Below are 120379 nucleotides of genomic sequence, written 5' to 3' on the forward strand. Positions count from 1 at the left end.
CCCCACCTGAGCACTGACCACTGAGGCTCTGCCCACCAGATGGCCCCCGTCCCCAGGACCCCCAGGGATCCTCCCCAAGACCTGCTGTCAGAGGCCGCGGGAGCCCAGGACTCAGGACCCCCTCCTCTCTCGCCCTTGGTCCTGCCAGCTCTTGCCTCAGTTTCCCCTCTTTATCATCAGCTGTGTGTTTGTCTCTCCATCTCTTCCCCTCCTTGGGGGGCCCTCCTCCCTCAGTCCCAGACCCTCCAAGGGTCTTTAACTCTGCTCAAGGTGGCAGGTAAAGGAGCTCTAAACGAGGGGCCTTTTCTGTCAGTCTGTCTGCCGCCTCACGTGTCTCTCTTCCTCCCGACACTCTCTCTCGCTCTCTCATTCTCGCCCTCACGCTCAGTCTCCCCCTTTCTCCATCTCTCGGTCTCTCCCTCTCCCTTTGCCCCCGCTCCATCTCTGGGGACCTCTGTCTCACTGCCTTCGTGTCCCCGCCTCTCTCTGCCCACGCCCCGTGTCCCTGGATTTCCATGTTCCTGTCTCTGTCCCTCGCTCCCCGATCCCTCTGCCCAGCCTTCTTTCCCATAGATGCTTTGCCTCGAATCTCCAGTTCCTCCCCCAGCCTGGCCCGGCTCCAGGAGGAGGAAACATTTATCTTGGTGGGGCACCCCCGCCCCACGCCCGCCCCTCTACCCGCCTCCTGGGCCCATCCATCACTGGAGCTGGCGACTCAGGCAGCCCATTTGTCACCCGCAGCCTGCCGACCCACCAAGCAATCATACCATTAGCCATGGCTCGGCAGAGGCCACGAGGAGGAGAGGGCCTGACCCGGGCAGGGGAGGGGCGCGGGGCCGGACACCCCCTGCCTGTCTCCCAGTCCTTTTACCCTCTCTGCATTCCTCTGCCAATTTCTCTTTGTGGCTCGGAGTCTCTTTTCTGGGTCTCCACTCCTCGTCCTCCTGTCTCTCCCCCACTTCCTCTGTCTGTTTCCCTTTTACTGTGTCCCTCCCGGTCCTGGGTATGTGTGTCTGTCTGTTCATCTGTCTTGTGAGTCTTTCCCTCCATCTTCATCTATCTCCGTGTCTCTCTTTCTCTGAATAACATCTCCATCTCTCTGTCTCCGTGCGTGTCTCTCTCTCCTTCTCTCTCTCTCTCTTCCTCACACTTGCTCTCTATCTCTCCCTTTCTCTCTCAGTCTCTCTCCTGCCCCCTGCCCTCCACCCCATTTCAGTCTGTCTCTGGGGACTTCTGTCTCTCTCTTTCCCCCTACATCCCTCCGCCTCTCTGCGCCCCAGCCCCGGGTCCCTGTTGCTCTAGGTCTCTCTCTCGTCTCTGCCCTCCCGCCGTCTCCCTCTGTTTCTGTGTGTCTCTCTCGCCGTCTCCCTGTCCCCAGGTGTGGCTTTGTGTGCTGGTTACCGGACTGGAGGATTACTTTAAACCTCTGGCACCATCTCTGCCTGGATTTGTGTCCCTCCCTCACACCTCCCTCGGAGTTGCCTTTTTAAGCCTTTCTCTCTCTCTCTCTGCCCCCCCCCGCCCCATCTCTGTCTCTTGTCTAATTCTGTCTCTATCTCTATTTCTGTTTTGTTCTGTGGCCCTTCCCCCCTCTCTCCCTCCCTCCCCCACCTCTCCTCTGTTCCTCTCCCCCTCCAGTCCTGTGGTCTCTCCTCTACTGACCCCAGCTGCCCCTTTTCAATCCATCATCCTTGACATTTCCTTCCCTCCACCTCCGGGGAGCAAATTGCATGGAGAGGGCCAGGGAACTGGGAGGTGAAGGGGGAGGAGAGAGAGACAGCTAGTGCCTTGAGAGGCACTGAGAACCAGGCTCCATCCCTTCCTCCTCCAGCCTGAGTGCCTGGAAGTCCTCCCTAACGTCTGGCTTCGATCTTCAGGGGGACAGCAGGATGCAGAGGAGGGGCTGGGGGCCAGCCCTTCCCCGTTCCCTGGAGAAACCAGAAGCTGTGTGCTTGGCTGGCTGGGGGCATGGGACTAGAAGAGGGGGTGCCCCTTCACTGGTCCCCGTGCATTTTCTCACTGGAGAGAGAGGTGGTAAGGCCCCGTGGGCTGTGGATGCCTCATACGGATCCCTGAGACCCCACACTGGTGCCTGCAAACCCTCCCCACCCCAACATGGAGTTGTCACAAGCCAAGGGGGTGAGTGCTGGGGGCCAACCCCTGCAAGCGGCCCCCCCCCATCAGCAGCTTGGAGGTAACGAACAGACACCTCAATTCCTCATCCTCAGGTTGGGCACCCCGAGAGGGTTCTGCAGTCCCTAGTGGACCCCACTGCCCGTGGGAGGTGACCGGCTCATCCACGCACCCTTTAATGGCTTCCTTCCCTGTCTCCCCTCCTGTGTCTCCTGGAATCACCTCCCAAGAAAACCATTTGTCCCTCATCCTTGCCTTGGGCTGGCTTCCATGGAGCCCAACATAAGACAAGGAAGGTGGGCAGAGAGAGGGCACCAGGAGAGACACAATCCCCCCGTGATGGTGAAGTGCATGCGTCCGCTTAGCTAGGCCGTGCTGCCCAGATGTTCAGTCAAACATTATTCTAGATGTCGCTGTGAAGGTATTTTTCAGATGAGATTACTGCTTACATGAGTAAAGCAGATTACCCTCCATAATGTGGGTGGGCCTCATCCCATCAGTTGAAGGTCTTAAACAACGAAGACTGAGGAGGTCCCCCGAGAAAGGGAATCCTGCCTTTGAACTTGAGCTGCAACATCAGCACTTCCCTGGGTGTCAGCCTGCTGGCCTGCTCTGCAGAATGAGGACCTTCCAGCCCTGACAACCACAAAAGCAGTTCTTTAAAATCAATCCCTATCACGCTCTCTCTCTCTCTCATCTATCTATACACCTTACAGGTTCTGTTTCTCTGGAGAACCCTCACTAATACCTCCTGAACCTAAAAAGTTATGAGCCTGTGAGATACGGCAAAGAAACAGAATGAACATAAGAGTTTGAGATGGAGCACCCAACCACAGATGAACAGATGAACAGAAATGTGCTCTATTCATAAGTGGAATATTACTCAGCCATGAAAAGGAGAGAAGCCTTCATCCACGCTACCACGTGGAGGGACCTTGAAAACAGTAAGGTAAGTGACAGAAGCCGGACACGAAAAGCCACGTAGTATGGATTCTGTTTAAGTGAAGGGTCCAAAACAGGCAAATCCAGAGAAGCAGGAAGTAGATGAGTGGGTGCCTGGGCTTGGCAGAGCAGCGAATAGGGAGTGAGTGCTAACTGGGATGGGGCTCTGTGGGGGTGATCAGTTGGCGACAGTTCCACGACATCGTGAATGTGCTAAATGCCATGAATCGTGCACTTGAAATGGTGAAAACGGTAAATGTTATGCTACGTGTATTTCACCACAATTTTTTATAAAAAGAGTTTACGATGCAGAGATACAGAGAAACTAATTGATGAGAAGCAGGGGCGAATCAACTCTCAAGATGGCATATTAGCTTCCTGTGGCTGCTGTCACAAATGAGCACAAATTCAGCCGCTTTAAAAGAGGCAAGGCTATTCTCCCACGGCTCTGAAAGGTGGGTGCCCCACTGGGCCGCGGTCAAGGTGTCAGCAGCCTGTGCTCCCGCTCCCTCCGGAGGCTGAGCGGAGCATCTCATCTGTCCCCCGACTCTTTCAGCTTCTGGGGGCTGTGGCATTCCTTGGCTCGTGGCCGTGTCGCTCCAGGCTTTAAGGCCAGCATCTTCGAACCTCTGCTCCGTGTTCACGTGGCCGCCTCCTCTGTGTGTCCTATAACCTCCCTCCGCCACCGTCTGATGAGGATCCACGTGACTGCATTTAGGGGCGACCCAGATCGCCTGGACAATCTCCCTATCTCAAGGTCCTTAACCTAATCACACCTGCAAAGTCCTTTTCTTTTTTTGTCCTAAAAGATAATAGTCATAGGTCCTGGAGATCAGGACATGGACGTCTTAGGGGAGGCTGGCTAGCACTCAGCCCGCCATGAATGACCACCGAAAGGTCCTCCCCCATGCCGTGCGCACGCTCCACCCACCAACACGTGTCGTCTGTTTCCCTGCCCCTGGAATCTCGGGACTCGCTTGACCAGCAGAATGTGGCGGAAGCGACCCGAGGCCTTGCAGCTTCCACCGTGGCTCTCTTGGAAATCAAGGGGCCATGCTGTAAAGGGGCCATGCTGGTCTAGCCAACTAGGGGAGAAAGAGGGGCCACGCGGAGAAAGCCAAGCGGCCTAGACTGCAGACAGCGCCCCCTGCTGGCCAGTGCCCGCCTCTTGCACGTTCTAGCCCCAGCCACCCCTGCGCTGGACTTAAGAGCCACCGTCAGTACACAGAATCTTGAGAATCGGGACACTATTGTTTGAGCCACCGAGTTTCAGGGTGGTTTGTTACCCAGCAACAGATAGACAGACAGACAGACAGACACACACACACACACACTTGGGACTAGAGGGAGTGAAGATACAGATGAGAAAGCAAAGGGGGGGAAGGGAGAGAAAAAGAGAGGGAAGGAGAGAGGCGGAGAGGGAGAGATGTGTGGAATTAAGGAAATGGGGGGGGACAGAGTCAGAAAGAGACAGAGACCTTTGGAGACAGATAGAGGGAGAGACAACCGTGCAGAGACAAAATACAAAGGAAGAGACAAATTGTCAATAAGGACATGGGCTCCTGTCAACAGCCCTGGTCTTCAGCAGACAGCCAGCACCGTCAGCCCAGTGAGCGAGTTGCCTGAGACGTCAGCTAACTGTAGCCTCAGCTCACATCTGACTGTGGCCGTGGGAGAGAGCCCAGTGAGAGATAGTAATTTGTCATTTTAAGCCTCCAAGTTTTAGGGTGGTTTTTGTTATGTGGCCATAGACACCCCGGACAAGAAGCTTGGAGGGTTGGAGAAAGGTGGGTGAGGAGTAGGGAGTAGAAAGTTGGGGGAGGGGGAGGCCTCAGGCTGCAGGAGGAGACGGGATAAGGCCTTGGGGAACTGTCTGGAAAGATGAAGCTGAGGAAATGTGGGTTTCAGAGTTAGGGGACGGTTAGAGGATCAGGACTGGACCCAGCTGGGGACCCCGATCTTGGAACAGGTGATGCAAAGGCCCTGGGGTGGACTGGCATGAATTTCAGTGGTGATTTCATTTGGGGCCCATAATCTGATCGGTGAGAGTTTCTGAGCATCACCTCTGCTCCTGCGAAGCTTTCGCAGAAGAGGCCGTGCATCGTCCTTCCTCATCCGGTCTCCACACTTTCTTAAAAATCCTCTATGATCTTTCAGCACGATGACTCAGAATAAACACTACGTTTTTTTTTTTCCCCCCAGCCCTCTCGGCAGCTAAGTGTGGCCATGGGATTCAGGTCCGGTCACTGAGATATAGAAGGATGTGGGTCCTGCGCCCCTCCTTCTCCTTGGAAGGGTGCACTGGCGGTGAGCCATCTGGGACTAAGCAGACAAGGGCCGTACTGTGGCTTCATCAGAGCAACAAGACAGAAGAAACGTGGTTTTTTAATTGTCCTCGTGAAATAGAATTTGCCATACCACACGTGGACTATTCCGCGAGAGAGAAATAAATCCATCTTATTTAAATCATGATTATTTTGGCTCCTTGTTCATCATCTAGACCTCTATCTAACTACGATTAATAAAAATATTAATGGGAAATTCTTACACGGGCTTACACACAGCCACCCTCTCCGGGTTGCGGAAGTCACTGTTGCTCCTCGGGTTAGGGGTGGTGACACCCCTGGGTGCTGCACCATCCCCGTCTGCGTCCCTTCGCCCTGTACCCCTCCAGTATCCCTTTTCCACACACACCTCCGTCACCCAGCTCTGTGCCACCTGTGTCTCGCCACGGTCCTCGCCCTCACAAGTCCCGATCTGACCACTGACCTGCACCCTTTTCAGAATGCGTGCCCCACTGCACGTGGGCCCTGTGAGAGCTGCGACGTGGGGGTCACCGCGGTGTGCCCAGCGGAGATCCAGGCACAGAGCGGGCGCACAGTGGATAAAGTGACTTAAAGAATCTCAGGGGCTGGAGGGAGAGGAAAGGCTTCCTCCTGGTCACCAGCAGCAGGGACTCAGGTGGTGAAGCACGCTCATGGGGACTCCGCATCTCTGTCCTCCTGAGGCTGTTTGCTCAGGAGGCGATCGTAGGGGTGCGTGCGCGTGTACGTGCATGGGAGGGAGGCAGAGACAGAGAGAGGAACTGAGAGGGAAATATGAAAGTAAGCAAGCAAGAAAGTATAGCTATTTCCATCTAGTGAGCTCTTACTATGTGCCGGGTAGTATTCTAAAATATATATATATATAAATATAATCACATTATATTGAATTTTATACAAAATTATAATAAAATATATATAAATATCTAACGTCTATAATTTAATGCAACAGGCCTGTGAAATAGCTCACATCAGCGCCATTATCGTCTCCCTTTTCAGATGAGGGCACAGCGTTACCGAGAAAGTAAATGAGCTATGCGGTCTCCCACGACAAGTCATTTAAGCCACTTCTGAGCCGACGCCTTTGGGACTCCTCGCGTCCAGGTGATGATTGGGACACTTGGGGTGGGATGAAGGGACGTCTGTGAGGTTCCTCATCTAGCCCACCTCCCAGGTTCTGGGTACGCACGCCTGTCTCTGAAGCCGAGACGCCACCCTCCTTGTTTGCGGCCGGTAAGGCATAAGTGCGTCCTTGTCCCATGCTGCACCCCGGGCCTCATTGTCTCTTGTCTCTGCCCTCCCTCGCATGGGACTTTGGGCAAGTTGCTTCAGCTCTCGGAGCCTCAGTTTCCTCACCTGTGGCGCAGGAGTGACTCGTAGGACTGGCGACGTGGAAGAGGCCGTGGCCAGGAAGGCTGAGCCCAGGGCCTGGCGTGGCGGGGCCTCCGTGGCCGCAGCTGCTGCTGGCGCGGTTCTCATGCACGTAGCGCCAGCTCACACCCCACATCCTCCTCCAGCAACTGCCCTCCCTCCTTCACGACTCTCCCAAGTGTGTTCGACCTGCTCTGACTCGGTTTCCCCACCTGCTGCTCCTTCCTCACTCTCGATCAGCCTGACTTCTGCTCGAGTCCTAAATCCCAGGGTCCCTTCCTCATCCGTGTCCTCCTCTACCTCTCCGTGGCCTTTGACCCCGCCTACCACACCCTCATGCTGGGACTCTCGGCTTTGGGTGCCCCAGTCTCCTGGGGTCCCGCTTACCTGTCAGGCAGGTCCTCCTTCGACAGGCCTCCCATCCATGTGCCCCTTCGATGTTGGGGCCCCTCAAGGCACTGTCACGTCCTTCTTGACACTCCTTGGGCAGCCCCTCCTTCTCCTGAGGCTTGGGGTCAACCCCATGACCAACAAATCCCAACTCTCTCTCAAGTGCGACCCCCTTCCAGAGCTACAGGTGTCCCCCAGATGCCGCCCTGGATGTCCCACAGGTGTCTCACATCAGCATGTACTCACCTGAATCCAGTATATTCTTCAAGCTTATTCTTCCTACTTACCTCCACCTTTGTTCCCCAAGCCTAGACGAGACCTCGCTCTCTAGAAACTCTCCCCATTGCATCCCCTCCCCCCCCAGGCTGACTCCCCACCTTCCTCCCTCCTGCTCTGTGTCCCAAGAAGCTGACCGGTAGGTACCATGCCTGTCATGTCTCCTGGCCTCTGGCTTCTGGTCGAGTTCAGCCAATGGCAGGTGTCAGCGGGAGAGACTGGTGGGCAGGAGGAGAGTGAGGCTGAGGCGTTCCCCCTCTCGGCGTGACTTAGGGTGCCTGTGCCTCTCTCCTATGCTACAGCCACAGCCTCAAAGTTCAGGTTAACTCAGCTCACACCTTCAAGCCCGGGGTGGTAACTGCTCCCTCTACTGGTCGCCCCGGGTACTGCACCTCCCCTCTTTGGTTTTCCTTAACCCTGCCCACCCCTTAATCTCCTTTTCTTTAAACATCACCCCCTAATAATAATAATAATAAGAAGAAGAAGAAGAAGAAGAGGAGGAGGAGGAGGAGGAGGAGGAGGAGGAGGAGGAGGAAGAGGAGGAGGAAGAGGAAGAGGAAGAGGAAGAAGAAGAAACCTCTTCCCGGCTACTCTATTGAAATGCACCGCCTCTTTCTTTCCAGGGCCGCGGTCCATCCTCTCTCTAAACCACCCCCTTCTCACCATCCCCCCCGCCCCTGCCCCCGCCCGAGCCCAGGGCCCCTCCTCCGCCTCCCCAGCTTCCTCCCGGTCTCCCAGCCTCCAGTGTCACAAAGTAGCCAGAGGCAACGTCTGAAAATGTAAATCAGATGATAGCAACTGCCTGCCCCGCCCCCACCCTCTGCTCTGTAAGATAAATTCCGAGCTCCTTGGCGCGGCCGACTAGGTCTCATAATTGGTCCTCCTGAGCGCTCTTCGCTCCCCCACCCCCCATATTTCATTCATGCTAAGCACTTGCACGGAAAAGACGGCAACTCACAAGTTGGCACATCCTTACATAAGCTGTAGCCTTTACCTGAAGTAACACGCATACACCCCTCTCCTCCTACTTCGCCGTTCTGAGAAAGGTACTTGCTTTATTTAGGAAACCCCCATCAACCCCAGCTCTCTAGCTCAGACAAAAACAAAAAACAAAACACCAGGTCCTCCTCTTTCGAGCTCCCAGGATGCTCTGTGAAGAGGTCTCGTTTGCTGGGGATGGATGGGGGCGTGGCTAGGGAAGCTCCCTGGAGTCGAATGGGGGCGTAGCCAGGGCCGCCTCCTGGACCTTCAGTGTGACTGGCGCTTGTCGGTGTGTCCGGGAGAGGACTGGGGGCCTGGAAAACCCAGACCGCCTGGTCTAGTTCACAGCTGCTGAAATCTCAAAGACCCCGTTAGCTCCCTCCTCCTGAATCCCAACTTCCCACGGGAATGCTGTTTTCCAGGCAGAATTTCAAAGTTTTATGGCAACTTTTACAGAAATCACAGAGAAGAAAAGACAGCGACTGGTGCTGATGAACTGGCAGAGAAGGGGAGTGAGCGACAGGTCCGGATGCTGGGCTGATGCATGACTGGACGACAGGACGCTAAAAACCCGTGGGAAGCAGGCTGTTATGGGGGTTGCAGCGTCATCCTCAGGGTCCCCGAAGTGGGCAGCACTCCCCACATCCCAAGTGTGTCCGCTGGGCAGGAAACATAGACGGTAAGAAAAAAGATGGCCTACCAACAGATGGCTGGCTTCCAAAGTTAAAAATGCCCACCCAGATCCCCCGGTCCCAGTCCCACCCTCCCACCCGCCCCTGCTCCCCATCAGGCAGAGATGTGGCAGCATTTGCTGGCTTGTAGCATTGGTCCTCTGGGACCCTCGGTCTCCTCTTCGAGGGTCCTGCCCAGATTGGCTGGCACTGAGGGCAAAATGAGCCTTCTAGATTGTCAGGGAAGATCAGCTGGACTCCCTTTGATTTGTGGCCTCCTCCCCAAACCCGATTCTCACGGCTGGGGGAGTCTGCTGCCCTCTCAAAAGGAAAGTCTGTCACCCCCGTTCCCCAAGACATGCACCCTCCCGCGCCCCCCTCCCCCAAACACACTATGTACACACACAGGCCCCCCTCCAGGGCATGGCTGGGCTCTCAGAGGTAGTGGAGGAGAGTAGGGGCGTTGGAATGTAAGAAGCCGCAGGTCGCAAATGTGTCCCCTCCAGCTTTGAAACCCCAAACTTCTCCCCTCCCTTCTCCAAGCCTCGAGAATGAGCGTCCTCCCAAGGGCCTGAGTGGAGACATCAGGGAAGGTATGCCCCGCCTTTGGGTACTTAGCCACCAGTCGCTCCCCTCCCCCCCACCCCGCCCCCCGGGGAGTGGCTGGAGCTCCCTGAAGGCTGGGGGAGGGGCAGAGATGCTCGTTATCTTGGGATGGATCAGCGCCCTTCCAGGGACCCCAGGGAGGGCGAAGTTCCCAGGCCCTGGGGGCAGGGGTCCGTGGTGGTGGAGGGGTTCCCCTAGGGGAGGGGGGGGTCTTATGGGATGGAACGAGGCTGGGAGGGGGATGGAAGATTCTCTAGAGGGCCACTGAGGGGAGGTTCTGCGGAGAAGGGCCTAGAAATGAAAATTTCCCCAGGGGCATAGATGGAAACAGGGCTGGGCTGGAGGTGCAGGTACGTCACAGGAACATCTGGGGAGGCTCCCCAGGGCAAGGGGGAGGCTGTGGGAGGGGACAGAGGGCAGGGGGAGATCAATTTCCAGGAGGCAGGGAGGCCGAGTTCCAGGCGAGGAGGCCGAATCTCCCGAGGACGGAGGAGCCGCGCGTCCAGAGCAGGTGCAGCGGTCTCCGGGGGTGGGGGATGGGGGACCCGGCCGAGTCTCTGCGGAGGGCGCTAGAAGCCCCGGATGTGGCAGTAGGCCTCGAGGCTGGCGAAGAGGATGTAGAGGAACCAGAGGCCCAGGAAGAGCGCCGTGGTGGCGAGCTTGGGGCCGCGCGGGCCGCCCAGCTCCCCGCCGATGTGCGGCCGGCGCCGGTACAGCAGCACGGCGATGCCCACGAAGGCGAAGACGGTGAAGAGCGTCACGGAGAAGGCCAGCGTGCCGGTGCGCACCTCGAACGGCCGGCCCTGCACCGCCCAGTACACGGCGGCCACTGACCAGGCCACGCCCAGGCCCAAGAACACGTTCACGGCGTTGGAGCCGGTCACGTTGCCGATGGACGCGTCCGCGCACTGGTCCTGCAGCGCCGCCACCTTGCTGGCGAATGTGTCTGCGGGGGCAGCGACGCGCAAGGGTCAGAGGGGCTGCGCGGGCCCCCCCACCCGCTCCCGTCCTGGCACCTCCCTCCTTCCGGGCTGCCTTACCCCCATAAAACCCAAAGCTACCCCCGGTGGGGTACAGACCCCGCCCCTCGCGGCACGCAGGGCCTGAGGCCTTGACCCTGCCCGAGAGGAAAGTCAGTCACCTTCTTTATGCTTGCCCTCTACAGGACCAGCTGCCCGCTTTTTATAGGACTCGCTGCCCTATTTCCATGGGACCCACTGCCCGCGTTCTCTGAAACTTATCTGCATTCATTGGGATCTACTATCTAGTTCTTAGGGGACCGATAGTCCCACGGCCACCAGGCTGGACAAAAAGAAGTGTTAGGCTCCACCCACATGCAGCCCTTTCCTCCCTTTCCTGGCAATTGCCCACTTGGTTTCTGTCAAGGAAATGGCTGGTTTCTGGGGTCCCCGCACCTTCCTGCACACCTTGCTAGTAACTCGAGTCTCTGGAACGGAGGGCAGGCATCGGAGAACGGCCCCCGATGGCCGCTTTCCACGGGACCCGCCACCCGCTGTCTAGCCCAACACTGCCACCACCTGACCGATGAGCGCACTGACGTGGGAAGCAAAGGCTGCAGGTTTCCCACACACCTGCCTAAATACTACCGTGGGAATGTCAGTCTCGCCCACCTGGTTTCTAAAAGACCTTTCCTCAGGTGTACTTGGGAAGAGGGACCTTGGCCATTGTGTTTTGATGGGACGCTCACTACAGTCTCTGAAGCCCCACTATCATCTCCATGGCAACCCCCAACCTCTTGTTTCCACTCTGTCCCCCTCAACTTCCTTTGCTTTGAGATTCATTGGCCTGGTTGCTATCATGTCCATCCACATGGTTCTATGGAATCTTCCCTCTGGTTTCTGGGTGTGGTGGGAGAGGGGGAATTACTATTTGTTTCTGTGGAGTCTATCCTCCGGCTTCTGCCCTTCCCGCCACCTTAGTTCCGTAGGACAGTGCACCTGGTTGTTTTTGGTGAGGATCCAGTTCACATATTGAATCTGGTGGCCTGCCGTCTAGTTTCTCTTAGCCCGAATGCCATATTTCTCTGAGACCCCACCCCACAGGGTTCTCCCCAGGGGTTACCGGGGATGGAGGTGCCCAGGGCCACGAAGACCACAGCGTTGACGGAGTCCTTGAGGCCAACGGTGCAGCCGAAGTGGGAGGCGAGGTCGCCGATGAGGGCTGTGAGCAGGCCGATGACCAGGATGCAGACGCCGAAGCAGGCCCAGCCATGGCAGTACTCAGTGGGCGGGACGCAGGCGAACAGCACCTTCCAGAACACCGTCAGGAAGTGCATGACGTAGTCAAAGCAGGAAGGCAGCCGCTCCTCCCGGGACCCGTCCTCCTCCTCCTCCTCGTCCCCTGTGGGCACACGACCCGGCTGGGGCACACGCCCAGGCCCCCCTCCTCACCTGCGGAGCCCCAGTTTTGTTCGACTTCCAGACAGTGAGTCCCATAAAGCCAACTCCTTTCCCGGAATCTCTTGGGGCTAGGTGTGGCCGTGGTGGCAGCTAAAAACAGTTACTCTCCTAGGCTCTCTTGCAGCTAGGAGAATGGACAGGCCTGAGTGAAAATATTTACCTTCCTGGAGAATTCCTTAAACCTAAAGGAGGCCAGGTGCCCAGCTAAAAATATCCAGCTTCCCAGGATCCTTTGCTGCTAAGGGTGGCCCTATCCCCAACTAAAAATATACCTCTTCCTAGACTCCATTACAACTACCGACAACCATGTCTGCAGGTAGAAATATTCGTTCCCTCTGATTCACTGCAGCTAACACTAGCCATGTGCTCAGCTATAGGTACTCACTTTCCCAGGATCCTTTGCAGCTGGAGCGAGCCATATACCCAGCTAACATTAGTCACTTGCCAAAATCCCTTAAGGCTAGCAAAAGCTATGTCCTCAGATAAAAATATTCATTTTTCCAAAATTCCTTGCAGTTATTCTCCAGCTAAAAACTTGCCTTCCCAGAATCCCTTGCAACAGGGGCCATGTGACCCAGTCTGGCAATGAGACGTAAACAGAATATTTCTGGAAAAGCTCTAGCTTTCTTGATAGGAGCACTGGGTCATGGATGTGTCTTCTCAGCTTTGTAAAAGATGCCTCCTCCTTATAGTTGTTTATGGCACCCGGTGTGACCTAATTTGACCCACTTTTGACCTGCAGTAACTTTGGTAATGAAAAAACACAAATGACATGTTTTGCATACCTCACCTTAAACTGACAAATATCAAGCAATGAATGAGAAGCAATAAACACACTTGAGTGTGTCAAGCATGACTTCTGGAAGGAGGCTAATGGGAGACATCGTAACCCCTGACCACTCACTCAGAGCAAGTCAGGGAATAAAAGCCAAGCCAGCCACCAAATCGTGAAGCCACTTCTCATGATAAAACCCAAGGACTCCTCAGGTTAGGGTTAGGACACTTGCTGGTGGTGGGGGCAGAGAGACCGGAGGACTTGGGGACTCAGGCCACCAATCCCTTTTCCACTTTTCTAGCTCACTTAGCCACTTGGCTTCTTAAAGAAATAAACGCTTAAATTCATGAAGGCTTAGCTAAGTAAGTGGTTTGTGTGATTTCTTGGTTCTGCATGTTACAGCTCAAAGAACGAGGTTTTTGCTGAAATCCTAAGTAAAATGGAATTGGGAACTAAAACTGGGAACTCAAACGCGAAAGGCCTGCTGCCCCTTCCTGCCTCCTCTCTTCCTGCTTGGAATATGGACTTGAAACCTGGAGGTTCAGCAGCCATCTTCCAACCATGAGGGAAAAAGCTGAGACTAGGAAAAAGAAGTAAAGAAGGAGCTTGGGCATGTAATGATGTTATGAAGCTGTTGGTAACTATCGCCTCCTGAAGATTTGTTGTTGTTCCACGAGAAAATAAACCTGAGCGTGCTTAAGCCATTGTGGTCGAGTTTTCTGTGGTTTGCCACGGAATGCATCCCTAACTGACCACAATGAGACATGGCTGAGGTCAGAGTGGGGAGGACACACTCTTATTTCCATTTGAAGACTCAGCTCAGAAGCCTCCCCCTCCAGGAAGCCTCCCTGACCTTCGATCTGGGTCAGGCACCCTATCTGGGCTCCCACAGCTCCCTGGGGTCCCCTGTCCCAGCCCTGCCCACTCTGCATTGTCACTCTCTTGTGATAGGTCGTCTCCCCAACTGGACTGTGAGTGCCATAAGGACAAGGTCTGAGCTGTCACAGTCATCTCTTTGTCCCCAGCAATGTCCTGCATAGGGCCAGGTTCAGAGGAGCCCTCAGAAACAGATGTTGAAAGAATGCAGCTCAGAGGGAGATGCCACTTCACTCCATTAGGCCTCTGGTCCAGTGGCCATGGGCCTGATACCTGTTATTTTTCCATCCCTGAAGCCTGATTTCTCTGGATCCCACCGCAGACAGTTCCCTGTGTGTTCTCAGTTCCCACTAGCCAGGCCTCCTTGAAGGAAACCTGACTTTATGGACCAGACACGAACCCTGAGTTCCACCTTGGCCTTTTCTGGATTCACTGTGGGACTTCGGGCCAGTCCCTCCTTCATCTCTGGGCCTCGGTTTCTCCAATCTGTATCCCAAAGGGCCAGTGCTGGTCTCCAAGGTTGTCTGTGAACCCAGGTGTCATAGTGTCTCTGGCCACAGGAGGGCAGTATTGACCCATCCGAGGGATAAGGAGGTAGGAACTCCACCGAGGTGGGAGAGCTAGGTGCCCTGGTGATTGTCGTCATGGCAACAGAGGAGCCCAGACTGTCTGGGGAGACCACGCCATTTAACCTGTTCCCACTCTCCAACTGCCTGATGCCAAGAGAAAGCCTGGGTGGGGACCCCTCCTCTGTGCAGCCCTCCGCCTCTGCCCCTCTGTCTCTGTCCACCTTTCTGCGTCTCCGAGTCTGTCTGGCCCTTTCCAGCCCTCTGCGATTTATTACTTCATTCTCCATCTCTCCTGATTTCCCGGCATCTCTGTCCTTCTCTGTGATTCTCCGTGCACCCCTCTTTGTGTGTCTGTCTCTCCCATTTGTATCTACTCCCTACCTTTTCCTTCATCTCTCTGTATCTCTGTTTCTTTTTCTTTGTGTCTCTCTCTGTGTGTCTTTCTTGTTCTCTTTCTCTTTCTCTCTCTGTCCTTCGCTCCTCGTCCCTCTTTCCCTCTCTCTGTCTTGGCATTCATTTCTGTCTCTCTCCGCCTCCCCATCCCGCTTCTCTCTCTCTTCCTCTCTCCTCCCTCCCCACTTACCTGCGCTCACCGTAATTGCCTCTAAAAACTGCTCCCTCCACGAATGGGTCCCAATCACCAAAGCCAAATTTGTTTTCTTGATGAGTTTGTCCACTGTGTTCTGGGGATGAAAGAGGGTGGGAAGAGGTCATTGCCCATGATCACCCCAGGGTGCCCCTGAGGCTCCATGAGGGGAACTGGAGTTGGGGACTCACAATCCATGCTCAGGGGTCCCCAAACTTCCATACCCCGCCCCCCACCACCACTGTCAAAGGGAGAACAGGTGTGTGCTGTCCATGGTGCTAACGGAGGGCCTTGGGCCCCTGGTCACCCATCCCTGGGACTCTCAGAGTTGATCCCCTCCCTTACTCTCCCCAAGGAAAAGATTCAGGCAAGACTCCAGGAAGCCAGGGCTCCAGAAAATCACCTTAAAATCATACGACTCCTCGATGATGACCTCCAGCCGGCAGTTTTCCCCAAGAACTGGCTTGCCCATCTCTGCTATCCGCCGAGCCTCCTCCTCCTCTGCCGTCAACTTCCTGTCCCCATCCCCTGCAGCACAAGGAATGGGAATTAGACCCAGGGAGGCCTTCTCGATTGGGCCTGCAATGCTTTCACTACCTGTTTGTCGAATCTGGGATCCTCCTTGGTAGACACCCCTCCGGCCTTCCTCAGCCTCCTATGTGACCACATCTTCCCCAGCCTGAGCCCCAGCTCCCATGGGCTGGTTCACAAAGTCCAGTTGGTGGGCTCTAGGGTTTGTATGGCAGAGGCTGTGTGACCTTGGGCAAGGGCTTAGCCTCTCTGTGCCTCAGTGTTCGTATCTATAAAATGCGCACAATAACTGCCTACCTTGTAGGGCGGTGGTGAAAATTAAACGTGTCAATTCATGTGCAGTGCTTGGAACAGTGCCTGGCACACAATAAATAGTCATAAATGTTATTTTCTTTATGATTATCACTAACATCATCACCACTATCATCACCACTCAATCTCTGAAAACACCGTGTAGTGTGTCTGAAGTGGTGAGGACACGGGGAAGAGGCCCAACTGAGTACAGACCTTGGACCCAGACCCCCTACGCCTGGCCCTGAGCTCAGTTATCTCCCTGAGTATGTCGATCTTTTGCTCCAAGCACAGCGTCAGCTTGACCCTGACTGCCAGAAGCAGGCCCACTAGCCCAGAAAACTTTCAGAAAACTCTGCCCGAGCAGGAAACAACTTTTATCATGTTAAGCCACTAGTGATGGAGATGTATGTGTTACAGTGGCTCAGATCTTTGACCCTGACTGTTATGATCTTTGAGTTCAGCCCTCACCCTAGCCCCAAACCCCAATTGATTTCAACTCCAAAACTACTCTCACTGTCTCCAAGCCACTGACTCTAGCCCCAGCTCACCTCTGTCTCTGATCATGGCCTCAATTCTAACCACAAACCCAGAAATCAACCTCCATCTTAACTCTAACCTTGACCCAATTCTGTCCCTGATCTTGAACCCTAACCCCACCCCGGTCCCAATTAACCACAAATTTCACTCCCTCTGGCCCCGCCACCAATGCTGATTGGATTCTATGACTTACTTTCCCCCGGGACCTTAACTGCAAAGGAAACATGATCTTGGCCTCCAAGCCCCTACCTAGCTGTAACCCCACACTCTACTGGCTCCACCAACTCTAAGGCCACCTCCAACCCTTGCCCAGCTCTGAATCTACCTTCATCTCACCTCCAACCTGCCTCACATCTGACCTGGAAGCATAGCTTGAGTCCATGACCCTCCTTTGATACCCCTCCTCCAGTGTCCCTCTGTCTAGGCAAAGCCAGATAGTAACGCCACTCACCTTGATTAAGCAGCAGAGCTGGGGAGAGACAGACAGACAGAAAGTGAGATCGCTTTTCTGAGAAGCTCAGACCCATTACTTTGAAGAAGCGCCCACAGTTGAGCCCCTAAGGGTCCCCCTGTCCTGGATCCTTCACCTCTCCCACGGACCCCCCATTTCCCCTTACCTGAAATCCCTCGCTTAAGCCACTGCGGCTGGCCCAGCTCGATGAAGAAATTATCCTTTTTCTCATATTCCTCGTCATCGACTATCTTCACTTGCAGAGTTTTCCTGAGTGGGGGGAGGCAGGACACCCAGCGTAAGGCCCCTCCCCTGAATGGCCAGCTAACTCACCCCTCAGCCACCCAGGCTCTGTAATCTCATTTAATCCTCACAACCGCCCTCGGAGGAAGGCTCTCTCGTTATCCCCATTTGACAGAAACGAGCCCAGAAGCAGCTGAAGAAGCTGAGGCTTGTTAAATCGCAACCTGAAGGATTCTGATAAAACCTAAGTTACGCTGAGCCTTTCCTCTGCTTGAAACGTTCCCTAGGACAAAAGCCGAAACCCTTCGAACAGCCCACAAGGCCCTATGCGCTCTGGCCCTTGCTCCCTTTCCAGCCTCCGGCGCTTCTCCCGCTTCTCCCACGGGCTCACTCACCCCAGCTGCACGGGTCGCCTCCCTGTTCCCTGGTGTGCTTTGCACACGCTGCCCCTGCCCCCCAGAACACGCTTCTCCGAGGCTCGCTCCCTTACTTCCACTAGTTTCCATCCAAAGTTCACTTTCTTTTCAAAGAGGCCCGTTCCCACCACCTTCTTCGTACGGAAATCCACCCCTGGCTCCACTACCAACACCTGGCCCCCTTCTCTGCTCTGTGTCTTCTTCGCTCTAACACACTGGCCAATGCGTTTATTTAGTTTATTCTTTGCCATTTGTTTCCTCGCATCAAAATCTAAGTTCCACCGAGATAGTGATCTCTGTTCATTTATATTTTCTGCTCTATCCCCAATCCCTAGAACAGTGCCTGACACACAGTGCGCCCTCCATAAACATTTGTTCATCAGATCCTTCAGCCCAAGAGACCATCATCTTCCTGCCCCTTGTCCCAGCCACATGGGAGAGTTAACTGGGTGCTAATTGATTTTCTCGGCATCCCCGCTGCTATGGTAACCAGGAGGTAGCAGGGAAGGAACAGCCAGGAGTGATCCCTCCCCTTCAGGCGCACAACCCACCCCAGCCCCTTCAATCGCAAAGACCCACAACCCAGGAAAGCCCACAGCTCTGCCACTAGTAGCTCTAAAAGCTGCAGGAACCACAAGGCTCAGCCCCAGAACCCAGAAACACAAACACCCAGCCCACGCACTCACCCAGCAGAGGAAGCACAGCCAATCATGCCGCCCACATCCGCACACCATCGCAACCCCCAGCCATTCCCTACACAGTGGCAACATCGCACAGACCAGATGCCCGTTAGCACGACGCCCCCGCCACAGCCTCGGCGACACGGCCGACCCACAGACACTCAGGGTAGCACCGTGTAGACTCTCCTTCTGTACGTCTCGCTCTCTACCCCTCTTGGAATCTGTTTATTCCCTTTAGTCAGTCTCTCTCTCTCCCTCTCTCTCTCTCTCTCTCTCCCTCCCCTCCCCGTCTAGGTCTCTCTTTCAATCTTCCTCAGTCCCTCTGCCCAGTCTTCCTCAGCCTCTGTGTCTCTATCTCTCCTTCCGTGACTCTCTCTGTCTCTTACCCTGTATCTCAGTCTCTCATCAGCACTCTGCCTTTCTTTACCTGTTCTTCTCCATGCTGGTCTCTCGGCGTCCGTAAAACAGAACAGCAAAGTCAGCACAATTCAAGCAAAAGGGTCTCGACCAGAGTCACTCAACAGACCCATCTCAACACACGAAGGCACAGGACAGTGACACCCATGCAGAGACAGATGCACACGAGATGGCTATGTAGGGACATGCCTATCTCCACCCTCACTTCCTCTCACTCTGAGGATATTTAAACTTTTGTTCGTGGGTGAAAAGGAATGGCCAACCTCCCACCTTGGGCGTGGGCCGGGAGCTGTCCACGGTGCTGAAACACTGTGCGAGAATCAGGGTCTCCTGCTACATACACACAGACAGCTCCCAGCAAGATGGATGACACGTTGACAGGGTGATACACACACACCTCCGACGCTTGCTCACTCGCAGACACGCCGTGATCTACTGACACGCAGTGACTGACACATAGTGACAGGCATGCCCTCAGGAGACCCAGAAGAAGGAGAAACCCGACCAGCTGGGGACAGCAAGAGGGACTCGAGCTACACAAGGGGAGGACTTTCTGAGATCAAAGGAGGTAGCCTTCCTCCCCAGGCTGAATCCTGTCACCTTCATGCCTGTCGTCTGAGCTCCCTGGAAACTCAGCTCTCCGGCTCCTGGAGGCCTCTGATCTCAGACCCAGTCTCTTCATCATTCTGTCCCCTTTGCCTCTCGCTGACCCAAACTCTCTTAGCGTCACAAGGACCTCGCCTTCCCAAAGTCCCACTGAGTGTCTCTCAGTGAGAAGAATGTCTCCCTTTATCTCCCCTGCACCTATCTCCCTTTCTGTCTCCCTCCATCTCAGTTCCTGTCTCTCTCTCTCCTCCCCTTCTCTCTGTGTCACACTTTTCCTTTCCCTTTGTCTCTGTCTCTAAGTTTCTATCTTTCCACGTTTCTGTCTTTCTTATGCTCTCTCTCCTTCTGTCTCTGTTTCTCTCTGGCTTTGTACCTCCCTAGCTCTATCTCTTTCTCTGGGTCTCCTCTGTTTCGGAGTGCCTGTCTCTCTCTCTCTCTCTCTCTCTCTCTCTCTCTCTCTCTCTCTCTCTCTCTCTTTCTCTCCTTGCATTCTCTCCCCACCGCCCCATCTCTGGGCGCCTCTGTCTCTGTGTTGATCCTGCCTGGGGCCGCCCTTCCAGCCTCACTACTTCCAAGCACCTCTAATTAGCGCCTGCTGCCTGCCCGTCAGAGGAAGGATGTGTTTCCCTAAACGCTAATTAGCCTCCTGTTCTCCGTCTCCTGGAGCCACAGCTGGAAGCTTGGACGAGGGGCGGGGGACAGAGGGTGTCCCAGCTTGGGGAAGCCGTGTGGGGGAGGAGAGGCCTGTGGGGTCTCAGCAGCAGCAGCAGCAGGCTACAGGAAGGACCCGACGAGCAAGAAGTCACCTCTCCCCATTCTCCCCGCCTTTTAGGTGTGAGAGATGGGACCTCGAAAAGCACGCTTAGCCCCCCAAACCGAGTGCTCAACCCAAGCCAGAGAGCCAGATGGAAAGGTATGGAGAGTCCGTGACTGAACTATAACCCAGTTAGAGGGCTAGACACTGGGGACAGAGATCTAGAGACTAACAGAGACCCAGGGGGGACCGCCGGGGGCGAGAGACTCGAACGAGAGATGGAGAGACAGCGAGAGCAGTGAGAAGCTGCGCAGAGGCTGAGGCTCAGAGGCTGGGGGAAGGCGGGGGAAAGGGAGCGCGGTGGGGGATCTGCTTGGTGGGAGGAGCGTGGGCGGCCGGAGGACGAGACAGACGGGCCTGCGGGGGCGGCAGGGAACGGGCAAAGGGAGGAGGCGCCCGCTGCCTCCCAGGCAGGCGGGTGGGGGAGGTGAGGCTGCAGGCACACACGGGCGAGACTCGGGCATCTGTGTAAGGGGGTGGCCGGATATCTGGGCATGAAACAGCCCTGACTCTGTGTTTCAGCTCGCGTGTCCATGACTTTGTATGTCTGTGCCAGTGTATGAGTTGGTTGTGTCTGTGTGTCTATGAGTATGGCTGGGTATTCAGCCCACCTCCCCTAGGCCCCAATTCGCATTCCCAAATCCCACCTCTGTTTCCTTAGGACCTGCTGCCACCTCCTCAAGCCCCCATATTCCTACTCGGTCTTTTCCGAAAGCGTCACCCACATCGCCGTTAGACCTATTTCCCCAGGTTCTACCTCCTACCCACAAGCTCCACCCTTCCCCCAGTCCCGCCTCCCCAGGCCCCGCCCCATCTCTTTAGGCCCCTCCTTCCGCTGTCTTCGTCCTTTTCCTTGTGTCCCCACCCAGCCCCACCCACCGCTTTAGGCCCCGCTCCTTACCCATTCCACATACTCACCCTCCATTCTCACCTCTACTGGACCCTCCCCTCATCTCCACTGGGCCCTCCGCTTCAGGCCACACTCCATCCCCCCCCCAGCTACCAGTTGAGCCTTCCACACACCTCTCCCCAGGCTCCCCTCTCTTCACCAGGCCTTTACTCCTGCGGCCCGGCCCTCCTCTTCCCAAAGCATTCAAATTCTCCCAGGCTCTTCCCACGTCCCTTCCTATCACCTTTGCCACGCCCCGTCACTCCTCCTTCCTCCCCCCTGGTCCCGCCCCCTCTCGCCATCCCAGGCCTTTCAATTGCACAGGCGTGGACCCGCCCAGGCCCCACCCATTGGAAACCACGCCCACCCTCAAGGTCCCGCCCCTCGCGCCAGCCCCGCCCCGTCGCCCAAGCCGCTGGCCGACGCGCTCACATGGTCTCGTCGTCGCCAAACTCGAGCTCGCCGCACGCGTCCTCGTAGTGCACGCCGCCGCCGCGCGCCGTGCCGTCCACCGTGCGGTAGGGGAGACGCACAGTGCCGCGCGCGCCCGAGCTGCGCACGACGCGCACGTCCACGGTTCCCATGCACTCGCTCACGTGCAGCAGGCGGTCCTGGAAGGAGAAGATGCCCGCGTGGTCGTCGTCCAGGATGGTGACGGTGGCCAGCAGCGGCGCCACCAGCCGCCCCTTGGGCCGCCCGCCGCCGTCGGGCTCGAACATGCCCTGCGCGTCGCCCACGCGCAGGTTCAGCAGCCGCACGAAGAAGTGCTCGTCCTCCTCGAAAATGTCGTCGTCGATGATGCCGATGCGCAGCTCCTTCTGCGTCTCGCCTGGCTTGAACACCAGCGTGCCCTCGCTGCAGTGGAGGACCGGGAGAGAAAGGGGCGAAGGGCGTGCGGTCAACAGCCGAGGGAGGTGGGCGGCGCCACGCGACGACTCACAAGCGAGAGAGTGGACAGGCATTAAACAAATAATATCGAGGGGGAATCAGGGTGGGCTTCCTGGAGGAGGGGTGCAGGAGAGAGACAGAGACAGATTTGGTCCCTCCTCCCCCACACCCCCGTGGAACCCACAAGTATATAAGGGCCAGTATTATACAGATAATGATGAAGGTAAGATCAGGGCGGGCTTCCTGGGGGATGCTTTAGTAGGCAGCAGTGCTCCAGGCAGAGGCAAAGTCCCAGGGTGGCGAGGGTTCCTTATGAAACCTCAGTGTGCACATGGGTAGTGCTGGGAACACAGCGGTGAACGGCCTCTGTCTTCATGGAGTTCGCATCCCCACGGCAGAGCCATAGCTCAGTGACAATGACACATTTAATGATTTAATTATGGTCGGCTCATTTGACAAATATTTATTAAGCACCTGCTGTGTGCCAGGCACTGTTCTTAGTGTTGGGGAAACAGCAGTAGAACCAGATCAGAGAAAAATTCTTGTCTCGGTGCAGCTTCTGTTCTAGGGCAGAAGGTGAATAATAAACAAACATGTGATGCCGGGTGGTGATAGCGTTATGGAGGAAAACACAGGAGGAGGGTAGAGAGTGAGGAGAGGGCACTGTGTTAGGGCGGTTGGGGAAAGCTGGTCTGAGGAGGTGACATTTGAGCAGAGACCTGAGCAAGGGAGCCATGTGGGGGATATCTGGAGAAGAGTATTCCTGGTCAAGGGAAGAGCCAGTGCAAATGTCCTGAGGTAGGAAAGGGTTTGGAGTGTTTGAAGATCAGCATAGAGGCCAGTGTGGCTGCAGAGGATGGGAAATAACATCACAGAGGGAACAGGAGCAGATGTCACAGGCCTTGGCGGGCTACAGCGAGGACTTCGGCGTTTTCTCCAAGTGAGACAGGAACCATGGGAGGAAGGACGTGAGCTTGGTTAGGTTTAGAAGGGGTTCGGTTGTTAAGTCTCTGAAGCACACACAAGATGCTGTGTAATGGGGTGGGGGAAGGGATGGGGCAATGACATTAGATTAGTCAGGGTGAAACTTTGAGGGGACTGGGAATGAGTGGGCTCCTTCTGGCAGGGCCACAGACATCGAAGTGACTCTTGGATGTTACTACATCTTGCAAGTCTATAATTTCTTCTCCCGACCCCTGCCACTCTTGGCACGGGTTCTGAAATGTGCTATGTGACTCGATAAGTGTTCACTGTTATTACTATTAATACTTTCATAAGAAAGAGGTCCTGGGCTCCCAGGACATCATCAGTAAGGGGACAAGTGGGCGTCATGGGCCTCCTGTGCACTGAGGACAGAGCTTCACTTCCGTGGGTTCCCGCCTAGAGTGCATCGCCTGATCTAATCACAAGGAAATGTTAGACAAACCCAAGCTGAGGGTCACTCTAGCAACCAGCCCATAATCTTTGGAAGTGCCAGGGTCACACAAGTCATGGGAAGGCAGAGGGACTGGTCCAGACTGAGGGAGACTAAACAACATAACAACCAACTGCAGTGTGGTTCCGGATGCGAGAGAGAGGGAGTGAAAACACAGCCGTAAAGGACGTTACAGGGACAAATGGGGAAACGCAAAAGTGGATGGCAGATTGGGTAATAATATTGACTTAGTATTACGTTTCCTGAGTGTGATGATCGCTTGTGATTATGTAGGAGAATGTCATTCTTTTTGGCAGATGCGTGCTCAGTATCTATCGGTGAAGGGCCATGCTGCCTGCAACTCACTCTCATATAATGCCACGATTATTGATATTTATATATTAAAGTGACAGAGCGAATGCAATCAGGACAAACTACGGACAATTCATGAATCTGGGTGAACTTATATGAGGGTTTGCCAAATTCATTTTCTAGCCCTTCTGTAGGTGTGAAGTTTTCCAAAATGAAAAGCTGGAGACAAAAAGAACATGAGGGTTTTAGAAACCTAGTATCAGAATCATAGAGGGCTAGATTGACAGGACTCATGTCCCAAAATGCACAGACTCCGAGATGATGAAAACCTTCGAACCATCAATCAGAGCCTGGTTGAGGTACAGATTAGAATACCAAAATGTGGCAATCCTGGATTCTTAGAACCTCAGACCCTTAGTGCGTTAGGATTACAGTGGCTTACATCTCAGAATCTTGGGAGAACTGTGCTGTTTGAGGGCTTCGGAGATTACATTTAATTAGGAGAAACTGAGGCTCACAGGACCACCCTAGCCCATGTGATACCTGTGGACAAATCAGAAAAAGGCTTCCCTTCTTCAAGACACTTTATTTCCATGAATCAGAAAACTGTCACGATAGACATGTGCTACTATCTACCATGTGACCAGAGAGCTTCCTTAGATGTGTTCTTACGCAGTGCACAACCTTGACAACTGTACGTGACAGCCCCGCCCACCTAGACTGAGGCAGAAACTCGCCCAAGGAACAGGGTCCAGGGCTAAGCTTGGACTGGAGCCCAGGCATCCTCCCTCCCAGTCCTGGACCTGAGCTACCTCGATGAGCGATGCCAGCCCCATGAATGTCAACTGGGATGAGGGAGCGGGGACAGGTAGGAGGGAGTCTACTCTCCATCACCAGGCAGCACTGACTCCTTCACTTCAAGCATCTCTATGCTGAGGTCATTTGCAGGTAAGAAGGCAGCCTCTGATCCCAGCAGGTGACACCTGTACCCATTTCCCTCCCCAGAGGCTTCGTTGGGGGCAGTGCAGACCAGGGGCGAAGAGCCTGAGTGACAGCAGGCTGTAAGATGGCAAGTGCCTTTTCTTCAGTTAAAGGAGGCCAGGAGGTGTGAGGTGATGGGAGGAGACGGAGGGAGGAGAGCACAAGCAGCCAAAAGGATCCCAGGCCATGGGATGACGGAACAGAGACGTGAACAGCTACGCCCTACTCAGGAGAAGTCTGGGCAGGCGCAGGTAGGAGTGGTGGATGGGTTCGGACAGACAAGAACCCAGACTGACCGAGCTACAGAGAAGGACCCACAAATGTCCGAAGCAGCGGAAAGATACAGATTCATGATGGGACAGAGAAGGGAGACCGGGCCACTGCAGGTCGTTGCTGAGGCACAGCAGAACTCAAGATGTGTGAGACAGAGAGCTCAGCCCCACAGAGAGGAGTGAAAAGGAACGATGCCATCTGCATGATGGCAGAACCAGAGATCTGTGAACGGCTCAGGCCCTGGCTTTACTCAAGGGAGAGGAGGAAGGGGGTGTGGCGGACAACTTAGTAGGTGGAACCCGTGGACAGCTCAGCCACCAACACTCTCCCGTCCTCTGCTTTGTTTTTCTTCGCACTATTCCCTGACATTTTTATGTATTCATCGTATACTTCTGAACATCCTTTCCACAAGGACATTGGCTCAGTGTGGGCAGGGACTTTATACATTTTATTCCCTGCTGGTCTCTACTGCCCAGATCTGTTTCCGACACAAAGTAGACATGTGATAAGTGTCGTAGGAAACTGTGGGAGACTTGCACGTCAGTTAACAAACTATACCGTAAAGCTCCGATTCTAGAAAGAGTGTGGTATGGACAGAAGAACGCATAGCTGAAGATTTTTGTGGGCCACGTGAGGATAGAGCAGTTATTTATCTTGTTTACCGTTCTGTGTTGAGGCCTTAAAAAAAAGCATCCGGCACACAGTAGGTGCTCTGTAGGCATTCCTGAATGAGGGAAGATCACAGGTCTCTGCTCAGAGAAGGGCCAGGAGACGGAATGATGCAGTGAGAGACACGGCCCAGTGCAAACAGCGAGTTGCTTTATGGCGGAGCCAAAACCCGGGGACAATTTGGGCATCATCTCTTTCTTCTTACCCTACTTAATTTTCCCACATAGCGCTTACATCATCCGATAGTTTTATATGTTTAATAGTGTTTGGCCCGACTGTCACCAGAGGCTAGGGACGTTAGCTGTCTTCTTCATCATACAGCCAGGGCTCAGTTAACATTTTTACTTTAGTGCTGGTGTGTGTGGGGGGAGGGGTACCTGTTTTACCAGGTAACAATACATTATAATGGAGCTATACTATTAACCGGGTGTGGTGTCAGGCACAAGGACTCATGGACAGATAATGGGAGGGGCAGCTTGTGGACAGTGACAGCCGTGCTGTCTTGCCCAGCAGTGTGCGCCAAATGCTTGGAACAGCGGCTGGTACCAAGTAGGCTCTCAAGAGTGAATGTATGCATGAAGGAACAAATGAATGAATGAATGGTGGAAGGAAGGAATGCAGGTCTCCCCACAGCAGGGTAAAGATGGCTTAGCGGGAGGTAACCAGGAGACCCCTGAGCCCCGAGGCTGCGGGGTGAGGCGGGGCCTGCGACTCGCCCGGAGCCCGGCGCGGGACCCACCTGTACTCGTAGTCGGAGCCGGCCTTGGCCGAGCCGTCCTCCGTGCGGTAGTCCACGTAGAAGGTGCTGTTGCCCTCGCCGCCCTCGCACGTGACAGACAGCAGCACGGAGCCGCAGTTCTCCAGGCAGTGGTACATGCTGGGCTCGAAGAAGATGTGGCTGGCGCCGTCGTCCTCGTCCTCGGCCGGGCCGTCGGCCGGGCCGGCACGGCGCGACGCGTCCGCCGCGTGTCGCCGCAGCACGTTGCCCGCGCCGGTCATCAGCCGCGTGGCCTGGATGCGGTAGAAGGCGCGGCTCTTCTGCTGGTGCAGCAGCGCGTAGTAGTTGGCGATGCCCACCAGCTGCTCCAGGTCCTTGTCGGGGTGCTTCTGCTTGAGGTCCTTGAGGATCTGGATGACCTCGCGGCGGCTGGCGTCCAGCTCGCGGGCCTCGGAGGGGCCCGGGCCCAGGCCGCCCAGCTCCCCCGGGGCCTCGGCGCCCACGAATGTGCCGTCCAGCTCGATGCTCTTGGGGGGGTCGCCCTCGGCGCCGATGATGATGCCGCTGCGCGGGTCGGTGCGGTAGCGCTTGTACACATACTTGTAGAAGAGCAGCCGCTTGTCGGCCATCCAGGCGAACACGACGCACACCGGGAAGAAGACGAGCGTCAGCAGCGCCTCCCACACCTGCGGGCGGGCGGCAGCGGGGTCAGGGCCGTCAGGGGGCGCGCTCGCGGGCGCTCTGTCCCCAGCCCGCGCCCCTCCGTTCGCGGCCCGCAGCCCTCTCCGGCCTCCGGCCCTCTCCTCGTCCCTCCGTCTTTCGCTCTTGTCTCTTGTCTGGGTCGTCTCTGCCCCTCGCTGTTTCTCTCTGTCTCCTTTTACCCCACCCCCATCCCTCTCTCTCTCTTGGGCTCTGTCCATCACTGTCTGTCCCCATCATCCTCCCCTCCCCCCCCCCCCCCCCCCCGTCTAGGTTGTTGTCCCTCTCCCTGCCTCTGTCTCGTCTCATTCTTTGTGTCACTTGGTTTTTATCTTTCCTCCTGTCTCGTCCTTTCTTGTTGCCTCTTGTGGACCCGTCTCCACGTCCTTTTATATACTTTGTAGATACCTATCTCCTTCCCTTGTGAGATTCTTCGAAGATTTTTTCTCTCTCAATCTCTCTCTTCCCCTCCCTCTCTCTCTCTCTTTCGTCTCATCCATCCACATTTTCTCACTCTGAGAACCACGCCCTGCTGCCCAAGTACAGGAACCCAGACATCCTTAGCCACCACCAAGGAGACACCACCCCCTGCAGTCCCAGCTCCCAAAGGGGGAGCACAGCCTGCGTCTTCCTGCCTCTCTCTCCTCCTTCTCTTTGCTCCCTGCTCCATCCACCCCCCACCAACTTGGGGCACCTCCACTTCTCCAGACCCCTCCATCGCCCAGGATCTGAGCTCTGCCCACCTCCTCCACGAACTCCCTTGATTCCCTCCCCTGACACACACACCCAAAAGTAAACACAACCCTGGCCAGACAGTCCTTCCTTAGCATTTGGCCCTTAGGGACAGGGCTCTGATTCTAAAAGAGGCACAAGTCTGGCCGTCCTGCAGCCTCGCAAAAGGAGTTCCCATGTTCACGTGCTGCCTCCCTGGAGAGACAAGGCAATTCTTCCTTCTAGAAGAGGGATACCTAGCCCAGCCTCTTCTCTCTAAAATGGGGACATTGCCAAACAGAATGAGCGATGCACCCCTGACGTGCAGGACCGTTGGCTCCAGACACATGGAAAATACTCAAAATGTGAAATTAATATTAATACTATTATTATTATTATTATTGCTAGTACTATTATTATTATTATTGCTAGTACTATTATATTATTATTATTATTATTATTGCTAGTGCTATTATCTTGGGCTTAATCAAGGTCCCGGACCCAGTCTACCTGTGGGCCGGCACGGGCCTGGGCACATACAGGGAACATCTGCCAACATTTGACGGTTCATCCTGAAAATATTTGTGAAAAGACTCAATGTTAACCTTCCTAGTTCAAGATAAGGAAGACAAGATTAAAGAGTATTTACAATCAGATCCCGAAAATCTGAGTCTGGTAGGGAAAATATCTTTTCAGATCCAGTTGCCACGACCCCTAGTCGCTGTGTTTACTGATGGCTCAGAGAAAAGGCAGGACTTGGAAAGAGTAAAACTACAAAAGCCGCCAGGCAGGCTTGTGCAAAGCAGCGGAATTTCCTGCACGAGCGAGCTGTATAATGAACGCTCGCCTTGCATTCACAGAACTGGCCACTGTGTGTATTGTGGGGGATTTTCTCTTAGTCAGAAGATAATCTCAAACTCCTAAGATTGGCTTTTTCCCCTGCAGGTAAATAAAAGGTGATTCTAGCAGATTTACACGTCCCTTCCAGGGTGCCCACTGCAAATGGCGTGTGGATGTGCCCAACTTGGGGAGGGAGTGAGACACCTTCAAGTTTCAGTGGACAGGGATGTCCCCGAGAGGGAGGTGTCAGAAATCTGATGTTTATGGGTGGCTTGTGAGTTGTTTATGGGTTGCTGCCGTAATTGGGGAGGGGATATGGCCACGGTCTGGTGACATCCAGCAACTCACAGGACAGCCCCACATGATACAGAATTGTCCCATGTCCCTCCTGCCTTCGGAACCTCCCACTGGACATTCACGCCGGTGAAAACCCTGCTTATCGTAATTGGAGCCTAGAATGCAACTCTGCCTTATGTATGTATGAAGTGTTTTCCCGTATGGTTTAATGTATGCCAAATACGCTCATTTTTAACCTCATGGCGACCCGATCCTCTGCTGGACTGGTCTCTGATCTTTTTTGTCCTTTTAAACCCAAACTTGTTCATTATACGTAGGTGCCGTATAATGACTTTTAGGTAGTAAATACCGAAGCGTTTACCCCTAATAAGTGTTCTATTAGAGATTCCTTTCCTTCACGTCAGGGTTCATGGATTGTACTGACTTTGGGAAGCCAGCGACATAGGGCAAGTCTATTCGCAGGGAGGACATCACGCTCGCTCTGTCGTATGCTCACTGCTCTAAGCCCTTCTACAGGTAGGAATTCAGTTGATCCCCATGCAACCCCTCTGAAGTCAGCATGGATGACCCCAGATTACAGGTGGGGAAACTGAGGCACGGAGCAGGTAAGGAACTTGCCCCAGGTCAGACAGCTAGAAAGCAGCAGAGGTGGGATTTGAACCCACTCCCCTGGCTCCATGGTCCATGCACCAAATTCCGAGGCGACGAGACCTCTCTCCTATCGCCTGAGGATTTCACATCAGCAAAGCGAAGGGGGATGTAACGAAACATCTGTTATAAAAAGCGAGCGTTGGGCATGAAGGGTCAAGAACCAATGGTGTAGTCCTACCCCCTCTATGTTCAAATGTGGAAACAGGCCCAGAGAGGGTGTGGGCTTTGCCCAAGGTCACACAGCACTTCCAGAGAAACCCTGGAGCCAGGCGGACCTTCTCACGGCACGAGTTCACTGCATCCAGGCGGCACCTTCATCCCACGCCAGTTCCCTCAGTTATGTCATGAAAATGTCCCATAATGCTGGTCTCTGTGTTACAACCCCCAAAGGGTTCTCCATGGCTACTTCTCCCCCGAGCTGTGGCATCTTACACCTTCAGTCCCCTGCGTCAGAGCCGGCTCCTTCTCTTCCACCCCCGGCCCTACCTCACCTCTCGCACTAAGTGTCTAAAATTTTTTTCACAGTTTAGGTGTAAATCCTTATCGAAGACCATTTTGAAAACCTAAGTCAGGAGTGCATCCCTTTTAATAGCACCTGAAAACTGTGCAACACGACACGTTGCCTCTGTTCTTTTCCCCGGGGCAGCCAGGAAGCTCAGCGTCACTGTGGGGCGTCAGTCACAGTACTCGTCTTTCTCCTTCTCTCATCCCTGTCTGCTGGTGCCATGGTCTCCCCTTTCCTCACTGTGCCTCTGACCCCCCCGCCCAGCTCTGATACCATCTACAAAGAATTTTTATGCCTCTACTGTTCAGATCTTTCCTGGAAAGAAACTATAACTGGCAAAACCTGACGGATAAAAATGAATAGGTCACACATGCATGTGAAGGAATCCTGGGTAGTCTCAAATAAATTATGCACACGTGCGAATGAATTAGCCAGGCCTGTAAATAAATTATACGGATGTAGGCAGCAGTTGTTGACTTGTGGGAAATAAATTAGGCAAATGTTTTAAAAGAAGACTAGGCAGCATGCTGGTTAAGACGCTGGACAAATGAGAGGCAAATAAGTATGTGAATGTCAGTATAAATGACACGGCTGTGGGTCTCAATTTTGTCTCACTATTGGAATAAATTATGCAAAGTGGTCCTTGCTGTGGACTGGGTTTACACCTATGGATGTAGGTATAAATTACAGTGAAGTTGCATGAATTATCCTAACATCAGGAGTCAATCATGAATAATTCACGAATGGTGCAAAGCACACGACTGCGTAGCTGGTAAATACAGAGTTAGATTACAAAGACGTGGGCACGTTATCTGTGCATGTCCAGGGATAAATTATGCAAATTGCACCAAGTTACTCTAATGATTAGCACTGTCAGAAAACATAAGGCTGGATTATCTACCCACAGCATGAATTGTGCAAACGGGGGATGTCTTACTGCAAAAGTGAAAATAAATTATGCAAAAGGCAGGGAGTGTAGGAAAATGTGAGCACACCCAGCAAATACCCGGCCGGACTGCAGTATGCACTGCACACGTCGCAAGGACTCTGTTAGCACATGTGTCACCTGTGAGTTAAAGGCACCCCTTCTGGAAGGGTCCGTTGAAGATGGCGCCCTCCCCTGGGCAGGTAAGCCCTTTCCAGGCCTCCAGTGCCATCCAGACACGGCTTGGGAGCAGCCACCGGACTCCGGCCCCAACCTGCCCTCTCTGGCCCGGAGCGCTCTGTGCAGCACGTGACCTGCACAGCCACACCTGTGGCCCTCTCGGATGTGAGCATGCATTTCTGCAGATACCTGCATCGACTCTCCATCCCAGGGAGTCCCCTCCACCCCCTGCCTCTGGCTTTTGCAGATATCCACGCACTGAGGAGGTGTCCATGGGTCCATGCTCACCTGGACCACACCGGGGGAAAAGACGGCAAGGATGAGATAAAGCCAGACGTAGGCGAAGATACTCCACGAGGCGGTGACAAAGAAGACCCTCAGGTGCTTGATCTTGCGGCTCTCGCCAGCCGGGATGACATAGATGCACACGGCAATGACCACAAACATGTTGAAGGCAGCGCTGCCCACGATGGTGCCCGGGCCCAGCTCACCGGCCTGGAAGTTGTGGCCGCAGACCTCGATGACAGACAGCAGGATCTCCGGTGCCGAGGAGCCCAGGGCCATGAGTGTGAGGTTGGACACGGTCTCATTCCAGATGCGGACGGTGCCCACGCTTGTCTCGCCGTTGGCCTTGGTGATGGTGATCTCCTTCTCCTTCGACGTGATGACCTCGATGGAAGCCATGAAGCGGTCGGCGATGATGGACACGCCCAGGAACATGTAGACCATGGCCACAAAGTAGACCACGGCTCTCGCCGCCTTGTCGCCCAAGGATGGGTCGTCGGGCTCCCAGACGGGCAGCAGGACCCCCGGCTGGCAGCGGTTGGAGCCCTGGCAGATGCCCGTGCTGGCATCGCTGTCATTGGCCGGGGGAGGTGGTAGAGATGGGGTCGGGGTGGCCGCCCCTGAGCATGGGGGAGCCCCTAGGAGGAGCGCAACCCCCACCAGAGCCAGGGGAGCCATGGAGGGTGGCGGGGTTCTGTGGGGGAGGAGGAGGAAGGCTGGGTGAGGAGAGCACGGTCCCCGACACGCAGGAGTCAAGGCTTTTTTGCAGGTGGGGTATGGGGAGGGGGAAGCTGAGGACTAACACAGGGAGGATGGAGACTGAGAGAGACACCGAGAGACAGACACAAAGAGACCAAGAGAGCCCCATACAGAGGCCAAGGGAGAAAGATACGGAAAGATAAGGACAGACGCACAGCAGGTGGCAATAGCCACTTTGGGAAACTACATCTGAACATCGCGCATGCTGCGATTCAGCAATTCCGCTCCCAAGGATGTACCCGAGAGAAACAGGCCATGTGCCCGCCAAAGGACACCCACGAGAGTGGTCACGGCAGCTTCAGCACACTCCCATCTGAAACAGCCCAGGTGCCCGTCCGCGGTAAAAGCGAGACGTGTGGCGAGGAGCGCTCACACCGAGGAATGTTACCGGGTACTGAAAAGGGGAGTGGCCTGTGGAGACAGCGAGCAACGCAGAGGATGCTCGCGGGCGGCCCTGCGATGGGGGACCGGAGCTGGGCGCCGACGCAGCACAGACCAAATGATTTAGTGGGCGAGGCGAGGGGCTGCAGGCGCTTCAGTGGGTGATTCTATGGTTTCTGGCTTGGTCCTCGGAGCACCCCACGGCTCAGGATTTGGGCCGTGGTGGGTGTGTGGTGTCTGTCATTCTGAGGTGGAGCTGGAGAGGGGCAGCAGGAGGCCCTCTCGCACCCTTCCCCGCAGCGGTGGCTCTCTCCAGTACCCCCGGGTGTCTGTGAGGCACACAGCTCCTTAGTGGCTGTGACGTATGAGCGCCGTGCTGGGCTTTGTGTCCCGTTTGTGGGTGCGGGGTCTCTGTTTCAGTAGCTCCCCTCCTGCTTCTTGTCCTGGGTTCGAGTGGCTATTTCTGTGCCTTGTCTAGGTTTCCTTTAAAAATGCAAACCAGTTCACACCCCCCTTCTGCTCGGAACCCCTCCTGGCTCCCTTCTCACTCAGAGCTCCATGGTCCTCCGCCTGGGTCAGATATCCCTTGTGATTGGCCCATTACCCCTCCTCCCCTTTGCTCACTCAGCCTCGTCCACAGGTCCACACTATGACCTCACCGGTCCTCCGCACACCAGACAGGTTCCTGCCTCAGGGTCTGTGCACCTGCTGTCCCTCTTCCAGGGAACCTGCGCTCCCTTTCGTCCAGAGGATACTAGCCTCCTTTGGGGAGCCCCCGGCCATTGCACAGAGGAGGGGACCAAGGCCCGGAGAGGTTGAACACCGTGCCTGACGCCCCCCAGCACCAAAGCTGCAGCTCTGTTTCTCTCTCCAGGAGCGCCCAGGACTTGCAGCTCCTCTGCCCCACCCCTGTGTTGCCACGGTAACCCAGGAGCCTCTAAAAGAGCAACTAAGATTGGGAGTCCTCCGAGCCTCCAGCCCTGGCCCCTCTCCTGGCCACCAGCCTCAGTTCTCCCAGCATCTTCCATTTCTGTCTGAAAAAAGTTCTCCCCAGAGTCTAGCCCACAGCCTTCTCCCAACACACACCCACCTACTCACATACTCCCAGGGGCTGGGAGCTGCTCCTCCCGGAGAGGGAGGAAGAATGTTGGCAGAACTTCCCTGAGGAGTGAGTGTATGTGTGTGAGTGTGTGCGTTTGTGTGTGTGTGTGTGTGTGTGCGTGCGCGCGTAGGCGAGGGAAGAGGGGGGATTCTTAAAGGGCCACCACACAATTAGCCCCATTGGAGAGGCCCCTAATAACATGTCTAATTAGCAGCCCCCTAATTAACAACAACTTAGGCGTAATTACAAACCCACCAGAATCCAAAGCAAAGCCTCATGCCCTTCCCCCTCACTCCTCCCCAGCTTTCGGGGGGAACAAGGGCCACCTAGAAGTCAGAATTCCAAAGCATCTAACTCCCTCTCTCACGGAAGAGCCTCCTGTGGCTGGCAGTCCTCCCTCAAGGCCAACCACCTGTCTCTTGCCTCAGCCCTCAAGGGGACCGGGGTCAGCAGATGGGTGCCATGCCGGACCTCCCTGGCCAGGGGCTGGGCAAAGTGGTCTGGTTCCATCCCTCTTCCTCTAAAACCCGGTTACCTCTGACTGAGGCCTCAGGAGAGGAGAGGGCAGGAAGAGAAAGCACTAGATAAATATTTGGGAGATGAGCAGCCCAGAGGTCTGAGCCCTGTTCCTTCTGCGTGAGGCGCCTGCCTCTGCCTCCCTCCGCCCACTGGCAGCACTGAAACCTAATCTGGGTGTAAAATCCAGGGGTAGAAGGATCCGGTTGAGGCCCAGGGTGGGGGCGGGGGGGGGCAGATGGCTGTCCTGCCTCCCAGGGCCATCTCTCTCCACCCTTGTGGGCTGGTGACCAGCTGGGTCAGTGGCAAGCACCCCAGCTCTGCCTCACACACCTCTCGGGACCTCATCTGTAGAGTGGGGCTGCAAACTTATTGGGGGGTCCAGTCCTGGTGGGACCCCTTTCCTCATGCCCCCCAAAGTGGCGAGGGGGCTGGCGGCTCCTCATTGTGCTGGCGGTGGGGGCAGGGGGTGCCTGCCGCCCCTGTGAGGAATATGCAAGGTGGGGGCGCAGGCTTCTCCACACTTACTGCTCCTGGCTGAGCCGCGCAGTGCCCTAGCTGGGGCATCACACAAGCTTGTGCACACACGTCTTGGCGCTCAGGCCTCTGGTGATGGATGAACTAAAGTCCGGAGGGGGAGAGAGCTTGGCCCAGGCGCGGAGCAGTGACCGACACGCACGCGGGCGTGGGACTCCCAACCCGGTGCTCTGTTTCACCCATCTGGAGCCCACGTGAGCACCTGAGGACTGCGTGGGCTGCGGGCTCGGGCTCACACTGCTTCCCTTGTCACTCACTCTGGCCTACCTTCTCTGGGGCCCCCTTCCCTCCAGGAAAGAAGGATCCTCTCCGAGCCCCCGGGGGGTGGTGGAGAAGCTTTTGAGATCCAGTTCCACCGAGAGACAGGGCTGCGACTTGCACACCATGAGAGGGATGAGGCGAGGCTGCGGAAGGCACCGGCCTGGCCCGACCTAGTGGAGCAGGAAAGGTGCTCGGTAATCCTAATCGTCAAAAGCATGAACGAGTCATGGATGGACAAACAGCAAAGAGGTGTGAAAGTTAGATCGCAGGAAGGCCCGGGCCCTCCTTTAGGAAGAGGAATGGGGAGGTCGGCGGGAAGACAGGACAGGGTTCAATCTCCACCGCAAGGAATACAGGTGAGACCCCAAGAGGGGATGGCTTCAGAATGCCTGAAACAAGGCAGGACAGGAGCTCAGGGGAGGCGTGGGGGGGACGCCGCCCGCCGGAAGGATGGGTGGGAGCCCTGCTGAAGGAGGCAGAGGAGTTTGGGGGACTCCTCACCTGGTGGGGGGGAGCCTACTCCACAGGGCGGATCTTCCTCCAGGTCTCCCCGTGCCAGGGGCGGAGACAAAGGTGTGTAGGAGGAGAGTTAACTGGCTACCGGCTACGGGGAGAGGAAGAGGAAAGAGAGAAGCAGAGGCCAGATGCCTAGAGACGGAGATGGGACTGAGGGAGAGAGCCGGGAAGGGGCAGGGAAGAGACGGGACACACACGCGGGGAGGGGAAGCGACGAAGAGGCAGAGACAGACACAGGCACGCTGAGACAGCAGAGAGAGACGGAGAGAAACACACAGAGACGGTGAGAGAGGAAGGCAGAGAAATCGGGGACTTGGGAGGACGCAGACCAGACCCAGGAGGGGAGGGGACAAGAGTGAGAAACCGAGAGCCTGGGACACGGGTGAGGGACCCACAGAAGCAGCCAGGCTCCCCAGGGCACAGACCCCTGAGGGATGAACACAGACAGACACGGGATACCCAGACACAGGAAGTCGGGGGCGGAGGTGCAGGACCAGAGAGTGGGGGCTTTCCCAGACGGGGTGGGGTGTCCTCGCCCCCTCAGTGCCCAGGAGGCGCCCCCTCCCAGCCCCCCATGCTCTCTGGAACGCAGGAGGGGCTGAGCATGTTGGCTGCTGGTGGCGCCCCCACCCCGTGGAAAGACCCTGGTGTCCCCACCCGGGGTATGCAGCCCCCCACCCGCCATAGACGAGTTTAGGGAATAGCGGCTGCCGGCTCCTCAAACGCCCCCCCCCCCGGGTAACGTCGTCCTTCTCCCACGCCCCCCCTAACTGGGGGTCTCTTACCTGCAGCTGCAGCCTGGAAAAGGTACCCCCAGCACTGGCTGGCAGTGGTGGGCGACTCTGCCCACCGAGAGAGAGAGAAAAAGAGAGACAGAGAGGGAGAGAGAAAGCGAGAGAGAGGGAGAGACAGAAGAGAGACAGGAGACGGAGAGGAGCTAGAGACTGAGAGGGAGAGGGAAAGAGGAGGGAGAGGGGATAGGGGGAGGAGAAAAGGGGGGAGGGACACGGGAGAGGGGGACTGGCGAGGGAGGGAGGAGGCGGGGCCGGAGCCGAGGGGAGGAGGCGCGGAGATGGGAGGCGGGCGGGGGCGGAGAGGGGAGGGGCCTGGAGAGGAGGGGGCGGGAGGAGGTAGCGAGCCTCCCACCCGCCCTCCGGGTTCAGCACCACAGGCAGGGACAGCGGCGGAGGGCGCTCGCGCGCGCGCGCGTGTGTGTGCGTGTGCACGCGTTTTGGGGGGGATGTGGGGGTCATCCGGAGGCGTTCTCTGCTCCCACCCCAACACACACAGTCTCTGATCCATATAAGGGCCAAAGACGCAAAAAAGCTACAAATAGTTCCAGGCTCACAGAACTGGGGGAGGGCAAGAATATTTAGCCAGTGGGATCCAAACGCACAGGCTGCGCCTGCAGACATAACCTCACAAAGCCAGCCAGAAACAACCACAAAGCCGCCCATTAATAATAATAACAGTTGCCATTCACAGTGCCAGGCAATGTTACAAATGTTTCATAAGCGCTTGACACGTGTTGATACAACTAACCCTCAAACCGACCCTGTAAGGTAGACACTAACAGCCCCATTTTACAGGTGGAGAAACTGAGGCACAGAGTGAGGTGTGGCTTCAGGCTCTACATCCTTAACTACTACAGAACACGCTGTTCCAGACCCAGGAGCTGGCGAGAAGTCTGGGGGCGAACCGCAAAGGGCCAGGCGGATGGCCCAGGCTCCTGAAGACAAACTCAGGAGCCTTGAAGTGGACACACACACGTGCACGCACACTTCCCTCTCCAGGGTGTGCACACTTCACAGACCCACACTCCGAATCCCATGTCCATCCAGGGCGGGAGGTGGTGGAGCATGCCCCGCCTCTGAGGATGGGCAGAGGAGGGAAGGAGCCCCCTGGTCCCCTGCCGTCCCCGCCACCAGCAGAGGAGGGAGATAACCCCCTCCTGCAACTTCCCACACCGGGGCTGGGGCCCTGGCAGCTGAGACCGGGACAGGGTGGCCAAGAGTTGGTGGCCTACCTCTTAAACACTCGCTGTGGAGAACTGGCGGCTTGGCCTGCACTGTCAGTGTGGGTGGTCACCCAGATAGTCGGAATTCAACGGTAGGAAGCAGACAGATGGCTGGAATGACCTCCCCCGGGAAGCAGGAGTCCCATGTAACCCGTGCCTGGGAGGAGCCCACCCCCCGCACCAGCCTGGATCCCACTCAGGAAGTGCTCCCCAACCCTCATGACCTGGATTCTATTCCTGGCCTGTGCTGGGGAGGGCACGATTTCTCCTGCATCCCTGCCCTCCCCTGGCCCCTGCCGTGCAGGCCTCGGACGCCTCCTGCTGCCATAGAAGGGGCCACAGGCCAGGGAAATCGGCCCTATCTCCAACTCTCTGGTTCCCCTGGCTTTTCAGTTAGGTGTAGCCTAGTCCCTTCCAGCATGGTGTACTCCGGTCCCATTGGCACCCCCCAACTGGAACCTAATTGCAATTACTTTCTGCCGGGGTCTAACCCTGACCTTCAGCACAGGCCTCACCACAGCGATTCTCTTTAGGGTCCAAGGTCGGCACAGAGGGCTACAGGTCCTAGGGGTCCAGCCTCAGACCTTGTGCTGCATTCAGACCACAGCCCCTCCCCCCATGCCCCCAGCAGCCCTGGCCACCCACAGCCTTCCCTCTGAGACTCTTTCCTCGTCACCCTACTGGGACCTAGTCTCAGACCCGGAGCTCTCCCCTGGGATCCCACACAGCCTTCCTGGCAGGTCGGACCCCAGCTTCCCTCACTGGGGTCCAACCTCAGGCTTGTTGCTCATATTCTCGTCTTTTCCACGGTGGGTTAAAGTCAGCCTTTCTGCTAGGGCCCGACCTCCTCTCTTTCCTCGGAGGCCCATATGACTGTATCTCAGTCCTGCCTCTGGGTTGAACCTTGTGTTCCCACTCCCCAGACGACCCTCCTCCATTCTCCGGGCCGGTCTGGCACCCCACATGGCCTGGCACGTGGCCAGGCTCTCCTCGAATGCTTGCCGAGAAAAAGAATGAAGACAACTGAGTCTGGTTCCTCTGGACATATAAGTAATCTGTGGCTCACCAATTCTCATCTGGAGAAGGGGGTTTGGGTGAGATCATCCCCTTTTCAGATGGGGAGACTAAGGCACAGAGGAGTGTTAGCTGGGGACAAAGGGCATGTTGGGGCAGGAAACTGTAGCTCCACCAAACTGGGGGCCCGGCAAGCCCGCTTCCCGATGCCTCCTCCTCCACGAAGGGCCGGAGGCAAGTACCCTAACGAACGTCCCCCAGGCCTGCAGTGGGCAGTGGGGGAATGCTCAGGAGGCCGAGGTCCCAGCAGGCCCTGGACGCGCCCTGTCCCCCAGCCTTTGTTGCTGATGTCTCCTCTGCTCCACTCGATACCGAAGCCGCGTCAGGACGAGCTCCGAGGCCTGGACCAGGCTGTGCTGTGGGAACGGGAGGGGAGAGGGGCTGAGAGAGCTGGTGGGGTGCAGGGTAAGACTGGAGGGGTATACGTTAGACCACACGGGACGGTCTGCAGGGACAACGCACCGAAGGCCGGGAGCTGGGCCACGGTGGGAGGCCAGAGAGCAGACCAGGGTGCGGTGTGGGAACGGGTCTTTGTGACGGGGTGAAGGTCTGCAAATTTCCAGTGGGAGGGACAAAGTCCAGACCCAAATGTGCGGGTCTGAGGTTAGAACTTAGTGGAAGGGACGGGACAGGATGGATCAAAGTATGAGATGACGTTACATGGGTGTGAGGTCTGGCCGCTGGCGAGAGGCTGAGGTTAGACCACAGTGAGGGGAGACAGACGGGAGACTCTGGCAGAAAGGACAGGGGAGTGAAACAGAGGAGCGGCAAACCAAAGTGGAAAAGGGGGCTCTAGCTCCCTGTGGCTGGAGGGTCCGAGTCAGACCCTCACAGCAGGGACAGAGATCACAGTGAAATAGCTTGAAATAAACCACAATGAGGGGTCATGGGATGGTGAGACCACAGTAAAACGAGGTGCTCCCTGCAGTCGGATCACAGCCTCTTCCACTGTGGTCTAACCGAGTGCTTTCCCCGGGGATCGAACCTACGCCCTTTCTGCAGGGTCTAACCTTGTCCTGTTTAAGAATCTAAGCTTTGCCTCCTTCACTGTGGTCCAACCTCAGACCCTTCCGCTGGGGTCCAACATCTATCTATCTTTCCTGCTGGGGTCTTGCCGAGACTGGGCCACCACGGCACAGACCACAGAGGCAGCTGCAGGTGAGATGCAGTCGGAAGAGCCCAGGTTAGACCACACGGGAATGGGTCCTAGAGTCGAACCAGAGGGAAGGAGAAGCAAATACCATATTAAGGGACAAAGGTACAGCAGGGCCTGAGGGGTGGGGGCTGGCCCGTGGGGAAAAGGTCAGAGGTCAGATGATATCAGTTGGAGGTTAAACTGCCATGGGGAGTCCCAGGTTGGACCCTGGGCCATCAGAATGGTCGGCTGAGACCGAAACAAAGCTGATGGAAGTCAGGCTGCCATGGGAGGGTCAGAGGTTGAGGTTCGGCAGAAGGCCGAACGCGACGGCGCAGTTCAAGGGCTCGATCACAATAGAAAGTCCTGGGGTTAGACTGGGTTCAAGGTTAGACTACGGCAGAGAGCTGGGGACTGGCTGTGAAGGGCGGGAAGTGCGAACGGGAAGTCAGAGCCTCAACGGCCCGCTGGTGGCTGGACCGCAGCCAGCGCGAAGCCCGTCACACCGTGGGGGAGAGGGCGCCTGCAATGAGGGTCACGGAGGGCAAAGGTGGGACTGCAACGGGAAGGTGGGAGCAGTTAGATCGTGGGGGCAGATCCACGCTAGCCCCGGGGAAGGGAGAAAGTGGAACAGAACGTGAAGGACAGAGGTTAGGTAAGCTGGGGGTGACAAACCCCACATGGGAACCCCCTTTGCCAGGTGAGTGTCTGGCCCCAGCTGTGAGCGTTCCCAGCTGCCCCTTCACCTGAGAACCGTCTTGGGCCAACAGGACCCACCTTCTAGAAAGAAGGGGGCTGGAGGCCAACCCCCTTGCCTAAAGCGGGGCTCAGGCCTCAGAGCTCCCGACTGCCCTGGGCCCCCTCCCTTACATCCTAGATGAGGCAGGTGAGCAGAGGCCCCGTCTCGGGCTATTTCCAGGGGTCCCCGGCTACCTGCAGGACGTGCATGCCCTTCAGCGAGACCACGGCGAGCTCCTGCAGCCCATCCCCGGTCAGGTCCTTGTGGGCCACGGCCAGCAGCGGACTGGGGAAGCTCCGCTGCCACAGCAGGCGAAATCCGCACTCGGCCTCAGGCGACCCGGACTCGGGGCCACTGTACTTGTAACAGAGCAGCTCCTGCAGGGCAGGACAGGGTCGCGGTTGAGGGGGTGAGGGGGTGGGGGGTGTGGAGCAGGGCGGGGGTTAGGTCCCGCAGGTGAGCCTCTGCTGGAGCAGGGGCAGGGTGGCAGCCCCTCCCCCGGGTCCCACCTGTCCGTAGGTGGCCAACAGGACTTCTGGCTGTCCATCCAGATCGATATCGGTGACCAGGCCACAGAGGACACTGTCGAACTGGTCGCTTCCAGGTAGGAGGAGCTGGTCCTCGAGGCCTCGGCTCAGCAGGTCCCTGGGGGTCCCCAGCGTGGTGGGGAGACCGAGGTCAGATCGCAGCCTCAGCGCCAGGCCCTCCTTCACGGGCTTGGAAGCATTGTCCCCTGAAGCCTGCGCCCCCCATCTTCAAGCTGGACATCTCCATTTCCACCAAGGGGACGTCCAGTCCTTCGCCCCTAGTGTCGGCCTGCTGCTCCCCAGCAGGCTCTCCCTCTGCACGCCCATGCTTCCCCAGAGGTGGGAGCAGCTCTCTCTCAAATGGAGGCCCATACGGTTCCCTTGTGGATCTAGGTCCCCTGGCCCCATCCGGACACCTGAACTGTCCCCATGGAGCCTGCAGAGCTGGGACCCCACTGGGACGTCCTCACTGCCCACCAGGTGAGCCCCAGCGGCCTTGTGCTGCGCCCCCAGAGCCAACAGGGAAGTTTTTGGAAGTTTTACAAACCAGCTGACATCATGTCACGGTGAGAATATTTACACCACGGACATTGGCCAATGCTACAAATCGGGGTTGTCTCACGCACAGGGTGCCTGTTATATTACACTGGTGCCAGCATGACGTGTCCCCCTTCTCGAGGGGAGGAGACGTTTTGGCTCCCATCCCAAGGCCGCCCCACACCCCTACAGGTTCTGGAGTTAACACTCACACCCTCTTCCTGGGACATGAACATCTGTACCTGCCTGGCCCTGAGCAACCTCACCCAAGGGACGTCCTGACCAGGGACGAGGTCAGACCACGGTGCGAAGGCACGGGGTCAGGCCGCACCCACGGGCCCCGGGCCCCTCACCGATACACCACGGCTGGCTCTAGCATGCTGGCTACGAGCACGCTGTACTCTTCCTGCGGTGGCCTGTCCTTGGTCTCTGGAGAAGACACAGGGATGTAGAAACAGGGGTGAGGGGCGGCTCCCTCTCACACTCCCTGCCCTCAGCCAGAGGAATACAGGTCAGGTCTCAGGGGAGAGACTTGAGGTTGTGCCACAGAGGGAGGCCTAGAGGTCAGACCGCGAGAGAATGACCGGGGTTGGACGCCAGGAGGCGGTGTGGGCGTTGGACAACAGTTGAAAAGGTCTGAGTTTAGACCACTTAGCAGAAGTGGCAACAGAGGTGACAGCAGGAGTCCGAGGTTAGACCACGGTGGGAGGAATCGGAGTAAAGACCAGCGTGACAGACGAAGACAGACTGCAGAGGTCGGGCCAAGGGAGACGCCGGTGCAGGACAGGCCACAGTAAGAGGGACAGAGCGACAAAGGTGGGGAAAGGTGAGACCCTGAGTGGTGGGAACAGCTTGAGTCCTCGAGAAGAGCCTGGGTTTGGAGCACGGTGAGAGAGTGACAAGGCCAGAGAGGGAGATGGGAGGAGGTCACAGAGCGAGGGTGAAGGTGAGACCACCAGGGGAGGGCGGAAGGCCGACTCTCTGGGATGAGCATGGGGCAGGGAGCTGGGAGGGAAATTTGCGGGTGTGGAGGGGAGGGACGGGCGGCACTGCAGCTCCAGAGCTGATTGGGGCACGCGGCTGGACGGAGTGAGGATGGGGAGCCGGACACTTCGGAAGGGGGGGGGGATGAGCCTGCAGAGTTGCCCCCCACGTCCAGAGCTCACCCGCGGGGGCTGAGAGGCTGAACACGATCACTCGGGAGATGGGGCCTTCCTGCAGGACTGTCCACGTCTGCAAAACCTCTGCATGGACGGCGGGACTCAGGGCTCTGTCTCCAGCCCTCGCCAAAGCCCCGCCCCCCGTCCCTGCCCTGCCCTCACCTCGACTCTGCAGGTCCACGTGGGCGACACGGACATAACCACTCTGACAGCCAAGAGCCGAGAGTCGCCGGGACGTGCCCGGGAGGTTGTGAACATCGAGCCAGAGGACGCTGGTGGGCAGCCAGGTGGACAGAGGGGCCGGAAGGCCGTCACCGGGTCCCAGCCCCACACCTTGCCTCCCCAGGAGCATGTACCCCATGCCCATCACTGCCCGATTTCTCTGAGGCCACCCGCCCTGGTCCCGGCTGGCCGCTTCCAGAGGCTCCTACCTACTGGTCAGGTTCGTGAGCTCTGGGAAGAAGTTCTCCACGGGCTGCTCCTCAAACTGGTGCAGGCCCTCGTTCTGGGGGAACCAAGGCCCACCCCTTGCTTGGCGTCTGCGCAGCTCACGGCGACCCCAGCAGGGCCCTCCCACCCTGCCTCCCCTGCCTCACCTCCTTGTAGAGGTGAATGGCCGGGTCATTCCCACTCAGGAGAAACACAGTCTCCAGCTGATCCCCGACCTGGACCCTGAGAGCAGAGAAATCCAGGACCCCAGTGTGGAAGGACCTGAGTGTGGCACAGTCCACACAGACCACCCTCTTGCCTGCAAGAACCCCAACATTCTGGGATCTAGCCAAAGGGTCCAGGGCTAGAATCTCAGGATGCAGAAAGCTAGGAAATTAGTAGGCTAGAACCTTCCGTCTCTAGGGCCCTTATCTGCTAGACTCTTCATTCCAGATGCGGATTCGGGAACAGAACACTGCATTCTAGAACAATGAGGGTGAGAACACCAGAACCCTTGTGTTCTAGAAATTCTGCTCTCGGTCTCCTTTGAACACCAGCATGTTTAGAAATTTCCACCCAAAACATTCAGACTCAGAATGGTAGAACATCCAAATCCTAAAATCCAGAACATCAGTTTCTAGAACTCTCACTTGCTAGACCAGAAGTTGGCAGACTATGACCCACGGTCAAATCCAACTCACCATCTGTTTTTATAAATAAAGTTTTATTGGAACACAGCCATGCCCATTCATTTACATAGTGTCCATGGCTGCCTCCTTGCTGCAATGGTCGACTTGAGTAGCTATGACAGTCTATCTGGACCTCAAAAGCCTGATACACATCAGTCTGGGCCTTCACAGTAAAAGTTTGCCAACGCCTCTGCTAGATCACTGGTGTTCTGGACTGGAACCCAGAGCTGTGGAATCATATTCTCCTACTCTGGAGCTCAGCATCCTAGACGGTCTGTATTCTAGCTCCTTGAAATGTGAGAAAGTTAGGACTTTACCATGACAAAACCTCGGAATCATCAACCTGCAGAACTTTCCAACCTTGGAATCTCAGAACTCACAACTCTAGAAAACTTAGCATTTCTGGCTCTTGACACTGTCTGGATCTAGAATGCAAGAACGTGAGAATTCTAGATGGCTAGAACACAGATGTTCATTTAACTCTAGCCCATCAGTCAGGTCTGGTCCATAGCTACCCTAAATGCATGATGCTTTGAAGAAACAAAACGGGAATCTGATTGTCCACGGGCAGGTCTGCGGTGTCATTTGCTAAGCCCCCCGCCCGCCACCCTGTAGGTGTACCATACCCTTCCTGTGTCTCACTTACTCTGCATGGCACAGCTGGAAAGGAGTGAACTGCAGTTCCAGGTTTAGGCAGCTCTCTGTAAGGTGAGCACAGGCAGATGGGGGCTGGGGACCCCACAAGTCCCCCTCCCACCCTCCCCTCCCCCTCCTGCCCTTCAGGTCACTCACGGGCAATGGAGTCGAGGTTGTATTCAGAGCCAGGCTCGTAGTCACAGTAAATGTTAAGGAAGGGGCTGCCTTTGTCCCCTGAATCCTGGGGGAGGAAGCTGGCCTCAGGGGAGCGCAGGGGCGGCAGCGGGGATTTGGGTCAGACTCAGGGATCCACCGTGTGTGAGAAGGGGGGGAACAGGTCAGCAAAAGCAGCTTTGGGTACCTTGATAAACGTGATCCCCACAACCAGGCCCCGCTTAGGGGGCGACTTGTTGAAGGTGTCGATGGAGACTATCTCAGCATCCACTGGGAGGGAATAAGTTCCAAGTTCGAGTGTCAAGCAGACTTGACACCACTAGACCCCCAATCAGGGTGACTCCTGACCTCTAGGCCTCGGGAACCTCCGACCACCGCAATGATCACGACTGCTGGATCCTAATGAGTCCCGATCACCACCCCCACCACGGTAGGAGGGATCCTGAACGCTAACCACCACTTCCAGGCTCCTATTATCCCTGCCCCCAATGCTTTCTGATTATCAGCTCTGACCCCCTTCAATCACCCTGATCCCCTTCTCCCATCATGGTGACGCGGGTCAGAGCCTCAGGAGCCTTCTCAACACCACCTCGCCGCCCCCGCCCCATAGCGCCACGCACCGGGAATGTAGTTGAACTGCAGCTCCTTGGCTACAGGCCGGATTTTCTGTCGGAGGTCTTGGTAGCGGAAGCCCAGCACCTTGCCTTTAAGGGTGGCGGCCAGAAGCTCCCCGCGACCGCCCGCGCCTCCCGCCAGCCCGTACACATTGCTCTGGGACGAGAAGCGCGTGAAGCTGTCCTCGCGCAGCGGGCAAGGCTCCGCCGCCACGGCCGCCTCCCCCATCACGCACCTCACCCACTCACCCCTGCAGCCCGCCTACCCTACTCCCCGCTCCCGAAGCGACCTGGACCTTCGGGGGCCCGCCCGCCTCGCTGACTGATGACGTAACGAAGCCGCCGGCTCTGCCCTTTACCAAGATGGCCGCCGAGCTGGTCTGGCTTCCAGCGAGATCACCCCAGCGCGCCTGCGCTGTGTGGAAAGACTAACGACCACACCGTAAAACTTAATCCAGCTCTTGTGTGCCAGGGCCTGTTCCAAGCGCTTTCCATCTATCATCCTATTTAGAACTCACAAGCAAGCCGAGGCAGTGACTATGTTTTATGGGTGAAGGAACTGAGGCACAGACAGCTAAAGTAACTTGTCTGAGATCCCATCACCTTTAAAATGGCGAAATGCATTCTTTTTTACCCCACAGGAAAAGGATCTAGCGATCTCTCCTGGCAGATAACCCCCCTCCTCTGTTGACTGGCAAGTTTGTGCCAGTCACGTTGGCCCTGATTATTCCATTGAATCCTCACGACCACTCTGCTATTGTCACCCCATAGTCACTGATTAAGCATTTATTGGGCCCTTACTACGTGCCAGGACACGCTTTACAAGTTTACCTCAATAACCCTCACAACAACCCTGCAAAGAGGTTTCTTTATTATAAACAGTTTCTAGAGGTTGAAATTGTGGCTCAGAAAGAGTGAGTTCCAACCAATAAGCTAGAAAGTGGACAGGATGTTAACCAGAAGTTTCTGACTCCCAGGTCTTCAGAGGTTCCTCTGTGTTTTTTGTCCCTAGAGAGGCATCAGAGGCTCGGGGACTCTGTACACCTGTATGTTCTTTACAGAAGAGCTCGCAGAGGGCAGGGTCTGGCTTCTGCTTTGTGCTGTATCCCCAGGGCCTGGGCCAGGACATGGGACACAGTAGGTGCTTAGCCAGTACTCGCTGAGTGACTAGAAGGTGCAGTCCAGTTCTGCCACTTCTGAACGCTTTCTTCAGGTATCTATCTTACGTGGTAACTTCTAAGCTACGTTAACTTAACATTTGTTGAGCAACTGAAGAAACAAAGGCAGTTACAGGTTAGAAAAGAGAATTGTCCTGTTCAGTGGCTTCCAACCCTAGTGGCACATTTGAATCGCCTGTGGAGCTTTCAGGAAAACACAAAATGAAACCCAAAGGGGTAAGGAACATCAATCAAACCACAATTCATCAGGGTGTGACCCAAGCTTGAGTACTTTTAATGATTTCAAGCACGGCCAGGGTTGAGAACTACTATTTTGTTCATGGATGGCAGAAACAGATCCTGAAACTATTCGTTCTTCAGGCGGTACCCGTGGCAGACATCAGTAACCAATCTCAGGTCTCAGGAGTCTTGGGTTCGAGGTAGCCATTATGCATGGATGGAGCAGAGGTGGACAGACCCTCGTCTTGACTCGGTGACCCTGAACCTCTGCTGAACTTCCGGGGTCTAGGCTGGAGCACCTGTCCGAGTAGCCAACCTGGTTTCCCAGGTAGTATCCCTGCCCCGTTCGCTTCCTCACGTCATCCCATTATACTGTGCCACTGTGTCTGCCTGGGGCACCGAGCCTCCTCCAGCTGTCCCTCCACAGAGAGGGGGCCCAGCAGCCCAAATGCTGGGGTGGAAGCACATGCCATGACGGTTCACCTGACGAGCAGGCCCACGTGGTGGTGTCGGAGGCGGGTGGTTCTTCCTGCCTTTCCCGGGGCAAGAGCTCCTGTCACCTCTCCCACTCTCCATACCCCTCAAAGCTGCTTCTGTCCCTGGCCTGCGACGCATGGGACAAGTGCCACTGGAGCTTTCAGCGTCCTCTGCAGTAGAACGCGGATGTAGCACGGCTTGGAGATTCAGTGGGCCACCTCCACCCCTTCTTGCTCCGCTGTGCACCATCCGTCAGCCAGCTCGGAGGGGTAGCACTGCCACCCATCGTCCTGGCTGAGGGAACCAAGGCCCATAGAACGTTAGATGAGGATGGGTGTTCCAGACCCCCAAACCCACTGTCCCGGGGCCTCTGCACCAGCTGTCTGGGTAAAGCTGACCCTCCTGTCCCCACGATGTGTCCAGAGCCCAAGGCCGGGGTGGCGGGGAGCCTGGGAGAACTCCACCCCTGAAGGAAAGAGCAAGTCGCAGAGGTGAGGAGGAAGGAAGACTCATGCAAAAATTTTCTTTTTTTTAAAATTTCTTGGGCCAACTGCAGCTTCCCACTGATGCCACCTCAAAGCACTAGGGGGGAGCAGGAAGGGGGCGGGTGCAGGACGACCCTCTGAGCTCTAGGGCCTAGGGGTTTGGGCCCCTCCCCCCCCCCACCCCGGGGAGCAAGGACAAATCTTAGCTACAGGTGCTCGGAGCTCGGCTGGGGGACAGTTGGGAGACAAAAAGCAGCCTCATGCCTCAGCCGGTCGGAAGAAGGGGGCCAGATGCAGACCCCAACGCCGGGCAGCACCCGCAGCAAATAGGTCTGTGTCACAGAGTCTGTGTTCTGGGGTGAAGGGCACCTTCAGGGCTTAAATAAATGGGCAAGGGGTGAGGGGTGCAGCAGGACAGGTGACTATCCGGCCAGCAGGCCCCGCCTTGGGGCCTGGACGTGGCACTGGGCCCGCTCTGCGGCCTGCGGGACTCCTGGGTGGGAGGGAGGGATGTCCACAGCCAATGTCTCAGCCGCCTCTCTCTGGGCTCACGCATGGGTCTTTGTTGGAGGGGCCGCCGGGGACATGAGGGGGCAGAAGTTGGGCCCCAGGGGCCGGGCGTGGCCTAGCGCAGGTCCTCCTCATCCCCCTGGATCGTCTTCTTGATGCGCAGCAGCATGGTGGTTAGCCACTGGTCCAGCCGTGAGATGGAGTCGTACTCCTTCACCTGTGGGAAACGGTGACCACAGTGACAGGTAGCCAGTCCCATATTGGGCCCTGGCTGCCTCCTTGTCCCCAGCCCTGTAGCCCAAGGTCTCCAGGCCCCAGATTCTCAGGATGTGTCTCTGCCAGCCTGGCCCCCACCCTGGCCTCTGCGGAGGGACAGGGAGGCGGTGGGGGCTCCAGCCAGAGCGGCTGTTTCAGGCCTTTTCCAGCCTGGGCATAAGATTTTCTTAGGGTAGAAAAAGAGATTTTGTAGTTTTTTTTAAAAAAGGTCCAGATTCCTTGTTTTACGTATGGGAAACAGAGGCCTGGAAATAGGACAAAAACCTGTCCCCAGGGCCAGAGAGGGAGGCCAGAGAGAACCCAGGCCCCGCACGCCCCCTGCGTCCCCGGGGCTCCATAGCTGTCCATCCGCGGTCGGGCAGGTACCCAAGGGCCACGTGCTTGACAGTCTCGTGGGTGGATCGGAAACTGTGCCAGGCACAGCTGAGCTCCAGGGAGCTTAGAGCAGAGCCATGCGCGGGTGGCCGTGCCAGGCAGTGTTATGGACGGGCGCTGCCTCCTGTCCCTTCGGCTCCACTTCCCTCCTGCTCACGGGAAGGCAGCGGGGTGACATAGCACACTGCCCTCCTGCTCTGCTCCTCTGGGTCACCCAAAGTGCCCCCTCAGCTGCTCAACTGGGGGGCTCCAAGTGGCGCAGCCATTGGCTTCAGGGGCAGACAAACATAGGTGAGAACCCAGCTCTCCCCTGAAAGGATGGGGACAAGTGTCCACCATTCTCGGCTGCAGCACCACGTCTAAAATGGGGCCCTCCCTGAACCTCCAGGAGCTCCTTGTGAGGCTTCTGGGGTGGCCGGAGAGAGAAATTCACAGCAGGGACTGAGGTCAGAGAAGAGGACAGCACGTCCGCTGGCCACTCACCGCCTCGGTGTAGCTGTCCACGTTCTGCTCCTCGTGGGCTTCTAGCAATTTCTGCAAGAAAATGGCAGGCAGGGGTCAGGGTCTCCAGCAGGCCTGAGGCCTGGCCTGGATTATATACATATATACACCCTCTGGGTGGGTGAAAAAATGAGGGGGGGGGCGGGGGGCAGAGTCCCATGCTGGGAGGAAGGAAAGGGCTGTGTTCCAATCTTGCCAGTGTCGGCAGCTGGTCATGAGCCCATGGACACAGAGCACGTGAGTGTGTGAGTGTGTGTGTCCGTCCGTCCCTGCTTGGCCCTCACTAGCTGCTCCACCACTGCCTGTGTGCGTCTAGTTTCATCTAGAAAATGGAGACCCAAATGGCATGAGAGAAAATGAAATAAAAACAAAAGACGCCTGAGGACCACTACACACACCTTGGCGATCACAGTAACCAGACCCAAGCCCCTGAGCTCCGCCCCTGCTCCCGCCACACGCCTCCAGCCCAGCCTGGAGAGAGGAGAAAGGCCCCGGCACTCACTTTCATCAGCTTGTACTCCCGGGAGTCTGAGAAAGCCGGGAACAGGTCCTCGTACTTCTGGACAGCAAGCTGAGCACGCGAGAGTGGAAGGGAAGAAGGGCACAAGCTCATGATGGGGCTGCTAGGGCCGCGGGCCTGGCGGCCATGGGGATCTGGGCATGGCCGGGGCCCTGAGTCAGCTCTCGCACCCCTCCCCCAGCCTCCAGCGTCACCTGGCTCTGTGCCTGGTGGCACCTCCATGGAGCTGAGCTCAGCGAGAGCCTGGCTGCAGAGGCAGCTGGGGGCGAGGGAGGTGGGAGGAGGCCCTTTCAGGCCAGTGCTCGGTGCTGCTTTCTGCACCTGGCCCAGCCAGGGTAGGGGACAAGAGACAACTGCCTCGTCTAAGTACGTCCCACATGTCAGGCCTGGTACTGGGCCCTTCTCACATTCAGCCACTGTGAGGACCCAAGGAGGGCCGAATGATGCTGACTCTCACTTTGACAGTGAGAAAACACCCAGAGAGGGCAGTGGGTCCTGGCAGGCCCGGGGCAAGCTGGGGTGCCAGGGTGCTGGGGCGCAGGGCTGTGGTGGCCTGCTCTCGCCCCTCCTGGGAAGCAGGACTGGGTGGGGGCGCAGACATCCAGGAGGCTGCGGGCAGTGCAGCGGGACCCCAGGAAATCCAGCTGCTCCCCGGCGGTCCCCGCCCCTCATCCAGAATGAGCCAGGAGTGGAGACTCTAATGCCATGAGGCCGGGCAGGTGACATCAGGGACAAAAGTGCAGCAGCGAGAGCAAGTGTTCCCTGTCCAAGCTGACTGACTGCCAGTGGCCAGACGTGAGGGAGGGGCTCACCCCTGCTGAGGGCCTGTGGGGGACCAGGCATCCTGACAGTGGCCCTAGTGTTTCAGGTGCAGCCACCAGGTGGGTAGGGCACGGCCTCGGTGGGCTCACCTTGGCGTTGAGCATGTCAATGCAGAAGTGGCAGAGGGCCGCTTTGAAGAAGTAGTCCTTGGCGCTGTACTTGAGCAGAGGGCTGTCCATGGCGTTGGTCCCCACCTATGGGCACGTGGAGGATGCACTGCGAGTTCATGGCGGCCAGCCAGAGGGCTAGGGGCCCTGTGGGCCAGCTGGGAGCTGGGTCTGTGCCCTGGGTGAAGCCCTGCCAACCCGGGACTCCAGAGGCAGAGAGGCCAGGCGCCGGCCCCGGGGAGTTAGCAATTGGAGTGTGAGGGACCGAGGACCCTCCACAGGTTGTGCTGGGGGATGGGGGCTGTTGCCACAGAGCCAGCTGTCTGTGGGCCTCCTGAGGTGCCCAAGACGAAAGGAAGAGGCGGCTCCACTGTCAGGCCCGACAGGAGGCTGGCACATCGCGGGCAGAGGGGTGGTGGGCTGCAGGAACATGAGAGGCGGGGCCCGCCCCTCTCTCCTCCGAGGCCAGCTGCTGCCTTTCTCCCGGCCAGCTGAACCCACCGGGACAGCCTGGGCGCCACCCAGCGCTCCCCACAGAGCAGAGGAGCACCTGCACAGCCACGTGACACCCCCGCCCATCATGGGAGAGGAGCCCTGTTCCCTGACCCCCTTCCTGCGGGCTCCTCACTGCCTCCTGCCACCCCAGGCTGTGGCGACTCTTCCCGTTTCCTCCTTGACCCTGGACATTCCAACTCAGCCTCCCTCTGGGGTCACCCAGGAAGCTCCCTGTGAGGACCGTGGGGCGGCTGGTGGGGACAGGGCGGTCACGCCGCATGGAGTCGTGGGTGGAGAAAGGGTTTAGCCACACTGAGTACAGGGCGAGGGGACGGTAGGGTGGCAGATGGGAAGGGGACAAGGTGCTCAGTGCCCTCCACAGAGAGCAGGGCTCGGCGCCCCGCCGTCCCCACCTGTTCGTAGATGTCAATGGCCTTCTGATACTGCTCCAGCTGCGCAGCATAACCGGCCACCTTCAGCAGACACTTGTTGGCTGAGCTGCGTGGGCAGAGGGAGGGAGGTCAGAGCTCCGGGTGCAGGCGCGTGGGGGGGGGGGTGGGCAGGGGTGGGCAGGGCAGGGGCCGGATACCTGTTGGACTCCTCGCCTTTGTAGTAGTCTGCAGACTGCTCGTAGTGGGCGATGGCCTGGGGAGACACAGGACGGAGGAGGGCACGGAGGTGCCCATGCAGCCTCTGTCACCCGTAGGTCTGGACCCGCCTGGGATACAGCCGAAGCCATTCATGCATGCTCTGCCGTGCCCATTCCCCTTTCCTGGTGCTCAGACACCAGAGGACATGACAGACGGAAGAATCATGGTCCCACGGGACTGGCTGCTGCAGCCTGGCAGGGCCCGACTGCCACTCACCTTCTCGATGTCCACCAGCTCCGTCTCGTAGATCTCGGCGATAGAAATGTGGTGTTTCGCCGCAATGGTGAATCGGCCCTGGGTGGGACATGAGGAGGGGTGTCTGTGACCACTGCCCCACCTCAGTGCCCAGGGTGATGGCTCCCCGCCCCAGCTGCACCTGAGGCAAGGTGTGCAGGAGAGGGTGCCGAGAGGCAAAGGGCGCAGGGCTTGAAGGGGAGGCTCTGGGGTGAGAGGCCTGGGTCTGAGGGCGGCCCCAGTTGGGGGACCCCGGGCAAGATGGTCCACACCCGGCCTCTGCATCCATCCAGTCCACGCACAGAGGTCCCCAGCCTAAAGGAGCATCTGAGAGATGTCCCCGAGAGGCCACAGAAGGACCAGCCCAGAGTGTTGGTACAAGCTCTGGAGGAACCGGGGTTTAGGGCCCAAACGTCCCCACTGCCCAAGGGACAGCCTCCCCTTCCCCCAGGGAGCATGGCCATAGAGGTGGCCCTTCTCACAGGACTCCCGCAGTGGCATCCTGGTTACTAGCTCCCAGAGCTTTCCCCAAGGAGGCCTCCAGCTCCCAGGGGGCAAAGCGCCTTCCACCTGTCCCTGGCCTACTTTTGGTCTCAGCGACTCCTGTTCGTAGGTGTGTGTCCCTGGTAGGATCACATCACTTGTCTGGACCCCTGTCCTGACTGTCAAATGAGCTAACGACAGCACCCTCCTCACAGGACTGGGGTAGAAGGAAGCCAGTCGCCCAGTGTCTGGGTCAGTCAATGGTAGCTGCTGTCACTGTAACACTGTGGTATCCCCACGGGCCGGCAGGAGGCAGGACCTCATTCCCACTGGGGGTGGGGTATGACAGAGGTGGAGTATGAAGAGGCAAAAAGTAGAGTCCACAGGAGCCCGAGCCTGGCTTCGGTACCGGTCTGGCTCCCTGGCCTTGGGCTGGCAGCCTCCTCTGTCCAGGAGGATGCTCCCTGGGGCGCTGCCACCAAGCCTTCTGGCTGCCATGAGCTGGTAATCAAATAGGATGGTGGTGGGGAATGTGAGGGGCACACGTGACCCCAGTAACTGTGACTCTCATAAATGAAGAAAATGATGGCCTGCGCAGAGACCGGAGGCAGGACCGGGGGTGGGGCGTCTGTGCCACGTTGGGCGCTGCCACCAGGAGCCAGGCTGGTGGGAAGCTAGTTGAGGACCCAGCCAGCCCAGCCCGGTCCGGGCCAGGTGACCAAACTTCCCCGCTCCCGTGCCCCATCTGCTCTCGGTGCTGAAGGGGGGCAGGTGAGGTGGGGGCAACATGTGGCCAGGAGGGGACGAGCACACGCATGACCCTCACTCACCATGTCCGTGTAGATCTCGATCGCTCTCATCAAACAGTTGATGGCTTCTGGGAAGGAAAAGGGAGGTGGGGAGAAGTGAGAAAGTGAAGGCATCCCAGCAGAAGCTGGGATGCAGGGTGCCGTGGGCTGCCCGCAGAGCCATACAGCTCTCCGAGTTGCCAGGGTGATGCTCTCACGCTTGGGGCCGGGGGAGAGGGTGAAGGCATCCCTGAGCCCAGGAAGCCCGGTCAGACTGATTCATTCTGTAGACGGACTTGCTGGGCACACCCTTATGCAGGGAGCTGGCCGCCCTCTCCCTCCAGCTTCCACAGTGCCGCCACCTCCCCAGGAGCCCCAGCGACAGGACACAGCCAAGGTCAGGTCAGGCTGATGGCCAGACCTCCCAGGCCCCAACCCTCAGGAACGGAGATGCTCGGAAACGTGCAGCCGGACATGGCCAAGCCCATGCCTGGGAGGCACCGGGCTGGGCCACCCTCCCACTGCAGGACGTGGATCAGCCACGTTCCCCGCACTGGTCTGGCCTCTGTCCGTGGTGGGAGGCGGCTGGAAGCTAGGACTCCGAGGTCCCATCCCTCGCTTGTCCCCGTCTCGGCATTCGGCAGAGCACTCTGCCCTTCCTGGGCTGGCAGCGAGACCCACTAGCTCCTCGAACCACAGGTCTCACCAGTGAAACAGACATGCCGGTTGGCAGCGACATGGGGAACTGGGCTCCCTTCATTGTACTACCTCTTGCAAGATTTTAAATTTGGGAATGGCTTTTTTCTTTCGACAAGATATTTGGAGAAGAGAGAAGCATGAGTGGGAGGCATTTTCTAGCAGACAGAGATGAGGTTTCGGATGGATTTTTTTTTTTTTTAACACCATTTTAACTGATCTCAGTGGGAAAGGGGGAGGGGGAGGGGGCCTTAAGGACAGAGCACCTAGACAGACCCCAGGATGAGGGTCTGTGCTGGGCCGAGACTGCAGTCCAAGGCACTCGGGAGGCTCCCGGTCTGCAGCCAGGGTGTCCATAGTCAGCCAGGCCCATGGGGACGAGAGGCCCTGGAGAAGTTCAAGGCCTGACACCTGCTCTCAAGGGGCTTATGGTCTTACTGCCCAGGCAGACACCTGACAGAGGCGCTTTTAGCTCTGGGCTAGGCTTTCGCAGAGCCCAAAGCCCCATTAAATTTGCATTAAAATGTGTGTCTGGCAGCAATATTCTGGGCGTGGGGGTTCTAGAGGCTTTGTCCAATTTTGAAAGGTCCCCGATGGGAACCCCAAAAAGATTCAAAAGATGTACATCATGTGGTCGGGGTACTGAGGTTGACAACTGGAGGCCTGAGGCAGTAGGGACAGGGAAAAGGAAGCAAAAGGGGGACAGAAGAACACAACAAAGATCACAGCCTGAAACGTAAGTGTGGCTTTAACACACACACACACGAACTCACACTCGCACTCACACATGCCCACACACGCGCGACGTGTGCGTTTTGTAACCGAGTGTTTCTGGATGTGATGGGTGAGCTAGCACCTGGGTGCAACGCAGGCTGAGGCTGTGGCAGGATGAGGGGCAGGCGGCTGGGCCGCAGAGTGGGCTCCGCGCGTCCCGTCCCCTGGGCTGGGTGTGACCAGTGGCCCGCTGAGACGCCCCCCCCTGCCCCGCCCCTCCCCCCTCCGCCGGCCAGCCCTGGGGATCCCCCAGGCTCCTGCAGGCAGAGGCAGCAGGTGGTTCCCAGTGAGGGTGGCGGCAGGGAGGGGGAGGCTAGATGTTCCCGCAGCAGGACAGGACGCCCCACAGCTGCCGCCCGGGACCTGCTGGCACTTCCTGGACTGCTGTCAGCCCGGTGATCCCTGCAGCGGCTGGCTGGCGGGAAGGGAGCTACTCCCTGGGCAGCGACGTGATTTGCAGGGTTAAATCTCCTTCACGCCAGTGCTGCGTGCGGGATAGCTGTCGCGAAAGCAGCAGGCTGCCAGTAGACAAGCCTCTGACACTGGCTACAACTGGCTTATCTTTTCGGGTCACAAGGACCCCCAGGATGAGTGGCCAGTGCACCCCTGGAGGAGCAAAGCAAAACTCACCCCACCTGCTCCCGCCCCCGTCCACCCACAGAAAGCTGGAGCCAAAACGGGACTCTGGGAAAGATCTGGCCCAGGATGTGGAAGGGGGGGCTGCGGCCCGGGGAGGGGAAGGAGCAGGCTCACGGAGACAGTCTGCAGCCCAGAGCCCGAAAGCCACCCCTGGACTCCAGCCGCCTCCCACCCCCCTCCCACCCGGGGCCCATCTGCTGCTGTAGTCCCGCCCCCGTCTCCACGGACTTGCCGATCTCTTTGGTAAAACAAGGGCAAACTGCAGAACCCTGCAGGAAGTGGCACAGATTACAGGACGATGCCACGAGCCTGGTGCACAGTAGGCATCCAGTAAATGGCAGTGGGGGTGGGTGGATGTGAAGGGGAGGGCACCTCCCTGCCCTGAGTCCACCCAGGGCGGCTGACAGTGGCTGAGAAACTGAGGAACTACTGTTGCTGTGGGCGTCACGTTCCTTCTCTACCCCGCAGCCACCAAGGCAGCAGCAAGCCACCCCATGGCCCACACTGAGGGCAGACTCCGCAGAGGGATGACAGGGACCAAATCCTTTCCTTCCACCCGGGCGGCTCTGGCAAGCCCTGGGCGCAGGCTTAGCACCAGCTGCCTGTGGAAGCAAGGCCCTTCCAGGGCTCCCGCAGGAAATGCTGACGTAGGCCGGAGGCTCGGAGGCAGGTGAGGCAGTTGGCAGGGCCCCAGGGAGCCGGCACCTGCTCGGGGAAACTGGGCCAGTTTCCAGATCAGCCTTCTAGCTGTTTCACAGGCCTGTGGCCAAGGGGTGGAGGCTGGAAGCCCGGGCCAGACCCTGCTGGATGGGAGCCCGGGCTGCCCCTACCGGACAATTGGCACACACAGGTGCCACCCTGCGCACGCTGCCTCCTCTCACACATGCTCTCTGCTTTATCAGCCCAGGAAGTGGAGATCCAACACATCAAGTGACCTGCCGGTGGTCACAGGAGAGCAGGCTGCTCCTCCAAGGCCACACTGAGCCAAGTATTGCCGCCACAGACCTCTGGGAAGCTGGACAGGCCCCAGACACCAAGCAGTGGTCATGCCAGATGCAAGTGTGTCCCCTTCCCTGCCGCCGGGCTGGACTGGCCCCCGCTCAGAGCTGTGATGGGGCTGGCACCTGCGAGGTGGTGGTGCACATGCCCCTCCACTGCCTGCCCTGCCCAGCACAGGCTCCCGTGTTTGGGCTCTGGCCAAGGCGCCCGCTCTTGGTTCTGCCCAAATTAGGCTGTCGTCTGCTCCACTGCCCCTCCTGTTCCCCTGCGTGGTTCCCCCACATCGAATCCCACCCCCACCCCGCCTCAGCTCCCTGGGGAAAGGAAGTCGGCCTCCGTGCCCCATGAGGGGACTGTCACCACACCTGACCAGTGTTTTCCCATTGGCTTCTGCCACCCTCTGTGCTTCCCTAAGGCCAGCCCCAGGCCGCACCCAACACACAACCTGCAGAGACTTGCTGGGAGCGGAGAAAACTCAGATCGAAAGCCAAGGAAGGACATGACACCACAGTGCCAGGTGGGGCCCGTCCAGAGCCACCAGTGCTGTGCACATATCACAGGCCTGGCACTCAGCTCCCGGCCCAGAAACAAGTCCTTCCGGCCACTCCAGAGCAGCAGCTTAACGTCACTGATGCTGAGGCTACACTCCAAATCAGCCAGTTCCCCAGGGGCAGAAGCCAGGCCAGGAGCGTGTGGTGACGGGTGGGGGCCTCCATGGGGGACGCACAGACTTCACTGGGTGATTCAAGCTGAAAACAAACCCAGGGTTGCCTGGGTCCTCAGCATATCACCCACATGGCCCAGCACTCAGCTCTGCGCAGGGAGTGACGATGGCCCACCCAGTCACAAGGCCTCCCCTCAGGTTCTTGTGGGACCTAAGTGTATCATGTGACCACTTAGGCCAACACCTGGGAGACACCCAGTGGCAGAGAACAACTGGTCAAGTCTGGGATCAGAGAAAAGCTGCTTGGGCTACAACAGAGATCAAGTCCCGGAGCCAAACGTCGCCGACAGTAACAATGGACCTGCCAGCGCTCACACACCTGTGCAGGGGCCTCCCCACACCGTGCCAGCTGTCCCCGTGAGGGCAAAACAGGCTTTTATTCCAAGATTGGGCATCCTTAAAAAAAAAAAAATCATGTCTTTCCCATTCTTATTAGAGTGACAAGAGTCATAAAAATAAATGCCTTTGCTTGCTAAAATAAAAAGTTAGTAACCTATGCCTAGCACCAAGATTTAAAAAGTAAATTAAAATTCCAGCTCCATGACACTGAAAGCCTGGTGTCCATGGGGCTGTGCTAGCATTTTCTCAGGACAAGTTAGTCTCAAACACGACTCTTGTCCCCAACACAGTCTCACTGGAAGAAACTTGTTCCGTGGCAGCTATATTTCAGGCTCCGTCCCTCCCCCACCCTCCACCCCGGGGGAGGGGAAGCCAGGTTAGAATAACTTCCTCTCCTTCTTCGGCAGTTCCTCCTACCTGGCTGGTCCCAGAAGCCCTCCCACCCACTTCTGCATGTTAATTCTGACAGCAGAACAGATTTTCCTCTCCCTTTGGCATGCGGTGGGTCTGAAATGTAACACCCACTCCCAAATGCTCCCGGGCTTCGGGCTTCGGGCTTCGGGAGGGGAGCCGTCAGCTGCACACACAAGCAGAAGGGGGAGGCGGAGGCTTGGAGCAGGATGCAAATGCCAACCGGAAGGGAGCCAATTCTGAAATTAAAGCATGACAGCCTCCCTGCCAGCCTATCGCCTGTCGGCCCCCTGGAGAAAACCAGAGCCCCAGAGGAAACCCAGGACTGCACTGGACAGTGCTCTGTGGGTGCTCTGGGCAGCCGGCCCCAGCGGCCCAGTGGCCCACATGCCCTCACCTTGGGGGTCGGCTTTCTTGAAGGCGTTGCCGGCGTCCACAAAGCAGGTGGCCGCGTCATGCTTGCTCTGGAGCTGCAGGTGCAGCTGGGCTGCCTGGCAGAAGGCGTTTCCGGCAGCTGGAAGAGAAGAGTGATTCTGGCCTGAGCAGGGCGCCATGCTTTGTAAGCCACGGACACTGTCCTTCCTGGCAGGTGCTGGGGCTCTCGAGAATTCGGAGAATCCCCAAAAGACCAGCCTAGACCTCAGGTGCCACGCCAGCCACGAGGCACGAGGGGTAGGGGCACATGCTGGGTCTGCTCTCTGTAGGGTCTTCATGTCCAGATAGGAAAATAGGACGTGAACACCGAGAACCTGAGCACGTGGGGATAAGTGCCCACACGCGGGGGACGATGGTGGCCGCCTGAAGCCCAGTCTGTCCTGTGCTCAGCTGCATGCTGTCGCCCTCCATGGGCCCCAGCTGTTCTGTTCATGTGTCTCAAATTCTAAACTTGCAGGGGACGATGAAATCTCTTGCCCTCTGGGGGTGGGGACTGTGCCAACGGGAGCTCCTTGGCCACCTGTTCTAAGATGACCTCCCTACATTCTCCTCCAGCTGACTCCGAAAATCACAGAATTCCTGACCCAGAAGAAGATGAGAGGGCCTGGCTCCCTTCCTGCGACTTCAGATCCTCAGGACAGACAAAGCTGTCGGATTTTCACTGTGTACGATTTATTGTTTTTAAGGCCTCCAAACTGAAATGCAAAGTTTTCAGAAAAAGTAATATCATTGGGGAAAAAATTTTTAAAAGGGGCCTAGGACTTTAGTTTGAATAAGCGGGGGGTGGTTTACAAATTTTAGAGGGAAGGCAACATCTGTGTAATTGAAAAACAAGTATTCTTTCACGACCTTTTCCAAGCTTGGGAGCACAAACAGACACACAGTGTCTGGCTTGATGCACAGCGCGCTTCGTGAAAGCTCACACATCCTCGGGAAAGACGATTCCTGATTTTACCCTGGGCCTCTACACTCCTCTGTAGTCCCGTCCCAGGTTTCATCTCCTTCTTGGTCAGAAAGTTCTCATCTGGGTTCCAAACTGTGCCTTTGCTTAATTTCCCTAATCCAACTTGGCTGACACTGGAAGTCGGGTTATGAAGTCAGCCCCCAAGGGGCTCCATGTGCCGGCTTTTTAAACCTCTCCCGGGCCCTTGGGCAGCTCTGGGTCAGGGCTCCGGCCTTCCACCTCGGGGAGCCCCTCCTTGCCACCCGCCTCTCTGTGGCTGATGCCAGCCAAGCTCCAGCCTTGGGGGGTATAGGATCACAACTGTGGGCCAAGTCAGAAGCCTCATGACTTGGATGATACTCTGCCACCAACACAGGCTGTGCCGCAGGAGGTGTGGGACATAGGTGAGCTCTTCCTGATGGAGGCCCCTCCAGCGGTAGGGGACACTGTGCTACCACAGTGCTGACTGGGAGCATAAACAGACATCGCCCTCATGGCGATGCCCGACCTCCGTGAACCCAGCTACAGCCCCTCAGAAACAGGTACTGAGGAGGAAAAGGATTGGGACAGGCCAAGTAACTTGCCCAGGGTCACGTGGCCAGCCTGAGCTGTGACAAAAACCCGTCACTCTGGCTCCAAAGGTCACGAAGCAACACAGGGGCAGGTTAAATACTTGGGCTCCGGAGTTAGAGCTGTGGTTTCTGAATCTGTCCTGTCAGGTCCCAGCTGTGGCACCTGGGGCAAAGGGCGGAACCCAAGCCTGCTGCTGAACTGATAAAATAGGAACATTAACGAGTGGCACTGACTGCCACGGGGTTGTGTGCTGTGTCAACTAACTAACGCCTGGTGTTTACCCCAGCACTCGAGAAACGGTGGCTGTGACGGACGTTATCACTGGGACCACCTGAATGTCCCCCAGCCCAGAATTCAGACTCTGATGGAAGCACTCGGGAAGTTTCTGGAGAAATCTGAAATTCTGAATTTAAGGAGAAACCCCTCAAAGAGCTCATCGGCCCACATGGGTCTGTTCACAATCCTCATCCATTAGGTCCTCCCTCCAAAGCCCTGTGATCCAAGCTGCAAAATAACCCAGTGGCCCAAAATGACCAGACGGCAGGCCGATGGGTTCGTGATGCTAGAGATGGCGTTAAAAGGGAAGGGGCTGCCAGGCCTCAGTGACAGGAAGCTGAGGGAAGAGGGGAAAGGAATGCTGGGCATTCCCGGCAGAGACCACATACCACTCCAGTTCTTTGCCATTTTGAACATGTTTGCTGCTCTGGCGTAGATTTCACATGCTTCCTCTATTTTGGATGAGCCACTGAAGGGGAAACAAAAAGAGAAGTAAGAATAAGGGGACGATCCAGTCTGGTGGCGAGGGGAAGGCAAGCAGAGGCAACGACCCCCCGTGCCCTGTGCCTCCGGGCCACACAAGTTCCCTGTGAAGCCAGCCTCCTGACCAGCTGCAGCCCAGGGCACTGCTCTGACTCAAGAGACACCCAGTCAGTGGCCCCCACCCCCTTCACACCAAGGTGGCCTGGGCCCTCCTGGGAGTGACCTCCCCACGAGCCCTGGCTGGAGCCCTGCCTTTGACAGCTGCCCCCAGGCTCTCTATAAGTCCCCTCCCTGCAAGCCCCAGCCTGCAGAGCATCCTGGAAGAAGAGCCCAGCTTTGCACGCCTCGCCCCCTCCCCAGAGCCTTAATCCTGTGCCCTGCACAGTGCGGGTGTTCAGTGAAGACTTTTCAACCCTCAAAGTGTGTTGTTACCAAGCCGGGACCAGGCACAACATACACATGACAAAGATGCACAGAGAAAAACTATTTTAAAATGTGTATATAAAATTCCCGTTTGTATTAAGACAGAATAAAAAAAAGAGTGAGAAGGGAAATATACCTACCCGTTTACATAAAATTTCTGTAAAACTACACAAAAAACTAGTTGGAGCACTTCTCTCTAAGGTGAGGGCTGTGGAACTGGGGGCCAGGGGTAAGAAGGACTGACACCCCCCCCCCATCTGTATTGTCTGATATTTTTAAATCACCTGCACATTATGTCTATCTAAGAGAAGAAATACACGTTTTAAAATTAGGATTTACATTGGGTCCCGTGGTCCAGTGATGAATTACATTTCTAGCGATCTATCCTCAGAAATGAAACCAAAAGCTACAAGGATGCTCAGCACGGCGTTGTTTAAAATGGGAAAACAACTCACAGAAAACTTTCTGTGCAACTGCAGGGGCCTGGGAGATCTGGAGCAGCACGCTTTAAAAAAATAAAGAGCCAAAATAAAGAGCACCATGTTTGGACAGCCCTCCCCGGCTCGCTGGCCCCCAGGGCCATGCATCGGAATCTCGCCCTGCCCTGGGCCTCCTCCAGAACCTGTCCTGCAAGTCCTTCCCCCTCCAGGGACCCATCCCGGTTCAGCACCCCAGGTCTGCAGTTTCTGTGACCGCTCGCACCCCTACTGCCCACAAAACGGCAGAATAAAACCCCCACACGCAGGAGTCCCCTGAATGGAGTCTGGATTCTTTCTTCACTGACGCCAAGTGTTTTGTTTTGAAAGAGGAGAAAAGGGGGCATTTTCCAATCAAAAGCCACATGAGTCACCTTCCGTCACTGTCCCACCCCTCACCCCTGTGTATCAACTGGCCTTGGACTTTCACCAGGCCAGCTGCAGCGGGTAAGGGCGACTAGTGCGACATGGGGGGCTGTGTTGGGAGCACACCAGCGCTGTGACCCACCTTGTCTGGTCCTTTGAATCATGTGAGGGGCAGTTACAATAACCAAACCAGAGCCAGCGGCCACCGTCCCTGGAGATTTCACTTCGGGGGTCTGAGTAGGGCCCAGAACTGGGGTTTTTCACAATGGCCTAGAGAATCTGGATGATCAAGGGAGTCTGGGAAGGGAAAAGCTGACCCAGAACAATGGCTTGGAAAACAGACACCAGTGACCTGTCCCAGGTCAGGTGACGTTCGTGGCCGAGGCTGGAACCCTGGCCCAAACCCGAACCGCACCAGGGGGCTACTCCTCAGGTGAGAGGCCCACCCTTCGCCTGTGGGGCTGTGCAGAGAGCGTCTCCCTGACCCTCTGCCAGCCCAGGAAGTGGCCCTGAGTGGTGCGCTCTTCCCGCAGTCACCCCCAGGCCGCCCCCCAGCTGAGGCCTAAGGCCCTGCTCAGAGGGCTGCAGAACCCACCCCTGGCCTCGGAGAAGTGAGGTGCTTCATAGGCTTCTGGCTCGAGAAATTTAAGAAGGGTCCCTTGGGGCCAGGCTGCAATGCCCACCCCACCCCGACTTTCTCTGGAATGTTCTCTGACACTATGAGCTTGTACGCTGAAATCACAGGTCTGCCCACACCCCTGGACCCCCTAGTATGTGCTTCCTTTGTGGTGTAATCCAGTCCTATCCAGACCCAGACATTCTCTAAAAAGGCTCCTGGATGGGCAGAAGTGGCCCGCCCCACCGAGAGGCCCAAAGCCGGAGACCAACAATGAGCAGAGCCAGCACCAGCTGGTTTGTTTCAGCTCAGGGGACAGAGTGGGCACAGAACACAAAGCCTGTCAGCTGCCGGGCTGAAACTCTATAATCCTGGACCAAGCTGGGCCAACCCTGCACGGGGTCACGGGTCCCAGCTGCGGGATGGAAAAGCCGGCGGGAATTCCCGCATACCCTGGAATCCAGCCTGCCCACTCTGGCCCCCAACACTCAGGGCCTGGCCACTTCCACGGGGAGGACAGGGGAATTCCCGAGTTCCATCCTCTTCCTTTAGAGATGAAAGTGGAGTCCCCAAAGGGAGAAAGTGACTTGTCTAGGGTCACTGGCAGACCCTGAGGGAGAAGCTGTACACACAGCCATTTAGTCAACTGGGGAACAAACATCTGAGCATTTATGACGTGTCAGGCAGTGGACATAATAGCAGTTAACAAAAGGGAAGAACCTGGTCCTCAAAAAAACAGGAAATGAGCAAAACAATTTGAGAGAGATTAAGCACTGGAGGAACTGGGGGAGAGTAGGGAGGGCTTTGAATGGGCAGGTCAGACATGAGATTTGAGCTTAGTTCCCAATGAAGGCTAAGGACCACCCACGAACAGAGGGAAGGGCGTCCCACACAGCAGCACGGCACATGCAAAGGCCCTGTACAGAAACACGGATGGCCACCTCGAGGAGCCGCGGCACAGGCTGTGGTGCAGGCAGGGCTCCCGTGCTGGGCGGAGACCAGAGGAGGCTCAGGCAGGCCCTCCTCTAACGTAAGGAAAGGGTTTCTGGCCCAGAACGTGACCAGGACACTCCCAGCTCCGCTGCGCCCCCAAGCTGAATCCCACGAGAGGATTTCTCTCCCGAGTCAGGTCGGCTCACGTCTCATCTAAGGACTCCATGACGAAACTATACACTCACTGAGAAACCAGGCCTTCTCCCTCTGCCCTCCACACAGGATCCAGAAAAGCTAGCGGAGCCTGCCTCTTCTGGGGAGCCCAGGTGGCAGCAAAAGCGACAGCTGACCGTCCCTCCCCCGCTGACCCTCCCCGCCACACTGCCTGTGCTGGGCTCCTCCAGCCCGCGGCTCAGCGTGCCTGGAACAGAGGGAGCTGGTCTGGGCCAGCCTGGTGCACGCCGCCGTCTATAATTACCCGCTTTGTGTTGCCGCCTCCCCCCCAAGCGGAGGACGCAGCCTCAGGCCTCCCAGGCGCAGCCACCAACCTCCAGCGACCGCCATATGGAGCGGAGCGAGCGGTGCCAGGAGCACAGACGGCTGGGGGAACCTGGGCTGGGGGGCTGTGCGGGGCCATCTCGGCTTCCCTCCTTCCTCCTCTCTCCCGGGGTCCTTCCTGGCTCCCTCCGGCCCACCGACTCCTGCAGTTTTCTAAGGACCTTGAAAGGCAGGGCACGTGGGGTAACTCCCATTTCAGGCCCTCTGCGGTGCCTCAGCCATCAGCCCTCGGTCCTCTCCTGAGACTTACGGCCCTTGTCCTGGTCCTCTAGTCAGCGCCCTAGGCAGGAGAAATGGGCCCAAAGACCGGTCCGCCCTTGCCTTCTCCCGTAGGCTATGCCTCTCCATTACTCTGTGCTGGTTGACGATGGCCTGCCAGGCACCCTGGCCAAAGGGGCTGGAGTTCCTCACCATAAGCCTTCCGTATTCACGAAGGAATTCACAAGAACCTGCTCTTTCCAAAAGAGGAAGCTGGCTAGGGCTCAGAGGGGTCAAGGGGCCTGCCTGAGCTCCCACTGCCAAGAAGTGGCAGGGTTCAGAGTGGACCTGGCCCTGGGGGTCCAGTCTTGCCTCTGCCTCGCTCAGAGATGTGGGAGGCCTCCTTCGCGCGGAAACGAGGAGGCAGACCGGTCCCCGCCTGCTCCCACCTCTCCGACAGACTAAGCAGCAGAGAGCTGCTCGGTTAGGTGTCCCCTCATCTGACGAGTAGACTGCTCTCTGCTGGGGCCTGGCTGCACCGCCCCCGCCGAGCCCCGCACTGCGCCCTGGCCCGCCGTGCAGCAGACAGAAGGGACATTAAGGTTGAAGAGCCGGCAGACCCGGGGAGCATGCGGCCACCATCAGGGCCCTCGGGCATATCCCTCGTCTCCTCCCGCCTCACCATTGCTGCAGACACGCAGGCCCTCACGGCCTCCCAGCTCTGTGGTGCCGGGCGGGGGCTGGGCCCCCACGGAGCGCTCTGCCCTAATGATGAAAGAATAAAGCACTACACACCAACTGCCCAGCTTTGAAACTGTCATGGGACACGGCTAAAAGCGGGCAAGGGGTGGAAAGAGAGTGGGCCTGGGGACCGGGAGACCTGGGCCGGCATCGGTCTCGGCACTTTGCCAACTGTGCAACCTTGGGCTAGCAGTCCGAGCCTCAGTTTCTTTATCTGTGGAATAGAGACAATGAACCAGCCAGGGAGGTGTCTTTATGAGGATCAGAGATGACATAAGCTAGCAGAGTGCAGCACAGAGCACGTGCTCAAACGGCTGCATGAGACGGAGGAGGAGAAACACACTCCGAGGCTGCCGGCCACCGGCACTGGGGCTGCTGGGAAGATCTCGGACTCAGGCCCGTGTCCCAGGGCTGGTTTGTGGCTCCCCAGCCTCGGTTTCCCCATCTGTAACTGGGGCTAAGCCTCCACGCCCAGCAGAACTGCTGCACATGGGATGGAGAGATGGAGACAGCTCCGGGGGAGGCTGTTTACCGACTCAGAGCACCGTTCTGTCAGACTGAGAGCAGACTCTAGAATGTTTACCCACTTCAACATCTCCCCATGACCTTCACCCCTACCCCCGGATTGGCTAAGTGCCACCCTGCCCCTCTGGTTTCCACTGAGCCCTGGGTCTCCTGCCTGCTCTACCCCTGACCTCGGGCCATCACCCTCCTAGGGGCCCGGCAGGGCACCAACAGGGTCACTCCATCCCAGCGAAGACCTGAAGTTCTTAAAGCATGTTCCTTAGAGACCTGTGTCCCTCAGTGGCTTCGCCCCACATAGGGGCATTGAAACCATTGTCTGACCAGGCAGCAAGGCTCACCCACTGAAACAGGCTGCACCCTTGGACTGCAGTGAAATGACAGCCCAGTGATCCAGAAACCTTGTGTCCCCTCAGGAAAGACTCCACTTGGAAACGGGGCAAAGCCAGGTTTCAGGAGCGGGTCCTGGCAGCTAGCAGCCACCACCTCGGTGTGCGCCACGAGCGGAAAGCGGTCTGGCCATGGAGCTGGAAGCTGTCCTTCCCACACTGGGCCCAGCTAAGGACCCCAGTGGTCCCACACCCCAATCCTGGCAGCAATTCTTGCCTCAGGAAAGAAACCCCTGCCCTCCCCCGCTGCCCCGGGTCTCCCGGGATTACTGAGCCTACGGGCAGTTCAAACAGGCACTGATCTGTCAACATCTCATCTTTAGGGACTTGCTGTTTGTATACAGAACACCGTGTCGCCTCTATTTCTCCAGTCCCTCCAGCTCAACTGCCACTACCTGTGCTTCACAGCGACGTAATAACAGTAGCAGCAAACACTTAGAAGCCTGTCCCAGGGTCTGCTGTGCCCTTGCCAGCCCCAGACCGACCCGTGAAGCACCGATCACCATGCCTGTTGCTGCACAGAGGACGGAACTTCCCGCGCACGCTCCCAGTCCAGTGGAACCGGTCTTTATTTTGGAGGGGGGAGAGGGAGTAGGGGGAGATGTGAGGAAGGAGGGAAAGCCTCAGGGAACAAAACAGCACACAACTCCCCCCTCTCCCGAGGGGCACAGCAGGGAAGTCCACGGCCACCCGAGTCCAGGGAGACTCGACTCGGAAGGAAGGGTGGCCAACCTGCCCCTCCCCATCCTCTGCACTGTGTTTTACTCAGGATACCCTGCTTTTTGCTTCCAGAGAATTTGGCCGCTCCCTTACCCTGTCCGGCCCCCTGGCTGGGAAGGTGAGGGGGGAGCGGGAGAAAAAGTACAGAGGAGCCCGCCATCCATTACCGGGCTGGTTGGAGGCCGTGCGCCAAAGCCCCAGAGCGTCGCAGCCCAGGGACAGTGAAGAGCGAGGACGGTCCTCACATCTGAGGCCCCAGTCGCCCCAGACCCCAGGCAGGTTACCCTGCAGGCCCTTCTGACAGGAGCAGAGGCCTCTCAGTTTGGGTGTCATCAAAGGTGAAGGGGAAGTGCGAGGGACAAGCTGAGCCCCAATCCTCCCTTCTGAAGCCGCTGAGGGCCTTAAGAAAGGTGGTTGCGATATGCAGACCGCAGGCAGCCCCAGCTCCAGAGGCCAAGGCTACCCCCCCCCCATGTTCCCAGCCCTCAGACAGAACCCCACGTTCCTACCCCTCAGACAGACGTCATCAGCCTGCATTCCTGCCCTCGCTCTCACTCCCCTCTTAGTATTATGTCCACTGCCCTTGGAGCCGGAAGGGCCTGGGATGAAAACACTTCTTTCGAATGTTTAAAGAAAACTCAAGTGTGTGTGTGTGGCGGGGGGTGGGGGTTAGTTAGAGGGAGGGAGCTCCCTAAAACACTGAGTTTGCCAGCACCTTTGGAGCCCACAGTGAACCTGAGCCTCAAGCAGAAGCCAGTGTGGGGTGAGAGGGCTCTGGGATCAGAGGGGCCTGGCTCCCTGGAGGACTGAGCAAACCCTCACGTTCCCCAAACCCCACTTTGTCCATGCCCACAGGGGTGCTATGAGGACTGCATGTGAGGATGCAGGCAAAGCCCCTGGCCCAGGCCTGACTCGTCAGAGCGAGCACGTAATAAACATCGCCTGCTATGATTTCTGCCCCTGCCCTCACTCCTCCCATAGCAGCTGCTTAAGTCCTTTTAAAAGGCAAACGGGAATCGTCCGAGGACTGGCCCTGCTATGGAACAAATGTTTGTGTCCCCCAAATTCTTGTGTTGAAATCCTAACCTCCAAGGTGATGGTATTAGGAGGTAGGGCCTTTTGGGATTCGTGCCTTTAGAGAAGAAAGCCCAAAAACCTTGGCCACCCCAGTCACCCTGAGAGGACACAGTGAAAAGGCGGTCTAGAGGAAGCGGGCCCTCGCCAGACACCAAATCTGCCAGCGCCATCACCTTGGACTTCTGCTGTCTACAAGCAACCCCGTCTATGGCATTTTGTTGTGGCATCGCAGACTCAGACAGACCTCCTTAAAATCCTCGCTGCTCTCCAGCAGCTCCAGTTTAAGCCCTTTCCGGAAAGGACACCCTTGCCCCCAATTGGCCTTGAACTTGGTTGAGCTTCATCTCCCACTTCGCCCCTTCTGACTTGATGTGCTAACATGGAACTCCCCATTTTAAACATCACATATCTGGGCCTTCCTCGAGCTGTCCCTTCTGCCTGGAGCAGTGCTCCCCCACCACAGGGCATCCCCAGAACTCCTGCTCATCCTCCCAGATGGAGGACTGTCCTCTGGGGAGCCTTCCCTGGTTCCTCTGGACCTCGGTTCCCTGTCACTCAGAGCAGAGTCTCCCCTCTAGCCAGATCTTTGTTCGCACAAACACCACCACCCAGAGCACCCTTCTAGGCCCCCACTGCCTTAGCGCGTCCTGGGGTGCCCGAGACCCTAGCTTGCTCCTCACCAGGAGCCTTTCTGCAGCCTATGCGGCTTCTTCTCGGCTCAGGAACTTCGCATGAATGACACAATCTGGCCCTTAGCTACAGGTGATAGTTCTGCTTCACTACTGTTTGCCTAGTGTTAATCTTATGCCCGAGAGAAATCATTTTCCTCTACCTTTTGCGGTTCTTCTGGCTGGTCTAATAATCAAACTGACATAAGGCAAAGTAGCAGAAAAAAAACAAACTGAAGTTTAATAACATGCATACCTCCTATTAACGTGGGAGAGACCCAGGAACACTGAGTAACTCGCCGACATAACAGAAGTCATTACATTAATAGCACCTTCGGCTAAAGACAAAAGATGAGTCAGCTATGGGAGGCTACCAGGAAAAGCACAGCCGACAAGGGTATGCTGTTACACAGATGTGAGTCCACAGCCCGGGACAGTGGGGGAGACACCACACACGGAGACTTCCCTTACCGATGTAAAGTGAACTGCTACTTGGTCGTCAGAGCTTCCCCCATGTCGGCTGTTTCTTAAAATTACCAGCCTACAATAACCAATATCCCCAAGAGGCATATTTTGGGGTGGCAAGTCCTGCTCCCCTTCACTGCTCCCGACCAGGTGGAAAGTGTCTCAGGGGCTGGGCCGCCCTCGCTGCTCCCTCCAGGCACAGCCCAGCAGCACACTGGTCCTAGTCCAAAGAAACCAGACACCGAAAGGCACCCAAGAATACTATGAGCTGAAAATTAAGCTCTTGGCTCCACCCCCAAACGCTGCACTTGAACTTCTCCCCTCCTAAAGGAAGAAGAAATACAAATACAGTCCCCCTCTATTCTCAGTCTCTAAAACAAAACACACCTTACCTAATCAATACTGTCTGCCTGGATGTTTCCCCACACCAGGAAATCCTCTGCCATGGAATTCAAGTTTTTGCTAAACATTATTTAATCTCCAGTAACAACTGGCTGTCAACTTCCTCTCCTGGAAAGACCCCTCCTCCCCTATTTCTCACCAAACTCCCTACCCTGCCTCTCCCAGTCCCCAGGCCCTCCTTCTGGCAGATTCTCCCAGTCTCTGCCTCTCTCTGTTCCCACACTCGGTACCCCACCTCTACCACAGTCCTTCCTAACTCTAGGAACGCACCACCCCCTCCAGTCCTCAGAGCATCGCGACCGCCCCCCCTGCCCTCCCTGGCCTGGATCCCCTCCCCACACCCCTTCAGCTCCTTTCTCATCACCCTCAGCCTCTCCCTCCTCCGACCCCTCTCAGATAACTTCCTTCAGGCTCCCACCTCGAGCCCCTCCCCACCAAGCTCTAAACCAGTCTCCTTCCTGGAAGCGACACTGATGACAGCTAACGCTTTCAGAGTGTAACCATGTGCCAGGCTCAATTCTAAGCGCTTTACACACACTCTTATTTAATACTAGCAGCAAAACTTCTAAGGCAAGTTTTACTGGCGACTCTCTTTAACTGGGAAATTACCCAAGCTCATGAAATAAGTGGCGGAGCCACACTTCAAACCCCAGCTTTTGACACTCCTAAGCCACAAAGAATCCTCAAAGGACGGTCATCAGAACTACTTTTACGAGCTAACACAAAGTTTATGTGCGGTGTCCACTGCCTTGTAGACCCAGCCACCTTCAGGGCCCCTTCTCGGCATGCCAAAGTCATCCTGCTCACACCGCCTGACCATTACTCAGTGATGACACAGCAAGCCTTCCGCCCCCTTTGGTTTTCTCATCCCTCTCTTTTATCCCTTCATCTCCTAAACCAAGCCAGCATCAGTTATTCCGCCACCCCTCATTAGTCCTCAGCCTCTCACTCAGCCCAGGGTTCCTGGGTCTAATCCCATCACGCCAGGATTCCTCTGCCCAGAGCTCACTCGAATACAATGTCTCCCCCTACACTGATCACCTTCGGCCAGGGCCATACTTACCCCAGGCGCCTCACACCTGCACTCATCACTCCCAGGATCACCTAAGCTCTAAACCCTTCAAGCCCATGACCCGGTGCTCACACAAATCCACTGCCGCAGGCCTCGGAAAGGTCAATAGCTCGGGCAGGAGTCCTCGGCCCCACGCCCCATCTTGCTCATCTGAGTTCCTTCAGATGGGTTCTCCGCGACGGCCAAAAGGCCTCCTGACCCGGCTGCTCTCTCGGGTTCCCTCGAGCCCCCAGGGCGGTCCCCTTCAGGGCCTCGGACCACACTCCCTAGGCTCAGATTCTCCTCCCGCCACTTGGCCCACCTTCAGCCCTGGACCCCTTCCCACTTCATGATGATGTCACCACGGCCCGAGTGTTCTCAGCCCAGGGACCTTCAGCGATCTGAGACTGTCTTTCCCCAAACTGTGTGGCCACAGCCCAGGCTCCCTGGCCCTCAGACTGAGTCCCCTCTGGTGCCTTGAGCTACGGCATCTCACCCTCGAATCCCCTCCATCTTCTAGGCTCTAGCCCTTCGTCCCTGTCCCGCCGCTTCAGGCCGTGACTCCTTAGTCCTCTCAGCCAGGTCTCGGCCGATCCTCCGCGAGGGACTTACCCGAAGAGGCCCGAGAAGAAGGACTGCGAGTTCTTCACTTTGCGCTCGGCCTCGGCCAGCAGCGCCATCGCCTCCGCTTCCTTCCCGGAGTTGTCCATGGCGGCCGCAAAGGTACGCAGCAAAGCGCCCGACCCGGGCCCGAAGGACTCAGTCGGGCCGGGCCGCAGTACACAGGCCGCGGGAGCTTAGCGGGTTGCGTTGACGTCGCACCGGCGCGCGCCGCCTGCTGCCGCGAACCGCGTGACTCGTTGTAGCCAACCAGCAGCGGCTGAGGGCGGTGCCTGCCCGCCGACCACGCCCCCACTAGGTGCCGCACGCAGCCCCGTGACCCACGGTACCCAATCGGCGACCGATGCTTCAACGCCTGCGCACACAATTGCATCAGGCTCCTTACATTTTTCCTGTTGTTCCGTTCAACATCCCCACGTGATTCGGCATAAACCAATCGTAGCGCCTATCTGCCCCCGAGGTCCTGCCTTTCTGAATCCTCCTCCACCAATCGGCAAGTCCCCCGCTACCGGGAGGGGGACCTTTTCTCCCTGCGGAACGTCGGCCGTAGACAGCTGCCCTCTGACCCTCACGTGACAGCTCCCGACCGGGTAGGAGACGCGCCCCGCCCACGCCAGGGTTTGACAGTTCTGTTGTGCAGAGTGTAGTCCCCGCCTCCGGTGCTTATCTTGTTGCGTGGTCACTTGGGAAGCAGGAAACACTAATGCCTTTTCTTGCGCCCTCTGCTGACCGTTGCTGAAACTAGTTTGGAAAGGCCAGAGAGGGGAAACGAAACCCAGAGTAGAGGTTCTCTAACTCTGGTAAAAAGCAGGAGAGAATGTGTTAAAAAATCATGTTCCAGCACACCTAGAGCCCAGATCTTAGTTTTTAATACTGTGGACGAAAAAGGGGCCACTAAACCTGACAAGCTCAGGGAAGGCCAGCATGGCAGACCCTATAAAGTCAGAGATGGAAAGTAACCACACAGGATGGTCTGAACAAAAATTCCTAACTGAAAGAGGGAACGTCTTGGCAGGTAGTCACGTCCTAGGCCTGTAGCTTCTTTGACAAAAGCTTGTCTTTTTGCATCTAAGATACACCTTTGAAATGCCACAACTGCCACAGCAGAGTATGGGACCCTTCATTATTATCTTGTTCCCCAAATACTATCTATTTTCTGTAAATGTTAATTATTAACTATTCTATACTCACTAATGTAAGAGAAATATGTCTCTCTCCATTTTACTTTTTTCCTAATCCCAGAGATTCTCCAACCCCTCTTCGCTTCTTCCCACCTCCTTAATCTACCACTATTGGATTTCATGTAATCCTTATGTTTCCTTTGATTCCAATGTATACAAAAGCTGCAGAACTTCCATTCTCTGGAGCATTTTCTCCATCCGTTGAGATTTTGCTTCCCAGTAACTGTCAGTTTGGCTCAAATAAACTCATAAAAATTCTCTACAGATTTGGACATTTCTTACATTGACAGTACCATTCTCCAATAAAAGGAACCAATGCTCCTTGGATAAATAGCTGGTTCTAGGACTGGAGCCTCTTGTATTACCAGAAAAGAAGTCTCTCTCCCTCTCCCTCTCTCTCTCTCTCTCTCTCTCTCTCTCTCTCACACACACACACACACACACACACTATGGGGTATATCAAAGAGAAACAGGAGTCAAGTGAAAGAGTTCCCACTGGCCAAAGCTAGAACAATTTCAGCAAGAAAATAAAATAGTATTGGATTATAACCCAATGTATAAAATGCCCATGAGCCCATGCTGATATAAATGAATGAATGAATGGGGAAGAACAGACAAATACTCCATGCGGAATTCCAAGTAATTTATGTAGGCATTCTGCCCTCCGGAGGCTGGGGCATAGCTCTTCACTCCTCAAGTACCGCCTGAGCACAGGGACTTCCTTCCACAGACTACAGCATGGGAAGGGGCGGGGACTAAGTTTACAGTGGAGAAGCCTGACAAGTGTTGTCAGACAGGTTATTGATAAGTGACAGCAACGGTGGTAAGTGATGTTGATAGTACACATCCTTAATCAAATGAGGGAAATGGCCCTTCAACTCGTGGTCCTCCTCTCGGTTTAATCACGAGAAAAGTATCAGACAAATCCCAACTGAGCCTTTTCCAAAACACTTGACCAGGCTTCCTCAAAGCTGTCATCAAAAACAAGGGAAGTCTGAGAAACTGCCACAGCAGAGGAGTCTAAGAAGGCATGACTACCAACCAAAGGTATTGTGATATCTTGGGTGGGATCCTGGGGCAGAAGAGGTACATGAAGTAAAAACTGAGGAAATCTGACTAAAGTGTAGACTTTAGCTAATGGTAATGTATTGTAACAAATATACCACACTAATGTAAGGTGTTAATAGGAGATTCTATGAGAATTTTCTGTACCATCTTGCCTATCATCCTGTAAATCTAAAAACTATCCTAAGAAAGCTTTTTTAGAAAAAATAATTCAAATTCCAGGGCTCTATCTTCAGTGATTCCAGTTCCAAAAGTCTGTGGCAGGGTACAGGAATCTGCATTTTTTCAGATGCCCCGCCCTAATGATTAGGATAATCCGGGGACCACTGGTTGAGGAAGTGCTGTTATCTGAGGGTGGCAGTGAGGGAGGGGTTTAGCTGCAGGGTAAGGCACAAGAAACCTTTATGCAACTCTCTCCTTACATTCACAGACTCTCCTGGACCTCCCACATGTGGCTGCCTCTGTTTTCTGACCAGAGATCAAGTGGGGGTAAGCATGGATTACCACAAGCAGTTTCAGTTCCGTGTTTGTCTAAGCAACACTAGTATAAAACCTTCCGTTTGTTTTAAGCTATTCAATTTTAGAGGCGTCTATTATGTGGCAATAGATAATTAATATACCACACAACGCTTTTAAGCCACATTGTTCATTTCCAGAGTCACTGGGCTTAACTTGTTAGGGTGGGATCCAAACAATATCAGTATAGCCTGAGTGCTCGTTAAATAGTAGTGTTATGCCCCGACTCGTATCTCCATGAACCACCAAGAAGCGGACACCGATGCAAGAGCAAGAGGGAGTTTATTTCAGATTCGAGTCCGGACGGCAGTCCGCACACCGACGCAGCAGTGAGTAGGAGACGGTCCCGAACATGGGGCTTCAGGGGTATTTGAAGGGAAAAATTCATAACCATGGGGAGCGATGTCTTGGCATTACAGGATTGGTACAATGAGCTTGTCTCTTAGCAGGATTGGCTGGGTGAGGGAGCCAAGGAACAAGGCGGGGAATTTGGAGAGTTACCTTCCATAGTTGCTCTGATTGGCTGAGTCTAGGGTGGGGTGATCGTCTTGCTATCTACAGCTTTTCTGGGAACTGGCCTGTGCTTAAGATGGAGTCTTATACCTAAGATGGAGTCACTTTGGTTGTTCAGTAGCTGCTCATCTCATATGGTACCCCTGCTGAATATTTAATTTACATTTTCTCATTTAACAGATACATGGGGGTAGGTGTTTCCCATCCCATTTTACAGTGAGAAAACTGAAGCTCGGCCAGGGAGGTGACTTGCCCAGTGTCACAGAGAGGAGGTGCCAGGATGTGAGTCTTGTTCCACTGATGCCTGAGCCTGTTCCCTTAACCACGACACCCCAACTGTGTCAAACACCACTTCCTCCCTGCCCGTCTCGAAGATTTACTTAGCTCAAGTGTGGCTCCTCTGTGAAACCCCGACACCACACTCTCCCTTGTTCTCCCTGCCAGTCTCAGAGCAGGGGTCCCCACCCCCCAGGCCACAGACTAGTATGGGTCCCCGGCCTATTAGGAACAGGGCCACACAGCAGGAGGGGAGCGGGCGAAGTGCCATCTGTGTTCACAGCTGCTCCCCAGCACCAGCATCACCTCCTAAGCTCCACCTCAGGTCATCAGACCTTAGATTCTCATAGGAGCGCCAGTCCCTGATGCCACAAAAGCTAGGGACCTCTGCCTCAGAACACACCACATACTGTTGCGGACAAAATTCTGCTTGATGCAATCAGTCCTCTGAAGTGTCCTCTTCACCATTAAGTTAATGGCATCTACTCAGCTACCCCTGTGCTGGCCTGACCCACCCTGTCTTTACCACCTCTCCAGTCACGTGTGACCCATCAAGTCTGAGTCCGCTTCTAAGATGTGTCCTAAATCCCTACGTTTCAGTCCCTATTCACTGCTGCCCTAGCCTGGGCCACCATCATCTTACCTCCGGGCCTCATCCCTGTTCTCCAGGCTTCCAGTCCTGCCTTCCACAACCTCCGTGCAGCAGCCTAGGGGTTTAAACACCTGCCACAGTTTGCTCTTTGCTATGCCATGGCTTGGAATCCAGATTTCAGCTTCAGCAGCCTCCCCAGTGTGGCCCCCCCGGCTGTCCACCTAACACTGACTGCCATGCTCTGGTTGCTCCCTAGAACTGGGTCCCCTGCTTTATTTTCTTCATGTCACTTTGTGGCGGTCAGCTCACAAGTAGCCATTTCTGCTTCCTCTTCTGTCCTGGAAGGCAGAATTCCAGCAACAAACTTGAGGGCACACACTACTTGTCCCCAGTCCTGGAGACAAATACTGAGTGTCCAGGGTGACCGTGGCCACTTCCCTTCCCACTGAGTCCCAGGGTCCATTTGGAGCTGAGCACGCGCTGCGGCTGTGGCTGCCGAGACGGGTGTGCCATTCTGCTGGGAGCCTCGACAGCTTCCCTTATTCTTAAAAAGGGACACAGGGAAGGAGGGACGTGCTCTCTTCCCTGTGTGGGAGGAGGCGATTCCTTCCACTGCTGTGGCCAGCACGGTGTGGCCAGCACGCCGAGGCTGGCTGCTCCTGGTGGGGCCCGATTCCACGGCTGAGCTGCTGGAGCTGCCATGTGGCCCAGCTGCTTAAGCCCATGTGGCCTCTCTTGTGACTTTTAGCCAAAAGCACACCCAGGATCAGAATATAAAATCACCTTCCTGCATATGTGTTATTGCTACTTTTCCACTCCTAGAATGTAAGCTGCATGAGGAGAGGGGGCTTGTCCATTTTGTCACTGTACCCCTGTAGTGTGGACTGGGCATTGTCCAGCACATACTACAGCTCGTATCTGCTGAATGAATGTACAAGGCCCCCGGCTCCTCCAGGGTGTGGGCCCCGCTTGCTTCTCTGTGGCTCCAGCAAGTGGCAGCGCCCGAGAAGCCCCTGTTGGATCGAACGGCCAGGGAAGCAAGAAGACAGCTGCTCAAGAACCCAATTTAATACGATTTACAAGTCGACACGTACAAAAAACACCTAACGAGGTACAAGTCATTGCAAGACGAAGGACCGAATCCGAATGCAGAGAGACCCCCGGTGGGCCCACACGTTGGCCATCTGAAGCATTTCCCACTGGTGCTCTATGTCTTGGCCTTACCTAACAATGGAACCAAACCCCAAAACTGAGGCCAAGATTCGAGAGCCACCCAGATCTAATTCGTCCCCACCCCTAGCCTCCCTGTTCTAGGGGTAGAACAGAAAGAGGCACCAGCCGACAGGGGCCTCGCAGCTGCCGAATGACCGTGTGCTCCTCCTGCCTGCTATGGTCACATGTCTGCTGTGTCTGCAAGCTGGGCTGGCCCGTGGGAACAGTGAGGGTTGGGGGGAGTCAGAGGGGCACCCCAAACATCTTGAAGAGGCCGAAGGGAGACGTGACAGAGCTGGAAGTCCCCATCCTGACTTGCTGACTTGCCCAGCTCGCCCCTGCTCAGGAATCACCAGTGCAGGGGGCCGACGTCAGCCCCGATGTCCTCCTCCTCCTCCTCCAGCTGGAAGGGCTTGGCCGGCCACCTCACCCGGACCACGGGTCCCACGTGGTCCTGAAGCCGGTGCCGCTTCATGTGGGCATTTCGACTCTTGATCTTGTCGAACACCCTGGGGAGTCACCAGAGGACACGGGGGTCAGAGCAGGGGGGGGGAGGGTGGGCCACCCGCGAGTGGTGGCATGAGCGCGCCTGGGCAGGGGCCGGTACCTCTCACACTCTCTGCAGGGAAAGACGCCCCGGCCCTCGGCGCTCCCGGGCGGCTCGGGGGTCCGCCTGGGGCCGGTGCTGGGGCTGGTGGTGCGGACAGACTCCCTCCTGTAGCCCTTGGTCCTTATCTTTAACTCGGGTGTCGGATGGTGGCTGGGTGTCTCCCGAGGGCTGCAGGTGACCTGTAGAGGAGGCAGAAACCACGTCAGGGTGCTGACCCTCCACCCTTGCCAGGGAGCCACAGGGATCCTGGAGACACTGTCCTCTGCAGGGAAACCCTCCTGACCCCAGCCCCAACTTGAATGGGCAATGAGCACCTGGACCCCCACGACCCTCCACCTTGGCGTCTGTCCTGTCCGCGTCCTCCGCCTCTCTCTTGAGCCTCTTTTCCAGCCCTGGGGCTCGGCCGCAGTCGAACTTGATCATTTTCTTCCAGATGTAATAATACTCCACACACTGGGCTACGGTCTTCGTCTGGATCTAGTGACAGATAACAGTAGCTGGCTACGGCAGCCCCGAGTCCCTGCCCATGGGGCCAGCCGCTGCTTTTTACAAGCCTTCCCCCTTGGCATGACCTGCCCCTTCACCGCGAGGGGCGGAGGATAGCAGGATCATGGAGTCCTCCTGGGTGACAATGAGGGGGCTCAGCACAGCCACAGCAGCCAAACTGCCTGAGCTCTGCGCAGCAGCGCCAGCCCTGGACCCCTTCCTTTCCTGTGGAAGACACGCACTGCAGGATGCTCTCCGCACCCTCCTGCCCGAGGGCCGCAGGTGTACCGACCGGGACTGATTAGAGCAGAAGGCCCTCACATGCTGGAGGCCACACAGCTCCTGTGGCAGCCGGCAGAGCCCGACAGCATGGAGGCAGCGGCCTGTGGGAGGAGGGGTCGGTTTGCAGCACCGTCTGATGCTTGCGCATTCCGACGCTGCCATTTGCTCCTCCCTCCACTAAGAAGTGATCCTGTTAACAATAACTTCTGTAAAAAGACAGAATGGAAAAGCTTAACTGCTCTAGAAATAAAATGTCTCAGAAAAATTAAATTGGCCATTTGCTGTCTGGAGTGCATGTGAGAAAATAACTTTCTCCATGGGGACTTTTTTTTCAGCTTTGTGTGCATTCACAAATGGGGAGTCAAAACAGTACGTCCTTTCCTTAGAAACATCTCTAGGTTAAAAAAAAAAAAAAGGTAGTACTTCTTTTTCCAAACAAGATGGAGCAACAGGAACCAGATTTACCCTCCCATCCAAAACAATGACAAGAAACAGTCGAAATATATGAAATGATATTTGGTAAGACACTAAGGCATCAGCCAAAAAAAGTCTTTTCTGCAAGACAGAAAATGAATGACCGCAGTCCCAACTTACTACCTCGAGAAAATGTCCAGGCCACAACCCCAGGCAGGAGGATCCAGTCAGAGCCCCGCGGACTTCCTGAGTTGAGGTGGAGCGTCTGAGGAGACCAAAGTGGCAAAAGTCCACAGGATGAAGTACGACAGAGGAGAGGGCAGCACGGAGTAAAACTCCAGAGGTCTGGAGAGAGTTCCTCTCAAGTGTTTAGCAAAGTGCTGACCAGCACGCACATGCGAGACGATTCAAAGCTGGGTAAAGAACCATCCAAAAGCATTAGAGGAAAAGATGCCTGTAGCTCACACGGGGCCTGAAACAGTGCCTGTTCCCAGTGTGGAAAACCTAATTCGCTGGGCACTGGTACAGTAATGAGAAGGGTCTTGCCTCAGTAATGAGGAATAATTAGCTTTAGACAAAAAACTGTTCTAGTACCATCTTTTAAAAAATCTAGAAGCAATACTAAAAAGGAATAAGCTGTTTTAAAGTAACTGTGTCCCAGAAAAAAGTTTGAGAATATTTTTAAGAATGGGAAAAAAATCCAGCACCCAACAAGCTAAAGCTCACAATGCCTGGAATCCAATGGAAAATTACTAGGCGTGCAAAGAATCAGGAAAACGTGACATATAATGGGGGAGAAAATCCAACCTGTTGAAATCGGCCCAGAATGGACACAAAATTAGATTCAGCAGAAAAGGATAGAAAAAATTATTCTAACTATACAATATAGGTTCAAAAAGTTAGAGGCATGGAGGATATAAGAGACCCAAATAGAACTTCTAGAGAGGAAAACTATAATGTCTGAGATGAAAACTATACTGCATGGGATTAACAACAGATTAGACACTCCAAAAGGTAAGATTAATGAACCTGAAGATACAGCACTGGAAACCACCCAAAATGAACACACAGAAAAAAAAGGATCAGTAAAAATGGAAAGTTTCAGTGAGCTGTGAGCTATGAGCCAACTGCAGGAAGCCTAACACAAATACAAGTGGAGTCCTCAAAAGAGGATGGAGGGACACGAGAAGGATTTGAAGAAATAATGGACAAAGTTTCCCCAAATTGAATGAAAACTAAAAATGTACAGGTCCAAGCAACCCCACAAACCCTAAGCACAAGAAAAAACTGAAGAAAACTATGCCAAAGCAAGTCATACTAAAATTACTCAAGACTGGTGGTAATGAGAAATTCCTAAAAACAGCCAGCCAAAGGAAAAGAACATTATATACAGAGAACAAGGGCAAGACAATCAGTAGGTTTATTGTCAGAAATAAAAGCAAGAAGAAAGTAGAGCCAATATCTTTAAAATATTGAGAGAAAAAAAGTCAGTAATCGATATTTAACAAAGATCTTTTAGAAATGAAGGCAAAATATTCTTTTAGATATACAAAAGCTGAAAGAATTAATGACTAGCAAACCTGCATGACCAAGCATGTGAAATGATTTACACTGATCTCCTTCTGGGAAATGTGGCCAGTTGGAAATGTGGATCTGCACCGAGGGACGCAGAGCAATGACACTGGTAACTACACAAGTAAATGAGACTTACCATGTAAATCTCTCTGAAAAACAGTAGAGAATAGTAGCAATGTGTTGTGGGGCCTACGACGTGTAAAACAAAGTGCACTTACAGCAACGGCATAAAGACCAGGAGAAGAACTGTAAGTCTGCTACTGCAAGGTTTTCATTCTGCATATGAAGTGCTATGGAATCACTTGAAGGGAGACTGTGATAAGTGAATGATGCGTACTGTAAACTCTAAAGCAACCACCAAAGCATAAAATAAAGAGTCACAGCCAATAAGCCCACAATGGAGATAAAACAAAATCCTAAAATTTACTACATTAATCCTAAAGAAGGCAGAAAAAGTGGAAAGGGGAAATAAAGAACAAATTGGACAATTAGAGAACAAATAGCAAGATGATGGACTGAAGCCATCTCAATAATCACCTTAAATGTAAATGAGATAAATACCCCCAATTAAAAGGCTGAATATTTCATTTGGAATGAAAAGCAGCACCCAACATGCTTTCTCTACAAGAATGCACTTTAAACATAAAGACACAAACAGGTTAAAAGGAAGAGAATGAAAAAGATATACCACGCTAACATCGATCATAAGAAGGATGGATGGATGGCTATATTAACATCAGAAAAAGTAGATTTCGGGGAAATAATGATACCAGGGGTGAAGAAAACCATTGCATTATGATCAAAGGGTCAATTAATCAAGAGGATATAGGAATCCTAAATGTGTACGTATGTAAATCAGAGTTTCAAAATACATGAAGCAAAAATGTTTTAATGTTGCAATCTGAATAACTGCCCGAACAGGTAGAAAGCAAGTGCATGGCAAACTTGAACTGCAATATCGATCACCTTGAGCTGATATTTATGGAACGCTCCCCCCCAACAGCAGAGTACACTTTCTTTAAGTGTGCGTAGAATGCTTACCAAGATGTAGACCACATTCTGGGTCATAAAAAAGGGTTCAATAAATTTAAAAGGATTCAAGTCTTACAAAGTATTTCTCTGACCACAGTGACATTAGATTAAAAATTAGTTACAGAAGAACTCTGGAATTGAATAAAAATGAAAACACAAGACCTCAAAATTTATCAAAGTGGTTCTGTGAGGGAAATTTGTAGTACTAAACTCCTATATGATAGAAGAAGGGTGGTCTCAAATCAGTGACTTCAGCTTCCACTTTAGAAACAGAAAAAGGAGGACAAATTAAACCCAAAGCAAGCAGAAGAAAGGGAATAGATAAATAACTGAGCAGAAATCAATTAAATAGTAAACAATAAAACCAAAGCTGATTCTTTGAGAAAAAGAAAAAGATAAACCTTTAGCTAGAATTATCAAAATAAAAAGGCAAATTATCAATATCAGGAATGATAGAAATGATACCATTATAGTCTACCGATACAAAAAGAATAATATGAGACTATAGTGAACTTTATCCTGATATATCAGACAACTTAGAAGAAATGTACAAATTACTTTAAAAACAAAAACTACCAAAGCTCACTCAAGAGAACACTGAAAACCTTAATAGCCCTGTATCAATTAAATAAATTGAATTTGTAGTTAAAAACCTTCCCACAAACAAAACTCTAGGGCTAGGTGGCTCCACTAACAATATTTAAGGAAGAAATAAAATCAGTGTTCTAAACTCTTCTAAAACACTGAAGAGGAGGACATACTTCCCAACTCATTCCATAAGCTCAGCATCTCCCCGATACCAAAGCCAGACGAAGATATTATAAAAGAAAGCTACACACCAGTATCCTCAGGAACGTAGGAGAAAAGTTCTAAACAAAATTTTAACAAATAGAACCCAACAGTTTATATAAAAAGGACAATACACATTGACCAAATGGGTCATAAATGTAAATGGAAAATCTAAAATTATGAAACTTTTAGAATAAAACATAAGGGAAAATCTTTGTGACTCTGGGTTAGGCAAGGGTTTCTTAGACATAACACCAAAAGCACGGTTCATAAAAAAAATTAATTGAACTTAATCAAAATTTAAAACTTTTTTTCAAAAGATACTGTAAGAGACAGAAACACCACAGATGGGAAGAAAATACTTGCAAAGCGTATATCTGGGTAAAGGAGTGTATCTAAAACAAAGAACTCCTACAACTCAGTAAAAACACAAACGCCCCAACAGGCAACAGATGTGAACGGGCCCCTCACCAAAGAAGACACACAGACAGCAAACGAGCACATGAAGATGCTCTGCATCATAGCCACTGGGGAAATATGATGAGACAAAACTGTACTCATTAGAACAGCTAAAATTAGGAAGGCCGATCACATCAAGTGTTGGTGAGGGTGTGGAGCCACTAGAACTCTCATACTCTGCTGGTGGGATGTGAAATGGTACAACCACTTTGGAAAACATTGTGGTAGTTTCTTAAAAAGTTAAAACATCTGCCTACCATGTGATCCATTCATTCCCCTCTTACACATTTACCCCCTCAAAACATGTCCATACACGGACTTGCACATGAATGGTCACAGCAGCTTTATTTATAATCACCAGTAACCAGAAACCACCCAGATGTCCGTTGACAGGCGAATGATTAAATCAACTATGGCTTAGCCACACAATGGGCTACTCCCCAGCAACACAAAGGATAAACTGGCAGTCCACATGACCATGTGACGCCTCTCAGCCACACTGAGTGGAAGAAGCCAAAGCGCAGCCCACGCTGTATGACTCTTCCGTTTATATAAAACTCTGGAAACAACCTAATTTTTAGTGACAGGAAGTAGACGGAGTTGATTAGGGACAGGGTGGCAGGAAGGACTACCAAAGGGCAGGAGGAAACCTTGGGGTGATGGGTGTGTCTGTCACCTTGACCATGATAATGGTATTCCAGGTGCATAAGTATACCAAAACATCAAATCTGACACTTCGATGATTTGCACTTTATGTCCATGAAGTTAGAGAACGGAATGTCTGCAGGGTGTTAAGGGTGGCATGACGGCATCCTTTCTGATGTGCGTGCATACATGTACGTTGGGTCTGCATGGGCAAAGGAATGCCTCACGCGCACGGCCACGCGCAGGCTACCGACCAGAGGCAGGACCGTGGGCAGCGGTGTGGGGGCTTCGTCTGATGATGCACTTCCATACTATCTGGGATTGTTAATGACAATGGCTTTTTAAAAGTGTAAACTGTTTGTGACAGGAGCGGAATGTGGCCCCTGGCAGCCCCCTTGGCTCCAACTCTGCTTGGCCGTGAGGTGAGGCCTCATCTACCCCAGTCCACCCACATCCACCTCACCGTCTTGTGTATCAAGTAGAAGTCCTTCTTGTGGGCGCAGAACGCCTTCTTAAAGAGCCTCTTCTCCATGGGGGTCCAGATGTCGGAACCTACCGGAGGAATGGCCAGGAGGGGGCAGGACGTTTGTCCATCTGGGACCACAGCCGCAGCTGACATACAGAGCCGCCTCCTTTCTCAACTCCCATTACCGAGTGCTGATTATGTGCCAAGCCTTCTGCTAAGCCCCTCACCTGCCCTATCTCATACAGTCCTCACTAAAACCTCAGCAGGTAGGGGCCATTACCATCGCTGCCGCACACATGCAGCAGCTGAGGCTCCCAGTGGTTAAGAAGTTCGCCGAGGGCAGGGAGAAACCCAGGCCGCCTGACCCCAGCGCCGGCCTCCGCCTCCCCCTGGCCAGGGGCACCTGCTTCTGTCTGGGAGGGGCCCAGGAGGGAACCACCAGAAAAGGGGAAGGCAGGGTCCAACGAGAAGCAAACGGTGCCCACGGAGTCACCCCGGAGATGACGGGCCCTTCTGGAAGGGCAGACGAAGCTCCCGAGGGAACTCCAAGACAAGCAGAGCTGGCCACTAAAGCTGATGGGTTCACAGGGGTCTCGGCCAGGCAAAACCACACTGGCACCTTGCTGTAGTCACCTGTGTAGCGGTAGTCAGCAAGGGGGTGAGTCTGCGGCTTCTGGGGTCCTCTGAGTAACAGGGTCTCCAGGGCGACCTGGGACAAGAGGAAAGGCAGGCTGCTCACTGGGGGGTGTCAGAGGTGGGGGGGGCTTCACTGTCTCACGCATTCGCAGTCATGAACTACTTAGCGCCTTGCCGACCCAGGGCTGCTCAGAGAGCATGGCCGGGTCGCCTGCATCACTACTGCACGGTTGGGGGCAGTGACACCATGTTCCGTAGTGAGCTCTTCCTGGTGCTGGGCACAGTGCGTGGGTTTGTTCTGGCGCAAGTCCCTCATTTCCGTGGGGGCTGGCATTCTGAGCAGTGCTGCCGTGCCCGCTGCCCCAGTTCATTTTCCCGGTGGCACTCATCATTAGCTCACACTTTTAAAAAACACAGTTCCTGTTTCAACCCTTCTAAAATGTAAGCCCCACGAAGAGGGGAGTTCTGTGTTACTCCCCAGCATAGCCCCAGCCAGGACCGAGTGTGTAACTCGTGGGACACAGTACAAAGGAAAACGAGGGGCCCCTCTGTTCATGAATTAAGAATTTGAAGAAGGTGGCATGGGAGCCTGACACCAGGCACAGGGCCCCCGAACCGCCCCTGGCCCCCATGCTGCGCGCCACCAGGCGCTCAGTGGGACCCACTGATTACTGTGTGATTACTCTGCGGAGCACCCACTACATGCCACCCCTGCCTCTGAGCTTGGGAAAAGGCAGACTGTGGCACTCCCTGGCCCTCTAACTTGGTGACTTGACTTCTCTCCCACTCCTCACAGCTGGGCCTTTATCTCTAAACCTCAGGCCCGCATGCAGCGCCCTTGGAGGGAGCACACGCGTTTCTGTTGCACCAGAGGTTTCCATTCATGGGTCTTGACCGAAACGATAAAACTCAATAAATGAAACAGACCGACTCAGGACCCGAGGTGGGACTACCAGCTCCCCCCACCCCAGGTATCTCAGGGGAAGCCTAGTGCCTGCCTTGTGGCTGCCCCAGGGCAATAACTGGTTAACTGAGCCCCTGTCCGCACACATCCCCTGCCCTTGTTCCCTGTGTTCTCATGGCCCACATCAGCCTGGGAGGCTAGGTGGCCTTCCTTCAGTTTTCATGGCTGCAACCCCCACCCCCCAGGAAGGCAGCGCTGGGCACGTGCCAGGAGCCCTGGCCCCAGGAGAGCGGGAGCTTCTGAGGGCTCCTCTGTGCCCCACCCCCTCACCTGGACGTCACCCTGAGCCTCGTGCAGGCAGTGCAGCGCCAGCTCCAGGTTGGTGCCCCCGCCCGGCATCGCGCTGGAGCATGCCACATTGCAGAGCTCAGTCACTGTGTCCAGCCAGCGGCCAGCAGAGCGAGAGGAGACAGGGCATCAGCAAGGGCTAGGGAGGAGCGTCCCCAACAGCACGGAGTGGGGGCTCCTCATCACATTCTCCCTCCAAAGCAGGCTGAGGGGAGGGGGGGACAGGGAGGAAGGGCAGAAGCTTTGCTCCTGGCACCTGCTTTGGGTGGCCTGGCCAGATACTGTGTAAGAAAAGAGATGGACAGGGGACCACAGCCTGGGAGAAGCTATACTGGACTGAGGGCTAGTCACCGTCATCCCCAGGGACACTGCTTCTCAAGGTGAAAACTGGGAGGCAAAGCTCTTTGGAGATGGGGGCGGGGTGCTTGGGAATCCAACCCCCACGTCTCAGCCACCTCGATCCTGCGTTTCCGGGTTGCTCATCACATCTCCCCACGGCTTCCAGGCCAGAGAAGCCACATGCTCATCGGTTCCAGCCAGCGACCTCTGCTGCAGCTCTGGGATCTCAGCCTGAAACCTGCTTCCTATGTTGATGTGTCTGAAATGAGGTCACACACACAGACGTGCGAGACATCCACATGCGACTGAGATGGGACACAGACAGGACGTGCGGGGCGCCCCGCTCTGGGGAAACCCTCCGCCACCACCCCGACGCTGCGAGTGTTCGCCACTCCAGGCAGACGTGCAGGCGGTCCAGAAACCCCTCAAGAGACACTTTCTTCCCTCCTTCAGTTTCCTTTACTGCCACATTTCCAGCCTCAGGTGTCTCTCTTGGGGTCTGGGACAGGGCAGGTACATGCTGACACCTGGCATACTTCTACATCTACGACTGCATCCACTTAGTCACATTCTGTGGACAGTCAAGAGTCTTGCACTGTGCCATCAACAGCTCTACCTAGAACCCTGGGTCCTGGGCGTTCTGTTCTGTCCTCACAGGCTCATCTAGGGTGCGTCTAGACAGAGAGCCTGTTGGGGAACCTGCCGCATATATCTGGGGAAACCCGCCGCCTCTCTCTTTTGAGGCTGTGTCACAAGACCTGACCCCCGTGATGGAGGAGCCCTTGGGAAGACAGATGTGGAAATGCAAGGAGGATGGAAGCACCCCCGCTTTGGAAGAGCGCTCGGGTTCTGAGTCTGTCCCAACTCACGGTTCAATGCTGATCTTGGTGTCATCCTTCACCACGCAGATGCCAAAAGAGCCATCCACTTGATCTAGAAAACACACAACGAAAGGCCTCAAGGAGAATGACTAGAAGAGACCCGTGGGGCACCGTCCGCCTGCCTTCGCAGAGCAGCTGAAAGCAGGCTCCTGAAGACTGCATGGTACAGAGGTTCCTCAGAAAACTAAAATCAGAAATACCATGTGACCCTGCAATCTCACTTTTGGGTATTTATCCAAAAGAGCTGAAATTGGGACCTCAAGAGATACCTGCATGCCCATGTCCGATGTGGCACTATTCGCAGTAGCCCAAATGCGGAAACAACCTAAATGTACATTGATGGGTGGATGGATAAAGAAAATGTGGTACGTGCACACCATGGAATACTATGTAGCCTTGAGAAAGGGCACTCTGCAATATGGGACAGCATACATGAACCTCGAGGACACTGCCAGTCACAGAAAGAGGAATAATGCACGAGTCCACTTCCGTGAAGTATCTAAATAGTGAAATCCACATAATCAGAGTGGAGTGGCGGCCACCAGGGGCTGAGGGAGTGGGAAGTGGGAGTTACTGATCAACAGGCACAAAGTTTCAGGTTTGCTCTAGAGACCTGAGCACAACACTGCACCCCTAATCATCAATACTGTATTGGGCATGTGAACATTTAAGAGAGCTGACTTCATGGTAACCGTTCTTATCACAATAAAATAAATTTTTTTTAAAAGATTGCAAGGAAGGGGGATAGAACTTCCGAAAAGGAAGAGTAAGGAACTCAGCAAAACAACAAATTAACTGATGAAAACAGGACGTTAAAATTTCTGGAAGTTGTTCTAAAGGCATACAGCATTTTAAGAAACAGTAATTTAAGAAAATTGACTAAATCCTGGTCAGAACAGTCAGAGTCTGTGACACCTGAGCCATGACCAGCACTTACTTAACTGGCCCCCGAATCTGTGTGACAGAATCTCCACTCAGAGTGATCTACTCCAGGTAGGTACAGCCAGATCTCATGCTTAAAGAATTAAAGGAAGGTATAATGAAAATTTCTCATCAAAGAGAGAATATCATTAAGAGACAGAAATTATCAAAAAAGAATCAAATGGAAATTCTAGGGTTAAAAAAGTACAACCCCCAAAATGAGGCTCAACAGTAGATTGGAGATGATTTGAGATGATAGAAATAATCAGCAAACTTGAAGATAAATCAATGGAGATTATGGAATCTGAAGAACATAGTGAAAGAATGAAGGGAAATGAAGAGAGCCTCGGAGAAATGTGGGACAGCATTAAGTGCGACCACACACATGTAATGGGAGTACCAGAAGGAGAGGAGAAAAAATATTTAAAGTATTACTGGCTGAAAACTTCCCAAATTGGATTTAAAACAACATCCACATCTTAGAAACCTTATAAACTCCAAGTAGGATAAACACGAAGTAAAATGGCAGGTGTAAATCCAACCGCACCAAGATAACATTAAATGAGAATGGATTAAACAAACTAGTCAAAAGGCGGAGTGTGTCAGACTGGATTTAAAACATATGCTCCAGCTAATGCTGTCTACAGGAGACATGCTGTATTTTCAAAGACACAATAGGGTGAAAGTACGAGACAGAAAAATAGAACTGCAACAAACAACCACCATGAAAGAGATGAAACAGCTATCCTAACGTCAGACAAATTAGACTCGAAGACAAAAAATATCACTAGATGTGACAACATTATCACAATGAGGATAAGCGATATTGCAATCATGTCACAATGAAAAAAATTCAAGCCATCGGAAAGATGACAATTATAAACATGTATGCCCCTAAAAACAGAGCCTAAAAATACAGGAAGAAAATACTAATGGAATCGAAGGATGAAATATACAATGGAAAAATAAAGCTTGGAGATTTCAATACTTTCGATAATGGATAGGACAGCTAGACAGAAGAGCAACAAGGAAAGAGGAGATGAACACTGTATCTGGACACTCAGACATCTGGAGCATCCCACCCCACATCGGGAGAACACACGCTCACGTCAGGTGCACATGGATTGTACTCTGGCCCAGGGAACATGCTCGATAAATTCGGAAGGACTGAATTCACACAGAGTGTGTTCTCTGATCACAACGGAGTTAGAAATCAATAAAAGAAGGCGATTTGGGAAATTTACAAATATGTAGGAATTAAACAACACACGCCTTAATAATCAATGTACCAAAAGGGAAGTCAAAGGGAAATTAGAAAATACTCTGAGAGGAGTGAAAACAAGACGATAACATGCTAGAACTTACAACACGCAGCTGAGAGGGATGTGAATGTCTATTAAAAAAGAAGGAAAAAACCTCAAATCACTTAAGGTCAGTAGATTTTCAACAAGGGTGCGACACAATTCAATGGAAAAAGGTCTTTTCAACTAATGGTGCTGGAAGAAGTGAACCCCACATACAAAAGAGTGGGTTTGGACCCCTACGTCGCAAGCCTAAGACTTAAAAAGGTAAAACTCTCAGAGGAACACATGGGCGAGAATCTTCGTGACCTTCGGTCAGGTGAAACATTAGACACGACACGAAAAGTACAAGTGACAAGAGGAAAAATAAGCTGTGCTTCATCAAAATTAAAATAAACTTTTGTGCTGCAAACATTACCATAAATATAATAAAAAGAGAACCCACAAAATGGGATAGAATATTTGCAGGAAAATTATATGTTTGGTAAAGGGCTGGAATCCAGAATATACAAGGAACTCCTGCAACTTCATACTTAAAAGATTACAACTCAACATTCTGAGCAGGCAAAGGATCTGAGAAGACAGTTCTCCTAAGAAGACATACAAGTGGGCAGTAAGTACACACACAGATGCCCGGCATCCTCAGCCAGCATCAGGGAAATGCAAGTTAAGGTTCCACTTGGTATCCGGAAGTTCAGTGAAAATAGAAAAGGCTGCGAATGGGATTGGCGAGGGTGTGGGGAAGCTGGGCAGGGAGCAGAAAGCAGCCTTCGGTGTCAGACAGAGCTACCATGTGACCTGCAGTCCTGCTCCTGGGTGTCTACTCGGGAGACATGAAAACATACGTCCACACACATGCTTGTACGTGAATGTTTGTAGCAGTGTTACTTGGAATAGCCAAAAACTAGAAACAACCTGAATGCCTATCAAATGACGAATGGATAAGTAAAATGCAGTCCATGCAGAGGACGGGATGTCATTGACCATGAAGGGAACGGAGGCACTGACCCGTGCTGCAACACGGACGGACCTGAAAAACGTCATGCCAAGTGAATCACCTAGACGTAAATTGTTGTGTATCATGACCCCAATCGTACAAAACGTCCAGATCAGGCAAGTCCACAGAGCAAGGAGAAAGTGACCAGTAGTTTCCTGGGGCTTGGGAGATGGGGGCTGTGGGGGCGTGATGGGGGCTCCTGGGCTGACAAAAATGCTCTAGAGCTGGCCATGATGGAGGCATGCCCCGTGAGTCTGCTATAGGCCACTGGGCACTGCAGGTGGGGATTCCCTCAGCATGTGAATTAACCCCTGACGAGGCTGCTAGAGAGGGTGCAGGGCAGGGCGGTGGGGGGCTGGTGGGGCTCAAGGCCTCTGTATCTCCTCCTGGCCTGCAGCTAGAAGGCTGCCAGTCCCTGGGGGTCTCAGGAGACCTACGAACAGCAACAGGCCCCACAGACCCGACAGCCGCAGGCAGGAGACTCTGGAACGAATGCTATGGTGGTGGGGTCAGGGGGGTCTGGTCCCCAGGAGGCCTGCCGTGCACATCAGAGGTGGCCAGAGGCCTCACTCACCAAGCATGGTGCTGGTGAGTCTGTCAGGGCCCACCTGAGCCACCGTGCAGCAGAGCGTGCTGAAATACAGCCCGGACCCCTCCCGGATGGGGCTGAGCATGGGGGGCGGCGTGTAGGGGGGGCACTGGAATAACCCCTTCAGCAGGCGGTCCACCAGGAACACCGGAGACCTCAGGCAGCTCTGGTGGCCTCTTCCCGGGCCCGGGTCCCCAAACGCGGAGGGGGCCGGGGGTGCGAATAGCGCCTTGGGCTGGGGACGCTTCTTCCGCTTCCTGTGTTGGCTGCTCTCCTTGCTGTCTCTCTCTTCCATGTCTTTCTCTTGTCCCTGGAGAAGAAGAGAGCTCAGAACCACAAGGGGCCACCTGAGGTCACCCGCCGCATGGCCAGGTCTTCAAGGAGGCATGAGAGTGGGGAAAGGAAACTGACTGTGGCGACAGGAGGAGATGTGACCTGCGCGCCCACAGCACCAGCAAAGGAGGCTGGGCAAGGGCCACCCTTCCTGAGCCGGACCCCTGAGCCTCCGCCTGGCAACATTCAAGGCTGGAGCCTCCGCATGCACCAACAGTCCATGGAGAGGCCCCGATCCAGGGGGTCTGGGAAACATGGGAGGCAGCTCTGGCTGTCCGGAACTCAAAGGGCAGGAGCCCAACCGAAGAGTGGGGCCCAAGGCGCAGGGTCACAGTGTGACAAAGTGAAAAACTGGTCCCTCCAAGCAACAACGACTCCTGTGAGATGAGCGAAGGGGCCCATGCTCCGTCCCAGAGCCCGGCACGAACGTCCCTGGGCAGACTCCTCCAGGACGGGTGAAAAGATGGACGCCGCCCTTACCTCCTCACACTCTCCCCTCCCCTCCACCAGTCTCACTTCTCCTCATCCTCTAGGCCTCAGCCTCGACAGCTCCTCCTCCAGGAAGTTCCCCCTGCTCCCCTCAGGCTGGGTGTCTCTGGTGCCCTCTCGGGGCTCCACAGCTCCCTCTGCTCCCCCTCCCAGCCTACCCACTCTGGGTCATCACTGTCTGGGGACGGGTCTGTCTACTCCACTGGTCTGGGGGCCCCAGGAGGCAGGGCAGGGGTTATTGTGGTCACCACTGCCAGCACAAGACGGGACACAGAGGAAACTCAGTGGATGTCAAATGAATGAACTGAATGTGCAAACCACCCTCCCCTGGGGTCAGGATCTTTGTGGCTTTCCCCACAGCTTCCACTGGCAGGGGGTTGGGGGGAACGGGGAAGGACGTGGACTGGCCAGCACCCACCTTAGCTGTGCTCCCCAGGGGCCGGTGTGCCGGGGCCACAGGCACTGACACGGAGACTTCCAAAGGGGCCGCGGCTGGGCTGTCCAAGGATTTCTTGGCTCCTGGGGGACTCTGCCCGTCCCCGTCTGGCCTCGGCGCCTGTCTCAGTGGCTTGCAAAACTCTGTGCCAAACACCTAAATGCAGAGAGTAAGAGAAACGGTGGGCAGGAGCGGAAGGGTGGCTCTAGCCGGACGTTCCGACCCCCATCGCCCGAAGCCCCCCCAAGCTCCCCGCAGAGGGTGGAAAACTTCTCGATCCTGAGGTAAATGGCACCCCGAAGCCTTCGGAAACCCTGCAAGCACAGAGCCTGCTGCGTGCGCCCCTTCACCTGCTCCTGCTTCGTTCGCGGCGACGGCCACTGGTCGCTGTGGAAGCACATGTGGCTGCCTAGCCCCTTCTCCGTGTAGAACATCTGGCTGCAGTTCTTGCAGATAAAAGTACCCCTCGATTCCGCCCAGTCACCGGGGCCCCCGTTCTGCTGGGTACTGCGGGGAGAGGGGAGACATGGCAGGAGGGACTCCGTCCCCATCGCTGGCTTTTTCTGTTTGCCTTTTTCTTTTCAAAGTCTGATCCCCTGACAACTCTAGATGAACCTTAAGAAATGGAGAGGACGCCCCAGTTCTCCAGGGCCTGGTGCAGGCCTCTTCTGGACAGAAGCAACCAGGGCTCACGCTCCCAGGGGCAGCAGAGGACCCCTCAGGGGTTGTGCTCCCCACGGTGGGGCACGGGACGGGATGGGCTCCGGAACTTACCATCCACCCGCCATGTTCTCCTCCTTCATCGGATGGGGGAGCCTGTAGATATTTCCACCCTGAAGGTAAAAATATACCTGAGCCGACATGTGAGAAATGAGGTATTGCAAGAGCTAAAGCTATAAGACGCTTAGAAGAAAACACAGGTATAATTCTTTGTGACCTCAAATTAGACAACAGTTTCTTGGATGACACCAACACAAAAGACAGAACTGATAAAGTGGACTTTGTCAAAACTTAAAACCACTGTGCTTCAAAGAGTACCATCAAGAAAGTGAAAAGACACTCACAGAATGAGACCCACTGTGGCATGTCACGTATCTCCGATAGAAGACTGACATTCGTAATACAGCTCAAACATAAGAAATCAAACAACCCAATCTGGAAACGGGCGAAGGATCTAAATAGACACTGAACCAAAGAGGGCATATGTGTGGCCGATAAGAACATGGAAAGACACTCAATGCCACTAGGCTTCAGAGCAATGCGGATCAGCCGTGAAGAGAGACCGCCACACCCCGCCTGGGACATGAACTGGACGGCAGGGGTGGGAAAGGGCGGGGGAGCTGGAACCCTCACGCACTGCGGGAGGGGCTGCGACATGCTGCAGCTGCCTGGGAAAGCAACCTGGCGGTCCCCTAAATGGCTCAACAGAGTCACCGTGTGACCCGAAGTCCTCTCCTGGGTAGTTCCCAAGAAAAATGAAAACGCATATCCACACAAAAACCCACATGTAAATATTCCTGACAGCGGCGCTACTTACAGTGGCCAGTAAGTAGAAACAACCCAGACGTCCATCAAATGGTGAACAAACGTGATGTACCCAAAGAAATATTACTCACCCACGAAAAAGAATAAAGTTCTGATCCATGCTACAAAATGCACGAACTTGGAAAATATTATGGTAAGTATAAGAAGCCAGTCACAAAAAGCCATGGAGTGTGTGTTCCAATTCTATGAAATGTCCAGAACAGGCAAATCTATAGAGCTAGAAGGTAGATTCATGGTTGTAGGGGGCTGGGAGGAATGGGGAGATTAGGGGTGACAACTAAGGATGTGAGGTTTCTTTCGGAGGTAAAAATGTTCTGGTAGAGAGTGGGGATGGATGCGTGACCCTGTGACTACATGGAAAACCATCAAGGTATGCTTCAAAGTAGTAAACTGGATAATATGTGAATATCAAAGCATTAGGTGAAAAAGCAGCAGCACGTGTAGTAGTGTGACAGGAAGGGTGCCGGGCCTAAGCATGTCGCGGAGAGCAGGGGCAGCCTGTCTGGGCCCAGGACCTCGTGGATGCAGTGTGGGAAGAGCCAAGCTGATGCACCAGGCTCACAGCAGGGCCTGGGGAGGCCGGACTTGGGGACCCGTGACTCACGGCCACAGAAGACACAGACTGCACACAGGCATGCACACAGGACAGCGAGCTCTCCCCTTACAGCCTCTGAAGAATTTAGGGGCCAAATCCGACAGGAAGTGAAAGGCGAAAACAAGCAGAAACAGATTAGTGAAGAAACAACACGACACGAAGCATCAGAAGCATCCGTGACAAGTCTGTGAAAGCCCTAGTTCTTTATCGGGGGGGCAGGGTGACGGCAGAAACCACAGTTTCTCTAAACCTCCACTTGCCCCTCTGTGAAACTACATCTGAGGACCCACGGAGACTCAGTGACATGCCTGGACGACTAAGCAATGCAGAGACAAGGCACGAGCAAGGCGCTCGCCTGCCGTGCGGTCGCGTCCCATGAGAGGGGGCTCTGGTACCTGGATCCTGTTGAATATCGTCAGCTTGGACTTTGAGTCCCGCGGGGGGTCCCCTGGAGGCCCGGCCGATGAGAAGGAGGCCATGGCTACCTGGCTGGGAGAGGCGGTGCAGCACATGTCCATTTTCACCTTCTCCTTCCGGAAGCCAGAGAAGCGCTGGGCCCTGGGGTGGCTGGAGAAGAGCCGGTAGCCTCCGGCCCGAGAGCAGGCGGGGCCCTTCTCCCCTTTCGCGGCCCCTGAAGCTGTGCCATTATCAGCCTGGGCCTGCTTCCCGGGGACCTGGATTCCAGATGGCTCGTCCCCACCTAACTGGGTCTGCCGTGGGCCCCCAGGGGAGAAGATGTCCCCTAGGTCCAAGGTCCCTTTCACAGATCTCAGCTGCTTGGCCAGAGAGGTGATGTCTGGATTCCTCGGAGGGTCCAGGGATGACCCTGGGAGGGACGGCGGGATCGGGGCCACCTTCGGTCCTCCTTTCAAGTCTCGTCTGGAGCTGCCAGGAGAGGCCTCTCTGGGGAACACGGGCGCAGCTTTTCTCCTGCGGGCTGGGGACCCCTCTGGCTCCAGGGCTCCAGGGCCAGCATGGAGCGAATCCACGCTGGGCGCCAGCGGTGAGGGCTGCGGAGGCCAGGGCCCCTGCAGCGGCTTCAGGGCGGCCTGCTTGCCCTCGGGTGTGGGGAGCTGGGAGGCCGCGGATGCCACCTGGGCATGGGAGAAGGCCCGCTGGGGCTTGGCGAACATCTGGAACACCTGCATTTGCTCGGGGCTCATCAGAGGCTCCTGCGGCTTCAGGAACAGCTGCCGGAGGAGTGGTGTGGCGTCTGAGGGGAGCCCACCCGGCTTTTGGCCATCCTGCAGGCCAGGCTCCCTGGGGCTCTGCCGCGGGAAAGCCTCGCAGTCAAACCTGCTCTTCTTGGAAGCCCAGGGGTCATCCTCCCCACCGGCATGTCTGGGTTCACCCAAGGCCTCCCCGGGCACCTTCGGAAGTGGCAGAGGGAAGGGCAGGTTGTCTTCCAGGCTGGGGCCTGAGCCAGGTGACGGCTCCCCCAAGGGGGAGGCACTGCTAGGTCCGGAGCCAGACTCCGGACCCTCCCGGCACGGTGCTGCGGGTGGCTTGTGGACCACGAACACGTTGTTCCCCTTGCTCTTGGGGCAGCCTGGCAGGTTCCGGAGCCACTGGAAGCTGTGGCTGGGTGGCTGGGAACTGGCAGGGACTGTCTGGCCCCGGAACAGGGGCAGACAGGCAGGCAGGGGGCCAGCCTCTGGCCAGCCCTCCAGGGTGGACGGGAGCTGCAGCAGTGGCGGCTCAGGCTCCGCCGGCTCGGGGCCACTGTTCTCTGCTGCTCTGGAGTGGACAGTCACAAACGTGTCAGGGACGGGCTCCTTCCGTGGGGGACGCGGGTCCTCGGAGACCTCAACTCCAAGGGCTGCCGGGGCCATGGGGGTACAGGACCCTGAGGAGGGTGGGCAGGGACAGGCCGTGCTCCTCCCCTCGCCATCGGAAGGCCCCGCTGGGGTCGGGCCAGGGGACGGGACCTTCTGGTGCACGATGCTGCTCACGATACAGCGCAGGAGGTCTCTGTTGGGCAGGAGGGAGCTGGGGGACCTGGCTTCTGGGGGTGCCAGAGCCCGCGGGCCACCGGGCACCTCGTGGGCATGGGGGGGCTCCCCGCAGGCATCGTCGTCCACCGGGGCCTCCCGCAGGATGCACAGGCCGTGCTGCACCTCATGGTGCCGGCGCAGGGAGCGGTAGTCACAGTAGCTCTTGCTGCAGCCCTGCTGGATGCACACGAAGGGCTTGGTCTTCTGGTGCGTGAGCATGTGCCCGGTCCTGCAGCCACACAGGGGGGGTGGGTGGCTGTCAGCGGGCTCAGCTCGGCCTCTCGCCAAGGGGTCCCCGTGGGCCCCGCAATCCAGAGACTGCGCTCAGCCCCCTATAGAAGCAGCAATCTGGAAGGGTTGCCCCTCCCCCTGCCTTTAAGCAACCTCTTATCTCAGAAGAAAAAAACCAGTGGAGGCCAGGCTAGGGGTCCCCAAAGCGGGTTCCCAAGGAGCTCCAGTCCTCCAGAGCTGCTCCCCAAGGACGTGGGCTCAGCTAGCAAACAAGTTTTCAAAAAACGCTCTGTGTTCCTAGGAGGGTCACAGTGTACACAGGCAAATCTGAAGAGCCACGCGCAGATGGGGAGACAGGCTTCTAACTTCATGTTTCTCAGACCTACCGGCTTATGGAACCGGTTTTTCAAACAGCCTCCGGTAGCACCCCTGAGAAGCAGATGCTGATGGCAGGTGACCCTCCCTTTAACAAAGGCATCTGTGCCTCACCATGGGACTCTGCTAAGGGGACAGCTACCACCACAAAAATAAAAGATTTACAGCTGTCCAATCAGCAAAAACTTTCTGGAAAACAGCCAATGTGCCTATAATTTCGGCCGATATAAATGGATACAAATATTTATGGCTTATGATATACTTACTTATATCCACATCGATATATTAGAAATATAACCACACGCGCAATCACACTCGAGGGCCCAGCAGCCCTACGCTGGACAGTTTCCCACGGGACATGTGGGTTTGGCGGATAAATAACAGAGTCCTTCCCCAGAGGCTGAGCCTTGGCCTCGCCTGAGGGAAGCGGCAGAGAAGGAATCGGGGGACCCCGTTTCTAGTTGGGAGACCCCATTTCTAGTCTGAACCGTTACCACCTTGCGACATGGGCGAACCCCTTCTTTCCCTGGGTTGGGGTGGTGAGGGGATGAGGTCAGGAATGGCTCCGTCAAGGCGCCAACAGCGGTTGGGAGCACATAAAACATGAGAGCCTGTCAGTTCCCACTTGAGAGTTTCTTGGTTTGAGAAAAGTCTGTGTGTCCTTTCTTACCAGCTAGAAAAGCTTATCATTTCCAAGACGTTAAGAAGAAAATGAATCCTCCTAACTCTTATAATGGAAGTTCTTTTTTAAATCGAGAATTTAAAAAACTGTTTTAAGAAGGAGTTAGTCTATGGCCAAGCCACCCTGAACGTGCCTGATCCTGTCTGATCTTGGAAGCTAAGCAGGGTCAGGCCTGTACTTGGATGGGAGACCACCTGGAAGACCAGGTGCTGTAGGCGTTAAAAATAAGAATACAAAATAATAAAAAAAGGAGTTAAAAAAGGAAAACAGGAGTTAATGCTCTGTTGCCATAGAAACCGAAATTTCGAAACTCCTGTCCCCTTGTTATCTCTATACATATTTCTCGTGGGACACAGACTCGTTCGTGCTCCTTGGGCAGAACATGCACGGAGGACTCCGAATCCTCCTCGGTCAGCCCAGACCACCCCACCCCCGCAGGCTGAACGCCTCAGGAGGGAGCCAGTAGGTGTCTTTAACCCACAGGGGTCCGGGCTGCGGATGGCAGCGGCCCTGTCCTCTCTGGTGTGAATCTGGGGGCTCGGAAAAGTGACCCATGCAGGGCAGCCTGGGCCCCGGCCGGGGCACTGCGGTGTAAGAGAGCGAGTCCTGGGCTAAGCGCAGGGGACAGCGGCTGGGGCGCGGGCGGCAGGGAAGCCGGCTGTGGTGGGGACACAGGAAGGCGCCGGCTCCCCACCGGCCCCCCGCAGGCGCGCACTACGTACAGGTGGTCCTGCCGCTTGAAGGCCTTGCTGCACACTTTGCAGACGTGCTTCCGCTCCTGGCTGTGCGTCAGGTAGTGCTTGCTGAGTGAGCTGGCGCTGCTGAACACCTTGCCACAGAGACTGCAGTCCAGGAGCGCGCTCTGCGGGGACGCGTGCTGCCGCTTCCCCTTCCTCGCGCTCCCCGAGGCGGCCCTGCCTCCGTCGTCGGCCTCTTTGGGCACCTTAAGCGCGCCCAGCCCCAGGTCTAAACAGAGGAGAAAGCGCAGGTTACAGACACCTGGGGAAGTGAAAGCACCTGCAGCTCAGAACCACCGCGGACTTGCGGAGAGTGGGCGAGGGCTCTCTGCAGCGTCGGCAGCTTTGCCAGCAGAGAAAGCAGGGCTCGCTCGGGGCGGGCCGGGGAGAGAAGGACCCTTGCTCCCCCCGACCAGGCCCTGCTGGCGGGAGGCGCCCCGTCTTGGTGCCGCATTCCCATGGCAGCCGCCGTCTGAAGCTCTCCCAGGTCAGAGGGGCCGAGATAGGCGGGGCTTTGTGACTATCGTCAAGGGCACTCCAGAATATGTAATCTAACACCTTAGATAAGCGGGAAGCCTTTCTCCCAGCCAGTTTTAAAAGTAAGGACCGGAACGCAGATTCGCCTAGGGTCCGCGGGGAGGGAGTGGACGCAGCCCCGCTGTCCCTGCTGAGTGGTTAGAAACCTCCCGACGTCATCGCACAGGAGGGCGTGCGCTGCGTTAAGGTTTAGATGGTCTCCGACACCAGCGTTTGTGATAAAACTGTAGAAAAGTATTTGCTGACACGAAAAGATGCTCACACCACACTACTGAGAAAAAAGCAGCCTGTTGCAAAACAGAACTGTGCTAGTCTTAGAGAACGAAAAATAACTTCATTCAGAAATCAGAATGGACTGGTAGGGTTACGGATCATTTTTATCTTCCTCTTCTTGTGTGTGTGTGGGGGGGTATTTTCCACATTTCCTGTTTCCCGTGGGTAAAATGATGAAAGCTATTTTATGGACTACGTCATCGGAGGAAGAGGTGAAGGTTCTGTGTTGCTCTGAGGGACAGAGCTGGACAAAAGAGTAAAGGGAGGCCGATGTCAAATCACTAGAAGGTGTGAAGGTCACAGACGTGGGGACTCTGCGGGCTCGCCGCCATGCTCCCAGCTCCTGGACTCCCCACCAGCACTGGTAGGCAAGGCGCTCAGTAACTGTTGAGGGGATGGATGACTCATCGGAGACTTTTCTATCCCTTAGATTGGTCCTCACGATGGATCAGGCTGCATTATGAGATGGCAAGTTTAGAAATCGCCATTGGTCCAGGATGCTGCAGAGGTGGGATCCACAAACCCAACAGGCCAGGGAAAGTGTGGGGAGGAACTGCACTAAAGGACCCCAAACGCCAATTCTCTGCTGCTGAGACGCAGCGTGAGAGACACAGCAGGAAGGAACCAGACTCTTGTTCCAACTCTGCCTTTGGCTGTGGGCCATCTGTCTCTTAACTTGCCCGACCTGCATCTTCTCCACATGAGAAATAACTGTGACAAGTGATCAATGATTCCAACAGTTGAAATGAGGACAAACAGGACTCCCTCAAGGAAACCCCTGGCCTCACTAAGTTACTTTTAAAATGTTCATTAAAGCAACTATTATAGAAAATAAAACGTTATTTGAAAAATTGGCAAGAACACTGAAAAATAGGTAGAGTCCCTGGCCTGAAAGCCACTTGATCCTCCCAGAAGGCACTCTTATAAGACTCTAAAGCTGCATATTCTCTGACAGGCAAATCTACTCGGAGGAATGTGTTCAAACCCCATGTGGAAAAAGTTGTTCACAGAAACACTATAACAATCTAATGAGCAAGAATATGGTCAAACAATGCAATGGAACAACTGTTACCATCACCACTAAAGACTCTACCTTCACGTAAGAAAATGAATTCACTAAGTTTTAAAAACTTCGAGTAGAACTATACACTTAATACGACTGTTAAGCCATGTTTTCTGAGTGACTTCACCCATGTTTTTAAAAATCATTGTGTGGGAGCCAGGCTAGGAATTTTTCTTGTTATTACTTTTCTTAGTCTTCTTTAAATAAATATATATATATTACTTTTCTAATTAAAAAAAAAATAAGATAAGCATACGTATTTCCAGGGACCCGAATTTAAGGTAGAGAAGTGTAAAGAGTTAAAGGTTAATGTTAGTGGATTCCTTTTTTTAAAAAATAAGATTAAAAAATTCAAGTTTAAAACAAATTAGGAAAAGTCAAATTGATGATTTGTAACATTTGGGCAGTGGGGTGTACAGACTCCTGTGAAAATCTGGTGGAAGCTACAATTTTTCTGCCCAGTAAAACATACCCATATCTGCATGACCAGCATTTTCCAGGCAATTTCCGTGGCCTGGGAGACCCAGAATCACCGGACCCAAAGGCCTGGCGCAGTGCCTCCAACACTGCAGATGCCCGATGAACCTAGGATTTCACGTTTAGCCACTGTTCCTACACGGTGATGAGCTGAACGCCCTGTCTACCACACCCTCTGTGGAGTAGGGACTCAGGTTTCCGTGGTGGCCAAGGACAGCCCTTGAGCTACTTACTCCAACCAGCATTGTATCTATTTAGTAGGGTGGCTTCAGAGCGGCCCTCTGCGCACGAGCTGTGGCCACAAGTACCAAAGACCTCTAGCCCGGCTGACCCCGCCAGGTGACCTGCCCAGGGACCTAGCAAGAAGGTCGGAAACAGAAACTGGATGTATCTTATGGGGGAAGCCTGAAGGCAGAAGGAGGCCTAACCAGGGTCTCTAGCGATTCCGAGAATCCCCGCTCTGCTCCTGCACTGCTGAAGAGAAAGATTCGGAACTGAATCAATGGACCGGCTGAGGTTAGTTCTGACAATATGGGTGGAAACAACTGTTATCGCTCCAGTGCTTTACTGTCTACAAAGTGTTTTTACATTTGTTTCTTCTTTTACCTCTTACTGATGTTACTCTGGGCTGGGGGTTGGGGGGACAGGGGGGATTATCATCGCCTGACTTTACGGGTGAGGATGCTTGGAGAGGTTCGACAACTGAGAAGCAGATCATTCTAGAAATGTAAAGAGTATCATCGATGTGGTGATGGGTGGAAAAGTCCCCCATGAACCCGAAGGTCTGCTCGCACCATGCGGGAGGACAGGACAGATCCCCAGCACCCGAGTTTGTCAACATTACTCCTCGACATCAGGGTTCAGTCTCCTTGACTAGGAACTTGGGAACGATTCCCAAGGAGGAAAAAAGTAACTCTTTCCCTATTTACCTGTGGAAGAGACGTATTCCTAACCGATCCGTACAGACATGACCCCAGCTTCCCACCCAGCCCTTGGACCCCGGTGGACAGCCTCACCTTGCAAGGACGTCTGAGACTCTGGGTCGGCATACTCCTCTAGCAGCTTCATGGAGTCACTGTCCTTCCCCGAGTAGAGGGACAGGGCATCCAAGTTGTCCTCCAGCACCTCATTGGGCACCTCAGGCGTTGGGAGACTGGAGTCCAGGTCCAAGCCACTCAGGCCGGCATAGAGCAGGTCTCGCGTGCTGGGGCCCAGATCCCGGTTGAGGGTGTCACTACAGTTGAGTCCCTGGCTCTCAGAAAATGAAGGGAGATGCATCTCTGATGGAAGGGCACCCTCGTCCCCAAGGCTGTACTGGTCCATGGCTCTCTGCTGCCTGGTCCTGGCCAAAAGCTACTCTCTGGACGAGCGAAGCCGCGTATGGAGCCGAGTGCCGGGACTACCCTTGGTAGCGTCTAATTCCTGAAAAGGAGCAAAGAAAAATCGACATTATAAGTTGGTGACATGGCGTGGCGGATAGATCAGGGACTTGCAATTCAGACAGACCTGTATACGTGTCTGTTCTCTGCCTCTGAACAGCCATGTGACCCTGGGCACGTCACTTAAGTTCCATGAGCCCAGTTTCATCTGTAAATTGGGCATAAGAGTAATTCTATCATAAGGTAGTTGTAAAGAATAAGTGAAAGGACTTCTGGCGACACAGGGGACTGAACTAACCTCTTTCTCCAGGTATAAAGATAATATAATATCCAAACTGTCCAGTTTTTCAACCAAAAAGGCTCCTCTCACTAAGCGCAGTGTTTTCAAGGTGCAGCCACGGCAGGGCGCGTGCCATTGCCTCGCCCCTTCCCAGGGCTGAGCAGCACCACGCTGCCCGGCTGCACCCCACCTTCCTCATCTGTGCATCTGTTGATGGGCATTTGGTTGTTTCCATTTTTGACTATTATGAATAATTCTGTCCACACCTGGACATTTACTCAACGCTGATGACTCCATGACGGTGCATCTAGTGGCTCCTGGAATAACTGGTGTTTGGGCCTAGACTCCTGGGCGGGCAGTTCCTGCTGTTTTTCAACGTTTTGTGTTAGGAGGTAAGGAATAGCTGTGCCCTCGTTTCGCATGGTGCCTGTGTGTCCCTGCGCGGAGCCCACTGGGGGAGCTCAAACGAGAGGCTGAACACAGGTCTGCGACCCTGTACCGCAACTCTGAGACTCGAACGAGTTTCAGAGTTCAGAATCTGGTAGATTTAGAAGGGTAAATCCACATATGTGCCATATTTTAAGTCACCCCCGTTATTTCTGCATGGACACCTATAACTATGCAGGGTCAGAGGATTAAATAACGACTAAAAGGAGCGACGTGTGAGTTCAGGTCTGGCCACCAAACGAAGCTGGAGATGCCTCAATGTTCTCCAAGATTTGGGGGTTTCTAAATTGCAAAGAAGGGAGTGTGAGCTGTAAAAGTTTATATTCTTTCTGAAGCAAAAGGAATTTCTCCGTCAATTCTAAAGTTTCTTCCACAGTGCTGCTCTAAACTGCTTTCGGTACTCCAGGGGCAAAGGACCCATTTCTTCATCTCCCAGTAACAAAAATGAGCTAACAACACATAAAGCATTATTTAAAATTAGTAAGAAGCGATATTTTGTAAAATAAAATGCTGAGCATCTTCTCCATGCCATGTATCACACCGAGATCGCCATCTGCATTAATGGAATCACGCATCGCAGCAACCCAGAGGTCAGTTCCACTGTCGCTTCCGTCTTGGAGAGCAGGAAAGGGACTCTGAGAGGTGATCTGTTCGAAGCCCATACCTAATGAGTAGTTGAGTCAGATCTCAAACCCAGATATTCTGAACCTAGAGCTGGCGTTCTTACCTACTACACAATACTGATGGCCTATAAACTACACTGTAGACTGCACTGAGCCAGTTAAACCGAAAAACAGAAAAAGGTGCTGGGGGAACGTGACAGTCTCTGGATTCCCCAGTGCCCACCCAACTGCTCCTCCCACAGTCTGGAGAACACACTGGTCTGGTCGCACCACGGGCAGCCCAGCCAGGAGTCCGAGGGCTGCTTTTCGATATTTACATCCTTTTCCAGATAGTAAGGCAAACTCCCCCTTCAGCCAATATTGAATTTGCTCTTGTTCTGTCAACAGAGTGACTCAATTCAACAAGTTTTAGCACCTTCTATGTACAGAGCTCCCTTTTTGTCCCCGTGGGGCAGGGTTTGTGGTCCCCTGGAACCTGGTAAACATACCCAAGGGTCCAAGTACTCTTTCCAAGAATGTTATGGTTTTGTGTTTTCATTTTGGAAACAATCTCAAAGAAGAAAGTCAGTATATCTGGATTATTGGATTACCACCTTATATCCCAGCCCTGCCATTTGGTTTCAATGCTCGGGGCATGTTTACTGCACACATGCCAAAAAGGACAACTGTAATCGCGTCAGGCTTGCGAGAAGAGGCTAGAGATGGATTTAGCTCATAATAATGCCTTTGGGCTCAACTGAAAGGCAACAGACATCATGGTACAAACAGAGGTTTTGCTGCAGTTCAAACAGAGAAAATGGATGGGCGAGCTGAGAGCTCACAGGGCCTGCTGCACACCAAGGGCCCAGTGTGGCAGTCTGCAAAGGTTTGGCTTCACAGAAGCACTTAAGTATCACATTTGCAATAGGTATTACACTAGTTTGGTTGCTTTGTTTGTATTTAATTTGCAAGCCCAATTTCAGCTCTCCAGTGGCACAGGAACTGTAAGCTTTAGGACCACATGCCTTGTTTTATCATCATTTATTTATGCCTCGCTTAATAGTCTACAAAACGATTTGAGTCAACACTGGGGATCCAACACAATTTTAATTTTTTTCTTTTAAGAAAAGCCCATCTATCCAGGACTGGAGAGAGCAGGAAAATGGGCTTCTCCTGTGAAATGCAACAACCTTTTGGAAAAAGCAGCTGCCATTGGGTTCTACATGGCAGCATTAAGCCTACAATTAGGTAAAGGATTGTTTGGAGGGAAGAGGGGAAACAATCTGAATACATCTACCTGCTCTACAAAGCTGTTTTATGTGGCCTACGGTAAATGTAAACATTTTTCAATTCGTTTGCAAGTTGAAAAAAAACCTGTCAGAGCTCTTTTGGCCAGAGCGTCACTGTCCAGAACTTTCTGTGCAGACGGAGACGTTCTAAATCTGTACTGTCCATGGACAGCCTCTAGCAACAGTAGCTAATGAGCACCCAGAAGTGCACTTGGTGCGACTGGGAAACTGAATTCTTTATTTAATTTTAATTAAATTTAAAATCGCATAGCTACAAATGCTAGTGGCAGCTCTAGGGAGTTCTCATTAAACTAAGGCTTTGCAATATCTATTTAAAAATCTGAGGATCTGTCCACACTGAGTCCACATTCTTACAAAGCAATGACTGGCTGGACCTGAAAAGCTGCAGCTGCCTTTGGAGAGCGCGTGAGCCCTCGTTTGCCGCAGTCCCCACCACTCCCTATTCCTTCCCACCCATGCACTTCACTAGTTCCTGTGCCTTGCCAGGCCCCCAGAGACATCCGAGGTTAGGACCCTGATCTGTGCAGGGGAACCTTGACCGACTAACCTCTCTTTGCTCAGCCTTACCAAATGCAATCCTTTCAGAGCAGGCCAGACACCCCTCCACTACGCCCCTCGACACATCGAAATTTGAGATCACTTCTCCCACCTCAGAACTCTGATAAGCGCCTGTCTGACAACCCACTTCACACTTACTTCAGATGGTCTCGGAACCTAATGATCTTTCAGGTTCTTCGGTTTTCCCTAGACTACAACATAAGCTCTGGGATGGCTGTGACTCTTGCCTTACGTGTCTACACTTATCACGGCATCTTGCCTGGCACAGAACTCTGGTTGAAGAAGGCTCAAGCATCCCTCTCCTTGACCAGTGGTGGGTTCCACTGGACCACCTCTTCTCCTCTTTAAAAAGCCCCAACCTGGTGTTCTCAGCCTTTTTTCCCCTAAGCGCCACCTTTCCCTGTCCCTCTTTGCACCAGTGTCACCAGGGAGAGAGCGATCAGTCTCAATATCAGGGCATTGGGAGCTAGAAAACAGGACACATGCGGCTTTTACCCTAGCTATGCAAATTATTTCTTTATTTTCCCACCGCAAACATTATGGCAAACTAGAGGCCTGTTTTGTTTGGTTTACGCAGTGGTTTTTAAAATTGTATTAATCGCCAACACTTTTTATTTTTTTAAATGGGAAGATTTCAACTAAATATGTGGATTTCTGGCTTCTCTTGAAAATTATTAGATTTGATATTCCCTGATAGTTATTGACAGGACAGAGCTGAGGGACACCTGCCATCTCTAGAGAGGACTTTGGCCTCTAGTTCTCATAGTCCTCACTTATGTCCCCGCCTGGCCCCTATCATAATCATCATTATAACAATGACAGCAGCAAAACTTTACCAATGCTTTACCGATGTCAGGTACTATTGTAGTCATTTATATATCATTTACATATCATTGATATATCATCTCATTTAACTGCCACAACACTCCCTTTGAGGCACATACTATAACCCTATTTTACTAATGAGGTAAACAAAGTCCAGAGAAGTTAAGTAACTTGCCCAAAATCAAGGTTAAGATTCAACCCCGGGCAGTCTGACTTCAAAGCCCTCACACTTAAGCACATCACTCTGCTATGACTCTACGCTTGAGACTGGACTCCTGTCCTAATTCTGCACCTACGTTCTTAAGTTGAAGGCTCCCTCATCCTGCCACGTCATCAATACATAATTTTAACTAGAAGTTTAGCTCATTTCCTCTGATCGCTCAGAGAAATACCTGGAGATCAGAAAGCTATGACTATGCATTCTAGGGAACAGTCACACGAGGAATTAACTAAAAGAGCAAAAGAGACATCAAAGTGTCTCACTCCAAAAGCTGATCCTAGCAGAAAATGCAAATAAGCATTAGACTCTAGAAGAGCATTTTTCATAGTGAAGGGGATGTGGGGTCCTCAGGTGGGGGCGCCTGGGGTCCTCAAGAGTCTTCCAGGCCACCCGCAAGGTCGAAAAGATTTTCATAGCAATATTCAGGTGTTATCTGCCTTTTTTACTGTCAGCAAACCTTCTGGGGGGCTATCAGACATATTGCAAGAGGCTGAATGTAGAAGCAGATCTGAGAATTCAGATGACTCTAAAAATGTCAAATACCACCACTATTCTCACTGCATTTTTTTTGTCATTGTATTTTTGTTTTTATTCTCACTAAACTTTTTGTTCTCTGAAATATTCTCAATAAAAATCTCAATTACATTACTATATAATGGGCATATTATCACTATTTTTAAATAAATAAAATACTTTAAAAGTGTATTGGTTTATACTTCTAATACAACAAATATCAGCAGATATACTTTGAATGCATGAAAGCCCTCCGAGGTCTTCAGTGATTTTTAAAGGTAATGGGGTCTTAAAACCTAAAAGTTTATGAAATGCTATCTAAAGAGAAAAGGTCCTGCATGAACCCAAGTGAGTGTATTTCTGTGTATGCCGGTCTACCACAGAAAGAAGCCCCAAATTCCAAACTGGTGGCCGGCAGGCTTTGGAAGGACCCCACACTGTCTCTAAACACTTATTCAACTCATCATCGTTATTTAAAGATCAAAAGGTTTCACGCAAAGACGGTGTTCTGGTCTCAGAAAAAAATGGAGTTCTCGCAACACTGTCCACATAGCCGTTTTCACTGGCTGGCATCACTCAGATGGGGTACAGGCTTTCTGGTTCATCACACTCGGGGTCTTTAGCTGCCCTGTAGGTATCTAAGTTGCCACCCTGAGCTAGAGAAGGAAAAAGCGTTTTGCAATAAACAATGAAACATACCGCAATCTAATAAATGCCTGCATTCCTCCAGCCAACACATCCGATAAATAACACTTTTCCTTATGTGACTTCCCAAGGCAGCAACTGATAACAGTCTCCCCATCGGTATGAAGACTATTGGAGTTGATCAGAAACCCTTCTGAGGAAAGAACGGAATCCATCTGACAAAGCAGGTGTTTTTGGACAAGTGCAAAGGGAGGAAACTCACCAGAAGAGGAGCAAGTGAGTGAGTGAATCTCCAAGTAACAGGAGGGCCCAATTAGGCCTCGCGGGGAGGGGCGTTCAGGTGACAGACCACTGGGTATTTCCTCCTGGAACTCTGGGTGTTAAGTTCAGGACACCCAGTCAACTTCTTTAGCCCTGAAAGCAGGTGGTGGAAAGGAAGAGGCAGTCAGATGGTGGGTCCCCAAAGAAGCAAAGACACAAGTGTGAAACTGGGGGAGATGGGCAATTTTTGGAAGAAGGAAGGAAGCAATTCTAAACTGGGGACAATCTAGATGGAAAAAGGGTGTTCTGTTGTTAAGGGAAAGTTATTTTTTTCTTTCTTTTCCTTATTTTTACAGGAGAAGGACCCTGGAGGGTTTTGCTGGGAGAAGCCTAATTAGGGAGGTACTGGTGATGAAAAGGGATTTTTGTTGGAGTTGGGGAAGAGGGTTGGAAAAATAAATATTTGATGAGAAATTGGAAAGACTGAGTTGGTTTGTTATCAGTGAAAAGATAGTCCCAAAAAGGGACTCTTGGTGGAAAGAAAGAATTTTTGCTAAAAAGTGATTCTGAATGGAGGAAAAATCTTGGGCAAAAAAAATATGTTTTTTTTTTCTTTTTTGCTAGAGGAAGTTCCTAAAAGGAGGGGGAGGTGGGTAACCAAGGAAGATAGGAGAGATATTTGTTCCTTCTGAAATAGCCTAAAAAGAAGGGGGGACGATTCAAGAGAAAAGAGGATTTTTAGCAAAAGGGCCTGGAAGCAGAGGGCGAATGCAAGGCTGAGCTGCAGAAAGTGTGGAGGTCGGGTAGGGCCCGCGGCGCGAGCTGGGGAGCTGCGAGGGAGCAGTTGGGGCCTGGGGGCGGGGTAGGAAAGAAAAGGGGGTGCAGCGGGCCAGGGGCCCCATAAGAGAATATTCTCCAAGGCGGAAAAGGCTGCGGGGGTGCAGCGGGTCCCGGAGCTGTTGGGGTGCAGAAAGTGCGTGCGTGACACGGGACAAAGGACGCCCGCCGTGCCTGCTGCGCCCCTCGAAAGGGAGACGGCCCCCCCGGAAAAAAAATATATAAACGAATTCGGTTTTAAAAGGGGGGAGGGGTTGAAATACGAGGAAGGGGCGGGAAAGGGAAGGTGAGGAGGAAGGGGAGGCGGCAGGGTTAGCAGCAACCGGGTTTTACCCGCTCCCGGGGGCTCGCGCGCCGGGCCTCGCGCCTCGCGGGCCTCCCAGCAGCCTCCCGCTTGTCGCGCGCTGCCCGCCGGCAGGCCGCGCACGCGCAGGCCGGCTCGCCCCCGGAGCGCCGCGCTCCCCCGCGGCGCGTGCGCGCGCGCGTGGCCGCAGGCCTCCTCGCGCCGCCCAGGGCGACCGCGCGCGCGCCTCGAGCCGCCCGGGCTCCCAGCGCGTGCCTCTGGACCGTGCGGCCTCGGCGTCTCCGCGCACGCGCGGAGGGGCGGGGCCGCGCGAGGGGCGGGACAGGGCGCGGTCAGGTGACCAGCAGCGAGCGGGAAAGTAGGCGGTTGGTCGCCATCTTGGGAGGAGAGCGGTTGAGGGCGGGAGGAGGGGTGGGGCCAGCGCCTGCGACTCGCACGTCCAGGCCATTGTCCCCGGCGGGCGACGTTAGAACGCCGCGCCCGGGCGCTCCGAGTGGCGGAGGGTCATGAGAGCGGAGCCGTCCTCGGAGGGTGGCGGGGCGCGTGTGCTCGGGTGACTTGCCCTTCGGTGGCGGGCATGACGTGGCTCTGCGCCCGTCTCTGGGCCAACGCCGAGCGCGACGCGCGCGCCGGGGAGCGCGGGGGCCGGGGTGCGCACTGGACAGGGAGTCTGCATCCCCGAGCAACTTACGTGGGGTCGAAGCCCCTGGAAATCGAACACTGGAAATCCCTGGCGGCAGAAAGTCGATCAGTGGTCAGCTGCGGGGTGGGAGTGGGGATGGACTGGGAGCCGGCGGGAGGGAGGGTCTCATTGGGGTGATTTGATGGAAAGAGCCTAAAAGTAGGTTGTAGTCATGGTTGCGGAACGGGGTGAATTTGCCAAAAGTCATTGGATCATATGCTTTAAATGGGTGCCTTTGGGTAAATTATATGTCGATGAAAAACTTTTTAAATCGATCCCTGGAGTAGACAGAACGGAGAAGGGAGGAGAAGGGTTAGCATTCTACTTTCGGATCCCTTCGTTCAGCAAATACTGAGTTTCTGTTCTGTTAAGAAAGAACAGCAGCGTCTTAGCTTCCGTTCTTGAGCAGTGGTGTCCAGTAGAACTAGAATACAAGCCCCAAGCGCCAGCCACATAATTTTACGTTTCCTAATAGCCATTTTTTTTTATTTTTTAAGTTAAAGCAAAACCCAAGTGAAATTAACTTTAATAATGTACTGTATTTAACCTAAAATCTTATTTCAACATGTAATCAATAAAAAAAAATGCTAATGAGATGTTTCTGTGTTTTGGACTCTTCGAAATCCGGTGTATGTTTTACACGCACAGGACACGTTACGCGCACCAGCCACATTTCAAGGGTCCCATAGTTATGTGTGGCTAGTGGCTCTGGGACTAGGCAGCGTATCTCTTACTGGGAATAGGCAAATACATTTATAACACGATGTGGTTACACGATAGTGAAAAATAAAGGGAAGAAGATACTGTTAGACGGTGCTGTTTCATACAGAGCAGTAAAGGCCTCTCTAGCCAGGAAGTTACACTGATTAGAGACCTGGAGGAAATGAGGAAGAGACCTACAAAAATATCTGGGGGAAGAGCAAGTGCAGAGGCCCTGAGGAAGGAAGGTGTGGGGCCCATATGAAAAACAGCAAAAAAAAAAAAAAAAAACTGTGGCTGGAACCATGTGAGTAAAAAAAAAAGTAAAGATTTCTGTTTCAGCAGTGTAATCTCTACCCTTGATGCAGGAAATGAGCGTCCTGGCCACCGGGTAGATAAGAGGTAAAAGACTTTAAGCTCCTGAGATAAATTCAGTTCTTTCTGCCCTTTGACAGACTGAATGCTTTATGGACAGAGGCGGAAGATACTTGCAACACATAACACAAAGAATTTAGCATTCAGACATTATTCTACAGCCCAATAAAAAGAGTAAACTATATGGAGAGGCACTCCACATAAGAGGAAACTTATGAAAAGAGGCCTCACCGCAATAACAAGGGAATGCAAATTAAAACCACAGATACCATGTCACTTCCACCAGTTTGGCAAATTAAAATTTTATTTTCTACCACGTGAATCAAGGGGAGCACATACAATAGTGGTAATGTGTAAAACTGGGAGAGTCACATTGGAGACTATATTTGACTTCTTGAATAAGAGGAAAGATTTTATTCAAGAGAAACTGCTGTTTATATGTCCTAGGAGGTACGCACAGGAATCATCACAAGCAACAATGTTTGTGATGGCCAAAAACCTCCCAAAAACCTGGATCGGGTCCTAGACCCTGGATTAGATGATCCCGGAACACAATAAGGACGTGTGTGGGAAAACTAGTGAAATCTCAGCCAAGACTAGAATTCAGCTAGTAGTAATGTATCAACATTTATTTCATAGTTTCAACAAATATACTATGATAATGATATGATCCTGATAGAGAAAACTGGGTGAGGGGTATATGGAAGTGTATATCTTTCCAACTTTCCCGTGAATCTAAAATTATTCCAAAATCAAAGATTTAGGGGGAAAAAAAGAAAAAAAATGTCCATCTATAGGAAGCCAGGTAAATTGGGGTACCTCTATTCAATGGAAGAAATTTCACTGCAGTGAAAATCAGTTTTTTACAACACAGATATAACTGCATTTACTTATAAAGCTTCAAAACAGGCAAACTTAGCAATATACAGCTTAGGGAAATAAATACACCAAGTATTTTTTTAAAAGCAAGGGAAAACTAAACACAACAGTTACATCTGAGGGGCAAAGGAAGGGAATGAGATAGAGAAGTGCCCACAAGAGAACTTCACAGCAAATGGAATTCTTTTCCCTTAAATTGGGTGGTGGAACAATGGGTGCCATTTTGTTCTTAGTCTTTATACCTTATATATATTTGGTTTATTAAAATATCTGCTCCATATTTAGTTTAGTTTTTTTTTTTTTAATTATAGAGAAGAGTTTAGTTAGGGAAGAAAGACTTTGGCCTTTGAAACCACTGAAGTAGTTCTTTCTATTTTGTCTCAAACCTTGAAGGCCTCCTGAGGGACTTTAGTCTCGGGGAGATGGTGATCCAGTTAAGGAGGCAGGATTTAAAACCTTGGAAATAATTTTAAAAGCATTCTTTCCTTCCATTACTTAGCAAGCATTAACAAATATTGAGGCTGTCCCTGTGTGTCACACCTGAGATGGACAGAAAATAAGGAGACAGGACCTCAGCCATTGAAAATCTACTTCCGAGAGGAAGGACTGAACCACTGAAATGATTCGAGAACGAGCCATTCCTTCTTTCCTTAAACGACACTGAACGCCTGCTTTCTGCCTGACCCAGTGATGAGCTTTTCTATGAGAGGGCCAAGGCCAAGACTCAGGAAGGAGAAGGTCCTGGACAAGGGGGATTCAGTCACCTTAACAAGATAGGACTGAATCTCTAGGTTTGAATTGACAAGAGTTCTTACATTTATTTAGTAGACATCAAGAAATATTGAGTGTTTGTCTTCTGCTCAAAACTTATGCTGGAGAGATGAAAAAGAAGATGTGAGGAGCCCGACGAAAGCTAGAAACTCTCAGAGAAGGATTCATATTCATTATCACCTGTTGGTTGGCCAAGCACTCACCATGTGCCCAGATGGGAGCCTGTGTGAGAGTTTACAGTTTCACGAGGGCCAGGTGTCACCAATCCCAGATGAAATCTGAGGGAGGAAGGTTACTAGCACGGGCCTCAGAGTGGTAGCCTCCTCCCCGTCGGAGGGGACACTGGCATCTGTGCAAATGGCCTTTTGCCCCTACTTTTAAGTGGAGACTTGTGGGTAAGGTGTGGGTGTGGAAGGGCATTTCCCATCAAGACAGCCCTTCTGGATAGAAGCACCTGAGAAAACTCTAGTCAGCACAAATCTTAACACCCAACAGGTAGAAACAACCCAGGGGTCCATCAGTAGACGAATGGATAAACAAAATGGGGCATATCCGCACAGTCAAATATTACTCTGTCATAAAAAGGAATGAAGCCCTGACTCACGCTGCGACATGGATAACCTCGAAAACATCGTGTTGAGTGAAGGAAGCCAGACACAAATTGGTGACTCCATTTCTATGAAATCTCCAAAAGAGGTGAATCTAGAGAGACAGGAAGCAGATTAGCAGCTGGTTGCTCGGAGAGGGGTCAGGGAATGCGGAGTGATTCATGAGTGTGGGTTTTCTTTTGGGGCGATGAAAAAGTTCTGGAACTAGATGGAAGTGATAATTACACAACGTTGTGAATGTGCTAAATACCATTGAGTTTTCCATTTAAATGGTTAACTTTATGTTATGTGAATTTTACCTTGATGAAAAAATTAATCAGAACCCTCAGCATTTTTAAACTTTCGAAAGCGAAAAGACATGGCTCCATCCCTTTTAGAGGAAGGTCCTTTGCCTTTCTCTAGCACAGTGGTTCTCAAAACCGAGCCTGCAACAGAACCACCAGGAAGACTGATGCAGGGGGTTGATGTGGGGTCCGAGAATTTGCATTTCTAAAGCGCTCCCAGGTGATGTGGCTGCTTCTGGCCTGGAGACCTCACTTTGAGAATCACTATTCTTTGTACCATAATCTATAAAGTTTTGGGGTGCTTCATTAGACTCTTTTAAGGTAAGGGTGGCAGTCCCCCCACTGACTCAGTACATGTTCACCTTAGCAGAATGAATAAATTGGCAAGGTGACTGTGTGATACAAACTACTGGCTGTCCTCATACTGCAATACGATATCTAGAGATGTTGGGAATATGTTTCTGGTTGAAATTAGGACTCGAATAACCCTGATACCAAGAAGAAGAAGGAAGGAAGAAAGGAAAGGAGGAAGGAAGGAAGGAAGGAAGGAAGGAAGGAATAAAATGGTGGGGATATATAACACCGAAAGGACAGAAGATAAAAGACACTGAAAGAAGAAAAGTGAGGGGCAGTGTCGTTTTTCTGTCTTTCCATAGCAGTGTCCTGCACTCCCTGCTTCCTCTCCCTTCCCCGCCTACCTCCCCCTTCCTCCTGCCCCCCCTTGTGGGGAGGAAAGTAACGGAGAAGCATCTGCTTTCTCTCCGGCCTGCCTTCTTCTTCCTCCTTCCGTCCTCCTTCTCCGCCCCCTTCTCCCCTTCTCCCCCCCCTCTTGCTTCCCTGCTTGCCTCCCGTCTCCTCCCCTCTCTCCCCCCCCCCGCCCCCTCCGCCTCCGCCCCCCTTCCCCCTCGGTTAAGAGCAGGGAGAAAGAGGGGAGAGGAGGAAAAAGAAAGGAGAAGCAAAAAGAAAAGAGAGAAAAAGAAAAAGAGAAAGAAAGGAAGGAAGAAGAAGAAAGAAAAAAGGGAAGGAGAGGAGACGGAGGGGGAGGGAAAGAGAGAGAAAAAGGAAAGGAAGGAAGAGGAAGGAAAGGAAGAAGAAAAGAAAGTGAAAGAGAGAAAAGAAGGGAAAAAAAGGAGAGGAGGGAAGGAAGGGAGGAAAGAAGGAAAGAGAAAAAAAGAAAGGAAAGGGAAAAAAGAGATAAAGGAGAAAAGGGAGAAGGAAAAAAGAAAGAAAGAAAGAAAGAAAGAAAGAAAGAAAGAAAAGGCAGGAGTAGGGCCTTCTTCCCTTCCTTCCGTTTCTTGCGTGAGGGAGAGGGAAGGTAGGGAGGGGAGGAGGGAAGCGGAAGGAAGGAAGGACGACAGGACGAAGGAAGCCGGAAGGAAGGACGGACAAGAAAGTTCTGCTTCTTAACATTTAACCATGAAAACACCAAGGCTGCAGAAGCAGATACCACTTCCGTGGCTCAATAAACAAGTAGTAACTGGTGTCGATCAGGGAGGAGAAAAGGAGACAGACTGGCTTCTCTGGCTGGTTCCTTTGTGCCTCTGTTATTGCAAGTCATTCAGCAGATGCCTTCCGACTGCCTGCCATGCACCGAACACTCTAGGGCACTGTGTGAGAATCACAGCGCCCTATCTTCTAGCTTGTGTGTTTATATTTAGAGGAAACTTTCTATTTCACACGTTCTAAAACACGGTAATTCTATTTTTGATTATTTTTGTAATTCTTCTCCTACCAAACTGCATGCTCCTCAAAAGTGTGGCCTGGCTTCATTCAACAGTCTACATCCGAGAGCACCTAGCAAGACATCATCATTTATTACACTAATGATAATAATAATAATTCATACTATTATGAAAAATACACAATGACATCAGGATGACCAACTCATCCCAATTCGTGCAGAACTTTCCTGATTTTAGCTGTGAATGCGCCATGTCCCTGGAAATTCCTTAATTCCAGGCAAGCCGGGACTGTTGGTCACCCGAATATAATCTAGAATATAAACAGAAAACATTTATCGAGCTCTACTTGTATCAAGTCACTACTTACACATCCAGATGAGACAAGAATATTATTATTTTCCCTATTTTCTCGATGAGGAAACCGACTTGGCAAGGTTAAATAACTTTCCCTAGGTTACGCAGCTAGGAATATTTTTAATCACCACGGGTGTTCAGTAAATATTTGCTGATTGAATGAGTAGATTAAGAATCTACTTCGTATTGGACCATAAAATCTAGCTGAAGAGGTAAAACACTCTGACTTATTTTTGTGTCTCTAGTAACCAGGCAAGGCCTGGCACATAATGGGATATTAATGTTGTGAAATCACGGAGTCCCAAATGTTCAAAAAACACCAGCAGCATTTGGCTAACTACCAGAGAAGAAACTTAGCTTCCACAGGCTGTAGGAGGAGGAAGTTTACAAGGACTGGAGTGGATAGAAAGTTTCAGACCTAATCTGTGTCTTAAAGGTTAAGTGGATGATGGATTCAGACAGCCCAACAGCGATTCAGTCTCTTACCACGTGCCAGAAACTTTGCTGAACTTTGCATGTATCGTTTCCTCGCTTAAAAAAAAAAAAATAACTACAATATATTTGTCTCTAAACTAAATATTGTTTAGTTTTGCCTGTTTTGAAACTTTAGGAGCAGAAGCACATCTGTACTGTTGTAATTGGGGGTAGACGGCCGGCACAGGGCTGGTTCAGCAGCTTGGTTACATCCTCAGGGGTTTTCATTCCTGTCCTCAGAGTACTGGTGTTTTTGATCCTCATTATTGTCGCTTTGTGGTCACAGGGTGCCAGCTGCAGCCCCAAGCATCACACATTCGCACCACTGCCTCAAGTGGGAAGGATGGAGAATAGAAAAAGGTTTTCTTCTTAAGAGTCTTGGTATTTTTGTCCAGAAAGAAAGGTGGTTTTTACATGTGTGCAAAAATTGCCCTGTTCTCTGCTCTTCCCTGATTCATGCCTTGGCCTTATAAGTTTGTAGTATCCTCCCCCTCTGACTCTGCACTTGGCTATGGACTTGCCTTGGCCAGTGGGATACTAACAGATATGACACCAGCAGAAGCTTGAAATGGGCCTGTGGGGTTGAGCTTAATGAGTCCTGGCCTCTGCCATCCCCAGACCTTCTCAGGTTGGCCTGCTAGAGGCTGAGAGAGAGGCCCATGGAGCAGGGTCAAGTTACTCTAGATGCCTAAGGCCAGCTCCCATCTCTTAACAGCCACTAACCACTAGACAAGTACTCACATGCCCACCAAGGTCAGCCGAGATGCCCAGACCACCCTCGGCTGACTCCAGATGCGTGAGCTGTAAATGCCGATTATTATATTCCACTGGAGTTTGGTGTTGCTCGTTACACAGCATTACTGTGGCAGTAGATAGCTGATTCACTTTTTTTCAGAAATCCTCCCAGCAGTCTCGGCCAAAGCGGGGTTGGGGAGCGGTCACCGATTCAACTACACCCGCAAGGGAGTCTGGGAGAGCAAGTAACTGGCAAGAAGCTGGGATGGATCTGATTGGCCCGGACCCATCCTATCGATGGCCCGGGATTGGTCACATAGCTCCCCAAACAAAACCGAGGTTCTGTTAAGGAAGACGAGGCAGGGACAACTGGGGTAGGCAGCCAGCAGTATCCGTCACCATGGTGACTGAAGATGCTGTTTTAATTTAGGGGGCGAGGGAGAGGTCGAAGCGTGCAGGTGCATATCAAGGCTGTGGCGGGGGGGTGGGGCGGGGCGGGCAGCGGAGTGCAGGAGTTATGTGGTGTCCACTAGGGAGGCGACGGGCAGGAAATAGATGGAGGAGGACTTCAGCGTTATCAGTAAGGGTTTTAATTTTTTGGCAAAACTAAAACATTTAAGTGCAATAACTAAATTAAAATCTATTAATTAAAATCAAAATTTCATTAAAACATATTAACTAAAATTACATTAAAACTTATTAAAAGAAAACTTGTTAATTAAAATCACATTAAAACTATTCATTAAAATTCAAGTGTATTAATTGAAATGTATTGATTAAAATTAAAATCTATTGATTAAACTTCAAATTTAGTAGATTTAAATTTATGAACAAACTTAAATTGACATTTGGTCATTGAAATTTCAAAATTAAAATTTGGCAATTAAAATTAAAATTATTAAATTTAAATCGTCTGCAGATTATGTTCTACAATTACAATTCCACAATTAAAGGAATTCGTGCGTCCTGCGCACGAAGTTACCAAATGCGGCGCTATGTGGCCGGCATCACTCGAGGGACTTCACGTATATTATTAACTCACTGAATCCTTACAAGTACCGTATGAGGCGGATACCGGTACTATCCCCCATGTTCCAGACGAATAAACTGAGGCACAGTGAGAAGAAACCTAATAAATGGAGGAGTCAGGATCCAGAAATCGGGATTTGAATCTGGTCCCCGAGCCTCAAGCCGTATGGCCTCCGCTGAACCTCAGCTGCTGCACCACGGCTGGGGACAGCGACCCCTCTGACTGGGGGATCACAAAGAAAAAAACGTTTGGAAGATCTTGGAGAAAGCCGCACATGGTGAGCCACCCGTGGTTTCTCCTCCCCTCGCCACTGCGCCGCCCAAGTGCTCCCCACCCATCTTCAAAGCGGGTTGGAACCCAGCTCTCCGCACGGGAGGGGGGCTGTGTGTGGTCGCGGGGACCCTCGGAAGGTGTGAGGGCGCTCAGGAGAGGCGACGAGGGGAGGGCCTGATTTTACACTCTGAAAAGTGCAGGCATTTGAGAAGTCAATCAGTGAGGACACTGAAAAAGAGGAACCAGAGAAGCAGAAGAAAAACCCCGAAAAGGGAACCCCTCTCCGCGAAGCTAGGGGGAGAAAGCTGCCTTCCGGAAGGAGAGCGGGGTCCACCCTGACCTCCGGTCTCTCCTCTGCCCCGCCCTCTCTTCGCTCCTTCGCTTCGCTCAGCCCTACTTTCCGCGACTGGCTCTCGAATCGCTTCCCTCAAACACCCTCAGACTCCTGCCCGCCTCATCCTCCAGTACACACCTGGCCAAACCCCAGGCGTCTGCCTCCTGGTGCCAGCTCCACGCAGCCAGAAGAAACCACTCAGCCAGCCCAACGGGTTTCACCCAATCAGGGAAATCACACATCTCCCAACGGCAGGGCACCTGAGCCCTCTGCGGCTCTCGCGCGCTCACTTTCTGCTGGGGACTCCAGGACTGTGTCCTTCCAGGCCTCCCACTCCGCCCCACACCTGCCCTCCTGCTGAGGACCACGTACTTCCCTGCGCAAACCAAGGCCATCAGGAGGGGGCCGCTTGCTGCCCCGCACCAGAGCACGCGCCCGCTCACTTTCTTCCCTTCGCTGCCCTTTCAACTCCCCAACCCCGGGGTTCCCCACCCTCAGGCAAAGACTGAGGTTGTCTCCTCCCTCCCTATTTCCTTCCTTCTCTCCTTCCTTTCCCTCTCTTTTCCGTTCCTGCTTCTCCCACTCCTTTTCCTCCTCCCTCCTGTACCACGAGGCCCACGCCAGCTGTCATGGTTCTTTCTAAAAGGCACCAGGAACACCCATCTCCCCGTGGAAAGAGAGGCCAAAACATTGGCGACTGTCTGGCCTCTCCTGGTAAAGGTACCTCTTCTTTCCTTTGCAACCAGCTGACCGAGAAGCGATACTTTGAGGTCGTGTGATTGTCCTGTTACCCACGGGGCCACCCCCCTTCCCCCCTCCACCCAGTGGCTTTGCTGCCTGATACTGACCCTGGCCTGGAAGGAAGTTTTGCAGCAGTAGACTGCCTCAGAGCTGACAGCAACCTAGACTCAAGCAGCAGGGACAGAGATGGTGAAAGATGCTCAGATTCTGGCTTTAATTGTAAATAAGTCACTCACCACGTTACTGCTTACTAAATATGTGTCTCCCTGCTTGTTCTGTAAGGACGGGGGCCATGTTTACCTTGGTCACTGTGTCCCCAGCACCCGGCCGGTAGTAATAACATAAACTAATAACATAAAAGCACCAGACACTGTTCTCAGCCCTTCACATTGAGAGACGATGATTACTGCTGTGCCCATTGTACGGATGAGGAAACCGAGGCACAGAGAGGTGACCGACTGGCCCCAGGTGCAGAGCCAGCAGGTGGCAGAGCGTGGACACAAACCTGGAGGCCTCATTCCCCATCCTGGACTCTGCTGGCCTCAGACGGAAGCCTCAATAACTATCCATCTACTGAATGAGATACTATTGGGGTGATGGGGGGTGTGATGTATTCCAAGTAATTTCAGCTCTCTCTGCTTAAAATGCTTCCGGCAGGGGGAATTTTGTTTTGTTTTCTGTTTTGCTCAGTGATGGTGAAAGTCTCGCTCTCACAGAATGGGTTTTTCAAGCAGGAGCAGCATGGCCTGGCCAGGCAGACGCCCTATGCACTGATGTGCCACATCCATTTAGGGCTCATGCTTGAGATGCCAAAGTACCAGCCCCTCCCTCGAAGAAAATGAAATCCAGGTGCGTCCTGCGTCTGAGGACACACAGGACATTCATTCACGGATCGCCTCCCTTCCCTACTCACACCTTTGTAGCTTCCCTGTGTGCAGCCCAGGAAAGAGAGGACACAACACAACAAAGCGATGCGGTCAGAGCCAGCTTCGTGCAGGTGACACGGACGGCTGAGGTCAGCGCTCCTCTCCCCTCCGCCAGTCCCTGTCACCTCACTTGCTGAAATGCAGCGAGATCGTCAGCCCCTCTGAAATTGAGACCTTTTGACATTACTTAAATGATAATAATAGCTCTCAGCTAATAAACGGCAGAAGCCCCAAAACTGTTATTCTCTGATCATTGCGATTCCTCTCTCGTCAATGTGGATATATTGTATTATTAGCAGCAACCTAGGATCTGGATATTGGAATAAGAGTTTTAAGGGGAAGTTGGTAAAAAAAAAAAAAAGATGAGGGAGAGTTTTGGATTTCCTTTGTCATCCAGTAGGTACTAAAGTACTAGCTGTTGAGGATACCCACACGTTTATATTAGCTCTTAATTTCTCCTTCATATTGGCTAGCTACAGCTGCATTATAAACCATCTTGAAACACAGTGGCTTAAAACAACTATTTACTTATTCTCATGTGTATTAGGGTCTTCGGAACAGTTCTGGTGCTCCGGGTCAGGCTCGGTTGACTTCGGCTTGGTTCACCCACTAATCTGATGTCTTCTGGTGGGTGGCTGGAGGCTGGCTGGTTCATGATGGCTTCAGCTGGGCCAACATGATTCTTCTCTACCTTCCCCTCACATCCCTCCAGAAAGCTAGCCTCCAGCACGTTCTAATGGCAAGGGCGAGGCAGCAAGAGAGAGAAGGGAAATACTCAGAGCTTCTCGAGGCCTCGTCTGGGCACTTATACACTGTCACTTCTGCTGTATTCTGCTGGCCAAAGCAAGTCGCAAGTCCCAGTTTAGGGTGTGGAGAGATAGACTCCATCTTGGTGGGAGGAGCTACAGTCTCAAGGCCAAGGGCCGCATCCAGGGAGGGGTGGAAAAGGGAGGGCTTGAGGCAGGTAAGAGTGTTGCTCAGCGTCCCTGCTCTCTTTCCCATAAGCCAGTAAAAGCCTGGGTCCCACTGGCCTTCATTGCCCCATTTGCTCAGCATCCTTGTTTTCTGTCTTCGACCTGTTCATCGTCTCTTTCTGTGAGTCCCTTTGGCATCTTTTGGGGACTCTGTGTCCCATTCCTTACTCTCCAAGCCCCCCACCCCATCTCTACCCATCGTCAGAGAACCGCGACTCCCACCTACTTCAGGACGGGGCCCAGTGTCTCTGCCTCTTCTTTATTCCTTCCGTCTCTTGCAATAGGTATTTCTTTGCAAGTGCTTGTGAGGGGTTCAACCTGGACGCTGCCGTTTCTCAGTCCCCTTCCCGGTGACACTCTTGCTGTGGGTCATGTTAAGGGTGGAAATTTTTCAAGTGAGCCAACTTTTGCTTCTGTAATCTGCTTTCTTGTTTGATGTTAACCAGGGTGTGGTAATCTGTTTAAAGATATGCTAAGGACCAACTTCTGCTTCTGTAATCTGCTTGCTTGTTTGATGTTAACCAGGGTGTGGTAATCTGCTCAAAGATATGCTAACAACCAATTTCTGCTTCTGTAATCTGCTTGCTTGTTCCAGGGTGTAGTTCTAGGCTTTATAAACTGCCTCTTTTGGGAGCTTGGGGCTGATCTCCTCTAACCCTGCGTGGTAGAGAGTCAGTCTCTAGCTGGCTAATAAAGGCTCAGAATTCATCTCAATCGGCTCAGTGGGTCTTAGAATTGATCACGCCACAATGGATCAGTTCTCTAGTTTCCATCCTCATGTCCCCACCGTGGTCCGGGCCACCCCAGGAGATGATCTCCTGCCCAGAGTAGCAATATTAATCGTGTGCAAAGGCAGGAGTTGGGGGGTGGAGTCCAGGTTTTAATCTTGGTTGAGCTGTCAACTAGCTGGGTGGCCTCAGGAGAGCGATTTTACCTCTCTGTGCCTCAGTTTCCTCTTGCTATAGAGCAAAGAGTTGGCCCCCCATCCATATATTGA

At 53.9% G+C, this 120379-nt stretch overlaps 4 protein-coding genes and 1 long non-coding RNA gene across 11 annotated transcripts; 1 reads left to right on the plus strand and 4 right to left on the minus strand.

Annotated features, from left to right (window-relative positions):
• Window positions 1–8152: 8152 nt before the first annotated feature.
• SLC8A2 (solute carrier family 8 member A2) lies at window positions 8153–36136 on the minus strand. Of its 4 annotated transcripts, XM_016155391.2 has the most exons (12): window positions 36001–36103; window positions 35201–35303; window positions 34706–34869; window positions 31147–31837; window positions 26072–26736; window positions 21228–21650; window positions 16897–17000; window positions 16731–16748; window positions 15321–15445; window positions 14915–15014; window positions 11774–12052; window positions 9194–10637 (listed from the first exon to the last, which is right to left on the minus strand). In XM_016155391.2, exons 3-12 carry the CDS (start codon window positions 34822–34824, stop codon window positions 10261–10263), a joined length of 2901 nt encoding a protein of 966 aa, XP_016010877.2. In that variant the 5' UTR covers window positions 34825–34869; window positions 35201–35303; window positions 36001–36103; the 3' UTR covers window positions 9194–10260. The 4 variants fall into 4 exon arrangements, with proteins under 4 accessions (XP_016010880.2, XP_016010877.2, XP_016010878.2 ...); XM_016155392.2 differs by lacking the exon at window positions 35201–35303 and having other exon boundaries at window positions 36001–36090; XM_016155394.2 differs by lacking the exons at window positions 34706–34869; window positions 35201–35303 and having other exon boundaries at window positions 8153–10637; window positions 36001–36136.
• A 2124-nt stretch (window positions 36137–38260) lies between these two features.
• KPTN (kaptin, actin binding protein) lies at window positions 38261–45257 on the minus strand. 2 transcript variants are annotated; one of them, XM_036231745.1, is made up of 12 exons: window positions 44953–45257; window positions 44520–44602; window positions 44315–44399; window positions 44169–44223; window positions 43001–43076; window positions 42836–42909; window positions 42567–42688; window positions 42411–42488; window positions 41598–41673; window positions 40690–40825; window positions 40375–40557; window positions 38261–38662 (listed from the first exon to the last, which is right to left on the minus strand). In XM_036231745.1, the coding sequence occupies exons 1-12, from the start codon at window positions 45173–45175 to the stop codon at window positions 38534–38536; spliced, it is 1320 nt and encodes a 439-aa protein (XP_036087638.1). In that variant the 5' UTR covers window positions 45176–45257; the 3' UTR covers window positions 38261–38533. The 2 variants fall into 2 exon arrangements, with proteins under 2 accessions (XP_036087638.1, XP_016010883.2); XM_016155397.2 differs by having other exon boundaries at window positions 42567–42676; window positions 44953–45255.
• Window positions 45258–45796: 539 nt separating this feature from the next.
• On the minus strand, window positions 45797–70821 carry NAPA (NSF attachment protein alpha). Its single transcript, XM_016155398.2, has 11 exons — window positions 70576–70821; window positions 60265–60344; window positions 58046–58162; window positions 53109–53155; window positions 51778–51855; window positions 51501–51556; window positions 51325–51409; window positions 50399–50503; window positions 49470–49538; window positions 48950–49000; window positions 45797–48032 (listed from the first exon to the last, which is right to left on the minus strand). Exons 1-11 carry the CDS (start codon window positions 70671–70673, stop codon window positions 47931–47933), a joined length of 888 nt encoding a protein of 295 aa, XP_016010884.1. The 5' UTR covers window positions 70674–70821; the 3' UTR covers window positions 45797–47930.
• Window positions 70822–70966: 145 nt separating this feature from the next.
• LOC107516052 lies at window positions 70967–73617 on the plus strand. The gene is made up of 3 exons (XR_001598177.2): window positions 70967–71174; window positions 72725–72812; window positions 73261–73617. It is a non-coding gene; the product is annotated as an uncharacterized LOC107516052 (long non-coding RNA).
• Window positions 73618–75797: 2180 nt separating this feature from the next.
• Window positions 75798–107666, minus strand: ZNF541 (zinc finger protein 541). Of its 3 annotated transcripts, none has more exons than XM_016155451.2 (17): window positions 107591–107666; window positions 106422–106573; window positions 100397–100802; window positions 97016–97259; window positions 93407–95234; window positions 91646–91704; window positions 91222–91378; window positions 90854–91027; window positions 89599–89923; window positions 85794–85857; window positions 85041–85183; window positions 84568–84671; window positions 83331–83406; window positions 82695–82783; window positions 76886–77026; window positions 76547–76728; window positions 75798–76448 (listed from the first exon to the last, which is right to left on the minus strand). In XM_016155451.2, the coding sequence occupies exons 3-17, from the start codon at window positions 100701–100703 to the stop codon at window positions 76289–76291; spliced, it is 4053 nt and encodes a 1350-aa protein (XP_016010937.2). In that variant the 5' UTR covers window positions 100704–100802; window positions 106422–106573; window positions 107591–107666; the 3' UTR covers window positions 75798–76288. The 3 variants fall into 3 exon arrangements, with proteins under 3 accessions (XP_016010937.2, XP_016010938.2, XP_036087639.1); XM_016155452.2 differs by having other exon boundaries at window positions 76333–76448; window positions 76864–77026; XM_036231746.1 differs by lacking the exons at window positions 75798–76448; window positions 76547–76728; window positions 76886–77026 and adding an exon at window positions 77805–77996.
• Window positions 107667–120379: the final 12713 nt, after the last annotated feature.

The sequence above is a fragment of the Rousettus aegyptiacus genome, unplaced genomic scaffold (assembly GCF_014176215.1).
Source record: "Rousettus aegyptiacus isolate mRouAeg1 unplaced genomic scaffold, mRouAeg1.p scaffold_m13_p_14, whole genome shotgun sequence".
In the NCBI taxonomy this organism is placed as follows: domain Eukaryota; kingdom Metazoa; phylum Chordata; class Mammalia; order Chiroptera; family Pteropodidae; genus Rousettus; species Rousettus aegyptiacus.

Bases quoted from the DNA above. Each gene is read 5' to 3' on its own strand.
- SLC8A2 (XM_016155391.2), bottom strand. From the start codon at position 34,824: ATGGTGTGCAAGTCGCAGCCCTGTCTCTCGGTGGAACTGGATCTCAAA. The intron at 12,053-14,914 runs GTAAGTGGGGAG...GTGTGCCCACAG, and splicing joins GGCAATTACGGTGAGCGCAG to GGGACGAGGAGGAGGAGGAG. The intron at 10,638-11,773 runs GTAACCCCTGGG...CTGCCCCCGCAG, and splicing joins CCTGGGCACCTCCATCCCCG to ACACATTCGCCAGCAAGGTG.
- KPTN (XM_036231745.1), bottom strand. From the start codon at position 45,175: ATGGGGGAGGCGGCCGTGGCGGCGGAGCCTTGCCCGCTGCGCGAGGAC. The intron at 42,489-42,566 runs GTGAGGGCAGGG...CCGTCCATGCAG, and splicing joins CGTGGACCTGCAGAGTCGAG to AGGTTTTGCAGACGTGGACA. The intron at 40,826-41,597 runs GTGAGGGGCCCG...GGGGACCCCCAG, and splicing joins GAGCCAGCCGTGGTGTATCG to GGACCTGCTGAGCCGAGGCC.
- NAPA (XM_016155398.2), bottom strand. From the start codon at position 70,673: ATGGACAACTCCGGGAAGGAAGCGGAGGCGATGGCGCTGCTGGCCGAG. The intron at 58,163-60,264 runs GTATGTGGTCTC...CTTCTCTTCCAG, and splicing joins AATGGCAAAGAACTGGAGTG to CTGCCGGAAACGCCTTCTGC. The intron at 50,504-51,324 runs GTGGGGACGGCG...ACGTGCCCATAG, and splicing joins CCATTGACATCTACGAACAG to GTGGGGACCAACGCCATGGA.
- ZNF541 (XM_016155451.2), bottom strand. From the start codon at position 100,703: ATGGACCAGTACAGCCTTGGGGACGAGGGTGCCCTTCCATCAGAGATG. The intron at 85,184-85,793 runs GTGAGTTGGGAC...ACCTCATTTCAG, and splicing joins ACCAAGATCAGCATTGAACC to ACACATCAACATAGGAAGCA. The intron at 83,407-84,567 runs GTGAGGGGGTGG...CTCTTGTCCCAG, and splicing joins AGGCTCAGGGTGACGTCCAG to GTCGCCCTGGAGACCCTGTT.